This window comes from Pristiophorus japonicus, chromosome 9 (assembly GCF_044704955.1).
Source record: "Pristiophorus japonicus isolate sPriJap1 chromosome 9, sPriJap1.hap1, whole genome shotgun sequence".
Lineage (NCBI taxonomy): Eukaryota > Metazoa > Chordata > Chondrichthyes > Pristiophoridae > Pristiophorus > Pristiophorus japonicus.
The window spans coordinates 93228611-93372789 of NC_091985.1; the positions used below are offsets into that span (position 1 = coordinate 93228611).

The 144179-nt window shown below is 43.0% G+C and overlaps 2 protein-coding genes and 1 pseudogene across 6 annotated transcripts in view; all 3 read right to left on the reverse strand.

Moving 5' to 3' along the window:
* Nucleotides 1–8119: 8119 nt before the first annotated feature.
* LOC139273139 (serine/threonine-protein phosphatase 4 regulatory subunit 3) lies at nucleotides 8120–82514 on the reverse strand. 4 transcript variants are annotated; one of them, XM_070889597.1, is made up of 16 exons: nucleotides 82019–82510; nucleotides 81614–81669; nucleotides 81143–81241; nucleotides 63015–63638; nucleotides 48838–48915; nucleotides 48642–48758; nucleotides 41042–41158; nucleotides 36995–37126; nucleotides 34913–35018; nucleotides 31766–31810; nucleotides 28749–28907; nucleotides 24383–24552; nucleotides 21839–21981; nucleotides 14017–14204; nucleotides 10275–10480; nucleotides 8120–9774 (listed from the first exon to the last, which is right to left on the reverse strand). In XM_070889597.1, exons 1-16 carry the CDS (start codon nucleotides 82158–82160, stop codon nucleotides 9679–9681), a joined length of 2478 nt encoding a protein of 825 aa, XP_070745698.1. In that variant the 5' UTR covers nucleotides 82161–82510; the 3' UTR covers nucleotides 8120–9678. The 4 variants fall into 4 exon arrangements, with proteins under 4 accessions (XP_070745698.1, XP_070745701.1, XP_070745699.1 ...); XM_070889600.1 differs by lacking the exon at nucleotides 63015–63638 and having other exon boundaries at nucleotides 82019–82508; XM_070889598.1 differs by lacking the exons at nucleotides 81143–81241; nucleotides 81614–81669; nucleotides 82019–82510 and adding an exon at nucleotides 73640–73729.
* LOC139274408 (U4 spliceosomal RNA) lies at nucleotides 68896–69049 on the reverse strand (annotated as a pseudogene).
* A 23363-nt stretch (nucleotides 82515–105877) lies between the features above and the next one.
* pnpt1 (polyribonucleotide nucleotidyltransferase 1, mitochondrial) overlaps nucleotides 105878–144179 on the reverse strand; it is a 92864-nt gene continuing 54562 nt past the window's right edge. Inside the window, exons 16-28 of one of the 2 annotated variants that reach the window (XM_070889601.1) lie at nucleotides 143802–143868; nucleotides 143603–143692; nucleotides 135410–135463; nucleotides 135076–135185; nucleotides 134898–134969; nucleotides 132889–132952; nucleotides 132719–132802; nucleotides 131739–131822; nucleotides 111813–111919; nucleotides 111655–111710; nucleotides 110892–110970; nucleotides 110694–110741; nucleotides 105878–106265 (exon numbers count right to left, since the gene is read on the reverse strand). In XM_070889601.1, coding sequence (XP_070745702.1) covers nucleotides 106110–106265; nucleotides 110694–110741; nucleotides 110892–110970; nucleotides 111655–111710; nucleotides 111813–111919; nucleotides 131739–131822; nucleotides 132719–132802; nucleotides 132889–132952; nucleotides 134898–134969; nucleotides 135076–135185; nucleotides 135410–135463; nucleotides 143603–143692; nucleotides 143802–143868 — 1071 coding nt within the window. In that variant the 3' untranslated portion in view covers nucleotides 105878–106109. The remainder of the gene's footprint in view (nucleotides 106266–110693; nucleotides 110742–110891; nucleotides 110971–111654; nucleotides 111711–111812; nucleotides 111920–131738; nucleotides 131823–132718; nucleotides 132803–132888; nucleotides 132953–134897; nucleotides 134970–135075; nucleotides 135186–135409; nucleotides 135464–143602; nucleotides 143693–143801; nucleotides 143869–144179) is intronic. The other variant, XM_070889602.1, reaches the window with a different exon arrangement.

The window sequence follows — 144179 nt, forward strand, 5'->3', positions numbered from 1 at the left end:
GCCACCCCACAATCCAGGGAATTTTGGTAGATTACAACCAATGTATCCACCATCTCTGCAGCCACTTCCTTTAAGACCCGAGGATGTAAGCCGTCAGGTCCAGGGGACTTGTCCGCTTTTAGTCCCATTATTTTACCGAGTACTACTTCATTAATGATTGTATTACGTTTCTCCCTCCCTATAAGCCCCTTGATTATCCACTATTGGGATGTTTTTAGTGTCTTCTACTGTGAAGACCGATACAAAATATTTGTTCAACATCTCAGCCATTTCCCTGCTCTCCATTATTAATTCCCCAGTCTCATCCTCTACGTGACCAACATTTATTTTAGCCACTCTTTTCCTTTTTAATGTACCTGTAGAAACTCTTACTATCTGTTTTTATATTTCGTGCTAGTTTACTTTCAAAATCTATCTTCCCTCTATAACTTTTTTAGTCGTTCTTGCTGGCTTTAAAATGTTTCCCAATCCTCTGGCCTCCCACTAGTCTTGGCCACATCGTATTCCCTTGTTTTCAATTTGATACCATCCCTTATTTCCTTAGTTAGCCACGGATGGTTATCCCTTCTCTTACAGTCTTTCCTTCTCATTGGAATATATTTTTGTTGCGAGTTATGAAATATATTTTTGTTGCGAGTTATGAAATATCTCCTCAAATGTCTGTTATTGCTCATCAACTGTCCCACACTAATCTATTTTCCCAGTCCACTTTTGCCAACTCTGCCCTCCTACCTTTGTAGTCTCCTTTATTTAAGCTTAGGATACTGGTTTGAGAACCAACTTTCTCACCCTCCAACTGAATTTGAAATTCAATCATGTTATGGTCAGTCATTCTTAGAGGATCCTTCACTACAAGATCATTTATTAATCCTGTCTCATTACACAGTAGATCATCTAAGATAGCCTGCTCCTTGGTTGGTTCCGCAACGTACTCTTCAAGGAAACTATCCCGGATACACTATGAACTCTTCAAGGCTACCTTGACCAATTTGCTTTGTCCAATTAAAATGAAGGTTAAAATCACCCATGATTATTGCCGTTACTTTATTACGAGCCTCCATTATTTCTTGATTTATACTCCGTCCAACAGTGTAGCCACTGTTGGGTCTTTAGACTATGCCCACCAGCGTCTTTTTCTGCTCATTATTCCTTATCTCCACCCAAACTGATTCAACGTCTTGATCTTCTGACCCAATATTGTTTCTCACTAATGCACTGATTTTATCCTTTATTAACAGTGCTACCCCATCTGCTTTTCCTTTGTCTGTCCTTCCGAATTGTCAAACACCCCAGAATATTTAGTTCCCAGTCCTGGTCACCTTGCAACCACGTCTCTAATGGCTATCAGATCATACCCATTTGTATCATCAACTCATCTATTTTGTTACGAATGCTACATGTATTCAGATGGAGCTTTTAAATTTTTTTTTAAATCTTTTTTTCACCATTTTTTTCTGCTTTGACCCCATTTTCTGATTCACCTTTATGTTTATACATTCTGCCCATTTCTGGCACGCTCTGGTTTTCATTTCCCCCAGTGTTACCCTGATCTATTGCCGCCTTGTTCTTTGACTTTTTACATTTTTGCTCATCTGAATCCTCTTCCCCATCCGCCTCCTACTAATTAGTTTAAAGCCCTCGCTACAGACCTAGTTATTTGACAAATTTATCAGAGTTTTTTTTGAGGATGTAACTAGCAGGGAAGATAAAGGGGAACCAGTGGATGCAGTATATTTGGATTTCCAAAAGGCATTCGATAAGGTGCCACATAAAAGGTTACTACACAAAATCATCCCTCGGAATCGAGGAAGACTTGCTTCCACTCTAAAAATGAACCCTTAGGTGGCTGAACAGTCCAATACGAGAGCCACAGTCCCTGTCACAGGTGGGACAGATAGTCGTTGGGGGAAAGGGTGGGTGGGACAGGTTTGCTGCACGCTCTTTCCGCTGCCTGCGCTTGATTTCTGCCTGCTCTCGGCGGCGATACTCGAGGTGCTCAGCGCCTCCCGGCTGCACTTCCTCCACTTAGGGCAGTCTTTGGCCAGGGACTCCCAGGTGTCAATGGGATTGTTGCATTTTATCAGGGAGGCTTTGAGGGTGTGCTTGTAACGTTTCCTCTGCCCACCTTTGGCTTGTTTGCCGCGAAGGGAGTTCAGAGTAGAGCGCTTGCTTTGGGACTCTCGTGTCTGGCATCTGAACAATGTAGCCTGCCCAGCGGAGCTGATCAAGTGTGGCCAGTGCTTCAATGCTGGGGACGTTGGCCTGGTCAAGGATGATAATGTTGGTGCGTCTGTCCTCCCAGGGGATTTGTAGGATCTTGCGGAGACATCGTTGGTGTTGTTTTCTCCAGCGACTTGGTGTTTCTGTACATGGTCCATGTCTCTGAGCCATACAGGAGGGTGGGTATTACTACAGCCCTGTAGACCATGAACTTGATGGCAGTTTTGAGGGTCTTCACTCTTTTCCTCAGGCGACCAAAGGCTGCACTGGCGCTCTGGAGGCGGTGTTGAATCATGTCGTACACGTCTGCTCTTGTTGATAAAAAAGAGGCTCTCGCTGTGTGGGAAATGGTCCACGTTGTCCAGGGCTACGCCGCGGAGCTTGATGACTAGGGGTGGGCAGTGCTGTGCGGCGAAGACAGGCTGGTGGAGGACTTTTGTCTGCACAAGGTAGGGGCTCATGGGATTGGAGGTAATGTATTAGCATCGATAAGAGGATTGGTTAATGGACAGAAAGCAAAGAGTAGGGGTAAACGGGTCATTTTCAGCCGGCAGGCTGAAACTAGTCTGGTGCCGCAAGGATCCATGATGGGGCCTCAGCTATTTACAATCTATATTAATGACCTAGATGAAGGGACAGAGTGTAATGCATCCAAGTTTGCTGACGATAAAGTTAGGTGGGACAGTAAGCCGAGGAGAACAAAACCTGCAAAGGGATATAGATAGACTAAATGAGTGGGCAGCAAGATTGTAGAGGGAGTAGAATGTGGGGAAATGTGAGGTTATATATTTTGGTAGGGAGAATAGTAAAACAATATTTTTTTTAAATGGTGGGAAACTTTTGAATGTTGGTGTTCAGAGATTTGGGTGTCCTTGTGCAAGAAGCACAGAAAGCTAGCATGCAGGTACAGCAAGCAATAAGGCACATGACATGTTGGCCTTTATTGCAAGAGGGTTGGAGTACAAGAGTAAGGAAATCTTGCTACAATTTTACAGGGCCTTGGTGAGACCACACCTGGAGTACTGTACACAGTTTTTGTCTCCTTATCTAGGGAAGGATACACTTGCCTTGGAGGTGGTGAATCAAAAGTTCACTCGATTGATTCCTGGGATTAGGGCTGTCCTATGATGAGATTGCACAGAATGGGCCTATGCTCTGGAGCTTAGAAGAATGAGAGGTGATCGAATTGAAACATACAAGATTGTGAATGGGATTGACAGGGTAGATGCTGAGAAGTTGTTTCCCCTGGATGGAGTGTCTAAAACTAGGAGGCATAGTCTCAGAATAAGGTTGTCATTTCAGACAGAGTTAAGGAGGAATTTCTTCACTGAGGGTTGTGAATCTTTGGAATTTTCTGCCAGAGCTGTAGATGCTAAGTCTTCAAGTATATTCAAGCCAGAGATAGATTTATGGACTCGAGGGGGAAATCAAGGGATATGGAGAGTGGGCGGATAAGTGGAGTTAAGGATGTCAGCTTATTGAATGATGGAGCAGGCTACTCCTGCTCCTAATTCTTTTGTTCTTGTATAACCCCCTTGCAATAAAGACCAACATAGCATTTGCCTTCCTAATTGCTTGCTGTACCTGCAGGACTTGCTGTATTCATGTATAATAACCACAAAACCTCTGCATACCAACATTTAATCTCATCTTTTAACATTTATCCTGCTTTTCCATTTTTCCTACCAAAGTGGATAATTTCACACTTCATCTTCTTGCCCAATCGCTTAATCAGTCTACATCCTTTTGCAGTCTGTGTCCCCCTCGCAGCTTAATTTCTCACCTAGCTTTGTATCACCAGCAAAGTTGGATACATTACATTTGGTTCTTTCATCTAAGGTCATTGATATAGATTGCGGCTACACCAGTGTCCTATTTTAATTACATCAAGCCCTAAATCACATGTATACACACATTCCTCATTGTGTAACCTACTCTCAAGTCCCACCCTATTGATATCCAAGAGAATTGCAGGATTAAGTGTCTTGGACTTGCACCCTGGTAGATGTATAAATTGTGACAGATGCTATAATACTTCTGTTAGTAGATCATCTCAATTATATTTCAACAGAAAGAAAAATGATGGAAGTTGTGAAAATTCTCATGAATTAAGCACACGCTGTAGCATTTAAGACCATGGAAGAAATCTAGCCACCTTCCTCAAAAGCTTTCTCATGGATAGCAAAAATGGAATCCGATACCTGCAGCAGCAACTCAAAAAAAAATATCAGCAAAGCTTTTAACATAACCAAGCTAACAAACTATTTTCCCCAAATTGCTCCTTGGTATGAACACGTCAACTAGCTTCTGTTATTGGATGCTATAGGAGGGCTGTAATTGCAATTTTTCCTACACCAGGATCATGCCATCACTCCCTTTGGATTGATAAGGGTACACAATACGTCACTTGTTTGAAAATCCAGGCTTCAGGTTATATAGCTACATCTCAAAGAAGCTGTCATGTCTGGCTCTGCTTCATACAGCAATTCTCAATGTCAGACAAAGGTGGTGGCCTTTCGCAAACCCTTAGAACTTGCAGTACATTCACATTCTGTGACGAACTGGAACGCAACTGTCTCTCTCCCCTAATCCATCTCAGGCACAAGGTGGATGGCATGGAGTTCTGAACACTTTCTTGCTGCCACTGTAGCTGATCGTTACTTGTGCTCCCTCGGAAGAGGCATTTGCCAGCTCAGATGGACATAAAAGAACCCAACGCACCATTCAAAGAGAAAGGAGTTCTCCTTGTGTCCTCACCAACATTGTTACCCTCAAAACATCACTAAAAACACTGGCCCGGAATTTACAGTCGCAGTACATTAAAGACTACGCCTGTGACCCACTAAAACTATACACACTTGCCTTCAGTCTCCCAGGCCTCCAGGCGTATGCCTGCAGATTGCATAGACACAGGCGTTTCAGCAGCGTCCGTGGGATCACGTGGGCCAGATCCTCCAAAGAGAAAAGGAGGATCTCTAAAAAGCTTATTGGGATTCCATTTATGAACAGAATTCCCTTAAGCATATTAGGAATGCTCAAATAAAATAAATCGACAATTAAAAAAAAAGTTCTAGTTTTCAAATTTAATTCGAAGTCCCTTCAATAAAGCAAATACAATTACATTTTTTGAAAAATAATTTTAAATATTTTAACCCAGGCCAGAATTCGCATAGACTAATTTAAAGTGTGCATAATTTTTAATTTCAAATTTTAAAAATTTAAGATTTATTAACCTTTCCGCATTACACCGGCTTTTAGCCAGGCATTGGGCATTTCCTGGGTAGTTGAGCAAATAGACCAACTCTGCACCAGCAAAAGTGATTTTACATTTGGTGTGGCAAACCTTGACAGATTGCAAGTTCCGGGCTGCCACATGCTCGAAACCCCAGAACTTGCGGCGCCTTTCTGAAGGCTTACGACGGTGTACACAGTGATCAGAACCTCAAATTCCAGGCAGACGTCTGGCAACTCTTTGGGACCTTGCAGTATGCTAATTCTCTGCCGCGTTTCCTACATTACAGTACTACATTTCAAATGTAATTGGTTGCAAACATTTTAGGTCATACTAAGGATGTGATGAGGCAATATATAAATGCAAGTTTGTTCTTTTTCCAATATGGTAGAATTGACATTGTAATAGATGCCAATGACACATGAGGTGACTTCATAATGAAAGAAACTTGATTCAAATTTAGAGCCAGCAATCTCTCATTTTCCTAGTTGCACATGCTAATCAATCTTACGCCCGTCAACAATGTACAACTTGGAAAGGCTGACTTAATTTCCGAGTAATGTGAATAACTAGAGTAAATATCCATCAGGGAAAAAGTCTGAAATCTCTTGATCCCCAAAATGATCAAGCAAAAACTCCCAATATCTTAAATTACCCTGACCTGTTGCAATTTATAAATGTCATACCCCAGGCCCCAATAAGACTGATGTCAGTGAGACCATTAATATGCTTAGAAATTGTTGGGTATTCTTATCCCTATAATCTTAAATTGCAAAAGAATGATGAAAGCTTCCTACATATTTAATTAATGCAGCAAATGCCTTCTGCAGCATGCAAATGATGCATTTTCAAACATTTGAAATGTAATGCAACTTCAGTAACTGACATTTTCATAACTTTTTTGAAGTAATGAGTCTTTCAGGCGTGCTTATGAAACAATTTACTCTTAATTCCTCACTCATTAAAAACTGGTTTCAAGTAGTACAGCGAAATATGTTTTTTTATTAAACAAATGTTTCAATTAAATTATTCTTAATTTAATAAAAAATCCCTATAATTGTTAGATTGGCACTGTGACAGCAAGAGCAATAAAATCATTTAACTAGGAATCATAAACAAGTAATCCTAAAAAGATAGCACTATAATACAATATCCCAACACAATTACAGATACTTGGGCTAACACTCGGAGGTTAATTGGATTATGCACAACATTTTATGAAATCTGAAACAAAAGCAGAACTAAAATTTCAAATCGCTGCTCAGACTTCACTATCTTTTGGTTTAATTTTTTTTAAAAAAAGGACAAAGTACAAAAGTAAGCTATGCTCACAAAATCCTTCCAATAAAGTGCAGTGATTGTGAAAAATCAGTGTAAAAAGTGATTGGAATGTGATGGGAATAGCAATGTTCTTCTCAGCCTTTAGATGCGATCCAAAGTGTAAAATGCTATTCATGAGAAATATGTCAATAAATGCAGCCAGAAAAGAAAATGATGATCAGGATTTTTCTTCCTTTAACTTGCCCAATTATTTTGAGCTACAATATTTGCTACATGACAAGAGTTGTAAATGCATTTAGTTTTATAGGACAATTATAATCAAGCAGCTTAAGTGGACATTTCTAATGCCAGGTGTACACTGCAAAGATTGATTTGACGAATGATTCCATTAAACTGCTGCTCACAGCAGGGTGTATTCCACTAGTTGAGAACCTGTATCATGTGTTGAGGAGAGAAAAATGAAACAGGCGTTTGAGGATTATTTCAATTCGGATATATATATATCTTAAATATGGGGTTAAAGTGCAATATCTAAATGATACCTCAAACATTCTACAATGTCTAAAAACTGGAAGATGTTGCCCATCACTGGACAAATTCAACTGATGCCAATAGAGTTCTGAATGATTCAAAGGCTAAATATAGAGGAATACACTAACAAGTTAAATTTCCTTTGTGTAATTTTGAATATAAAAAAAGCTGAGTTTACTGAAAATAATTGAAGTTCTTGGCTTATCAAAGCATTGCTTGAAATACAAATTAAAAGTAAGCCCTCAAATTTTGTTTTGCTGGTAAACAGATTTAAAAAAATCTCTTCATGGTAATTAAATCACAAATGTAGCAACAGTTGATCAGAAAAGTCACTTTCATTTCAAAATTAACTAATTATAAAAGTATACTTGTTTGCTCGGATGAAGGGCCAGTGTAGATTCAAGCTCCTGTCACAGTGCATGAACATTTGGTACAGTGCATGTAAAACCTGATGGAGGAACGTTCATGCAGTTCTGCATAGTTTAAAAGTGAAACGTTCATTTGTGAAAGGGATTATGTGAAGGTATATCTTTTAAAGTTAAAATACGCTGAATGACAGCAGTATAGAAGGAAGATCTAAATACATGTTAATCACACACTTCTACACTAAACCACTTCATAAGACAGTCATTCAAATAAGGTAGTCAAATGACAAAATTGAAAATTAATTTTGATTAGCATATACACATTTAGTTGCTGCTTTGGTTTATTTTTAAAACATTGTGCGTAATCCTATAAATAAAATTAAGTTTGAAAACAAAAACAGTCCAATGGATCAATTAATTGATTCTCAGTTTACAATTCAGCACCATTAAAAAAGTTCATTACCTTTACCAGAAAATAGACACAACAGCATTATGTTTATGGAATTACAGGGTCACATTTTAATTCCTGAATCTTACATAGCCTCATTAATATCAACACATGTATACAAACAGTGTAAAATAACAGTTACAGTGGCGGTTATTCATCCATACAAAATAAACTTCTGTTTTATGGAAAAACTATACTTCATATCTACATGACAGACGGCCCACTTTTTCCAAAGAATGTTTTAAGTTGAGCTACAAAACCTCCAAAATACCAAGGCAGATGACTTCCAAAAAAAAAAGCGTAAAAAAGTTTTGATTTCAGTTTGTAACACACTTGGGCTTATCTCAGATTGCCAGTTGGCTGATTTGGCTACAGCTGGTTTAACAACCTGCGTTAACCACTGTATTAAAAATGATCTGGAACACCATACTGTGCAATAAAAGCATCTGGAACCGAACTTGAGCCTTCTACTTGAATCTTAATTACTTCTGCACCGAGACAACTGTGACTGACAGGGCAAAGGCAGACTAGTTAAGATTCATGGTTTGTTGCGGCTTCAGTTAAGCTCCGCAGCGTTATGATCAGTTAGCTGTTAAAATTAGTGTTCCCTAAAAGTAACTCAGTTATCTACCAGTTATAATGAAATGTTAACCTGTAATACAATACCCAAAAATATACATAAAAATCAGATTGGGATAAAATTTTATCTTTCGTTAAGTGACATGTTTGGCCTGGGGACATCACAAATGCAGAACTGCCACAATGTACAACCTGCAGACGAGGTAAAAAGGAACAGTTTTGCTCACGAGCCACTCTTGCAGCAGTCACCAGCACCAGCTTTTACACACAGGCTTGTGAAACAGTCTGTCTGTAGTACAGTATCTGACCGAGGTGCATATTCTTCTGTGCTTTTCCAACCATTCACCATTTTGATTAGAAAATGCTAAACAGGCCCAGTGGATGCCAAAAGATCCAGTGAACATGATGGCAATCTCATCATTATGGTCCCAGTAGTAGTTTGAGATTCTTCTGCTTAGAAATATATTTGGCAGGTTTCCTTCCCCCCTTCCCCCCCCCCCCATTTAAAACTTGGAATTGGAGGCAAACAAAACAAAACAAAAAACAAGGATGAGGATAAACACATGGGACAGCACCTAATTCATTTCAGACTGCAAGGGTTTCCAACTGATACTCTGTATGCCTATCCCAGTTTTGGTTTCCTGGCAAAGAACTCCAAAACATCATTTTTGTGCAGCTCCTGCTCCCTTGCTCAAGCTTTCCCTAACCCGCCCCAAATCTGAATCTCTTCCCCATTTGGGAAACTGTCAATCAGGCTCCCAATTACTAACTGCTAGTCCTGCCAGCCTGATTGGCTGGTTTTCCTTTCCAAGTTTGTTCCAGAGAGATCCAGTTCCTCAGTGGCATGTTGCTGCCATACAGAACTCAAGCCCTCTAGTTGAAACATTGGCACACTGTTTGCTACTCCTTGTGTTGCATCTTCTGTATTCACAGTGAAGGAGCCATTCCTGATTCAGACCCTTAGCTTATGGAACAGTTGCACCATTGTATCAGACCCCAAAGTAAGCCTTCCCGTGTGTCAATTATGAGCCTAGCCGAGGTCGCTTCCTTGGTGATGCTTCTTCTTCCTCCTCTTCTTCCTCATCATCAGGATAATCTACAAGACCCACTAGACCTCCCTGAAGTAATTCAGAAAAAAAAGTTAGCTTTCCCACTGAAAATACAACATTAGAGCATTACTGGCCAGCATATAAAAGCAAAGTAAATAATTTACATCCAATCTATGTTAAGGCATAAATCTACAGCAACACCCAGGGCACTTTTGCTTGAAATAGTTCAAAAAGATTAAAAACAAGGTTAAACGACAGTACAATTTTACACCTCATTCAGATTTACTTGAACCACTGCCTTCATTCGTTAATATAGCTTGTCTATCAGGGCAGGTTTATTTTATGATAAAACAATACCACCAAAAAGTAGTCTGTTGGAGACTTTTCTGTTTAAAAAAAACTCAAATCATTGCATCCCATTAATGTAAAATCTGAGGATCTCAAATATCAAAGCCTAGAAATAGTCATCAGATTCCAAAGTTATACTTACATTTTTTTTTAAAAAAGGTATTGCAAGAGATTGTTTGAACATCTGCTTCAAGTCACAAATAAGTAAAGATAATACAAACCTTTGTTGTCACTGCAGTAGATGGACTGGTGTGCTTTGAGGAAGAACTAGTGGAACTGGCTGGAGCGGTCTGAGCTGCCGTTGATTTACTGTTCGTGCCATTTGTTCCATTTGCTGCACCAGATGCACAGGTATGTGAAAACGTAAATTTGAAGCTGGGACTCGACGATCGTTTGGGAAGGTTTTCCTTGTCCTCACTTTCTTTAGCTATGAAAAAAAACATTTATGGGCTCAGACTACACCAAATTCAAGTTGTTGCAGCATTTACCTACTTTGAGAATGGCATATACCAAGTTATGCTGCCCTGCTTCCACAGTTTTCTGGACAAAGCAAGAATTCTGCACACATGCAGAGCTGTCAACACTTGTAGCTATGCCAGTAAAATAATAGAAGAATGTAAAACGGGATTGCTTTTAAAAACATTGATAAGCATGCTTCACACCAACTTTGTATTGTAGTTGGCATGAAGCTGAAGCAACAAGTTAGCAAAATCGAAGCCCATGGGATTAAAGGGACAGTGGAAGCATGAATTCAAAATTGGCTAAGGGGTAGAAAGCAGAGTAATGACCAATGGTTGTTTTTCAGACTGGAGAGAAATATATAGTGGTATTCCCCAAGGATTGATATTAAGACCATTACTCTTTTTGATGTATATTAATGCCCTGGACTCGTGTGTAGGAGACATAATTTTAAAGTTTGCAGATGACACAAAACTTGGAAATGTAGTAAACCGGGAGGAGAATAGTAGCAAACTTTAGGAGGACATTCTGACTGGTGAAATGGGAAGACATGGCAGATGAAGTTTTATGCAGAAGTGTGAAGGGATACGTTCTGGGAGAAAGAATGAGGCGGCGGCAATATAATGTATAATTTTAAAGTAGGTGCAGGAAGAGAGACACTTGGGTGTTTACATACACAAATCTTTAACAGTGGCAGGACAAGTTGATAAAGCTGTTTTAAAAAGTTTATGGGATTTTATTGGCTTTAGAAATCAAGGCAGAGTGTACAAAAGTAAGGAAGTACGCTAAACTATTATAAATCACTGGTTAGGCCTCAAATGGGTATTCAATTCTGGGCATCATGCTTTAGGAAGGATGTCAAGGCCCGAGATTCCCCAGAATGATACCAAGGATGAGGAACTTCATTCATGTGGACAAATTAGAGAAGCTGGGATTGTTCTCCTTAAAGCAGATCAAGGAGAAATTTAAGAGAAATGTCCAAAATTATGAGGGATTTTGGTTGAGTAAATAAGGAGAAACCGTTTACACTGATGGGTGTGTTGGTAACTCGATGATACAGATTTAAGATAATTGGCAAAAAGACTAGAGGGGAGATGAGGAGAAAAGAAACATATGCAACGAGTTATGATGTGGAATGTATTGCCTGAAAGAGTGGTGAAAGCAGATTCAATAGTTGGATAGCTCTTTCTAAGAGCTGGACCAGGCACAATGGGTCAATGGCCTCCTACTGTGCTGTAAGAGTCCATGAATATGGCATGAAAGTACAGGTACCTCTAAAAAGGGGGCATTACAAGGATTCCTATAAATGACCACATGTGAATCAACATGACAGACTACCCTCAAACTATTCATACTGTATCAGTACAATGTAAAAACCACACTGAATTAATGCAAAATCTACATTATAACTGGTCTACCAATAAAATCAAATGAGTGAAATTTCAATCATGGGTTTCCAAGTTATGTGAACAAATAAAATTTTTCCTGCATTAGAAAAGTAAACAAAATGTCTAAAGTATCTAAAAGCACAACGTTTTAAATGGCAAACTCTTCCAGGGAGGACAGGAGTGAAATAAAAATAAAAGCTTTACATCATTTACAAGTAGCTTTTTAAGTTCTGTTTGTTTGAACAAGGTTGTAATCTAATGGTTCACACAACCAATAACCCAAAAGATGTGTTTTTAATCTGTGCAATTAATTACTATGGTGATGCTGCATTTAATCAGAGCACAGGTAATATTTCCATAACTTCAATTTAATCAAAAATGTATTAATAGTGATCAATTCAGAGATAGAAGTTTTAAAGGGATGAAAAACTGAACACAGGTTATAGCGCCTCGAGAAATTACATAAATTATTAAATGCTTCACTATCAAAAGGCTTGACGAGTCATTTTATTGCCCCAAATTTAAAACATATGTATTATTTAGAATTTATATTAAACACACACTGTGCACACACATATATACATATACACACACACACACAAATATAATCACAGATTAATGTCTCCAATTACACTAACATTTCAAAAGAAATCTGCAGAAAACCAGTTTATATCACTTTAAAAAGATGTAGTTTGGAAGCCGAGGACACTCCAATGATTTAATATCCAAATAAATTCTCAAATCTCCAAGCAGTTTGCTCAGTTTTATATTGTTGGGCATATATGGATTTGTTGATAGGATGACAGAAAGCAAAGATTCACAGCAAAATGGAAAGCTGTTTTACATTAAACCAATTATTAGTTGAAAATTGAGGGCTCGTTTATCACCTTCCAATTCAGCTACAGAAACATGCAAGGCCAAGGCCAACCATCTGGAAACTGCAAGGCAACTTAAGTTTGTTAGTGGGAGTTTTTGTGACTGGAAGGCTGTATCCAGTGGGGTTCAGTGCTGGGTCCCTTGCTTTTGTGGTATATATCAATGACTTGGACGTGAATGTTAGGGGTATGATTAAGAAGTTTGTAGATGACACTAAAATAGGCTGTGTGGTTGATAATGAAGAAGAAAGCTGTAGACTGCAGGAAGATATCAATATACTGGTCAGGTGGACAGAACAGTGGCAAATGGAATTCAATCCGGCTAAGTATGGGGTAATGCATTTGGAGAGGTCTAACAAGGCAAGGGAACACACATTAAATGGTACGACACTGAAAGGTATAGAGGAATAAAGGGACCTTGGAGTGCAGATCAACAGATCCCTGAAGGTAGCAGGCCAGGTAGATAACGTGGTTAAGAAGTCATATGGAATACTTGCCTTTATTAGTCGAGGCATGGAATACAAGAGCAAGGAGGTTATGCTTGAACTGTATAAAACACTGGTTAGGCCGCAGCTGGAGTTGTGTGTGCAGTTCTGGTCACTACTTTACAAGAAAGATGTGATTGCACTGGAGAGGATACAAAGGAGATTTACAAGAATGTTGCCTGGACTGGAGAATTTTGGCTGAGGCAAGATTGGAGATGCTGGGTTTGTCTTCTTTGAAACAGAGGAGGCTAAGGAGAGATCTGATTGAGGTGTTTAAAATTGAGGCGCCTGGATAGAGTGGATAGGAAGTACTCGTTTCCCTTGGCAAACAACCAGGGGGCATAGATTTAAAGTAATTGGAGGCGGGGAGGGGGAGATTTAGAGATATGAAGGGAAATTTCTTCACCCAGAGGGTGGTGGGGGTCTGGAACTCACTGCCTGAAAGGGTGGTAGAGGCAGGAATCCTCACCACATTTAAGATACTTGAATGTGCACTTAAAAGTGCCATAACCTACAGGGCTGTGGACCAAGAGCTGGAAAGTGGGATTAGGCTGGATAGCTCTTGGTCGGCCGGTGCCGAGACATGATGGGTCAAAATGATCTCCTCCCGTGCTGTAAATTTCTATGATTCCAGGATTCTATGTGCACATAGGAACATCAGCATGTGCACCACCACCCTTTTCTCTTGGTACAAAAAGCAATGCAGGATCTTAAAACTCAAGTGCAACCAAAATGTACTGAAAATTATTACTGTACCCTTTTTAGTCTCCAGAAATTTTCCGTAACTGTCTGGATAGTCATCCTCAGATTTGGATTTCTCAACATGTGGTACTAGAGCTTCTCCTTCTTCTTCTTCATCATCCTCATTAAACCACATCTCTTCATCTTCCTCCAAGGCTCGTGCATCTCTCCGGTACCGATTATTACGCAATATGGATGGTACACTTAATTGAAAAACACACAATACAAACCATTAGTCAGAAATTTCTACCATAGCCAAATATCAACTGGAATGCTAAATTTCTTTTCAAGTTCCAAATTGAGGATAGTTAAGATATTTATTTATTTATAGACAGACATATCTACAATCACATCATCAAATAACCTGAGTTATGCAAACGGTCAAGCCCCAATTTTATTCAACATAGAATCTTTTCACCATTTTCTTCTTCTCTTCTCCACCCCCCTCCCCCTCCCCAATCCGTGCTCCCTTCTCCAGAAGGTGCTCATTCTCACTTGTGTCTTGGCTTTATGGGTGGCTGCAGCCCTCTGATACATTGTCCAAGTCGTGATACTTAAAGCGCGAACCTAAATAAAGAGTACTTGGGCAGATATTCTATTGCAGGAGGCATTAGAGCCAAGCCTGATCCTTGGCTCACCTGATGTCCACACACATGGATCCTTGCAGCTTAAATTTATAAGTAGATTTAGGAACTGAAATTTGCTGGTTTGACACAGAGGCCAATTGAAACATTCCAAAGCAGATTCAGCTGAAATCAGTTAACAATACCTACTGGGAATCGAATGTGGAACTTTCTGATTTGCATGCTGCTACACGAGACTACATATATACACCCACTGAAGAAAATACCAACACTGCCAAGTTTGTTTAAATATTTTACACAATTTTTCTTTCAATCACAAAATGTGTACAAAAACAAGTATTGGTGTGTGAAATTTTGAATAAATTGAAATATCAGCTTGTGCAGTGATACCAGTTCTAAAAGCGTTCTGGATGATTCTTTTGTTTTAAAAAAAAAACAATATCCAGTACAAGAACATTACTCAAACAAATGCAAATCGGTACTTTTCACCTTCGGAAGACTGCATTACATTAACATTTTGAAGTGCAAAAATATTGCCAACTTCCTTACTGGGTTTATTTTACTATGAAGGTCACCTTACAGTGCTAATAGTTTGATTCAAATTTTAGGACAGCAGTGTCTGTGGACCAGCATCTAAAAACAGCTCCCAACAGCAGAGCAAGGAGCTGGCACATGAACACTGTTCTGCCACAAACTAAATTAAGGAAATGCAAATGTAAAAGGGAATATAAAGTTTTCTCAGCCAGGACCTGCATTTATTTTTCATGAAAATACTTTCATTCTCCAAGAAGGAAGATTTTGAGTTAGGGAATAGATGCAACTTTGAACTGCTTGTATCATCAGATAAATATAATGATTTGCATGCGGATTGCTATTTGGATTTTTTGGATTGGCATTCCACAATTTGCACCATGACCCACCACCCTCTGTGTCAGGTTAACAGTAAAAACTTCACACATTGCTTGCTTATGGAACCAACATGTACTTACGTTTTATCATCATCATCATAGACAGTCCCTCGGAATCGAGGAGGACTTGCTTCCGCTCCCAAAGTGAGTTCTTTGATGGCCGAACAGTCCAATACGAGAGCCACAGACCCTGTTACAGGTGGGACAGACATTCGGCGAGGAAGGGGTCGCTGAGGTTGGTTTGCTGCACGCTCCTTCCGCTGCCAGCGTTTAGCCTCTCCATGCTCTTTGCGCGGAGACTCGAAGAGCTCAACACCTCCCGGATGGACTTTCTCCACCTCGGGCGGTCTGCGGCCAGGGTCTCCCAGTTGTCAGTGGTGATGTCGCACTTTACCAGCGAGGCTTTGAGGGTGTCCCTATAACGTTTCCGCTGTCCTCCTTTGGCTCATTTACCATGAAGGAGCTCCGCATAAAGCATTTGCTTAGGGAGTCTTGTATCTGGCATGCGAACTATGTGGCCTGCCCAGCGAAGCTGATCGAGTGTGGTCAGTGCTTCAATACTGGGGATGTTAGCCTGGTCGAGGACTGATGTTGGTGCGCCTGTCCTTCCAGCGGATTTGCAGGATCTTGCGGAGACATCGTTGGCGATATATCTCCAGCGACTTGAGGTGCCTTCTATACATCGTCCATGCCTCAGATCCATACAGGAGGGCGAGTATTACTACAGCTCTGTACTCCGAGTTTGGTGGTAGATTTGAGGGCCTGGTCTTCAAACACACTTTTCCCTCAAATGGCCGAAGGCTGCGCTGGCGCACTGGAGGCGATGCTGAACCTCCGCATCAATGTCTGCCTTTGTTGATAAGAGGCTCCCGAGATATGGGAAATGGTCCACGTTGTCCAGGGTCACACAGTGGATCTTGATGATTGGAGGGCAGTGTTGTGCGGTGGAGAACCTTTGTCTTACGGATGTTAAGCGTAAGGCCTATGCTTTCATACGCCTCAGTGAATACATTGACTATATCCTGGAGTTCAATGTGCACAGATGCAGGCATCGTCAGCCTACTGCAGCTCAACGACAGAGGTTGGGGTGATCTTGGACCTGGCCTGGAGGCGGCGTAGGTTAAACAGCTTCCCACTGATTCTGTAGTTTAGTTGTGCTCCAGCGGGGAGCTTGTTGATTGTGAGGTGGAGCATGGCGGCGAGGAAGATTGAGAAGAAGGTTGGAGCGATAACGCAGCCCTGTTTGACCCCGGTCCGGACGTGGATTGGGTCTGTAATGGATCCGTTGGTAAGGATCACTGCCTGCATGTCAACATGTACTTACATTTTATAATGGTTTTACAATTAGCAACACAGTAATTTTGTCACCAATTCCAAACTGAAGAATACCAACCCCCAAAAATACCAATCAGTGCAAATCAATTATATTTATCTGATAATGCAAACAGTTCAAAGTTACAAATCGAAGTCTTTCATTATAACCTTGGATAATCAGCATCTGGAATTAAATTATACTACCTCAGGTACCAAAAATAAATGGTGACATTTAAATGCATTATACAAAATCCCCAAGATAAGGAATAACTTACCTACTTGCAAGTAGCTATGCTCAGCTCAGAAGTATTTTCGCAATGAGTTTGAAATACTATTTAATCTCCAAGCTCTAATCTAGCTGTAGAGCTAGAAAAATAAGATCATACATCACTTTGTCCTGTTGACTCCTCGCGCCCTATTGTTTATGGGCATACTACTTCTGCAGGAACTGTGCATGGACTCTCAATGAACAAAGTGATAAAGTGTCATACACTCAAAAATTTTTTCTGATCTTTTAAAATAAAGTTTTTCGTTTGTGCATATTGTTACACTGTATTAGTAGCCATAGGATGCCTATCAAGCATCGGTGCCACATAGATTTAATTGGCAATTTGACTAAAACACAAAATGCTTACTGTGCAGCCAGCAGGATCACTGAAATTAGGAACACCACATGGGGAATTGTGACTGGTGAAAAATATCTGCTGCGGTGACATGCAGTAATCTGGCTGTGGGACTGTGATGGTAGTGTATAGTGCTCATCGCTGTATATGGGTACCCACAGTTGGTGTCAGGGCTCCAAGAGTTGAACACCCTGCACAAATAAAACTATTCATGGCATGTTCTTGTTGATGCCCTTGTTCCTACTACCTTCTCCCCATTTTCAGTTCGAATTTATTTCTACTCCACATCAGATAATAATCAAGGCAGGAGAGCTCGGACACACGTTATGCTCCTCCTGTACTATGTGGGAAGTCAAGTAAGCTTCCAGTGTCCCTGACGACTACATATGCGGGAAGTGTATCCGGCTGCTTTGCGGCACTGGAGCTGCGGGCGGATTCACTCTGGAGCATCCACGATGCTGGGAATGACGTGAATAGCACGTTGAGTGAGTTGGTCTTACCGCAGGTAAAGGTTACACAGCCAGACAGGGGATGGGTGACCAACAGGAAAAGCAGTGGAAGGTAGTGCAGGGGTTCCCTGCGGTCATCCCCCTGCAAAACAGATGCACCGCTTTGGGTACTGAGGGGGATGACTCATCAGGGCTCTGCTGCACAGGAGGGCAGGAAAAAGAGTGGGAGAGCTATAGTGATAGGGGATTCTATTGTAAGGGGAATACATAGACGTTTCTGCGGCCGCTACCGAGACTCCAGGATGGTATGTTGCCTCCCTGGTGAAAGGATCAAGGATGTCTCGGAGCGGGTGCAGGACATTTTGAAGGGGGAGGGTGAACAGCCAGCTGTCGTGGTGCATATAGGTACCAACGATATAGGTAAAAAACGGGATGAGGTCCTACAAGACGAATTTAGGGAGCTAGGAGCTAAATTAAAAAGTAGGACCTCAAAAGTAGTAATCTCAGGATTGCTATCAGTGCCACATGTTAGTCAGAGTAGGAATCGCAGGATAGCTCAGATGAATACGTAGCTTGAGGATGGTGCAGAAGGGAGGGATTCAAATTCCTGGAACATTGGAACCGGTTCTGGGAGAGGTGTGACCAGTACAAACCGGACGGGAACCAATGTCCTGGGGGAGTGTTTGCTAGTGCTGTTGGGGAGGGGTTAAACGAATATGGCAGGGGGATGGGAACCTATGCAGGCAGACAGGGGAAAGCAGAATGGGGGCAGAAGCAAAAGACAGAAACAAGAAAAGTAAAAGTGGAGGGCAGAGAAACCCAAGGCAAAAAGCCAAAAGGGCTATATTACAGCAAAATCCTAAAGGAGCAAATGGTGTTAAAAAGACAAGCCTGAAGGCTCTGTGAATTAATGTGAGGAGTAGTCGCAATAAGGTGGACGAATTAACTTACGCAGATAGCAGTTAACGGATATGATGTAATTGGCATCATGGAGACATGGCTCCAGGTTGATCACGGCTGGGAACTCAACATCCAGGGGTAGTCAACATTTAGGAAGGACAGACAGAAAGGAAAAGGAGGTGGGGTGGCATTGCTGGCGAAAGAGGAAATTAATGCAATAGTAAGGAAGGACATCAGCTTGGATGATGTGGAATCTGTATGGGTGGAGTTACGGAATACCAAAGGGCAGAAAACGCTAGAGGGAGTTGCGTACAGACCACCAAACAGTAGTAATGAGGATGGGGACAGCATCAAACAAGAAATTAGGGATGCGTGCAATAAAGGTACAGCAGTTATCATAGGCGACTTCAATCTACATATTGACTGGGCTAACTAAGTAATGCGGTGGAGGAGGATTTCCTGGCGTGGATTAGGGATGGTTTTCTAGACCAATATGTCGAGGAACCAACTAGAAGGCTGGCCATCCTAGACTGGATGATGTGTAATGAGAAAGGACTAATTAACAATCTTGTTGTGAGAGGCCCCTTGGGGAAGAGTGACCATAATATGGTAGAATTCTTTATTAAGATGGAGAGTGACACAGTTAATTCAGACACTAGGGTCCTGAATTTGGGGACGGTAACTTTGATGGTATGAGACATGAATTGGCTAGAATAGGCTGGCGAGTGATACTTAGAAGTGTTGACGGCAGATAGGCAATGGCAGACATTTAAAGATCACATGGATGAACTTCTACAATTGTACATCCCGGTCTGGAGTAAAAATAAAACGGGGAAGGTGGCTCAACGGGATCTAACAAGGGAAATTAAGGAAATCCAAGGAAGAGGCATATAAATTGGCCAGAAAAAGCAGCAAACCTGAGGACTGGGAGAATTTTGTAATACAGCAGAGGAGGACAAAGGGTTTAATTAGGAGGGGGAAAATAGAGTGCGAGAGGAAGCTTGCTGGGAACATAAAAACTGACTGCAAAAGCTTCTATCGATATGTGAAGAGAAAAAGATTAGTGAAGACAAACATTTGCAGTCAGATTCAGGTGAATTTATAATGGAGAAAAAGAAATGGCGGACCAGTTGAACAAATACTTTGGTTCTGTTTTCACGAAGGAAGACACAAATAATCTTCCGGAAATACTAGGGGACTGAGGGTCTAGTGAGAAGGAGGAACTGAAGGATATTCTTATAAAGCGGGAAATTGTGTTAGGGAAATTGATGGGATTGAAGACCGATAAATCCCCAAGGCCTGATAGTCTGCATCCCAGAATACTTAAGGAAGTGGCCATAGAAATAGTGGATGCATTGGTGATCATTTTCCAACAGTCTATCGACTCTGGATCAGTTCATATGGACTGGAGGATAGCTAATGTAACACCACTGTTTAAAAAAGGAGGGAGAGAGAAAACGGACAATTATAGACCGGTTAGCCTGACATCAGTAGTGGGGAAAATGTTGGAATCAATTATTAAAGATGAAATAGCAGCGCATTTGGAAAGCAGTGACAGGATCGGTCCAAGTCAGCATGGATTTATGAAAGGGAAATCATGCTGGACAAATCTTCCAGAATTTTTTTTGAGGATGTAACTAGTAGAGTGGACAAGAGAGAACCAGTGGATGTGGTGTAGAGATTGGTGTGCAAAATCAAAGCACATGGTATTGGGGATAATGTACTGACGTGGAGAGAGAACTGGTTGGCAGACAGGAAACAGAGAGTCGGGATAAATGGGTCATTTTCAGAATGGCAGGCGGTGACTAGTGGAGTGCCGCAGGGCTCAGTGCAGGGACCCTAGCTCTTTACAATATACATTAATGATTTAGATGAAGGAATTGAGTGCAATATCTCCAAGTTTGCAGATGACACTAAACTGGGTGGCGGTGTGAGCTGTGAGGATGATGCTAAAAGGCTGCAGGGTGACTTGCATAGATTAGGTGAGTGGGCAAATGCATGGCAGGTGCAGTATAATGTGGATAAGTGTGAGGTTATCCACTTTAGGGGCAAAAAACACGAAGGCAGAATATTATTTGAATGGCGGCAGATTAGGAAAGGGGGAGGTGCAACGAGACCTGGGTGTCATGGTTCATCAGTCATTGAAAGTTGGCATGCAGTGAAGAAGGCAAATGGTATGTTAGCCTTCATAGCTAGGGGATTTGAGTATAGGAGCTGGGAGGCCTTACTGCAGTTGTACAGGGCCTTGGTGAGGCCTCACCTCGAAAAGAGTGTTCAGTTTTGGTCTGCTAATCTGAGGAAGGACATTCTTGCTATTGAGGGAGTGCAGCGAAGGTTCACCAGACTGATTCCCGGGATGGCAGGGCTGACATATGAGGAGAGATTGGATCAACTGGGCCTTTATACACTGAAGTTTAGAAGGATGAGAGGGGATCTCATAGAAACTTAAGATTCTGACGGGGCTGAACAGGTTAGATGCAGGAAGAATGTTCCCGATGATGGGGAAGTCCAGAACTAGGGGACACAGTCTAAGGATAAGAGGTAGGCCATTTAGGACTGAGATGAGGAGAAACTTCTTCACTCAGATTTGTTAACCTGTGAAATTCCCTACCGCAGAGAGTTGATGATGCCAGTTCATTGGATATATTCAAGAGGGAGTTAGATATGGCCCTTACGGCTAAAAGGGATCAAAGGGTATGGAGAGAAAGCAGGAAAGGGGTACTAAGGGAATGATCAGCCATGATCTTATTGAATGGTGCTGCAGGCTCGAAGTGCCGAATGGCCGACTCCTGCACCTATTTTCTATGTTTCTATGTAAATTAGTCAAAATTCCTTAAAACCAGTATTTCATTACATGCCAGACTATGATAACAAGGCTCATCTTTTAGAAAATATACTGTTTATGATCATAAAGGCCACATGCTGCAGTATACACAATAAATACCGAACTCAAACATATCCATTTTTGGGTTCAATAGACTTAAAAAGTAATGATCTGTGAAGCTCAAATGCCACAGTTGAACATTGTACCGCTTAGGTGCTTCAATTAATTGTCTTACCTGTTTAGTTTCTGATTTTGTAGTCTATCCCTTTCCTGCTCGTATCTCAGCTTCAGTCCTTTAAATGTCTGCACATACTCTATGTGTTCAAGTGCTTTGTAGAAGTTGTCAACTATGTGTGTTGTCAGTGACTTGATATCCTCCTGTGGTAACAAACATTGTGACTGCACAGGGCTCAGTGACATTCGCAACTCCTCAGATAATGGAACAATCCATGCCCACATGCAGCAAGACCCGGGCAACATTCAAGCTTGGGCTGATAAGTGGCAAGAAACATTCGCACACATGGGGAAATGCTTGAAGCTATCATTAAGGAAGAAATAACGGGACATCTAGATAGGAATAGTGCAATCAAGCAGACGCAACATGGATTCATGAAGGGGAAATCACGTTTAACTAATTTACTGGAATTCTTTGAGGATATAACGAGTATGATGGATAGAGGTGTACCGATGGATGTGGGGTATTTAGATTTCCAAAAGGCATTCGATAAGGTGCCACACAAAAGGTTATTGCAGAAGATAAAGGTACGCGGATTCAGAGGAAATGTATTAGCATGGATAGAGAATTGGCTGGCTAACAGAAAGCAGAGAGTTGGGATAAATGGGTCCTTTTCGGGTTCAAAAATCGGTGGTTAGTGGTGTGCCACAGGGATCGGTGCTGGGACCACAACTGTTTACAATATACATAGATGACCTGGAAGAGGGGCCAGAGTGTAGTGTAACAAAATTTGCAGATGACAAAAGATTAGTGGGAAAGCGAGTTGTGTAGAGGACACAAGAGAGGCTGCAAAGAGATTTAGATAGGTTAAGCGAATGGGCTAAGGTTTGGCAGATGGAATACAATGTCAGAAAATGTGAGGTCATCCACCTTGGAAAAAAAAACAGTAAAAAGGGAATATTATTTGAATGGGGAGAAATTACAACATGCTGCAGTGCAGAGGGACCTCGGGGTCCTTGTGCATGAATCCCAAAAAGTTAGTTTGCAGGTGCAGCAGGTAATCAGGAACGCGAATGGAATGTTGGCCTTCATTGCGAGAGGGATGGAGTACAAAAGCAGGGAGGTCCTGCTGCAACTGTACAGGGTATTGGTGAGGCCGCACCTGGAGTACTGCGTGCAGTTTTGGTCACCTTACTTAAGGAAGGATATACTAGCTTTGGAGGGGATACAGAGACGATTCACTAGGCTGATTCTGGAGATGAGGGGGTTACCTTATGATGATAGATTGAGTACACTGGGTCTTTACTCGTTGGAGTTCAGAAGGATGAGGGGTGATCTTATAGAAACATTTAAAATAATGAAAGGGAGAGACAAGATAGAGGCAGAGAGGTTGTTTCCACTGGTGGCACAGCCTCAAAATACGGGGGAGCCAATTTAAAACCGAGTTGAGAAGGAATTTCTTCTCCCAGAGGGTTGTGAATCTGTGGAATTCTCTGCCCAGGGAAGCAGTTGAGGCTAGCTCATTGAACGTATTCAAATCACTATAGATAGATTTTTAACCAATAAGGGAATTAAGGGTTATGGGGAGCGGGCGGGTAAGTGGAGCTGAATCCACGGCCAGATCAGCCATGATCTTGTTGAGTGGCGGAGCAGGCTCGAGGGGCTAGATGGCCTACTCCTGTTCCTAATTCTTATGTTCTTATAACTACCAGGCAAATGACTATCTCCAACAAGCGAGAGTCTAACCATCGCCAAATTCCCCACCACCAACATCCTGGGGAGGGGGGGGGGGGGGGGGGTCACCATTGACCAGAAAATTAACTAGACCAGCCATAAATACTGTGACAACAAGAGCAGGTCAGAGGCTGGGTATTCTGTGGTGAGTGTCTCATCTCCTGACTCCCCAAAGCCTTTTCACTATCGACAAGGCACAAGTGTGATGGAATACTCTCCACTTGCTTGGATGAGTGCAGCTCCAACAACACAAAAACCTCGACGCTATCCAGGACAAGGCAGCCCGCTTGAATGGCTCCACATCCACCATCTTAAATATTCACTCCCTCCATCACAGACATACCATGGCTGCAAGTGTGTACCATCTACAAGATGCACTGCAGCAACTCGCCAAGGCTTCTTTGGCAGCACCTCAAAAACCCGCAACCTCTACTACCTAGAAGGACATGGGCAGCAGGTGCATGGGAACACCACCACCTAAACATTCCCATCCAAGTCACACACCATCCCGACTTGGAAGTAGATCGCCGTTCTTTCATCGTCGCTGGGTCAAAATCCTGGAATTCCACCCTAACAGCACTGTGGGAGTACCTTCACCATATGGTCTGCGGCGGTTCATGGTGGCTCACCACCATCTTCTCAAGGGCAATTAGGGACTGGCACTAAATGCTGGCCTTGTCAGTGACGCCCACATCCCATGAACAGAAAAATAAATTATAATAAAAGAGGGGATAATACACTTCACAATGGTGCAAAACCACAACCTTTAGGAAAGTTTGTATATTATAGGATATTATATGCTTTAACAAAAAATTGTATCGAAGCTGAATATAAAATTTACCACAACTTACTACAAAAATAGAAACTTACCACTCTGATAAATTCAAACAGTTCAATTATTGCTGAATTAAGTAGATTATATCTGGTTCCATTATCCAAAAAGGCATTTATAACTGGCTCAAAGAGGTTTCCTTTAGTGATGTAACGATTATAGAATTCATCCTTTAGTCCAATGATCCTCCTCATAAAACGCAGTGCACCTGTTTTCAAGAGAAAATAACTAATTACTAAGATCTCAGTACTGTTCATTAGTTCGGACTACCACCAGTAGCTGCTTCTCCTGCTCGATGATCAAATCCGCTCATTACTCCAGAATCATCATGGACTTCAAAATCCATCTCCAAATGAGCAGTTCATGGATGGAGTCCAAGATAGAGATCACTTCCATATCTCCAAGTACCCCTTCCCAATCTTCCCTCACTCTCCCCAAATTCATCTCCTCCATGAAACAGTACCTGCCTCCTCAAACCTCTCCTGAACACCGAACTTCTGCTTGATCCCATGATTACCAGCATTATCTGCAGGGTTATTCTCCCTCCTTTAAAAACCTGTGTCACCCTTCTATCTCTCAAGTTCCTTGAAGGCATTAGTTACCATGCCCGTTTGACTCTCTCCGCCCCCCCCCCCCGCCCCACCACCCTCCCTCCAGTCCAGTTTCCACACCATCTAGACCAAAAGCCAGGACATCCTTGGGACTGCAACACCAGCTCTGTCCCGCTGCCTACTCCATTCTCCTCCACTGCCTTCCCTCTAACCATCTCAATTGCACCCCTCCTTGTAGTTACACTTCAAATATTTCTCTTCCCAAGCCATATGGCTACCTTCTAAGCCACAGTGCTCCATCCTTGGTTCCTCATTCATCATTTAAGTGCTGCCCTTCAGCAACGTTACCTGCAAGCACAAGATCAGCTTCCACATATACGCTGATGACATCAAACTCTGACTCTCCAGTCATCACCAGCAACTCCAAAGTTTTTAAACATATATAGTGTGACTGCCTGTCTAACATCAAGTCATGGTTGAGTCAGAATTTCTTTTGGCTCACTACCACCAAAGCTGAAACTACTCTGACTTCCACCAGCACCCAAATGGCTTCAGTTCTGATTCCATCAACATCTCTGGTTGTCCACTCGGGCCAACTCCAGTGGCGTAGAACCTTAGTGTGCTGTTCAACCATTAGCTAAGCTTCCTACCCCACAACTTCCCAACGCCAAGACCACATTCTTTAATTCGAACATCGCCTGCTTACACACCAGTTCTTCAGAAGTCTTTAATCCATGCCTTTATGTCCAAAGATTGCCTTCTCTAAATGCCCACCTCACCTCCATGATTCACAAATTTTAACTAATCCAGAACCACATGTGTCATCACATGTGCATGCACCAGATTCATTTCCTCCAATCCACCACCTGAAACACCATCACCCTTTGGAATTTTCATCCCAAACCACTTTGCCTCGTGGATTCCCCTACAGACCAAATGGGAATTCCCCTGGACACAAGCATAAAGCTTTTATATTTGACTTAAAAGAATTTGTATCTATATAGTCCCTTTGAAGGCATTTGCTTTTGAAGTTATATAAACATGACAACCAATTTGCTCATCGGAATATTCTATAGACAACAATGAGATAAAAGTGACCTGTTTTAGTGCTGGTGGTTGAGTAATGAATATTCCCAGTACTGAACTGGAGTGTCAAGCTAGATTATGTGCTTGAATCCTGGGGTCAGAGATGGAAGTGATATCAACTGAGCCAAACTGTACGTTGGGGTATTATCATGCAGCACCAAAGCAATATATACCTATGGTGACATCCTATTCTTAACTGAACCGTGAAGAAGGGAAAATAGAATTATCAGTGGGCTGATGCCACTCAACTCCTAGCGATCAGTAAACCATGCATTGGAACGGCACGCTGGAGCAGTGGTTTTCTAGGTTTGTGTGTGGGAAGCTATGACAAATATCGACACTCTCATCAATTCCTCATCCTAAAATGTATGAAAGGACTTAATGCAACACGATTTCTGAGCTACAATCAAACACTTTACTACTGAGATTTTCATCTCTACATTTATGATTTTGTGTTTATTTAGAGTGCCAAATAAAATTACAGCAGTGTATATTATCAGCATTGTTTTACATTTATAACCAACTCCACTTTGTGCCTGGTTATAAATTTAACATTATCCTGGTGAAGAAAAAAAACCTGAAGTGAACATTTATAGAAACATAGAAAATAGGTGCAGGAGTAGGCCATTCGGCCCTTCGAGCCTGCAGCACCATTCAATATCATGACTAATCATTCCTTCAGTACCCCTTTCCTGTTTTCTCTCCATACCCCTTGATCCCTTTAGCCATAAGGGCCATATCTAACTCCCTCTTGAATATATCCAATGAACTGGCATCAACAACACTCTGCGGCAGGGAATGCCACAGGTTAACAACTCTCAGTGAAGAAGTTTCTCCTCATCTCAGTCCTAAATGGCCTGTCCCTTATCCTAAGACTGTGTCCCCTGGTTCTGGACTTCCCCAACATCGGGAACATTCTTCCCGCATCTAACCTGTCCAGCCCAGTCAGAATCTTATATGTTTCTATGAGATCCCCTCTCATCCTTCTAAACTCCAGTGTATAAAGGCCCAGTTGATCCAGTCTCTCCTCATATGTCAGTCCAGCCATCCCTGGAATCAGTCTGGTGAACCTTCGCTGCACTCCCTCAATAGCAAGAATGTTTTTCCTCAGATTAGGAGACCAAAACTGAACACAATATTCCAGGTGGGGCCTCACCAAGGCCCTGTATAACTGCAGCAAGACTTCCCTGCTCCTATACTCAAATCCCCTAGCTATGAAGGCCAACATACCATTTGCCTTCTTCACCACCTGCTGTACCTGCATGCCAACTTTCAATGACTGATGAACCATGACACCCAGGTCTCACTGCACCTCCCCTTTTCCTAATCTGCCGCCATTCAGATAATATTCTGCCTTCGTGTTTTTGCCTCTCAATTGGATATCCTCACATTTATCCACATTATACTGCATCTGCAATGTATTTGCCCACTCGCCTAACCTGTCCCAAGTCACCCTGCAGCCTCTTAGTGTCCTCCTCACAGCTCACACCACCACCAAGTTTAGTGTCATCTGCAAACTTTGAGATATTACACTCAATTCCATCATCTAAATCATTAATATATATTGTAAAGAGCTGGGGTCCCAGCACTGAGCCCTGCGGCACTCCACTAGTCACTGCCTGCCATTCTGAAAAGGACCCGTTAATCCCGACTCTCTGCTTCCTGTCTGCTAACCAGTTCTCTATCCACGTCAGTACATTACCCCCAATACCATGTGCTTTGATTTTGCACACCAATCTCCTGTGTGGGACCTTGTCAAAAGCCTTTTGAAAGTCCAAATACACCACATCCACCGGTTCTCCTTTGTCCACTCTGCTAGTTACATCCTCAAAACATTCCAGAAGATTTGTCAAGCATGATTTCCCTTTCATAAATCCATGCTGACTTGGACCAATCCTACCACTGCTTTCCAAATGCGCTGCTATTTCATTCTTATTGATGGATTCTGACATTTTCCCCACTACTGATGTCAGGCTAACCGGTCTATAATTACCCGTTTTCTCTCTCGCTCCTTTTTTAAAAAGTGGTGTTCCATTAGCAACCCTCCAGTCCATAGGAACTGATCATAGGATATAATGACAATGAAGGCGTCAAAAGAATTATTTCTATTTACAGCTTTCAAAACTTTGAGAGAAATATATGTGCCCATTATTTGTATATAACAACCTTCCCTCTGAAGTTCAAGGTGCTGATTTGTGGTAAATAAAAGGATCAACAAGGGATGATGTTGCTGTTTGGGTGAAGGCTCCTGTTTTGAGACAACGACCTGGACTTCCCAGAGATGGTCAGGAGAACTGCCTGTTTTAACTACATCCTTCGAATAGGTCTCAGAATCCACTATCAACTTCATGAAGTCTCTCCCAGCTTGTCAGACCCTCGTCCCAATCCCTCGGTACAGTTCTGGATGATGTGCTTGAGGCACATTTCTCACTTGCTGCCTCATCTTTCACGCTTATGCCACCCAGCTCCGTTATCACAAACCTCTAGCAGTTAGGAATGTGGACCCCAGGAACCAGTTGCCAACTCCACTCCATCAGAACAAACTTTGAAAACTGCTGTACTACAGCAAAGGACATTACCTTTGAAGGGAATTTCTAATCCTAGTTCTGACCAGATTGCTGGATTTATTGTACAGGGAGAACAGACAGCTGCTATTCTGTTTAATGAGGTGATAAAATCCTGTATAAATTGTTAGTAACATGGCAGCAAAAGGCAGGCAAGTATGGAGATTCAGTCATTAGTTTTATCAATACAAGTTTTAACTTACATAAGGCTAGAAAAGTATGTTTTGAATTCATCAGTACCAAAACCCTTCGCAGTAAATCTTTGTTCATGATGTAATTCTTGATATGATATGTGTGATGCTCAACACAGAAAGTGAGTAGTTCGAGAATCAAGGCCAACAGCTGTGCTGTCTGGAAGTTATCTAAAAAAAAAGATAAAGCTTGGTTATGCAATTGTGACCAACATTTTGGGTTTCATTTTGAAAACTAGCCTGAAAGAGAGGGACTGAGTGGTACAGTGTACTATTAAACTGTGTTTTAACCTCTGGCACCTGGGTTTGAAACCAGGCCAGGCGATGGGATGAAAATCTTTCTTTCATAGAAGTCAGGCTCCCAAATGAAATTAGTCTGGCCACTTTCAATCCAGTTTCTAGTCATGTCAGTACTTCGGCAGTAGGGAATCAGGACAGTCACAAAACGGGAACTGACCATAATTTAATGTCAACACACACGATTTGGCACTTAACAAGCTGACCGGATGCTTAGCTTGTAAGCAAGTTTTATGTAGATGCAGTAGGAGATACAGTTTTGTCTGATTAAAGAATGTGTGTTGGGGAACCGCAAAACTTTATAACCTTCTAAGACTTATAAAGTCTTAACTTTATTTATTCTCAGAATGATCAAGACACTGCATGCAAAAGCAGAGAATACAGTTACATCCCCAATACAGATGCCACAATAAGCCCTGAAGAGACAACTCATGCAGGGGTACAGTTCCACATGTACTGGCAGCTCTCAAATACATCTTCATTCTTCATGAGATTCTGATTAACAACTATGAGCAGACTAATTGATAATGGAGAGCATCATGGTACAATTTTATAAGAGGGTGCAGGAACAGTGTGACCTGGATATGTATGTACACGAATCTTTGAAGGTGGCAGAAGTAGAAAAGGCTGTTAAAAACTGTTTGGCTTTATTAATAGAGGAAGAGAGTATAAAAGCAAAGAAATTATCTAAATCTTTATCTAAACAGTGGTTAGGCCTCAGCTGGAGTAGTGTGTTCAATTCTGTGCACCACATATTTGGAAGAATGTCAAGGCATTGAGAGAGAGTACAGAAAAAATTTATTAGAATAGTACCAGGTTGAGGGACTTCAGTTATGTGGAGAGGCTGGAGAAGCAGGGGTTTCTCTCCTTGGAGCAGAGATGGTTAAGAGGAGATCAGATAGAGGTGTTCAAAATCATGTTGATGGAGTAAATAAAGAGAAAGTTTCTAATGGCAGAAGGATCAGTAACCGGAGGACACAGATTCAAGGTGATTCGTAAAAGAACCAGAGGTGACATGACGAAACATTTTATTTTTAAACAGCAAGTTAATCTAAAATGCACTACTTTAAAGGGTGGTGGAAGCAGATTCAATAGTAACATTCTTGAGAATTGGATAAATACTAAGGGGAAATAATTTACAGGGCTATGGGGAAAGAGCAGGGAAGTGGGATTAATTGGATAGCTCTACCAAAGAGCTGGTACAGCCACAATGGGCCAATTGGCCTCCTTCGATGCTGTATCATTCTATGATCATTACTAATTCCAATGCTGTCCAAACACATTAAGCGTGAGCGCGCTCACTTTTCAGCAGGTGACAGTAGATAGCAATTAAGTGCAGGAAACAGGCAATTCTTTGCCTACATAGCTCAAGGGCATTGAAGTCAAATATTAACAACCCAACAGCCACGTTAGTGGAGATCAGTTAACTCACCATTGACCATCAAGCCTGGAGCCACCTGGTCTGAATGGTTTAGCACCACAATGCATTTGCTTACTTATCAACAGTGCTTGCTATTTATAAGCACAAAATCCAATACAACATTGCTTTGAAATCAATACCAGTTAAATAAAATATTTTTGCTGCGGTCTTCAAATGGACACAGTAAATAGGTGCTACTTGGTGCAATTACAGGATGTACAAAAATCACTCAGCAATAGAAAGTGATCTTGTAGGATGTATGGACTTTTTAAATATAGGTAGTTACGAAGAATAATTGTTAATTAACCTACTACATTCAAAGTGGGCTCATCAATACACAACAACTTGCTGTGTAAAAAAAAATGTTCCTTCAGAAACAAAGCAACCAGTTATGAAGTGCTTAATTTTCATATTTAAAAGCCACACCGGACATCACCATAGGCAGTCCTTCCAAATCGAGGAAGACTTGCTTCCACTCTAAAAGCGAGTTCAGGTGACTGTACAATCCAATACAGGAATTACAGTCTCTGTCACAGGTGGGACAGCCTCCAGTGCAGCCTTCGGCCGTCTGAGGAAGAGTGTTCGAAGACCAGGCCCTCAAATCTGCCACCAAGCTCATAGTCTACAGGGCTGTCGTAATACCCGCCCTCCTGTATGGCTCAGAGGCATGGACTATGTACAAGTAGACACCTCAAGTCGCAGGAGAAATGCCGCCAACGATGTCTCCGCAAGATCCTACAAATCTCCTGGGAGGACAGATGCACCAACATTAGCGTCCTCGACCAGGCCACCATCTCCAGCATTGAAGCACTGACCACACTTGATCAGCTCTGCTGGGCAGGCCACACTGTCTGCATGCCAGACACGAGACTCCCAAAGCAAGCGCTCTACTCGGAATTCCTTCACGGCAAACGAGCCAAAGGTGGGCAGAGGAAATGTTACAAGGACAACCTCAAAGCCTCCCCAATAAAGTGCAACATCCCCACCGACACCTGGGAGTCCCTGGCCAAAGACCGCCCTAAGTGGAGGAAGTGCATCCGGGAGGGGCGCTGAGCACAGAGTCTCATCACCGGGAGCGTGCAGAAAGCAAGCGCAGGCAGCTCAAGGAACTCAGCGCTTTCCCATATGCTCTTCCTCCACTTAGGGTGGTCTTGGGCCAGGTATTCCCGGGGGTCAGTGGGGATGTTGCACTTTATCAAGGAGGCTTTGTGACTGTCCTTGAAACATTTCCACGACATATTATCAAAGGAACAAGCTATACTATCTACATAAAATCCACCAACTCAATAAGTAAAATGAACATGTAACTTACCAGAACAAAAAGCACTATTCTTGTTGGATCCATCTACTACTGCATCTAATAAACAAATCAAGTACATGGTAATGTTTAGAATTGCTGATATAGCTCACAAGATTAAATTAGGAGGCCATTCAGCCCATCTTAGTTCATCCATTCAGAAAGACCTTAAAGTTCCCATAATTATTGCATTTAATTGTTTAAATTCTGCTAATGTTTTCACTTTCACTACTCTAACCAATCCACACCATATACTGATCACACTTCTTGACATTGGTTCTACATTTATCGTTTACTAATAATTTTAGATTTAATCTCAAGGAAACAATATTTCCAGGAAAAAGAATACAAACCTTCAGCAGTCATATATAAAGTATTACTGAAACTATTTAATTTTAAATGGGCACTATGGGCATTTAGACCATTCCAGTAGGTTAGTGCTCCACATTAAACTAAGACTGTAATGGGCTCCTAGCTATGATCAATCTGCAAATAAATAATTTCATCCCTAAATGAACATGGGCATGTGCCATTACTGCTTATGCTAACTTTAACAGTTGCCACAAAGCTATGAAAGATGTCAGGTGAACTTGCCTTTAGATTTTTGCTCCTCCCCAACAGTGTGATACACAGTAATAACTTGGATGACTTGGACAAGACAGCAACAAATCAATGATTCACTAAAGCTCTCAAGATTTGAGATATTTCGACCAACCCAACTTATGAAAGTTCAATAATGGGCACATAATTTACTTTTCAAATTACGATACACTATTCCATTGCTAGATACTGAGCTCTTTAATCTTAATATACATGGGACTGTAAATCACAGTCTTTCCGGGTGCGTACGATGTGCGCACATGCCTGAACAGGCCCTGCAGGTTTTGGGTTTAGGTGCACGAAGCGCATGTGCCTAAAACCAGCACTTGCGATCTGTCAAAATTTCTTTTGACAGATCACACGCATCCCAGGAGAAGGGCCTTTGTGAATGGAGATTTGGGCTATTTGCCCAACTCCTGCCCAGCGAGTGTCCTAAAAACTCTTACGCCTGGTAAAAACAGGCGTAAGGCCAGCGTAAGAGTTATAAAAGATCAAAAAATTTAATTTTAGCACTAATTTTTATATTGAGGTAAGTTTATTTTTAACCCCATTAAAACATTAAAAAAATTCAAAAACATTTAATTTAATTCCATTTCAATTAATTTGTGAAGTGCTTTTTTATTTATGTATTGTGTTTGTGGGGGTACTCCATTTTCATTGGTGATCTGTATCTAGGCCTCAGAGCGGAAGTGTTTGTTCCTTCGGAACCACCAGGTACTTTCATTAAAAAGATTTTGGTCAGAGGCCACCGACCGCAATTTCTGGTCCATGATTTCCCATTGCACAGAGTCGAGACCAAAAACATGTTTCAAGTGTTTTTTTTAAATAACGGGCCCCAAGGCCTAGTTTCAGGGCATTTTAATAGTGAGCAGGGAAGCACAGCAACAACCCCCTTTTACCGAGGAAGATCAACCAGGCTAAAGAGGGCAGTGCTCCCTAAGGGCAGGCAGTGATGCACAGCAACAGACAACAAAATTCTGGGCACAGCAACGGGCAGATGATCATATTTTCAGAGACGTTTGCAGGCTGGGAGCTCAGCTGCGTGCTGAAGGACTGATTTTCTGGGGCATTTTATACCAGTGATTCCAAAACATCAGAGCTCTTGATAAAACTACCCAACCCAACAGCAGGCTTCTGAGAGAGGATGAGGCTTTCAAGTAAAAACGTAAATGCAGGCATTATGACAAGACAATTCAATAGATAAATTAAGGGCAGGTAAGTGCACGCAGACTGAACTCAAGGGGTAGTTTTTGCTCGGTTGTGCTGGTTTTTTCAGCACAATTTACCAGAAATTGGCGTAACCAGTGCAAATGATCGCAGAAATTTAAGCGCAAATAACGTTCAGCGCAAATCCGAGTTTCTGCGATCTTTAAGCTAGTTTAAAAAAAATTATGCTAGAGGCTGACCGCACCCACAAAACTGGCCACGACCCAGGATGAATTAATCATCATGGCGAGTTTCTTCTAATTGCGTTTGCTTGCAGGCCTTTGAGAAGACAGTTAAACTGGTTATTCTGGGTGCATGGGCACTATATAGGCATGTTTTATAAGTTATAGAATGTAATTTAAAAAATTTTTTTACTAAGAAACTGACGACTATCCCCCAATATAACTAGCAAATGATTCTGTAAATGTTCTAAAAGACATTTTCAGTCAGTTAAAATCAGGTTACTCACAGGTGGTGGTGGATTGAGACTCATTAAAAATGCTTATTTTGTGTGATAAATCCAATTTCAGTTGTGGTAATCAAACTATACCTGATTACCACTTATATCAAGGAATTTTTTTTATTAAGTACATTTTTAAAAAATAAATTATGTTTTAAAACACTATCCGATTGCGCTAAGTCATGGCAGATTTTTCATTTGGTGATATGCAAATGAATTTGAGCAGAAACTAAAAGGGAAAAAATACTTCTCAAAATGGGCACAATGTGCACCCAGATTGCCAATTGCACCCAAAGTGGAAACCCTGCCCCCAAGTGTTTTTAATAGCTGTACATAGTGACACCACTATTCCTGGCTAAAATGGAGATAATTGGGTAAATTCCCCATCAATCAGGTTGCACTGTGCAAGTGATTAGAATTGATTTTACACACAATTTGTATGTAACTATCCTCCACTCACTGCAATTTACTGGAGAAATCACCATGCTTTTATTGGGAGAAGTTGCTGAGTTCTGTTTGCTGCAATTCGTGGAGTCTCTTTAAATAGATTCTGTTTGCTGAGTAAATAAATTTTTTTGCTGTAAAACACATGGTTTCGCTGCTGCAAGTCCTGTCCTGCCTCCAACTCATTGGCTGATAGTGGTGTCAATCGTCATTCCGGTTTTTAATAGGGAAATTGCAGTCACTGGGCATGTGCAACAGGGAAAATCTGAAAGGGATAAAGTGCTCCAAATGGAAAAACTATTACAGCGCCACATACACAGGCGTATGTAATTGCACATGCAATTATATATGTCACAGGGGTGTAAACGCAATTAACATTGAAAAGTCCATAGGAAACATTTACAGGTGACAGGACATGTGCATTTCAATACATAGATAAGTTTAAAACTCACCTTTACTGCTGTGTTTTTCATCTGTGGTATTAGCCAGTAAAGGAGCACTGAGAACATGCATGCAATGCTTGTAGAAAAAGCTGAGGAACTCAGTCTTCTCAGTTTTCTGAGAATGATGACAAAAATACATGTTAGTAATTAGTCAAGATTCCATAACTGATTTCTGAAGTTCTGAAATGTTTTCATGCATTCATGTATGCAGTAGCAGAATCAAACTTAAAATTCAAATCAAGTTTCAGCAGGCAAATGGATAAATCTCTGAAAGATTTCAAACTCAACAAATTTAAACGCATTTAAAAAAAATTACATTTAAAACACTTTGAAATCAGAAGCAGAAACATAAGAACAGATGTGATAGAATATCTTTGCTAGATTTCTTCATGAAAAATACTAATCTGCATTAAACAGGGCTCAAATATAAACCATCTAAAATCACACCCTGTTGAGCCAACAAGTTAATCTTTATATTACCTTCAACACCAAATGCCAGTGCTGTATTTTAACATTCCTTCCAGAGTATAAAACCAAAATTACCAATGCCATAAGGTTGACAGGATTATATATTAGAGTAATAGTCAGTACAATAAAGTTGAGATTTAAGGTAGAGGAGGAAGGGTTTTGGGAAGTTCCAGAGTAGGGCTGAAGCAGCTGAAGGTTCTGCCACCAATGATGGAAGAACAAGGAGGTAAAGAGGAACACAACAGATAGCCAGAGAACTGAAGACAGGAAGGGATGGAAAGTTTGAGGAGGTTGATGAGGTAGGGTGGAGCAAGGCAGTCAAAAAACTTGTAGGCGATAAAGATTTTAAACTTAATGCTTTTGGGGTAAGGACAGGGTGGAGAGTAAACAGGGCTTAGTGTGGGATAGGATAAGACCAGCTGAGTTTTGGACGTCAGGGTTTACGGAGGATTGTGAATGAGAGGCCAGCAAGTATAACATTGCACAAGTCAAGACTCTAGAGATGAGAAAAATGTGAATATGGGTTTTTCTCAGTGTGGAGGTGGGGTAGGGATTGAAGCAGAGGTGCTCTGGTTGACAGACAGGATGTGGGGTTTGAATATCTGCTCTGCGCTGAACAGGCATTAATGTTTCACACAATCTGAGCAAATGGTCAACAAATGGGTAAAGTTAATGATGAGAAGGGAGTTTATGGTGGAGATCGAAAATTATGGCTCTGGTCTTAGAGATGTTCAGTTGGAGGAAATGTTGACAACAGCAGAGAGGTAGTTTATGAGGTTCAGGGAAGTAGTGGAGTGAAAGAATTGGGTATCCACATACATATGGAAACAAACGAAGGATAGATCTATTGGGACTATGGAAGTGATTATGCAAGGACATGGAGAAGCTGCTGCTGGGGATGCATGGACTTCTTTGCGACAGACAAGATGAACCATGCAAGGGCAATCCCAAGGAGCTAGACAAAAGAGAATAGAGCAGGACGGAATGGTTGTCTATATCAAAAGCAGTGCAGAGGTTGAAGTGGACAAGAAGGGATAATATACTGTGTGCACAATCACAAAGGATGTCATTTCTGATTTGTCCAGGGCCGTCTTGATGAGCAAGGCAGAAACTGGACTAGAGATTTGAAGAGTGTGTGTTTTGGGAGAGATCGGCTTGGAGTTAAGATGATAACGTGTTTGAGGTGCTGAGAGGAAAGGGAGGTCAGAATCTGGTGGTAGCTGGAAACGGTGGGCAGGTTGAGATTGAACTTTTTGTGGAGAAGGGTGGTTTTGAAAGGAGAAGGATGGGGTTTAAGCAAAGGGAGCAATTAATAATGCCAACATACAGGGGGCAAGGAAAGATAATTGAGTAGTTTAAAACTTGAAAGGAGCCCTGAACACAAACCTCAAGTATTTAAAATAATTGAGAATTCCCAAAATACAAGTTTTAATATATTGCACAAGTTAGTGCAATTAAGTCATTGTTAGTCAATATTTGGGTACTATTACAATCAAAATCAACTTTAGTAAATCCACTCATCTCACTTAAAAAAAAATTAAGAGGCACATGATCATTAACTGCAAATCAAATTAGGTTCACATAACATTTCTTTATTTAATAAATGTTTTTAAAATGCCTTACATTTGCTGTGGCCAACATATTCTCAGGGTCAATTAAAGTTCTTAGTAGCCCCATTAGCTGAACTGCTCCACCAAGTTCAGGGTCAGCATCGCAGATCATCTGTTCAATGATTACATTGATTAGGAGAATGTCCTGCACAAAAACAAATGAAAATAAATGGCCAGTATTAAATTTAAAGTAACAGCTGGCGTAAAATGGTAGCAAGTTTCAAAATAAAGCAATGTGCGCCATCAAATCACAAGATAAACATTCTTTATCAAAACCTTAAGGCCCATCTAATTTCATCCTTTCAAATTACCAACCATACCATTTTTTATTAAAGCATTTAGTTAATTCTTAAAAGGATGCCAAGTTACTGGCCTTGTCAACCAATTCCATCTCTTGTTTAATACAGTTTATCCTAAGCCTGCCCTTCACAATCCTGATCCAGTGCTCTTTTGTCATGCTGCCCTTGCATATCAAAGTATTGTTCAGAGTTTACTTTTTGTATACCATTACAAATCATATACTACTTAAAGTTCACACTTCGTAATGTCTTGGAAGAGCCCCAGCTGAGCCATTTCAGTTCATCCCTCTATCACAAGCAATCAGCCTCGTTGGGGCTTGATGGGCCCCTATATTATGGGGGCCATGAATGTCTGAAGCACTCCAGGTATGGCTTGGCCAGAACACTGCACTTAATCACGGCTGCTGGGTATTTAAACCAAACTGATTCGACAAAATAACCCAGCATCTTATCTTGTTCACTTTGCATATTGCTACCTCACAATGTTTGGATTTGATGAACAAGTCCATAGATGCATTTAAGGGGAAACTCGATAAGTACATAAGGGTTAAAGGAATAGTTGTTAGGGTAGATAAAGTAGGGTGGGATGAGGTTCATGAGAAGTTGGGCTGAAAGAATTTCCAGCTGAAAGGTTGAGTAGGTTGGGCCTCTACTCATTGGAATTCAGAAGAATGAGAGGTGATCTTATCGAAACGTATAAGATTATGAGGGGGCTTGACAAGGTGGATGGAGAGAGGATGTTTCCACTGATAGGGGAGACTAGAACTAGGGGGCATAATCTTAGACTAAGGGACCGCCCATTAAAACTGAGATGAGGAGGAATTTCTTCCCTCAGAGGGTTGTAAATCTGTGGCATTCACTGCCTCAGGAGATCTGTGGAAGCTGGGACATTGAATACATTTAAGATAGAGATAGACAGTTTCTTAACCGATAAGGGAATAAGGGAATTATGGGGAGCAGGCAGGGAAGTGGACATGAGTCCATGATCAGATCAGCTATGATCGTATTAAATACAGAGCAGGCTCGAGGGGCTATATGGCCTATTCCTGCTCCTATTTCTTATGTTCTTATTACATTATAAACTGTTTTTCCAATGAGGAAGCAGTTAAAATTTCACAAGATTTATCAAGAAATTGTGACTCAATTTCAGGTAGAAACTTTGAATTGGTCTTAATAGTGTGAACAGGTCCCAGTTAAAGTGCTTCTGAATCATGACATGCAACACTGGCTGTTATAGTTAACAAGCAGCACAAGTCCAACCTCTTGGTCAATGTAAGTAGAACTTATGAGGATCCGATATTACCAGGCAACAGGTACACACTGGTTGTTCCAGCTTGGTCCGTACCAAAACACCCTCGCCATTATATAGGGACATAATGACAGCAAGCATTTGGTGCATCATGGCACTTCATGATTGGAGGTATTTCCAATAAACCACTGCAGAAGCATTAAAACTCAAAAGGCACTTATGTCATATGGAAAGTACAAAATACAATACAAGACCACAAAAACCAGGAGCAGTTAGTACTTTCACATCACGTTAAACCATCTTTCCCCAAACTTTTGAGCCTATTTGACCTCATCCATCAAAAAATAGCAACCCTGCAATCTTCCAAGTGTATGCAACAGATATTCAAATCCCAGACCAAGTGGCCATACAGAGAGTTGAATTTCTCAGGCACATTTTATGAAGCTAGAAACACTCCCCACCTCATTTGATACACAAATCACAGAAATCAATCCGCAACAAAACGGATGACAAAAATCAGAGCAATTAAATACTACAAGTATGTAGCCAGAGCCAAGCGCTACAGCCTCAAGTTCATTATCCTAACAGAAGCACTTCCACATGGCATGAGATTTAAGAGTAGACACTTTTCACTATTGCAATAAAAATGTTTATGTCTTATTTTCTGAACATACATCACATTTTTACTCCCACAATATTTTGGGACAGACTTTATACATCATTTATGTATGGAGCGTACACGGCGTTCAAAAGAAACACAGTTGTTAAAACATTTAGTAACTGAAAGGAAAATCAACAATCCTAACACAAAAGCAAAATACTGCGGATGCTGGAATCTGAAATAAAAATAGAAAATGCTGGAAATCTCAGCAGGTCAGGCAGCATCTGTGGAGAGAAACAGAGTTAACGTTTCAGATCTGTGCCCTTCGTCATAACCGGAAAAGTTTGAGACGCAACAGATTCTTAAGGAAGTGCAGGGGGAGGGAGGAAAGAACAAAAAGGAAAGATCTGTGATAGGGTGGAAGGCAGAAGAGATTTAAGAGACAAAAGGGATAATGGGTAAAAATGAGATGGTAATGGCACAAGTTAAGAAACAAAAGATGAATCTAGATGGGGTGTGAATGGCGGAATCATCACCAGCTGCCATGGGAGAGAGAGCAAAAAAAAGAGGGGGGGGGGTGTTATTTGTAAAAAAAAACGCAAGGGAAAAAAAAAATCTGGGCAGAGGTCATGGTCTGAAATTGTTGAACTCTATGTTAAGTCTAGAGGCTGTAACATGCCTAACCGAAAGATGAGGTGTTGTTCCTCGAGCTTGCATTGAGCGGCATTGAAAGTGTAAGAGGTTGAGGACGGAGCGGTCAGAGTGGGAGTGGAGCGGAGAATTAAAGTGACGGTGGCCAGAAGCTCGGGGTCGCGCTTATGGACTGAACGAAGGTTTCTGCAAAGCGGTCACCCAATCTGCATTTGGTCGCCCTAATGTAGAGGAGACCACATCGTGAGCAGCGAATACAGTATACCAGATTGAAAGTAGTACAAGTAAATCGCTATTTCATCGGGAAGGAGTGTTTGGGGCCCCGGACAGTAGGAAGGGAGGAGGTAAAAGAGCAGGTGTTGCATCTGCTGCACTTGCACGGGAAGGTGCCGTGGGAAGGGGAGGGGTTGTTGGGGGTGACTGTGGAGTGGACCAGTGTGTCGCAGAGGGGAGGGAAGACGCGATTGGTGGTGGGATCACCGCCCTTTTTCCCTCTTTCCCATGGAAGCTGGTGATGATTCTGCCATTCGCACTCCATCTAGATTCATCTTTTGTTTCTTAACTTGTGCCATTACCATCTCATTTTTATCCATCATCCCTTTTGTGTCTTAAATCTCTTCTGCCTTCCATCCTATCACAGACCTTTCCTCCCCTCTCCCTTTCACTGCCCCTGCACTTCCTTAAGAATCTGCTGCATTTCGAGGATGATCTGTTGAACCTGGAGGCTGGTGGGGTGAAAGGTGAGGAGAAGGAGAACCCTGTCTCGGTTCTGGGAGAAAGGGAAGGGGTGAAAGCAGAAGTGCAGGAAATAGAACGGACAAGGTCGAGGGACTTGTTAACCACGGCAGAGGGGAATCCTCAGTTGAGGAAAAAGGAAGCTATATCAGAGGCACCAGTGTGGAATGTGGCATAGTCAGAAAAATGCGATGGAGACAGAAATGTTTCTTAAGTTGTGCCATTACCATCTCATTTTTGCCCATCATCCATTTTGTCTCTTAAATCTCTCCTGCCTTTCATCCTATCAGATCTTACTTTTTACTCTTTCCTCCCCTCCCCTGCACTTCTTTAAGGATCTGTTACATCTCGAACTTTTCTAGCTCTGATGAAGTCAGACCCGAAACGTTAAACTCGGTTTCTCTCCACAGATGCTGCCTTACCTGCTGAGATTTCCAGCATTTCTGTTTTGAATCCTAACTAATGCTGTTCTAGCTTGATTTGGAAGAGTTAGTTTATTCACATGCTACAATGACAAATACTTACATCATCGCTCTGCTGAGCTTCCTGCATTACAAACTCGCGTACCATTGATGGACTATATTCTACCAGATAAGAAAATATGTCTGTAGCGGCGGCTCGCACCTGCACATCATCCATACCCTGTAAAATAGCAAGATAAACGCGCATTTTAATTAAAATTAAAATTACAATCACATACCAAGTGGTTATAAATGTGTGTTTTTTCCCCCAAAAGTTCTTCAGTAGTTTACACAGAAGAATGGCAGCTTAATTCTATCAGTAACATGGGCTAGAAAATGCAACTGACTTACCAATGAAGCATTTCAGAGTGCACATCATGCCCCCCATAAAAAATGCAGTGAATCACGAGACTATGCCATTTCCATATACAATTCCAGAGTTGTAGGACACAGTCGCTCCAGCATTTCCCACAAATTAAAACTGCAATCTCTGCCGTGCCGTCAGTGGGAGGCCAGACTCTTCCTCACAGATACAACAAACATTACAACAGCAGCATAGGGTGAACCAGCTCAAACAGGATTTGCAGAGCTCCAGGGGTAGGTTTGCTTTTAAACCAGATAACAGGATGAGTGACGGAAGGACATAAAAACTCAATAAAAAAAACAATGTGAAGATCTTGAGGCAACATAAATATTCTAATTTACTCAATACATAAAAAAAACGTAGATGTAAAAAGAAAACTTTTCCATATTGATAGACATTAACAATGACCATCAATTCTGATTTTATTTGTAAAAACAGTCCATCAGGAATTCTTACTAATCTGATGCCTCAGAATATATTAAGTGCATTTCGACATACATCATGTGTTAATCGGAAAGTCATTGCGGAAAACGTATTGAATTTTGCAACATACTATATAAATGCATTGACAGAAATAGTGCAGTACAACAGTGATGTTACACCAGCCTGGAAACGACTGTGTGATAGTAACACAATGTACGTAGATTACATTCTTTGGCCCACTGTCTTAACACAGGGATTAACCAATCAGTTTTTAAAAAATGTGATTAAAACAAGAACTTCAAAGCTTTGTGCCTTCCTTGGTTGTTTAGATGCATAAAGATGCATACCACAGAACCTTTGGTATAAAATTTAAATCAATGCCGCAACCGAGACTCCAGGATGGTATGTTGCCCCCCTGGTGCAAGGGTCAAGGATGTCTCGGAGCGGGTGCAGGACATTCTGAAAAGGGAGGGTGAACAGCCAGTTGTCGTGGTGCACATTGGTACCAACGATATAGGAAAAAAAAAGGGAAGAGGTCCTACGAGACGAATTTAAGGAGCTAGGAGCTAAATTAAAACGTAGGACCTCAAAAGTACTAATCTCGGGATTGCTACCAGTGCCACGTGCTAGTCAGAGTAGGAATTGCAGGATAGCTCAGATGAATACGTGGCTTGAGCAGTGGTGCAGCAGGGAGGGATTCAAATTTCTGGGGCATTGGAACCGGTTCTGGGGGAGGTGGGACCAGTACAAACCGGACGGTCTGCACCTAGGCAGGACCGGAACCAATGTCCTAGGGGGAGTGTTTGCTAGTGCTGTTGGGGAGGAGTTAAACTAATATGGCAGGGGGATGGGAACCAATGCAGGGAGACAGAGGAAACAAAAAGGAGACAAAAGCAAAAGACAGAAAGAAGATGAGTAAAAGTGGAGGGCAGAGAAACCCAAGGCAAAAAACAAAAAGGGCCACTGGAGAACAAAATTCTAACGGGTCAAAGTGTAATAAAAAGGCAAGCATGAAAGCTCGGTGCCTCAATGCAAGGAGTATTCGGAACACAGGAGAGGGCTCTGAGCTAGTTAGAATGGGTGAGAGCTCAGATGAACAGGATCCCAAGAAAGAATGCAAAAGGCAGGAGGCAACAGAGCAGAGTAGCACTGGGGTAAGTGTAAACCACAAGCTGACAGGAAGGGACAATATGTATGAATATAAAGGGGCTGCAGGAGGGGTCAAAACTAAAAATCATGGTTTAAAAACTAGTATTAAAACACACTACCTAAACGCACGCAGCATTCGGAATAAAGTAAATGAGTTGACGGCACAAATCATTACAAATGGGTATGATTTGGAGGCCATTACAGAAACGTGGTTGCAGGGTGGTCAAGACTGGGAATTAAACATACAGGGGTATCTGACAATTCGGAAAGATAGACAAGGGGGGAAAGGAGGTGGGGTAGCTTTGTTAATAAAGGAAGATTATCAGGGCAGTTGTGAGAGACGATATTGGCTCGAATGAACAAAATGTTGAATCATCGTGTGTGGAGATTATAGATAGTAAGGGGAAAAAGTCACTGGTGGGCGTAGTTTATAGGCCCCCAAATAATAACTTCACGGTGGGGTGGGCAATATTCAAGGGAATAATGGAGGCATGTGAAAAAGGAACGGCAGTAATCATGGGGGATTTTAACCTACATATCGATTGGTCAAATCAAATCGCACGGGGTAGCCTGGAGGAGGAATTCATAGAATGCATACGGGATTGTTTCTTAGAACAGTATGTTACAGACCCTACAAGGGAGCAAGCGATCTTAGATCTGGTCCTGTGTAATGAGACAGGAATAATAAACGATCTCCTAGTAAAAGATCCTCTCGGAATGAGTGATCACAGTATGGTTGAATTTGTAATACAGATTGAGGGGGAGGAAGTAGTGTCTCAAATGAGCGTACGATGCTTAAACAAAGGGGACTACAGTGGGATGAGGACAGACTTGGCTAAAGTAGACTGGAAACACAGACTAAACGGTGGCACAATTGAGGAACAGTGGAGGACTTTTAAGGAGTTCTTTCATAGTGCTCAATAAAAATATATTCCAATGAAAAAGAAGGGTGGTAAGAGAAGGGATAACCAGCCGTGGATAACCAAGGAAATAAAGGAGTATCATCAAATTAAAAACCAATGCGTATAAGGTCGCCAAGGTTAGTGGGAAACTAGAAGATTGGGAAAATTTTAAACGACAGCAAAGAATGACTAAGAAAGCAATAAAGAAAGGAAAGATAGATTACGAAAGTAAACTTGCGCAAAACATAGAGATAGTAAAAGCTTTTACTGATATATAAAACGGAAAAGAGTGACTAAAGTAAATGTTGGTCCCTTAGAAGATGAGAAGGGGGATTTAATAATGGGAAATGTAGAAATGGCTGAGACCGTAAACAATTATCTTGCTTCGGTCTTTACAGTAGAAGACACAAAAACCATGCCAAAAATTGCTGGTCACAGGAATGTGGGAAGGGAGGACCTTGAGACAATCACCATCACTAGGGGAGTAGTGCTGGACAGGCTAATGGGACTCAAGGTAGACAAGTCCCCTGGTCCTGATGAAATGCATCCCAGGGTATTAAAAGAGATGGCGTAAGTTATAGCAGATGCATTCGTTATAATCTACCAAAATTCTCTGGACTCTGGGGAGGTACCAGCGGATTGGAAAGCAGCTAATGTAATGCCTGTTTAAAAAAGGGGGCAGACAAAAGGCAGGTAACTATAGGCCGGTTAGTTTAACATCTGTAGTGGGGAAAATGCTTGAAGCTATCATTAAGGAAGAAATAGCGGTACATCTAGATAGGAATAGTGCAATGAAGCAGGCGCAACATGGATTCATGAAGGGGAAATCATGTTTAACTAATTTACTAGAATTCTTTGAGGATATAACGAGCATGGTGGATAGAGGTGTACCGATGAATGTGGGGTATTTAGATTTCCAAAAGGAATTCGATAAGGTGCCACACAAAAGATTACTGTAGAAGATAAAGGTACGCGGAGTCAGAGGAAATGTATTAGCATGGATAGAGAACTGGCTAGCTAACAGAAAGCAGAGAGTCGGAATAAATGGGTCCTTTTCGGGTTGGAAATCGGTGGTTAGTGGTGTGCCACAGGGATCGGTGCTGGGACCACAACTGTTTACAATATGCATAGATGACCTGAAAGAGGGGACAGAGTGTAGTGTAACAAAATTTGCAGATGACACAAAGATTAGTGGGAAAGCGGGTTGTGTAGAGGACACAGAGAGGCTGCAAAGAGATTTAGATAGGTTAAGCGAATGGACTAAGGTTTGGCAGATGGAATACAATGTTGGAAAGTGTGAGGTCATCCACCTTGGGGAAAAAAAACATTAAAAGGGATTATTTGAATAAGGAGAAATTACAACATGCTGCGGTGCAGAGGGACCTGGGGGTCCTTGTGCATGAATCCCAAAAAGTTAGTTTGCAGGTGCAGCAGGTAATCAGGAAGGTGAATGGAATGTTGGCCTTCATTGCGAGAGGGATGGAGTACAAAAGCAGGGAGGTCCTGCTGCAACTGTACAGGGTATTGGTGAGGCCGCACCTGGAGTACTGCGTGCAGTTTTGGTCACCTTACTGAAGGAAGGATATACTAGCTTTGGAGGGGTTACAGAGACGATTCACTAGGCTGATTCCGGAGATGAGGGGATTACCTTATGATAGATTGAGTAGACTGGGTCTTTACTCGGAGTTCAGAAGGATGAGGGGTGATCTTATAGAAACATTTTAAAATAATGAAAGGGACAGACAAGATAGAGCCAGAGAGGTTGTTTCCACTGGTCGGGGAGACTAGAACTAGGGGGCACAGCCTCAAAATACGGGGGGAGCCAATTTAAAATCGAGTTGAGAAGGAATTTCTTCTCCCAGAGGGTTGTGAATCTGTGGAATTCTCTGCCCAAGGAAGTAGTTGAGGCTAGCTCATTGAATGTATTCAAATCACAGATAGATAGATTTTTAACCAATAAGGGAATTAAGGGTTACGGATAGTGGGCGGGTAAGTGGAGCTGAGTCCACGGCCAGATCAGCCATGATCTTGTTGAATGGCGGAGCAGGCTCGAGGGGCTAGATGGCCTACTCCTGTTCCTAATTCTTATGTTCCATTAATTTATAAATAACAAATTGCTGTTACACATAGGTATTAGTGTTGTTATTGAATATTTATCCGCCAACGAGGTAACACCAGTATGAACGCTTTTCAAACTTCCAAGCCCACAAAATTCAAAACAGGACAAACTGGTAAGAAATGTGCAGAGGAAAATAATTTTCACTGTAAGGAGCATTCCTTGATCACATTGCCAGGGCTCACTGGATATGTGATCCATAGGCCGTTGTTGGAACATGATATAACGCCTCTGCTAAAATAGCAAAGGAATGTCATACAAAAGGATTAAGTGCCCATCCGCCACTACTACCAACAATTTCTAAACATTGAACAAATTTGAACTACAAAGCTGGAATGACTGAAATTTCTAATGAATGTAGTATTATGTTGAAAATAATTAATGATTTTTAATGGTGTCAAAAGTTTTGTTGTCATAAAAAATGCATTAGTGTACCTGTATATCCAGATTATCAAAAAATTCTGTACATTAAAAAAAATCTTATTTGACTTGGTTAAAATGTATTGAGCATAGAATGTACTTTAGAAATAAAGTTAAACCTTTTAAGGACAACATGGAATTTAATGCAACAAAAAATGGTTAAGGGAAGTGGTGTGCACATTGTTCTTACTCAGCCCAAACCAATGGGATAAAAGTGTCTTCTCGGTCAACTGTAAGGATCTTGTGAAATGACTTTAGGTAGACTCAATCCAGTTCCTAATTGCCACAAATCAACACAAAAGTTCTCATAATTTGGCACAAATTGGTAATCTCACTTGGAGGCCCAACAATGGCTGGAATGAGAAACAATTACTACAAAAGTGTAACCTTCTTGTTAAGACACATTATTGGGTTAAGGCAAATAAAATCGATCTGATTTATACCAGTGTGATATAGCTTTCATAGTGCAGTTATACAGTTTATGCACATAAATTAAATGGGGGTTTTAAGAGCAGGAATCCCATACAAATGGTAGAAGATATGCAACCATCTTCAGCCAGAAGTGCGGTGTGGATGATCTGTATCGGCCTCCTCCTGGTGTCCCCACCATTACAGAAACCAGTCTTCAGCCAATTCGATTCACTCCACGTGATATCAAGAAATGGCTCAGCGCACTGGATACAGCAAAGGCTATGGGACTCGACAACATCCCAGCTGTAGCGCTGAAGACTTGTGCTCCAGAACTAGCCATGCCTCTAGCCAGGCTGTTCCAGTACTGGCATCTTTCCAACAAAGTGGAAAACTGGCCAGGTATGTCCTGTCCACAAAAAGCAGGACAAATCCAAATCGTCCCATCAGTCTACTCTCAATCAGGTGTCGTTGACAGTGCTATCAAATGGCATATTCATCAATAAACTGCTCACCGATGCTCAGTTTGGGTTCTGCCAGGACCATTCCGCTCCAGACCTCATTGCAGCCTCGGTCCAAACATGGACACAAGAGCTGAATTCCAGGAGGCAAGGAGAGTGTGACTGTCCTGGACATCAAGGTAGCATTTGACAGAGTGTCGCATCAAAGAACCCTAGCAGAATTGAAATCAACAGGTCAGTGGGAAAACTCTCCACTGGCTGGAGTGATAGCTAGCACAAAAGAAGATGGTTGTAGTTGTTGGTCAATCATCTCAGACCTAGGACATCGCTGCAGGAGTTCCTCAGGGCCGTGTCCTAGGCCCAACTTCAGCTGCATCATCAATTACCTTCCCTCCATCACAAGGTCAGAAGTGGCAATGTTCACTAATGATTGCAGTGTTCAGTTCCATTCGCAACTCCTCAGATAATGAAGCAGTCCATGCCCAAATGCAGCAAAACCTGGATGACATTCAGGCTTGGGCTGATAAGTGGCAAGTAACATTCACGCCACACAAGTGCCAGGCAATGACTATCTCCAACAAGCGAGAGTCTATCCATCACCACTCTTGACATTCAACAGCATCACCATCGCTGAATCACCATCGCTGAATCCCCCACCATCAAGATCCTGAGGGTCACCATTAGCCAGAAATTTAACTGGACCAGCCACATAAATACCACGGCTACAAGAGCAGGTCAGAGGCAGGGTATTCTATGCAGTGTGTCTCACGTCTCGACTCCCCAAAGCCTTTCCACCATCGAAAAGGCACAAGTCAGAAGTGTGATGGAATACTCTCTCACTTGTCTGGATGAGTGCAGCTCCAACAATACTCAAGAAGCTCGACACTATCCAGGACAAAGCAGCTCCCTTGAATGGCACCCCATCCACCACCTTAAACATTCACTTCCTCCACCGCCGGCGCACTGTGGCTGCAGTGTGTACCATCTACAATATGCACTGCAGCAACTCGCCTCGGCTTCTTCAGCAACACTTCCCAAAATAACTTTGACCACCAAGCTGGACAAGGGTAGTAGGTGCATGGGAACACCATCACCTGCAAGTTCCCCTCCAAGTTACATACCCTCTCTCACTACAAGTACAGGAGAAGGTAGTATTTTTTCCCCATACAGAGACAATAGGGGATCAGAGACATGAGGTGGTGGGAGGAAAGGGGAAAAAAAGTGAGGAATATATTAGAGTCATGAAGTGGGCAGGGAAAAGGTGTCAACATTAGACTAATATTTTCTCAGAATTAAGCTGGTTCAATTTTGAGGAACGGGGGAAAAATAAAACTGTAGTGTTATCACAATCTGGTATGCAAAATGTTCAGACATAAGGTAAATTAAATCAGTAGTACTAAAAGAAAAAAGTCCACACTTACCAGAACTATTTCGAGGGCAGGAAGAATTCCTAAGTTTGCCAGAGTCTTGAAAAATGCATCTCGGTTCTGAGGTTGCAGTGTTTGAGAAAATGCACAAAATTCCTTAAAGAAGTTCACCTGCGTTTCAGAAAATGTATGTGTGAAATATACTATTATATGCTAATGTATAACTTTTCAAGTTGAATAGTTAACTTACTAATTCACGTCTCTTGTCATCATCTGTTGCTTCATCTGTTAACTGTGCAAAGAGTTCAGTCAAAAATTTCTCATCCTCCTGAATCAAAATAAATAGCAAGTTTCAGTATTTCAATTTTACAAGTTTATAATTTGCACGTATATGATAAACTGGAGTTTCACAAGTTAAAAAACGCAAGGATAAGTCAATTATTCTCGCTTTATTTACAGATCAAATTTCAAGGTCAGCCATGATCTTATTGAATGGTAAAAAAAGCCTTTATCTTCACATATTTGTTTCAATGAGAGATTAGGGACTATGGAAGGTGCAGGGATTTGGCCATCCATGTATGCGAATTACTATCCAGTTGGAGTAGAGTTCAGTGTTGGACGTTGCACCTCGGGCCTTGGGGGGGCGCAACACAGCCTGAGGGCGGAGCGCTGCACACGTCGTCCTCTCTCTCTCTCTCTCTCTCTCTCTCTCTCCCTCCCTCCCTCTTTCTCCCTCCCTCTTTCTCCCCCCCCCCCCCTCCTCCCCCCTCCCTCTGGTGCTGGGGACGGACCCTGCCTGAAATCTCGGGCCCGGCCCATTCAGCCTTCGGTCCCGACGGCAAACCGCTTCCTAAAGGCCTGCCTGAAGAACTTTCACACAGGTAGGAACATGGTTTATTTAATCTTTTCTTTGCTTATAAATGTTTATTCAGGTTGGATTTATTTGTATAAGTATAACTAAGGATTTATTGTAGAATTTAATGACTTCCCTTTCCCCCCTCCCCCCCCTTGTTCCCTACACCTAATTTGTAACCTGCACCTGATTTTTTTAATGTGTAGAACAGGTTTTTCAGTTCTACAAAAATCTTCACTTGCTCCATTCTAACTTAGTTTGGAGTACGTTTTCACTGTGGAAACTTTGAAATCAGGCGTCAGTGGCCGGACACGCCCCCCTTTTGAAGAAAAAAATTCTGTTCCAAAGTAGAACTGTTCTACCTGACTAGAACTGCAGAAAAAAAAATGAGGAGAATTGCGGTTTCTAATCAGGCGCAAATCATGTGGAAACTTGGGCCCAATGTGTGGGTAACTAAAATCTCTACAAAAATAATTTTCTTATTCCTACTCATTTCCTAGATTGGCCTACAGATTTCCCTCCCACAATTAGGTCTATAGCATGAACACACTAATATAATAATTCCTGATTTAGGTTTAACTTCCAAATATATTGCCTCTTTTGGTGTACACCAGTCCTATCTATAGCATGCATTCCCTCCTTCACTAATCCTGCCATCTTCCTTTCCTCCCTATTCTATCCCCCCTTAAAATATTGTAATTGGTTATGCTTCTTTCTACTCCTGTCTAATTTGTGATCAAGTTTCTGCTAGTGCTATTAAATCTTTATCTCTGTGACCCAATTGCCCACATTCTGAGCACTGCAACACATGTATTTCATTTCTTTGTTCGTAATTAATGCTACTCCTTTTTCTTTGACATTTGTTGATTTTGTTTTCCTCCTGTACTCTCCTTACACGTTCTGCACGCAGTCCTCTTTGCTTAAAAAAAATTATATACTTACCTCATCTATTTCCACCATCTCTACTTTCTATGATTGCTTTAAATTTTCCCACACCTCATTTAAATAACTCTTCACTTGCATATTTATCCATTTGGGCAGTTTATTAGCTCCCTTCCTGTTTAGATGTAGTGCATTTTGCAGAGTAGCTCCCATCTTACCCAGATCTGGTGCAAATTCCCCATGAAATGGAAACCCTCTTTCTGATATCATCCCATTACCCATGTGTTAAGCTCCCTAATCTTCCTATGGTTCCCTATTCTAAAATGAGACTGAGTGATCCAGAGATTATCTTCCTTTAAACCCTGCTCAAAAATCTGCTTCCTAATCTCCTAACCTTGCTTTGCAGGACATCAAGCCTTTTCTTTTCCTATATTATTGGCACCCATGAAGGCTGGCTACTCTTCCTTCCCCCACCCAATGTCTTCCAGCCTTTCCAAAATGTCACTTACTCTAGCATCTGGGAGGCAACAAGCATCTGGGACATTCTGGACTGCAAAAAGATGGCATCTACACTTCTATCTACTTCTTGATTTACCAGCAGATAGTATGAACAATGTCTTTACCAACATTCATCCCTCAGTGAGTCATCAAAAAGAGATTAATTGGTCACTGATCCCAAAACTGAACCTTGCAGGATCCCACTGTTCATATCCCTCCACATCAACTTGTATTAATATAGCACCTTTAACGTACTAAAGCATCCCAAAGCACTTCACAGGAGTGTTATAAGACAAAACAAATACATTTGATACCAAGCCACATAAGAAATTATGGCAGATGACCAAAAGCTTGGTCAAAGGGGTAAGTTTTATGGAGCATCTTAAAGGAGGGGAGAGAGAGAGAGAGAGAGATGGAGAGGTTTAGGGAGGGAGTTCCAGACCTTAGGGCCCAAGCAGCTGAAGGCATGGCCACCAATGGTTGAAGAGTTATAATCAGGGATGCTCAGGACGACGGAATTTGAGGAGCGCAAACATCTCGGGGGTGGGGGGGGGGGGGGGGTTTGAGGCTGAATGAGATTAGAGATAGTGAGGGGCAAGGCCATTGAGGGATTTGTAAACAATGATGAGAATTTTGAAATAGAGGCTTAATGGGAGCCAATGTAGATCAGCGAGCACAGGGGTATTTTGAAAAACATACATTTAACCACCACTGTTCCCTAATCAACTTCCTAGCCATGCTGCTGCAATCCTTTTAATACCACGTGTATATTTCATCCAGAAGCATCCTACACACATATCAAACTTTGTTTAAAAGTCCTTATACACATATATGTAAGGAGTTTCCCTCATCAATAAAGTCTCATTTTTTTCATGAATTCAACTGAATGTCAAACACAACTTGCCTTTTACAAATCCGTGCTGTCAGTCCTTATTCACCAGTAATTTTATCCTGCACTGTGGCCGCTAGCTTACCCAACACTGTTAGTCAGACAACAGCAACCCTGCAATCTTCTGGTAAAACTTCCATATCCAAGGAGATTGGAAAGATTATGGTCAGAGCCTCTGCTATTTGATCTCTGGCTTCTGCCAGCATTTAAGGATGCATGCCATGAAGGCATGGTGGCTTTTCCCAAGGGGTAATGTTCCCTCTAAACTGCGCAGCAAAGGGAAAGATCCCATGCAGGCCGCTCACTGGCTTCAACATTCTAAATATGTGGAAATTTTAAAGGGACCGCACACTAAAAGAAACAGGCCGTGCAGAATAAAGCACAGTTTACAGGGAACATTGCCAAGGAGTTACATTAATTTTTCAGTACTACTTCCATATCCAGTTATCAAATTGCCCACCTCCTCCTTTTATACCTTTCATTTATACACACGGAAAACTGCGGCTATGTGCTTATTTCACATCACCACCATTCCTTCACCCTCCATGATTTATTTATCATTTCTAAATGGCCCTATCCTCATTTTACTTTTAGATGATTACAAAATCAGTTACTATTTATTTTGCATTATTAGCCCTAGGTCTCTCAAATGCCTCGCAGTCAAATCTGTATCCTAATCATCTCCTGTTGGCATGATTCATTAGCCAATTTTTCTGGGCTACTCCCCTTATCTTGTTGAAATTGGCTTTTTTCCTAGTCCAGTAGTTATCTTAAACTGTACCTTCTTTTTAATTTTTATATCAGACATAATTATGTTGTGGTCATTCCCCAGATGTTCCAGTTACATTATTTACTTGCCCCACTTAAATGATCTAGAACTAGATTCGGCACTGCTTCTTTCCTTATTGGACTAAAGACAACTACTACAAATACATAGAAAAACACTTCAAAAGATGTGAGGAAAATAGACAGAGCCACAAGAGATTAGGGGTTCACCAAAAGATTGATAAGAAATAAGTTTAAAGGAGTCTTAAAGGAGAAGTGTGGTGGAAGAATTTAGGGAAGGAATTCCAGGAGTGTGACCTAGGCAGCTGAAGCAAGGGGGTAATGCACAAGAGGTGAGTGGAAAAACTGAGGGGTCAGAAAATTGGGATGATTTAGAGCTGGAAAAGGTTACAAAGATAGGGTGGGGCAAGGCCATGGCCGGATTGAAAAACAAGGACAATAATTAAATTTACAGCATTGGGGGACCAGGAGCAGATGTCGGCCAACAAGGATGGTGGTGGGGCGGGTGGCACCCAGTGAATACAGGCCCAGTCGATCCAGTCTCTCCTCATAGGTCAGCCCTGCCATCCCGGGAATCAGTCTGGTGAACCTTCGCTGCACTCCCTCAATAGCAAGAACGTCCTTTCTCAGATTAGGAGACCAAAACGGAACAAAATATTCCAGGTGAGGCCTCACCAAGGCCCTGTACAGCTGCAGCAAGACCTCCCTGCTCCTATACTCAAATCCCCTAGCTATGAGGGCCAACATGCTATTTGCCACCTTCACTGCCTGCTGCACCTGCATGCCAACCTTCAATGACTGATGTATCATGACAGCCAGGTCTCGTTGCACCTCCCCTTTTCCTAATCTGCTGCCATTCAGATAATATTCTGCCTTCGTGTTTTTGCCACCAAAATGGATAACCTCACATTTATCCACATTATTACTGCATCTGCCATGCATTTGCCCACTCACCCAACCTGTACAAGTCACCTTGCAGCCTCTTAGCATCCTCCTCACAGCTCACGCCGCCACCCAGCTTAGTGCCATCTGCAAACTTGGAGCTATTACTCTCAATTCCTTCATCTAAATCATTGATATATATTGTAAATAGCGGTGGTCCCAGCACCGAGCCCTGCAGCGCCCCAGTAGTCACTGCCTGCCATTCTGAAAAGGACCAGTTTATCCCGACTCTCTGCTTCCTGTCTGCCAACCAGTTCTCTATCCAAGTCAACAACATTACCCCCAATACCATGTGCTTTAATTTTGCACACCAATCTCGTGTGGGACCTTGTCAAAAGCCTTTTGAAAGTCCAAATACACCACATCCACTGGTTCTCCCTTGTCCACTCTACTAGTTACATCCTCAAAAAATTCTGAGAGATTTGTTAAGCATGATTTCCCTTTCATAAATCCATGCTGACTTGGACCAATCCTGTCACTGTTTTCCAAATGCGCTGCTATTTCATCTTTAATAATTGATTCCAACATTTTCCCCACTACTGATGTCAGGCTAACCGGTCTATAATTCCGTTTTCTCTCCCTCCTTTTTTAAAAAGTGGTGTTACATTAGCTACCCTCCAGTCCATAAGAACTGATCCAGAGTCGATAGACTGTTGGAAAATGATCACCAATGTATCCACTATTTCTAGGGCCACTTCCTTAAGTACTCTGGGATGCAGACTGTCAGGCCCCGGGGATTTATCGGCCTACAGTCCCATCAATTTCCCTCACACAATTTCCCGCTTTATAAAGATATCCTTCAGTTCCTCCTTCTCACTAGACCCTCGGTCCCCTAGTATTTCCGGAAAGTTATTTGTGTCTTCCTTTGTGAAGACAGAACCAAAGTATTTGTTCAATTGGTCTACCATTTCTTTGTTCCCAATTATAAATTCACCTGATTCTGACTGCAAGGGACCTACGTTTGTCTTCACGAATCTTTTTCTATTCACATATCTATAGAAGCTTTTGCAGTCAGTTTTTATGTTCCTAGCAAGCTTCCTCTCATACTCTTATTTTTCCCCTCCTAATTAATCCCTTTGTCCTCCTCTGCAGAATTCTAAATTTCTCCCAGTCCTCAGGTTTGCTGCTTTTTCTGGCAAATTTATATGCCTCTTCCTCGGATTTAACACTATCCCTAATTTCCCTTGTTAACCCACGGTTGAGCCACCTTCCCCATTTTATTTTTATTCTAAACAGGGATGGTACAATTGTTGAAGTTCAACCATGTGATATTTAAATGTTTGCCATTGCGCATCCACCGTCAACCCTTTAAGTATCATTTGCCAGTCTATTTTAGCCAATTCACGTCTCATACCATCAAAGTTAACTTTCCTTACGTTCAGGACCCTAGTCTCTGAATTAACTGTTTCACTCTCCATCTTAATAAAGAATTCTACCATATTATGGTCATTCTTCCCCAAGGGGCTCCGCACAAGATTGCTAATTAGTCCTTTCTCGTTACACATCACCCAGTCTAGGATGGCTAGCCCTCTAGTTGGTTCCTCAACATATTGGTTTAGAAAACCATCTCTAATACACTCCAGGAAATCCTCCTCCACTGTACTGCTACCAGTTTGGTTAGTCCAATCTATATGTAGATTATAGTCACCCACGATAACTGATGTACCTTTATTGCATGCATCTCTAATTTCTTGTTTGATGCTGTCCCCAACCTCACTACTACAGTTTGGTGGTCCGTACACAACTCCCACTAGTGTTTTCTGCCCTTTGGTATTCCGCAGCTCTACCCATAGATTCCACATCATCCAAGCTAATGGTCCTTCCTTATTATTGTGTTAATTTCTTCTCTAACCAGCAGTGCTATCCCACCTCCTTTTCCTTTCTGTCTATCCTTCCTGAATGTTGAGTTCCCAGCCTTGGTCACCCTGGAGCCATGTCTCCATAATCCCAATTATATCATATTCGTCCACCTTATTACGAATACTCCTCACATTGAGGCACAGAGCCTTCATGCTTGTCATTTTAAACACATTTTGTCCCTTTACACTTTTGCTGTAATGTGGCCCTTTTTGATTTTTGCCTTGGGTTTCTCTGCCCTCCACTTTTACTTTTCTTCTTTCTATCTTTTGCTTCTGCCCCCATTTTACTTCCCTCTGTCTCCCTGCATAGGTTCCCATCCCCCTGTCATATTAGTTCAACCCCTCCCCAACAGCACTAGCAAAAACTCCCCCTTGGAGGTGGTGCCCAAGGTATTCAGCAGTGTTGGGGCAGAGACGAGTAGTGTTAGAAGTGGAATTAGCTGGTTACTGTGATGGAGGATGAGGTGAGAAACTCAGCTCGGAAGCTGAACACGATACTGAGGTTGTGAATAGTTTGGTGCAATCCAATACAGTGGCGACAGAACAGCGTTTGTGGCAAAGACTTTGCCTTCGGGTATTCATAATTCTTTGAGGGGTACGCAAGGCTTACCCAAAACTAGATGTCAAACAAGCAGTCTGACAGCACAGAGGCAGTGGACAGGGTTGAGAGGGGTGGCGGAGAAGTGCAGCTGGGTGTGATTTGCATACACATTGAAGCCGACACCATTTCTGTAGATAAAAACAGAAAATGCTGGAAATACTCAGCAGGTTAAACAGCATCTGTAGCGAGGAACAGATTTTACGTTTCAGATCGATAGCCTTCCGTCAGATCTGACAAAAGGTCATCGACCTGAAACGTTAAATCTGCTCTCTCCACAGATGCTGTCTGACCTGAGTATTTTCAGCATTTTGTTTTTATTTCAGATTTCCAGTATCTACAGTATTTTGCTTTTGGGTCCATGTCTGTAGACGACGTCACTAAAGGGCAGCATGTAGATGAGGAAGACAAGTGAGACAAGGCTCAAACTTGGCAGACTAAAGACAACTGTGTGGAGGTAGGAAGAGACACAACTGTTAGAGATACTTTTTCTATGATTGGATGGTTAAGCAGCATACAAGGGTAATTCCATAGAACTGGACAGCGGAGAAGCTGTACAATACACTATGGTCACGGTCAGAATTACCAACTGGACAGGATATATTACGACAAGTATTATATATTTCCAGAAGTACAAATTGCTACCCCATATATATGTACAGCTATTAAATCTACTAGATAGGTGATAGGGCTGTTAAATAATTTACAAAAGTAAATTATTGCCTACTTTTACTTCTAAAGAAAAATGTAAATTTAATGGACTTTATAATTGATAATACTCCATAGAAGAACAAATTCTTGCACTTGAAGAAAACAAGATTTGAGGTTAATGGGAGCATGATTGATTCAACTCAACTTGAATATATTCTGTACTGTTTTTTTTTAAATTTAGAAGGATGAATGCAACAGGCACACTGATGTATGGAGGCACAATGTCCACCTTGCTTTATAGTGTCTGCTCTACTTCATTGTGAAAGGAACCAGCAGTCTGATAGCAAAACTAGACTATTTAACTCATTGAGGTGACAGGTTAGTATTCAAGCACTGTATGTTTAAATATGCACAGTGAATGTACTAATTGAGGATATCTAACATACTATTAAATGTATTATTTAATGCAACGAGTTAGGATCTAAAATGCACGTTAGATCAATAGTAACTTTCAAAAAGAGAAACATTTGTAGGGCTACGGGGAAACAGGAGAGTGGGACTAATTGGATGGCTCTTTCAAAGACCCGCCAGACGAGATGGGCCAAATGGACCCCTTTTGTGTTGTATGGTTCTAGGATTTGTGGTTCTTTGAATGATGTGGATGCGTTGGTTGTAATCTACCAAAATTCCCTGAATTGTGGAGAGGTTCCAGCGGACTGGAAACCGCATATGTAACGCCTCTATTTAAGAAATGAGGGAGACAGAACGCAGGAAACTATAGACTAGTTAGCCTGACATCTGTCGTTGGGAAAATGCTGGAGTCCATCATTAAGGAAATAATAACAGAACATTTAGAGTATCATCATGCAGTCAAGCATGGTTTCATGAAAGGGAAATTATGTTTGACAAATCTGCTGGAGTTTTAAGGACATAATGAGCAGGGTAGATAAAGGAGAACCAGTGGGTGTGGTATATTTTGATTTCCAGAAAGCATTCGATAAAGTGCCACACAAAAGGTTACTGTATGATAAGAGTTCACGGGGTTGGGGGTAATATATTAGCGCATAGAGGATTGGCTAACTAACAGAGTCAGGATAAATGAGTCATTTTCAAGTTGGCAAACTGTAAGTAGTGGGGTGCCACAAGGATCAGTGCTGGGGCCTCAACTATTTACAATTTATATTAAATGGCTTGGGTGAAGAGACCGAGTGCAACGTAACCAAATTTGATGATACAAAGATAAGTGGGAAAGCAAGTTGTGAGAATGACGCAAATAATCTACAAAGGGATATAGATAGGCTCAATGAGTAGGCAAAAAAATTGGCAGATGGACTATAATGCAGGAAAATGTGAGATTATCCACTTTGGTAGGAAAAAGCAAATATGGCGAGTGATTACAAAATACTATAGTGCAGAGGGTTGTTGTGCATGAAATGCAAAAAGTTAGTATGGAGGTATAGCAAGTAATCAGGAAGGCAAATGGAATGTTGGCCTTTATTGCAAAGGGGAGAGAGTATAAAAGTATGGCAAGTCCTGCTCCAACTGTACAGGGCATTGGTAAGATCACACCTGGAGTACAGTGTACAGTTTTGGTCTCCTTATTTAAGGAAGGATATACGCATTGGAGGCAGTTCAGAGAAGGTTCATGAGGTTGATTCCTGAGATGAAGGGGTCGTCATATGAAGAAAGGTTGAGCAGGTTGGACCTATACTCATTGGAGTTTAGAAGAATGAGAGGTGATCTTATTGAAACATATAAGATTCTGAGGGGGCTTGACAGGATAGATGCAGAGAGGATGTTTCCCCTCATGGGGGAATCTAGAACTAGGAGGCATAGTTTCAGAATAAGAGGTCGCCCATTTAAAACAGAAATGAGAAGGAATTTCTTCTGAGGGTCATGAATCTTTGGAATTCTCTACCCGAGAGAGCTGTGGAGGCTGGGTCTTTGAATATATTGAAGGTGGAGAGAGACAGATTTTTGAATAAGGGAGTCAAGGGTTATGGGAAACTGGCAGGGAAGTGGAGTTGAGGCCAGGATCAGATCAACCATGATCTTATTGAATGATGGAGCAGGTTCGAGGGGCCAAATGTCCTACTCCTGCTCCTATTTCATGTCAATCTTAAGACCGTTGCAATTAAACCCTTCACCCAAGGCTATTTCTTCTATCAAATGACAAGTTTTTCCAAAATTGCTCATATGGTGTGTCTTCCCTTGAAAATATCTCTCTAGGATTGGAATGTCACATACACTCTGACCGCAGTCAAAAGGTGGTAGGTTAAAGTGCCACGCCATGATTTCAACACAAAATTTAGGTTGTTCAGGTAGGCATAAAAGATCCTATGATAAGGAGTTCCCTGCTATCCCGACCAAGATTCATCTCTTAACCAATTGCGCAAAACAAACTAACTGGCCATTCATCTCACAGTTTATGGAACCTTGCTGTACAAAAACTGGCAAAAGCAGTGGCTAAACTTAATACTTCCAAAAAATTTAATTAATTGGCTGTGGAGCACTTTGGGACATCCAGAGAATGTGAAAGCTATTATAAATGCATGTCTTTCTTTCATCCTCAGGATAAAGCAAATAAATGTGTCATCACTAGGCTTATTTGCTAATTCGCAATAGCAAAACTTGCATTTAAGCCAATATGCTTCAATGCTGTGCAAATATACTTCTGCTATGCTCTTAAGCTCATCATTTCAAATTGCTCCCATCTCTACCTCACGAGTGACCAATCCAATTAGAAGTAATCCATAAGCAAGTAGTGTTTTAAGAGCTTCTCCCTATTTACCTCCATGAATTTTTGTAAGAAATTCAATGCCCTGGAAGACTCTGATTTGGGTGCACTTGTACCACTAAAAATGGAGCAGCGGGCTTCATAAATTCAGGATGGCATTGGAATAGGATTTCCAAGATGCAACACTGGGCAAGGAAAGATGTTCCATTGTCTACTTCCAAGTTGCCTTCACCAGCAATTTACAAGCATTAAAAATAACAGTTAACTCTAGTCAATTTTCATTGTGTTTCATTTAAGTATACCAAAAAACAGTTATACCACAGCCATGTGTAAGCAACACAAGTAAAATACTTAAAAAAAAAAAAAAAAATCCAATCTAAGATATGTACCTTCAGCCACACAAGGACTTTATCAGGAGGAGAAAAAATATAATTCAAGACAACTATTCATAATTGCAGATTGCAAATTTCAAAGCTAAAACCATGTACACAATTAGGCAAATAAAGTTATTATATACTGGCTGAAGAGATAAACAATGGAAGATGGCAAACTAGTCATTTTCACTGATCTACAGCCTCTAAGGAAGCTTCTAAAGAATGGCCATTGCGAATTAACTCTTAAAATGATTCATTTTATGCTATTTATCTATCAATTTCGCTTTCATGCTTATTTAAATATGGAGTGCTAATGACACAAGGATGGGAGAAACCAGGTTGCATACTAAGTTGGACTGAGGCATTGAAAAAATATAGCTCGAGCCCAAAAGAACAAGGAGCTGAACGAATAGCTAAGTGAAATATCCTTGGTTAATGTCTTTGTCTTGACTGATAATTCAGCTCAACAACTCTTCCAATCAGGTTCTTCAATGTGGTTATCTTTCACTAATGTATAAAAACAGAAATAATGCAGATGTTGCGATGGATCATGAAGGATAATTTTAAGTACTGTTTTAAGGGGGTGATCTAAAACAGAATGCCACGCACTAAATATTGCCAAACACAAAATGTTAACTTTTAATGGCAATATTATACAATCTAAGTAATTAATAATATGCACAGCTTCTCTACATACAGGTTGTATAATCTAAAAGTTAGAGGGTTTACTTTGAGGCCAATTATTGTAATTTTTCTTCCAAACTAATCCATTTTACGATTCAAAAACACAGACATGTATGTAGCTTTAATCCTAAAAAGTTTCTTCCAGGAAATAAAACCGTCTTTACTCAAGGTATTCTGTCCCATTTGTAATTGTACATTGTAACTTCAGAATGCTAGAACAGCAACTGTACAAACATTAATACCTCAAAAATATGGCAGCCCACAGCACAAGAGACAGACTATGGAAGTTAACCAACAGTTCTCTAATGATTTATAGGTTACAAGGAAAATCCATTTTAAAACCGAGTTAAGAACAGAGAAGGAATAAAGGAGACTTAAAAACAAGCGTTCCTCTAGACGGACACGGCAAGATGCATTTCCAAGAATTACAGTATTGATATTCCACAACAATGTTTGAAAACCACATTACTGTTAAATCACAATCTAATACCAAAAATAGTTACCATTTTATTTAAATCTATAATTCAATAATAGCTAACAAAAAAAAATGTTTGAACTAATTTGCTTTCCTTACTTTAACAGTGATTTAGTCAATTCTCAGTTGTTGGTGAATGTTCCTTATAGTGATGTCAACAGGTTTAGTAATGGTGTGGGGAGTGGGTGGGGAAAGAAGCAAATCATCACACTCAAGTACCATTTAAAATGCGTAATTTGGTTCTTGTCGGATACTCATTAATCACTTCAAACTGTTAACCACCACCACTTCTTCAACCTTCAAAGAACAGTGAATATTGCTATCATGGAAACTAAAATAGGCTCTCCCTGTACATCCAAAGCAGCTCCACTGCGAGCCGCAAGGTTGTGACTTCTGACTGGCCTTACGGCTGCTCCAGAACTGGTCCTAGGAAATTAATAAAGGTTGGAAAGGTTTACATTCCCAGCTGACAACATAATTTCCCAGGTTCAAGTGGTCCCTGCAGTCCTTGAACCAGTGTAGATCAGCGAGGAGGATACAAGCAACCACATTTTGGACAAGTTGCAGTTTGTGCAGAATGGGAAGGCATTGATTTAAGAGTCTAGAAGTGACAAATATATGAATAAGGGTTTCAGTGGCAATGGGGATGAGGTAGAGGTGGAGGCAGGCAATGGTGTGCAGGTTGGCAACGATGGTCTCTGATGAGTAGGAAGTGAGGTTTGACATTAAACTATGGATTGAACAGGACACCAAGGTTTCACATGGTCTGCTTCAGCCGGTTTACAGTGGAATGGATCTACAATACTCCATATACACAAACCAACACCTCAAATGTATCTCTCCATCACCTCGATCCTGCTACAATCTATCACCAGGCAATCTATCTGTCTGACATCAAGTCATAAATAGGTCACAATTCTCTCCAACCAATCAGGAAAAACAAAGCCATTGTTTAAGCCCCCAACATAGACTCTGCTCTCTTGCCATTGATTCTACTCTACTCCATGGTCATGCGCTCAAGCTGAAACATAGTTTCATGGGTGGAGGCAGACAGTTAGTTATGTTCATCGTAGACTCAATTATTCCACTGCCCTTCTTGCTGTCCTCGCATCCTCGGTCAACTGCAACTTGTCCAAAATGTAGCTCCCTATATCCAGTCTGCACTAAGTTCTGCTTGCTCATCCTCATTAAGCTACACTGGTGGTTTTCTGCTTTGCACCAACACAAAGTACAGAATCAGGGCCCCAAACAGTATCAGCACCAAAATGGAGCAAGACGCCCTAGGAAGAGGGAATGTCACCACTTCCATTTGACACTACACCGAGTGTAAATCCAATCAAGCTGGGTTTAAAAGTGGTTGGAGGTTCCTTGGACCATCTGGACACTTTTAAACCTACCTGCAGTCAACTGAAAAGTTTAGATAGGCCAGACACTGGCATGAGCATTAAACAAGCACTTAAATTTTAATTGTAGGGAGGTTTGTAATTGCGGATACAAGTAAATTTGCTCCTGGGAAGGAAAATTCAAGTTTCATCCAGGCAATGTCAATAACGTAAAATAAAAAAGGAAAAACAGCAAATGTTGAAAATCTGAAATAAAAACAAAAAAAATGCAGAAAATTCACACATCAGTCAGCATCTGTAAAGAGAAAGGAAAGTTTTAACGTTTCAGTTATGTACCCTTCATCAGTGTAAACAGCCTGCCTGAAATCCAAACTGCAGCTACTGGTCTCACCCCAGCAGGGTGCAATGTGAAATGCACCTTAAGTTGGACCGCTGGTACAAAAGTCTCCATTCTCTGAAGACAGTAAAGGTTTTACATTTGGACAGAATCAATTCTCCATATGTAGGTGCGCAGCGCAAAAAAAAAAACAAATTTAACAGAACACTAGCAACCAGCAATGTTGCTCAGAAAAGGCTATGATCAGAGTTGGTAGAGGAAACTGTTGCAAGCTGATTTCAGCTGGAGTTAAGGCATTAGTCAATGAGCATAAAAATACCAAAAGTATAAAACAAAAAACACTTCCTATTATACTGTATGGTAATTTATTACTTTCACAGTGTCGATTTTTCTTTATACAAGAGGGAACCCAAGATTCTCAGACCGAATGAGAGAGCAAGGTCCAATCCTTCTGTAAGGTTTTCCACAACTAAATCTGCAAATCAAATTAATGTTAATAGTCTTTGAAAAATAACTCACCTGCAACATACTAACAATCTCCACTTTGTTGAAGAATATAAATGATGTTAGCGTGGATAGAAAGTTCTCTTCAAATACAGATGGAGTGGGCAAAATGATATCCTGGATGTATTGCACCCGGTACGTTTGGTGAATTTTTTGCTTCAGTTCGGTGTCTGTGATAGGTATAACCTCTTTAAATTTGGCTGTTTTGGTCAAAAATTCTCTGTGCTTTCTAGGATGAGGTAGGGAAGGATCATACTCCAAACACCCCACCACGTCCATAATGCACTCATCGGAAAACATCACCTCAAACAGTGCAGCTTTATTGAGGAACAAAATGCCTCTGATAATTTCATACAAATGATGTAGACCTTCTGTGTTCTCAAGCTCTTCACAAACTTGGAATAGCTGCAACAGTTTTTTAATGTAGCCCTCATTTTCCAATGCCAGTGCTAACTTCTCTCTGCGGATAGGAGAGGAGAGAACTGAGGTTACCAAGTCGGCAATCTCTTCCAGTTTGTTTAGTTCACATGGTGGAAGATCAACTGTATGAGTTGTTTCAGGCATTTCTTCAAATCGCTCCTCTTCAGACTCATCAATGATGTCCTGAGTGATATCTAGTGACGGGTCTCGTCCCTGCACCTGCAAATGCCAATAAAGGGTTCATTTGAAACTTATTCTGCTACCGCAACCTGTAAATTAAATACATTTAATATATATCTACTGTTCATTGCAAACCTGCTGGAAAGAATGCTTAGAAACAATTAGTCTCATTTGTAGATTGATTATATAATTATATGTTTAGCATTTAGTTAAAAAAAAAATATGCGAAGCATTTTCTCGAAATGCAAATACAGCAACAGGATATAGCACTATCAATCTGAACTATACATATACATTTCAGATTCTTTATATTAATCAGATGACAATAGCTAGTTATCCTATGCAGTCATTTTTTTTTTAAAACTAGAAAATTGCCCGTGGTGTTGTCCATGGTCAGTTAACAAATGTAAGTTTGGCAACAGAATTGGGAGACACGTCAGAAATTTGTTCCTCAATGCCGACTGGCCAGGGCGTGTAACTACATCATGGCAGTTGACATAGCAGTTTACAATAGAAAATACGGATAGAAAAATGTGACCAAACATCTTGACAACAGAAAGTAAGGTTTTAAGTACAGGAAATGAACACTACACAAGATTTTTAATATATAGACTTATTCCCCCCACCCCAACGTTGCATGGAGTCGTATCTCTACTGCTAAGAAGTGGCCATCTCCAAGGCCTTCTGCAATGTCCCTTTCAGCCAACAGCTAAGAAACGCAGGTAACTGTTACCCAATGTTTACATTAACCCTCCATGAGCTTCAAGACCGGTCTGGTACTGTTGAGACCAGAAGCCAAGCAGAATGGAGAGTAATGGATCCTATATCCTCCTATTCCACCGCACTACTCATTACTGCTCCAATGCTCAGCATCAACACTACCTCATACATTTCTAAATAATGACCTCAATTGAACAGGCGAACTTTGAACTAATTAAGCCGTTCCCATCAAAAGCCAGTTTCTTGATGAGCACAGTATAATTATATCTATATTAAGCTATAAAAACAGATAGCAAGAGCTTCTACAGGTATATAAAAAAGGAAGAGGGTAGCTAAAGTAAAAGTTGGTCCATTAGAGGATGAGACTGGAAAATGGCAAGAGACTTTGAACAAATATTTTGTATCGGTCTTCATGGTAGTAGACACTAAAAACGTCCCAATAATAAATCAAGTGGCTATAAGGAGGGAGGAACTTAAAACAATCACTAAAGAAAAAGTACTCAGTAAAATAATGGTAGACAAGTCCCCTGGACCAGCAGATTAGAAAACTGCAAATGTAACACTATTTAAAAAAAGAGAGACAGAAAGCAGGAAACTATAGACCAGTTAGCCCAACATCTGTTGTTGGGAAAATGCTGGAGTCCATTATTAAGGAAGCAGTAGCAGGACATTTGGAAAATCATAATACAGTCAAGCAGAGTCAGCATGGTTTAATGAAGGGGAAATCATGTTTGACAAATTTGCTCAAGTTCTTTGAGGATGTAACGAGCAGGGTGGATAAGGGGGAACTAGTAGATGTGGTGTATTTGGATTTCTAGAAGGCATTTGATAAGGTGCTACAAAAAAGATTACTGCACAAGATAAGAGTTCACGGGGTTGGGGGTAATATATTAGCATGGATAGAGGATTGGCTAACTAACAGAAAACAGAGAGTTAGGATAAATGGGTCATTCTCCCGGTAACTAGTGCAGTGCCACAGGGATCGGTGTTGGGGCCTCAACTATTTACAATCTATATTAATGACTTGGATGAAGGGACTGATTGTAATGTAGCCAAGTTTGTAATGATACAAAGATGGGTGGGAAAGCAAGTTGTGAGGACAAAGAATCTGCAAAGGGATATAGACAGGCTAAGTGAGTGGGCAAACATTTGGCAGATGGAGTATAATGTGGGAAAATGTGAGGTTATCTACTTTGGCAGGAAAAATAAAAAAGCAAATTATTTAAATGGCGAGAGATTACAAAATACTGTAGTAGAGAGGGATCTGGGGGTCCTTGTGCATGAAACACAGTTAGTATGCATGTACAGCAAGTATTCAGGAAGGCAAATGGGATTTTGGCCTTTATTGCAAAGGGGATGGAGTATAAAAGCAGGGAAGTCCTGCGACAATCATACAGGGTATTTGTTAGACCACACCTGGAGTACTGCGTACAGTTTTGGTCTCTTTATTTGAGGGATATACTTGCATTGGAGGCAGTTCAGAGAAAGTTCACGAGGTTGATTCCTGAGATGAAGGGCTTGACTTAGGAAGAAGGGTTGAGCAGGTTGGGCCTATACTTATTGGAGTTTAGAAGAATGAGAGGTGATCTTATTGAAACATAAGATCCTGAGTGGGCTCGACAAGATAGATGCAAAGAGAATGCTTCCACTCATGGGGAATCTAGAACGAGGGGGCATAGTTTAAGAATAAGAGATCGCCTATTTAGAACTGAGATGAGGAGGAATATCTTCTCTCAGAGGGTCGTAAATCTGTGAAATTCTCTGACCCAGAGAGCTGTGGAGGCTGGGTCAGTGAATATATTTAAGGTGGAGATACAGATTTTTGAACGATAAGGGAAAAAAGGGTTATGGGGAGCAGGCAGGGAAGTGGAACTGAGCGCAAGATCAGATCAGCTATGATCTTATTAAATGGCAGAGCAGATTCGAGGGGCCAAATAACCTACTCCTGCCCCTATTTCTTATGTAAGCTTTAAATCCTCAAGTAATTGCTTGGGGTGGGGGAAAAGAGAACTGGCAGAAAAAAAGAGATGCAGTGCACTGGAGCACGAACATGCAGCCTAACACAACCATAATATGACCACACCCATAATCTTCCACACCACTAAAATGCCAAACTCAAATCAGGTTTAATATCTGGGAAAGAACAGCAGCATTAACTTTAAGAACACACTGGCTTTGGAGGGGGTACAGAGATGATTCACTAGGCTGATTCCGGAGATGAGGGGGTTACCTTATGATGATAGATTGAGTAGACTGGGTCTTCACTCGTTGGAGTTCAGAAGGATGAGGGGTGATCTTATAGAAACATTTAAAATAATGAAAGGGATAGACAAGATAGAGGCGGAGAGGTTGTTTCCACTGGTCGGGGAGACTAGAACTAGGGGTCACAGCCTCAAAATACGGGGGAGCCAATTTAAAACAGAGGTGAGAAGGAATTTCTTCTCCCAGAGGGTTGTGAATCTGTGGAATTCTCTGCCCAAGGAAGCAGTTGAGGCTAGCTCATTGAATGTAGTGAAGTCACAGATAGATAGATTTTTAACAAATAAGGGAATTAAGGGTTACGGGGAGCGGGCGGGTAAGTGGAGCCGAGTCCACGGCCAGATCAGCCATGATCTTATTGAATGGCGGAGCAGGCTCGAGGGGCTAGATGGCCTACTCCTGTTCCTAATTCTTATGTTATGTTCACACAGATAACCTCCCAGAAGCAAAGATCAGGAGTTGGCAGACCGTTAAACTTATTTTCTCCTCCTGTAACACTGGGGAACTACAAAGGCGGCTTAACAAAAAAGCTTCTACCGTCTAAAGCATCATTATTTCTTCTCCGTGGATACCATCATTTGAAGCCTCCAAATTCACCAGAGCAACTTGACTGTTTTTTGCTCAGCTGCTTGCAAAATTTCTTCACCGCGACTGCAAAGTATACTGGACTGCATTGCTCTCTATAGAGCTGCCTGCTGATGGGTGTCATAACAGGTCACGTGATCATCATCTAGTGGGTCTGGAATTCTCTCTCAAAATGACAGATGGCCAACGTTGTAAAGTGACAATTAACTGTTTCAAGGGAGCCACACGATCGGAAGTCATCAGATCTGTATTCTTCTGTATGTGCTCATTATTGTATACAATAAAAAAAAACCTGTGTGCGATGATGTCCCCATTTTCCTTTGAGTAACAGAGTCGTTAGGAAATTGGGACCAGGGAAGGGGGAGGAAAGAGAGAAAGGTGGGGAGGGGGGAGAAAGAAGCAGGAGTGTGCTATTGTTTGCAAGGGGACCACACAGGCAAGTTTGAAAGGACATATGATAAAACAAGAATTGCATTTATATAGCGCCTATATCTGCAGAAGGACATAGACAGGCTAAGTGAGTGGGCAAAAATTTGGCAGATGGAGTATAATGTTGGAAAGTATGGTGTCATGCACTTTGGCAGAAAAAAAATCAAAGAGCAAGTTATTATTAAAATGGAGAAAGATTGCAAAGTGCTGCAGTACAGCAGGACCTGGGGGTACTTATGCATGAAACACAAAAGGTTAGTATGCAGGTACAGCAAGTGATCAGGGAAGCCAATGGAATCTTGGCCTTTATTACAAAGGGGGTGGAGTATAAAAGTAGGGAAGTCCTGCTACAGTGATACAGGGTATTGGTGAGGCCACAGCTGGAATACTGCATACAGTTTTGGTTTCCATATTTACCAAAGGATATACTTGCTTTGGAGGCAGTTCAGAGAAGGCTCACACTAGGTTGATTCCAGAGATGAGGGGGTTGACTTATGAGGAAAGGTTGAGCCTCTACTCATTGGAGTTCAGAAGAATGAGAGGTGATCTTATCAAAACGTGTAAGATTATGAAGGGGCTTGACAATGTGAATGCAGAGAGGATGTTTCCACTGATTGGGGAGACAAGAACTAGGGGGCATAATCTTAGAATAAGGGGCCACCCATTTAAAACTGAGATGGGGGAAGAATTTCCTCTGAGGGTTGTAAATCTGTGGAATTCGCTGCCTCAGAACGCTGTTGAAGCTGGGTCATTGAATACATTTTTGAGAGAGAGAGAGAGAGAGAGAGAGAGAGAGAGAGTTTCTTAACCGATAAGGGAATAAGGGGTTATGGGGAGCAGGCAGGGAAGTGGACCAGAGCCCATGATCGGATCAGCCTTGATCGTATTAAATGGCGGAGTCGGCTCGAGGAGCCATATGGCCTACTCCTGCTCCTATTGCTTATGTTCACGACCACCGGACGTCTCAAAGCACCTTACAGCCAATGAAATACTTTTGGAATGTAGCCACTGTTGTAATGTGGGAAATGTGGCAGCTAATTTTCACACAAGCAAGCTCCCACAAACAGCAATGTAATAATGACCAGATAATTTGGTTTATGTTATGTTAATTGAGGGATAAATATTGGCCTGGACACTGGGGATAACTCCCCTGCTCGTCTTCGAAATAGTGCCATTGGATCTTTTACGTCCACCTGAGAGCACAGACGGGGCCTCGGTTTAACATCTCATCCGAAAGACAGCACCTCCAACAGTGCAGCGCTCCCTCAGCTAACACTTAACTTTGTTTTGTTTAAAGAAGTAGCCTCTGCAGAGACTATCAAAAATTGCCATTGACGACTATATTTCAAGTCGTCAGGTCATTTCACGTTGGCGGGGTATTGGGAAAAGTTTTCAATAAGCAATAATCGTGCCTCGATTAAACTTCATCGGTTACGATACTGCCACTGCGCAAAGCTTGAAGTATAACTTTTGTTTCAAATTTTAATATAGTTGGAGCAGCCAGTTTGTCAATATTAGCAGTAGCCATTTACTGACACTTGTAGAGCTACCCTTCTCAAATTACAGTCGGTTCCCATGTGCAGAGGACAGAAAGATCAAAAACAATCCAGTTTAGTTCCCTAGCGTGATAAATATGATCAATTACTAAACATGGATTTTCATGTCAAAATAGGGAGCAGACTTGTCTAACTGCTCTATGTGCACCCACAAATACAAAATTTTGCAGAGGAAAGTAACACCCAAAACAAACCATCTTTCGTCCAATGGGCAACTCAACATACTGTTTTCAAACATGTGATTATTCAAGTTCAGTCCACATAATGCCAGACTCTCAGAATTACCCAAAACAATGTAAAGTTGGCATCTGGCAAATATTATTGGAGTATAGCAGTGCATTTGTCACCAAGAAATGCCAATGGCACAGAATCCTATTTGAAAGGACAATGAGAAGTTACCCCCTAAAGCTTCGGCCCCTTCCCTGCCCAAAGTAGTTGCTCATGCTGAAGTACATTTCCATGGGTACAAGCACCAAAAATCAAAAGGGGAGGGGGGGGGGGGGGGGGAAGCCATGTTTAAAATATTTCCCAAAAAGGAAAGTTCTTTCAAATGTTTGTAAACAGAAAAAGTTCTAATTAAATTTAGTTACAAGATTTAAATTGTGATTTTAAAAATGTATTTTTTTAAAAATACAGATTCATAATACAAGCAGGACATTGCAGTGAGCAGTGAAAAGTATGCATAGTGAATTCTCTCTGCAACTTTTGACAACTGTACAAATACAGTTCACAAAATTTGCATGATTACTGGGGGCCGTGCAGTTAGAAAATCATCAGTTAATTGGGAGACATTCTGTGGTAAGATTAAGATGCGTTAAATAAAATGTCCAAAAAAGCAATTATTAGGCACATAGACAATGTATTGTGACAGTCTTAGATCTAATTCTTCAATTCCTAGTTTGTAGGGAGTTCTTGTAGACATCGTGACATGAATGGAGGATGGAGGATTATACGAGCAATATTAAATGCAACGGTCCTGCAAGAACAGGGCAGAAACATAAATGGCAATAAAAATCAAAAAAAAAATCGGTGCTACATGTGGGAGCTAAAAAACACTAGATACAGTTCACAAAATTTGCATGATTACTGGGGGCCGTGCAGTTAGAAAATCATCAGTTAATTGGGAGACATTCTGTGGTAAGATTAAGATGCGTTAAATAAAATGTCCAAAAAAGCAATTATTAGGCACATAGACAATGTATTGTGACAGTCTTAGATCTAATTCTTCAATTCCTAGTTTGTAGGGAGTTCTTGTAGACATCGTGACATGAATGGAGGATGGAGGATTATACGAGCAATATTAAATGCAACGGTCCTGCAAGAACAGGGCAGAAACATAAATGGCAATAAAAATCAAAAAAAAAATCGGTGCTACATGTGGGAGCTAAAAAACACTAGTGCAGATTGATAGTATAAAGGTTGGAACCTAAAATTACTAATTTGGCAAGTAGCTGAAATCAGCTGCATTACTGTTGACAAGTGTGAAGTCAGCAGGAAAATAAATCACTAAGTCAATCTTGTCCATCTCCCATCAGCTATAGATCTACTACACTTACATACCATGTGGCGCGTCATCTGCTTGACCTTCCAGCTGAATTATGGTGCATGAAGAGCTCATTACTGATTCCGGTTAAACGCAAACGGTTTTAAAAAGTAAAAAAGACTTGGATTTATATAGCGCCTTTCACAACCACCGGACGTCTCAAAGCGCTTTACAGCCAATGAAGTACTTTTGAGTGTAGACACTGTTGTAATGTTGGAAACTCGGCAACCAATTTGTGCACAGCAAACTCTCACAAACGGCAATGTGATAATGACCAGATAATCTGATTTTGTTATGTTGATTGAGGGATAAATATTGGCCAGGAGACTGGGGATAACTTCCCTGCTCTTCTTCGAAATAGCGCCATGGGATCTTTCCTTGGGTGGACGAGGCTTCAGTTTAATGTCTCATCCGAAGGACGGCACCTCCGACAGTGCAGCACTCCTTCAGCACTGCACTGGAGTGTCAGCATAGATTTATGTTCAAGTCTCTGGAGTGGGTCTTGAACCCACAACCTTCTGACTCAGATGAGAATGCTACCCAGTGAGCCACAGCTGACACTGTATAATAATTTAACCAGCGATCAATTAAATGAGAGAATTAAGTTTCCTATCAGAACTTTAAAGTTGGTGTCCAAAAGAATGACAATCACAGAAACTAGCTTGAGAATGAAAAGTTGACAATTTTACTCAGCTCCTGATTTATATTAAAAAATGCTTTTCACTTTCAAGCCTCTCCCAAATTATACACTACCAGAGAGGATCTGCTAAGAGTTATGCTTACAGGCCTGAAATCATATGGATCTATAAATATAAAGAACAAACTTGTTTTTATATAATGACTTTCATGATCTCAGTTGGGAAAATGCTGGAGTCAATTATTCAGGAAGCAATAGCAGGACACTTGGAAAATCATAATGCAGTCAGAGTCAGCATAGGCTTATGAAAGGGAAATCATGTTTGACAAATTTGCTGGGAGTTCTTTGAGGATGTAACGAGCAGAGTGGATAAGTATGGAACCAGTGGATGTGGTGTATTTGGATTTCCAGAAGGCATTCGATAAGGTGCCACATAAAAGGTTACTGCACAAGATAAGAGCTCACGGGGTTGGGGGTACTCTATTAGCATGGATAGAAGATTGGCTAACTGACAGAAAGTCGGAATAATGGGCCATTTTCCGGTTGGTAAATGGTAACTAGTGCAGTGCCACAGGAATCGGTGCTGGGACCTCAAATATTTACAATCTATATTAGTGACTTGGAAGAAGGGACTGAGTGTAATGTAGCCACGTTTGCCGATGATACAAAGATGGGTGGGAAAGCAAGTTGTGAGGAGGACACAAAGAATCTGCAAAGGGATATAGACAGGCTGAGTGGAAAAACATTTGGTAGATGTGAGAAAGTGTGAGGTTATCCACTTTGACAGGAAAAAATAAAAATGCTAATTATTATTTAAATGGAGACAGTTTGCAAAATGTTGTACCTGTAGTAGAGGAACCTGGGGCCCTTGTGCATGAAACACAAAAAGTTAGTATGCAGGTACAGCAAGTAATCAGGAAAGCAAATAGAATGTTGGCCTATATTGCAAGAGAGTATAAAAAGCAGAGAAGTCCTGCTACAACTGTACAGAGTATTGGTGAGACCACATCTAGAGCACTGCGTACAGTTTTGGTCTCCTTATTTAAAGGAGGGATATATTTGCATTGGAGGCAGTTCAGAGAAGGTTTACTCGGTTGATTCCTGAGATGAGGAGTTGTCATATGAAGAAAGGTTGAGCAGGTGGGGCCTATACTCATAGTGGAGTTTAGAAGAATGAGAGGTGATCATCTTGAAACATACAAGATACTGAGGGGGCTCGACAAGGTAGATGCAGAGAGGATGTTTCCACTCGTGGGGGAATCTAGAACTAGGGGACATAATTTAAGATAAGGGGTCACCCATTTAGAACGGAGATGAGGAATTTCTTCTGAGGGTCGTAAATCTGTGAAATTTTCTGACCCGGAGATCTGTGGCAGCTGGGTCATTGAATATATTTAAGGTGGAGATAGACAGATTTTTGAACAATAAGGGAGTGAAGAGTTATGGGGAGCGGGCAGGGAAGTGCAGCTGAGCCCAAGATCTTATTGAATGTCGGAGCAGGCTCGAGGGGTCAAATGACCTACTCCTGCTCCTATTTCTTATGTTCTTTTCTAAAGTGCTTCACAGCCAATTAAGTACTTTTGACATGTAGTCACTGTTGCAATGTAGAAAATACATCAGCTAATTTGCACAATGTCCCACAAACAGAAATGAAATAAAATGCGTAAGTTTAAAAAAAAAGGTTGATCACTTCAGCTGTTCACTCAGTGGAGAAACACAGCTTACACACATCTTTCTACAGCAATTTGGAGACTAATACCTTAAGAAAAATTGAATTCCTCGCTTCCAAACAATCTTTGGAAAAAAAAAATTCCGGCTTCTAGATGTCATTTTATATACAATCATGGAAATATTACAACTGTTAACAGAAAAATAGATTTAATGGACCATACCTCGTGTCAGCCAATGACACTGGCAACTTGAGATGAACATGGACCTGCTTTACATTGGTACAAACACTGCCCTAGCTTGGTGATTCACTGTACTTCTAGTAATGTTTGTTATTCTTCACAAGAATGGTTAGGATGAAGGTGGCCTATCAGATTTCATCTTTTCAGAATACCAATTCGACAGTCTTCATGTTACAGCATCTAGTTACTGCATAAATAAATGCAATGTCTTTGCCTCAACCACTTGGCAACATGTTTGAGACATTAATGACCTCACTTAAATATTACACAAGCTGAATATGGATCGAGCAAAATAGGCAATTATATATATTTTTTTTAAAGTACACAAAACCTCAATTTTAATTACATTTTGGGGGACAATTAAGCTCAATCCTTATTTAAACAAGATTTTAGAAACAGACCTGGGGTATATTTGCACAAGATCGTTGAAGGTGGAAGGTTGAGAAAGCGGTTACAAAAGCTTAGGGGATCCTGGGCTTCATAAATAGAAGTACCTGTATAGAATACAAAAGCGTGGAAATGATAAACCTGTATAAAACACTGGTTCGGCCTCAACTGGAGTATTGTGTCCAATTCTGGGCACGCACTTTAGGAAGAATGTGAAGGTCTTAGAGAGAGAGTGCAGAAAGGATTTGAGAATGATTCCAGTTTCGTCGATAGATTGGAAAAGCTGGGGTTGTTCTCCTTAGGGCAGAGAAGATTTGATAGAGGTGTTCAAAATCTTGATGGGTTTGGATAGAGTAGATAGAGAGAAACTGCTCTCATTGGCAGAAGGATCGAGAACCCGAGGACACAGATTTAAAGGTGATTGGCTAGAATTTGGAATGCAATGCCAGAAAGGGCGGTGGAGACAGACTCGATCACTGTTTTCAAAAGGGAGTCGGATAAGCACCTGAAAGAATTTTTTTTGCAGGGCTACAGGGAAAGGGCGAGGGTGTAGGACTAGCCGGCACGGGCTCGACTGGCCGCCTTCTGCGCTGTAACCATTCTAGCTCATGTTAACAAATGAGACTTAACAAATAAAAATAGAATTACTGCAGAATTACTTTGAAAATTATAATAGTGGTATAATTAGAATAAACCATTTCAGGGATTTGATAAATAGCTGTTATTCGTGAAGTAGACCCTAACCAACATGAACATTGGTTGTTTGAAAGTTATTAAAGCAAAATAGATTCTCTGCGCCCGATTTATTTTTACATATAATGCACACAATTGGTAATAAGTATTTCCCACGGCATATTTTGTTAATACCAAGAAATTGCCAGATTATATATTTTGATCTGTATCTTGCATGACTCCCGGTCAAAGAAGGAAATTAGCGATACTTGTACAACTCTTGAAGCTAAGGTACAATCACCATCAAAATGCTGCACCTTCCCTGTGAGGCAAAGGATTTCCTCCATATTTATTCTCTCCATCTCCCTGTACAGGAAGGACGGGTACTCTGGTCCAAGCCATGCATGCCCCAGGTGTACTTGTCTCTTTCCTCTTGACATTACGGTTTGCAAAATTTTCTATGCTCCTTATGTTCCTACAGCCATGGAGTATTTTTGTCGGTTCCAAATAATTATGCCACACCCGCCCAATTAGACTGATCCTACGGATACCTGAAAATCATGTGCATGACTTTTTCTAATGCAAATTCTTGCCACAAGCGGTTGGCTATTGCAGTACTGCCATTCTGCTCTTTCCCTTTGTAACCAGAGTGCATCCCCCCATCCCAGCTATTGTCGTGCAAATCACAAATTTCAAAAAAGATTAAAAAGACTTGGAATTCAAATTTATCTTTGCTGATTGACAATCTGTTTGGAGAAAAAAAATCAAATTCACAAGAGCAATACAACCATCATGTTTTAGTCTTCACTAGGGGGAGATTTATTACTAGTTATGACAATGAACTTGGTAGACAACAAAGAATCATTGAATGTTAGAGCATGTATTAATTAGGTTGAAGTTAGTATACTTGGAAAGCACCACCAGAGCTATCTACTTTAACCCGATTTCTCTCGTTATTCCTAGTACTCTTCAATACATTTATTTTTCAAATATTTATTTCCTACTTAAAATTTGCAATCAACTCCACTTCGACAGCAACTCAGTATTCCATATCCCAATAATTATGGGTAAATAAATTCCTTCTAATTGCCCCTATGCATCAAATACTAAACAAGTTTATGGTCCTTTGTACACTGACAAGTGGAAATATTTTAATATTTACCCTCAAAACCTAGGTGCGTTTTTACAATTTATTTCACATTCCTGATTAGCTGAAGGCATCTACGTTGCACTTGGCTCCAATATTCCTCTCCGATTGTATTTGATGCCCCATGTGTAAACCAGAATACTGTCCATCCTTTATAGCATTTGCAACTGCAATCCTCCTTTTAAAAGATCCAGCTGTTTTGCTTCTTCATTGAGAACGTTATTATACAGAACATATTCCAATTCTGTGTTCGCCCCAATGCACGCGCCCCCCCGCCCCCAATTGTCTTACCTCACATTAAATGCATTTGCCTCCAGCTGTTCTTCTACTCCAAACAACATTTTACTATTCAGAATATATTCCATTCTCTGTTCTCCAGCCGCTCCAAAGTTTATTACCTCACAGCAATCTATATATTGAACTGCATTTGCCACATATAACCTATCAATGTCTTACTGAGGTCAAATTAGAGGTTCACTCAAAGTAAATAACTGGTTTTCTTCCTCTGTTTAAAAGGACTGCGTAAAGCACCAAATATAAACAAAGAGTGTGATGCTCTCAAAACTTTAATATATAACTGCCATGCCCATATTAGTTAACTGCATGAAGGACAACAGGTCCCAACAAAGATCCCCGAGGTACTTCATTGTAGCATTAAGATTATGAACCAAACTTCAGTATTGTTAGTGATGACACAATCTGTACCCCTTTGAGATTGCAATGTTATTGGTTCTGAATTTGCGGGCGGTATGATGGCATGAGTCACCTTTGAAGCCGACTGCAACTTTGGGATTTGGTGCATGTGGAAATCCCGAAGTTGCGGTCGGTCAATGACAGCTCTGAAACTGGTACGGATATGGACTACGACCTCACGCAGCTCACCCACTCCCCAAAGAATGCCTTGCAGCCACTCAGTGACATCCTTGACCTTGGCGACATACCATCCTGGAGTCTGCGGCTGCAGAAACGCCTCCCTGACTATTGAAACCCCTACCACTACTGCTGTTCCACCCTGCTCACCCACCTCACATAGAGCCGGCAATCAGTGAAATCTCATAAATCATTGAAACTGACGAAAACGTCAGCTCTTCCGCAGTAAGTACGCTGTTAAATTCCCCACTAAAAGTTGGACCCAAAGTGATTAGGTGTATCTGGAGTTTTAACAGCATGTTTGATTGCTAAACAAATACTAAGAACCTGGAAAACTCATTTAATTTTGTGCAATGTGAAATTTGTCCATTTTAATAAAAAATTAAATTGAAGACACTTTTCCAAAAGTTTAAAAAAAAATTAAGTTTCTGCATCTTTATTTTAGGTTTGCCTTTTCCTCATGAGCTCCAATCTTTTGCTCTCTATTTTAAAAAGTTAACCCACTTCTTTGTTCACTGTCTGAGAATTCTGTCTTTTGATTGATGTCAACAGGATGTCTAAGCAGCCAAAGCACTGTACACAAGGGGATCCCCATTAAGTTCCATTGAATTGAATTTTCAAGATCGAAAACCCGAAGTTCTCGACACAGGGATTGTGAGATCCCTATACGAAGCGTACTTTGGGGCCAGCAGCAAACACCTTTGCTTCGCTGCTGGATACAAATTCCAGGCCATTGTATTTAGCCTTCAAACTTGCAATACACCATTCAACACCGCCTCCAGTGCGCCAGCGCAGCCTTCAGCCGCCTGAGGAAGTGTGTTTGAAAACCAGGCCCTCAAATCCGCCACCAAGCTCAGGGCTGTAGTAATACCCGTCCTCCTGTATGGCTCAGAAACATGGACTATGTACAGTAGACGCCTCAAGTTGCTGAAGAAATACCAACGATGTCTCCGCAAGATCCCCTGGGAGGACAGACGCACCGTTAGCGTCTTCAACCAGGCCAACATCCCCAGCATTGAAGCACTGACCACACTTGATCAGCTCCGCTGGGCAGGCCACATCATTCGCATGCCAGACACGAGGTTCCCAAAGCAAGCGCTCTACTCGGAACTCCTTCATGGCAAACGAGCCAAAGGTGAGCAGAGGAAACGTTACAAGGACACCCTCAAAGCCTCCCTGATAAAGTGCAACATCTCCACTAACACCTGGGAGTTCCTGGCCAAAGATCACCCGAAGTGGAGGAAGTGCATCCGGGAGGGAGCTGAGCACCTACAGTCTCATCGCCGAGAGCGTGCAGAAATCAAGCGCAAGCAGCGGAAAGAGCTTGTGGCAAACTAGTCCCACCCACCCCTTCCCTCAACGACTGTCTGTCCCACCTGTGACAGAAACCGTGGTTCTCGTATTGGAATGTTCAACTATCCAAGGACTAATTTTTTATTTTTTTAAAAAGAGTGAAAGCAAGTCTTGCTTCCGAAGGACTGCCTTTGATGATGATGACACCATCAAGGTCAGCCAATGAGGTGGCACATCTCAAAAAATATACCTCACAAACCTCTCAAAATGTGTAAGAACCCTAAAAGCGAAAAATACTAATGCTGAATCAGAAGATCCTTTTGGTACATTTTAAAATGTTACTATTCGACCTTCTCCTCCCCACCCCCCACCCCCATGTCAATCAGATGCACAGTTCCCAGTACATTTTCAAATTTAAAAACAAGTCCATTTATAGCAAATCAGCACCAATGGAACCACAGCGTCTTCAATACAAAAAAGGAAAAAAACATACAATGATTTTTTTAAAATTATAAAATCCATAATGTTAATACTTTAATATACAAGTTAGCCAAATTGTCAAGTAATTAAATAATTTGACTGCAGTAAAATGTGACAGTACATTTAAAACATGGAAATCTACCCTAAATGGTAAAATTCTCGATGGAGTGCAGAACAATCTGATGTGACTGTAGATAGAGATCTTGAAAGCAAGATTCCAGGCAGAAAAGGCCATATAGGATACTAGTTTTATACATGGGGCATTGAATACATCGGTATCGGTGGTGATGAATCTGTACAAGATAGTGGAGAGACCACAATCAGAATGCAGGGAGGGGTTTTGGACACCCCATTATAGAAAGGGTACTGAACCTATGGGAAAAGTGCAATGTAGATTTACAAGGATGATACCAGAGGAGATGAGGGAATACTGCCTAGATGAGAAACTTGGAAAAACTAGAGCTGTGTGCACTGGAACGGGACTTAAAAGCGATCTAATAAGTGTTTAAAATGCTGAAAGGTTTGAAAAAGGAAAGTGGATTTTTCACATTGGTCAATGAATCGGTCAGTACCATTATAAATTCCTATGCACAGAACTATAATGGAAACCATAGATGTAAACTCATCACCCGGTCATTGAACAATCTGACTATTGGGTTCCCACAAATGCTCTCTGAATTCCCCTTCCCCCCCCCCCCGCCACAATGTGCTGCAGAGTAAGGGGCCCCCGCCACAATGTGCTGCAGAGTAAGGGGAGGAGAGAATGCAGAGGTTGAGCAGGTAGCTTGAAGGGGAAGAGATAATGGTGTGAATGAAGAAGCGGTAGGGAGGGTAAAGGTTATAGAAAGAGAAAAGGTGAAGGAATAGGAGTGCAAGGGTAAGAAGTACAAGTAATGGAGGGAGTGGATGGCAAGGGAGCTGCTGAGGGCCACACCATCCCTGAAAACCCCACATGAAAATATAAAACTTTAGCCATTATTGGCTCCTTACCCTACTATACCAGCCACCACCTCCTATTCGAAAGGAAAAGACGAGGTAGATGAAAGAGAGAAACAAAAAAACGAGAGAAAGAAACTGGAGTAGAAGAGACAACAGAATAGGCAAGAGACCTAATTCTCCAACTTACCATATCTGAAAACATGGGAGATTATAGAGTATATACGATCAAAAATTTTTCAGTACAGAATCTCACCAAGTAATTTTCAGTACCTCTTTGTTACAACAATGGAATTCCAATGAAAATCAAAATTCAAACTGTTCGGTTAGCTCACTTACAAGAAATATTTGGAACTAATGCTACATGGTTAATGGAAAATCTTACTAAAAAAGTCTACACGGCACAAATTAGTCCATTAAAACACAATCCATTAAAAAAATAATCTGCAGATATTTGAAGGCTTTTATGCTAAATGTCTTACTGACCATGTCTTGAGAGAGTAAACTAGCAAAAAATATAAAAACAAATAGTAAGAACTTCTACAGGTATATAAAAAGGAAGTGGGTAGCTAAAGTAAACGTTGGTCCCCTAGAGGATGAGACTGGGGAGTTAATAATGGGGAACGTGGAAATGGCAGAAACTTTTGAACAAATATTTTGGACCAATCTTCATGGTAGAAGACACTAAAAACATTCCAATAATATATAAATCATGGTTTACTAGGTTGATTCCTGAGATGAAGGGGTTGACCAAAGAAGGTTGAGCATATACTCATTGAAGTTTAGATGAGAGGTGATCATCTTGAAACATACAAGATACTGAGGGGGCTCGATAAAGTAGATGCAGGGAGGATGTTTCCATTCGTGGGAGAATCTAGAACTAAGGGGCATAGTTTAAGAATAAGGGGTCACCTATTTAGAACTGAGGTGAGGAGGAATTTCTTCTGAGGGTGTAAATCTGTGGAGTTCTCTGCCCCAGAGAGCTGTGGAGGCTGCGTCATTGAATATATTTAAGGTGGAGGTAGACAGATTTTTGAACGATAAGGAAGTGAAGGGTTATGGAGAGCGGGCAGGGAAGTGGAGCCGAGCCCAAGATCAGATCAGCCATGATCTTATTAAATGGTGGAGCAGGCTCGAGGGGCCAAATGGCCTACTCCTATTCCTTATGTTCTTATGACCATACAGTTCAAGACTAGTTAAATGCTGTACAGAACTATTAAAAAAAAAGTACTGATTCATTGCATACGCCTCAATTAAATGCCATTTTTTGACTTGAGAATGACAACATTTCTGGCATTTTAAAAATTAATTCATTCTCAGGATGTGGGTGTCGCTGGCATTTATTCACCCATCTGCAGCCGTTCAAGATTTGATACCTCCGAGTGGCTTGCTTGGCCACCACACTGGTATGAGACTGAAGTCATGTATAGGCCATACCAGGTTTACTGATGCCAGCTTTTAATTTACAGATTTAAAAAAACTGAATTCAAATTCTCAAACTGCCACAATAGGATTTAAATTGACATTCTCAGGATTATTAGTCCAGACCTCTGGATTACTAGACCTGCAACGTAACCACGACAACTACCGTACCCAAGAACCATATAAACAAAGCAGAACAAACCTTAATTTACCAAGTGAAGACATTATCTATGACACTGCAAATCCCTTAAGTTTGTAACTTCTTAAAACTTCCCATGCGAAGACAGAATTGAAGTTGATGGCTAAAATACTTTCATAAGGAACAGATACAGCTATAAATTCAGTGTTAAGCTTTTGAAGTGCTTTATATTTCAATCTGTGTCAAAGTACAATTAGCACACTAAACTAGACATTGATCAGGAACAGATATTTGCTCATGCAACAATTTTTTTTTACCAAAAAAAATCTTACAATAATGCAGCATTTGCAATGGAGAATGAAAAAGATAACAAAGCAAATGTATTTCCTTTAATTTTTCTGATCTTATACATTGGATTATAAAGCACCCAACACAGTCCATGTCAACTGTCTAAAACCCTCATGCAAACTTCCAGTTATTTTCCTTCAGGAAGCATAAATTGAAATATGGTACAATTTATATCTATTCAACTAGTTAATTTAGCAGTGTATACAGTACCTGACAAATTTTCTCCCAGATTTCATCACATCCAGCCTTTTCTTGGAAACTGAGTGCCAAGTCGTAATTGTCTGCTTCTGACCAAACAATCAATGTATCCTGTTGTACGATAAAACAGAGGTCACAACTGATTGTTCATCTGCAAGGTATTTTAGCTAATTTTTCATAAATTAATCACACCAAAAGGCAAGAAGTGTGTAACCTGAAGGCTGATTTCTGCATGACTTTTTTATAAACAATATGAATTCAACACACTCAGAACTCATTATTGTACAACTTTAAATTAACAAAAACTCCCGCTGACTCAATTAACTAATCATTCGATAATCTTGAGTCACTATAATCTGCACGTGACTTCCAAATTACAGAATGAATGTTTGTTTCCTTATTGTGGGATCGTATCTTCCTTTATGCATTAAGTAAATAAAAAAAAACGCTGTACAAATATATGCAACATTTTACATAACTTACTTGCTGCTTCTGGTACGCAGTATTCGGATTGATTTTCGATTCCAATAGAAGCGAACCTGAGAGGTTGGAACAAAGAATGAAAACACATTTCTCCACATGCCCTGCACACACTACACTTCTATAGTAAATATCATGTAAATCTACCCCCCACCACCAACACGTCACATTCACACTTTCCTGGCCTCTCCACAATTCCAACGTTTGGCTCATCTTTTACTTGGGGTCATTTGGAAACTGGCAATTACAGTGTGTGTAAAAAAAAACACGCTTCGGGGCAAAATAAAAAACGGAGTTTAAAAAAAAATCCAGCCAATAGTTCCTTTTACAAACCGGTTGTCGCTGCACGTACAATACAGAGGTGCAGCGGCCCGGCCCGCTTTCCCTCTTTCTCGCCCCGGTTCTTACCGTCGGACTCGGCCCGTACTAACAAGGACATCCCATTCAGGCGATCGACGTAGGTCGAAGACACATGCCCCGTGCCCCGATCGTCCCATTGCCGGTCCTCGTTCAGCGTGTACACTTTCACCCGCCTCCGCGTATCCGACATGTTTCCTTCCCTCCGCTTCTTTATTGCTCCCTTTTTTTTCCGGGGGGCTCCTCGGTCGTTCTCCGCTTTCGCTTCTTTTTTCCCTACACCGTCACCGCCGTGATTTTACAATGGCGGAAAACGCGACTAAAGAGTCGTGAGACATGTTATTGCAAATAAATAAAGGAAGGCGATGGAGAAGGAAGGAAGGAAGAAAAAAGCAAATTAAGTGAGTGGTTGATGGAAGATGGGTAGGCCGGGCCGAGCCGGGCCTGCCTTCCTTCCTTTCCCCCTCAGCGCTCCCCCTCACCACAGCACAACATCCGCCATCTTGTAACCCGATCCGGGCGAATCAATCGGCGCACGGGGCTTCCCGCTCTCAGGCGCAGGGCCGCGGCTCTACTACTCAAAAAACAGTGACGTCACCAGCGCTTAAAGAGACAGAGACTTTATTCCTCATTTGCATTTTTAAAGGTACCGCATTTCTCTCATCCTTCCAATCAGGTTCATTGACATTTCCCTCCCGGTTTGGGATCTGTGGTTTTTCGCTTGTTCATATATTTTCACTGGAAAAATTCCAAATCTCTCACTTCTTTACAATCTTCAAATGATGTAGACCCGACTGTATAGTGTTTATTTTTTTCAAATATATTTCCAAGCTGTACAATATTCACTGGTTTGACTACAAGAACCACCTAATAAGGCATACGCACATAGATTTAAATGCGAACATTTAAAATTCAGTATTGGGGTTAAGGGTGAAACTGACTTTACCGCAACATCTGAAAAGGAAAAAGGCAGATTAAAATTTCAAGTATAGAGGTTTAGTAAATAAAGGGTTTATACCTGAAGTGCTAACCTGCCTTTTTTTCCAGATGATGGCAAAGCTGCTGTGTATTACCAACAATTTTCTGGTTTTGTTTAATATTTTCAGCATTTGTAGGTTTAAAAGCATTTGCTTAATAACTGAAATGTATTTCTCAAAGTTGTAAACTCTCGTCTCAGTTTCAAACTTTAAAAGAGAAATATGTGTATTCTGTAGAATTAGATAGAATTTACAGCACAGAAACAGGCCATTCAACCCAACTGAGCTGTGCTGCTGCTGGTACTCCACGAGGCTCCTCCCACCCCAATTCAATTAACCCTCTCAGCATATTCTTCTCATCCTTTCTCCTTCATGTACTTATCTCACTTCCTTTTAAATGCTATTCGCCTCAATTATGCCATGTGGCAGCAAGTTCCACATTCTAGCCACTCCCTGGGTAAAGAACATACACACATAAAAAATTGCTGGGCAGGAAAAGAACAGTTGGTCCATCAAGCCTGCCCCACACTCCAGAAAAGTAAAAGATAAATATACCAATGCATTCCCATTTTGTGATAAGCTACCCAAAGTTTCTCAGAATTCCTTACTGGATTTATTAGTGACTATCTTATATTTATGACCCCTAGTTTTGGACTTCCCACAAGTGGAAACATCTTCTCTACGTCTGCCCTTAAAATCCCTTCAGAATTTTAAAGACCTCTATTAAAGACCTAGGTAAAAGAGCCCCAACTTAGTCAGTCTTTCCTGATAGTTATAATCATTCAGCTCTTGTAAATCACCTTTGCAAATCTTTTTTGCACCTTCTCTATTGCCTCTATATCCTTTTAGTAATGTGGAGACCAGAACTGTGCACAGTGTGGTCTAACCAAGGTTCTATATAATTTTAACAAATTTTCTGCTTTTTAATTCTATTCCTCCAGAAATGATTGCCAGTGCTTTGTTTGCATTTTTATGGCCTTGTTGCTACATTTAATTTACATTAATTTACATTAAATATTGCTACATTTAATGGTTTGTGAATCTGTACCACAGATCCCTTTCCTCCTTCATCCCATTTAGGCACTTATTTTCCAACGAGTATATGGCCTCCTTATTCCTCCTACCAAAATGTAAAACCTCACACTTATCTTTATTGAAATTCATTTACCATTTACACACCCATTCTGCAAGGTTGTTAACTACTTCTTATATTTTGTCGCAGTCTTTCTCAGTATTAACGATAACCCCCAATTTGGGGTCATCCACAAATTTTGAAATTGTACTTCTGATTCCTAATTCCAAATCATTTATGCAAATATTGAACAATAGTCGTCCCACTACCGATTCCAGTGGAACACCACTTCCCACCTTTTTTCTACTTGTCCCTTGACTCCGCTTGCTCTGACCTTAGTTATGAGTCTACTATGCAGTACCTTTTGAAAATCCAAGTATATTACATCTATCACATTAATCTTATCTTCTCTTTCTGTTACTACTTCAAAGAATTCAGAAAGGTTGGTCAAGCATGACCATCCCTTTTGAAATCTATGCTGACTATTCTTTATTATATTTGGGGTTTTAAATATTTTCTGTTACATCATTGAGTAAAGATTCCATATCTTTCCAAACACCGACATTAAGCAAACTGGTCTATAGTTCCCAGGGATAGCAAGCTGGCTACAAGACAGAGCAGGATTGCTCACCATTTGCAGAAGCACAGAACTTTGGCACAGAGCTTGGAGAGAGAGCTGGTTGAATCGCACTCAGAGTGGAGGCTGAGAATTTGGTCATAGCAGGAATTCGGTGGAGAGGAAGAAGGCAGTCTCTCATGTCCAACTCAAAAGATGATCATATAACTCAGCCATATTGAATGGTGGGGCAGGCTCGAAGGGCCGAACAGCCTACTCCTGCACCTATTTTCTATGTTTCTATGTAAGGTGTGGAGCGACAGAACCTGAGGATTCGAAGATAAGTATCTAGGTTAAGTATTTAGATATCTAATATTTAGGTTATTTGTGTTTAGTGATCTATGGTTCTTGTTAAACTTGAATAAATAATTAGTCTTTGGTTAGTTCGCTTTGAGGAGCAAATAGGAAAATAACAGTGTAGTTTAATACGTTAAAATAGTTTAGACCTAGTGAACAACAATTATATAAATAATCACCTTATATCTAAGGAGTTTTTTTTAAAAAAAGATTCTAATTAGAACGGAGGGACAGCTGTGACCCGTAGCCTGCAATTCCTGCACCATGTGGAAACATCAGAACACTTCATTTTTTCCCCAGAGGTTCATGTGTGCAGGAAGTACTTGCAGTTGCTTGAGCTCCAGCTGAGGATTTCTGAGCTTCAAGGGCAGTTGATTCACTGCAGGGCATACGAATGGCTAAATGTTTCCTACATCGGATCGCAGGTTCCAGAAGGTGGTCACCTCACTGCAAGATAGAGTTCAGAATAGCAAGGCCACCCAGATGGGCAGGATGAGGCAAGCAGTGCAGGAATCCTCCAGGAGTTTGGCACTCGCAAGCATTCAGCATTAAATACCAGTGAGATGACGACAGCTCGAAGGCAACTGGTTTTTCCTGCCCATCGTTCATAACATGGCTGATCACTGCTCCCACACCATACCCAGAGGCTGATCACTGCTCCCACACCATACCCAGAGGCTGATCACTGCTCCCACACCATACCCAGAGGCTGATCACTGCTCCCACACCATACCCAGGTGTGTGAGCCTTGCACCGCGTGAGATAAAGGACTGCACAGTAGGGTACAACAAAGTCTGGAACACAGTAGTAATTGGGGATTCAATAGTCAAGGGGAAAGGCAGGCAGTTCTGCTACTACCAACATGATTCAAGTATGGTATGTTGCTTCCGTGGTGCCAGGTTAAGGGACATCACAGAGAGGGTGTAGAGCATCTATGGAGTTTGGGAGAGAGCCAGATGCATTCGTTATAATCTACCAAAATTCTCTGGACTCTGGGGAGGTACCAGCGGATTGGAAAGCAGTTAATGTAATGCCTCTGTTTAAAAAAGGGAGCAGACAAAAGGCAGGTAACTATAGGCCGGTTAGTTTAACATCTGTAGTGGGGAAAATGCTTGAAGCTATCATTAAGGAAGAAATAGCGGGACATCTAGATAGGAATAGTGCAATGAAGCAGATGCAACATGGATTCATGAAGGGGAAATCATGTTTAAGTAATTTACTAGAATTCTTTGAGGATATAACGAGCATGGTGGATAGAGGTGTACCGATGGATGTGGTGTATTTAGATTTCCAAAAGGCATTCAATAAGGTGCCACACAAAAGGTTACTGCAGAAGATAAAGGTATGCGGAGTCACAGGAAATGTATTAGCATGGATCGAGAATTGGCTGGCTAACAGAAAGCAGAGTCGGGATAAATGGGTCCTTTTCGGGTTGGAAATCGGTGGTTAGTGGTGTGTCACAGGGATCGGTGCTGGGACCACAACTGTTTACAATATACATAGATGATCTGGAAGAGGGGACAGAACGTAGTGTAATAAAATTTGCAGATGACACAAAGATTAGTGGGAAAGCGGGTTGTGTAGAGGACTCAGAGAGGCTGCAAAGAGATTTAGATAGGTTAAGCGAATGGGCTAAGGTTTGGCAGATGGAATACAATGTCGGAAAATGTGAGGTCATCCTCCTTGGAAAAAAAAACAGTAAAAGGGAATATTATTTGAATGGGGAGAAATTACAACATGCTGCGGTGCAGAGGGACCTGGGGGTCCTTGTGCATGAAACTCTTTGAGTCTACCTGCAAAACATAAAACATTAAACCATGCCACCCGACCTGGGTGACACACCAGACATTTACAAGGCCCTTTTTTTTCCTTTTTTTGTTTTTTTTTGTGTTTTTCTTTCTTTTTTTTTGGGCACTAAAATCACAATTTTCCCAGTGCCCCCTATAAAAGGGAAGGGGACACTAAAAGCACCGGCAATTAAAACAAATTAAACTTTAAAACGTAAAATCAAATTAAAATTTGGTTGCCGGGCGTGATGATGCACTCCAGTCCCTCCGGTGCCCACCTCTCGCGGAAGGCCGCGAGCGTACCGGTGGACACCGCGTGCTCCATCTCCAAGGACACCCTGGACCGGATGCAAGAGCGGAAGAGAGGCAGGCAGTCAGGTTGAACGACCCCCTCGACCGCCCGCTGCCTGGACCGGCTGATGGCACCCTTGGCCGTGCCCAGGAGCAGTCCTACGAGGAGGCCTTCGGACCTACCCGCTCCCCTCCGCACAGGGTGCCCAAATCCCAAAAAGTTAGTTTGCAGGTGCAGCAGGTAATCAGGAAGGTGAATGGAATGTTGGCCTTCAATGCGAGAGGGATGGAGTGCAAAAGCAGGGAGGTCCTGCTGCAACTGTATAGGGTATTGATGAGGCCGCACCTGGAGTACTGCGTGCAGTTTTGGTCACCTTACTTAAGGAAGGATATACTAGCTTTGGAGGGGGTACAGAGACGATTCATAGGCTGATTCCGGAGATGAGGGGGGTTACCTTATGATGATAGATTGAGTAGACTGGGTCTTTACTCGTTGGAGTTCAGAAAGATGAGGGGGATCTTATAGAAACATTTAAAATAATGAAAGGGATAAACAAGATAGAGGCAGAGAGATTGTTTCCACTGGTCGGGGAGACTAGAATTAGAGGGCACAGCCTCAAAATACGGGGGAGCCAATTTAAAATCAAGTTGAGAAGGAATTTCTTCTCCCAGAGTGTTGTGAATCTGTGGAATTCTCTGCCCAGGGAAGCAGGTGAGGCTAGCTCATTGAATGTATTCAAATCACAGATAGATAGATTTTTAACCAATAAGGGAATTAAGGGTTATGGGGAGCGGGCGGGTAAGTGGAGCTGAGTCCACGGCTAGATCAGCCATGATCTTGTTGAGTGGTGGAGCAGGCTCGAGGGGCTAGATGACCTACTCCTGTTCCTAATTCTTATGTTCTTATGTTCTTATGTCATGGTCCATGTCAGAACCAACAACATAGGGAGGTAGAGAGTTGCAGTCCTGCAGTCAGCGTTTAAGGAGCTAGGGAAGAAGTTAAAAAGCAGGACCTCAAAAGGTAGTAATCTCTGTATTACTCCCATTGCCATGCGCTAGTGAGAGCAGAAATAGGAGGATACAGCAGGTTAATGCATGACCAGAGGCATGGTGCAGGAGGGAGGGCTTCAGATTCCTGGGACACTCGGACCTGTTCTGCAGCAAGATGGACGGTTTGCAGCTGAACAGAGCTGGGACCAATATCCTTGTGATTCAACAAGGTTGGTGAGCTGCAGCCGCAAATAGTTATATGGGACTATGAGGTAGTGGTGATAACAGAGACCTAGCTCAAAAAAGAGGAAGATTGGATGCTTAATATTCCTGGGTACAAGGTATTCAGGAAAGTTGGAAGGGAAAAAAAGGAAGAAGGTTGGCAATTTTGGATTAAGCAAAATATTACAGTGCTAGAAAGAGTGAATATCCTTGAGGGGTCAAAGACAGAATCGATTTAGTTGGAGTTAAGAAACAATGGAGGAGCTGTTACACTACTTGGTGTACATTATAGGCCACAAAATAGTGGGAAGGAGATATAGGAGCAGATTTGCAAGGAAAATTACTGAGAGGTGCATGAACTATAGAGTAATAATAATGGGAGACTTTAATTACCCCATTATTGAATTGGGCAGTGATTGTATTAAGGGCAGAGAGGGGGAGGAATTTCTGAAGTGTGCTCAGGAGAACTTTCTTGATTATTATGTTTCTTGCGCAACGAGGAAGGAGACGTTGCTGGATCGAGTCCTCGGGAATGAAGTGGGTCATGTTTTAGATTAGTTATGGAGAAGGACAAGGAGTAATTTTGAATAAAAATACTTAACTGGAGGAAGGATAATTTCAGCAAATTGATGAGGGATCTGGTAAATTGGAGTTAAAGACTGGCACGCAGAAATGTAATCAAGCATTGGGTGGCCTTTAAAGAGAAGATGGTTTGGGTACACTCTAGGGGCACAAAATTGGTCAATGCATAAGGTCCGCCCATTTCTCGGTGGTATGCTGGCGGTGTGTCGTTTCAAACCGCTGGCATACCGCCGAGACCGAAGAGGACAAAATTGGTCGATCTTTTTCCCCGTTATGTCGGCAGTATGTCAGCGGTCGGTACGTAACCTAGTAGTTGATCCAGATCGACTTTCTCTTCGATGGACAGTGCGGCACTGAACTGCGCATGCATGTTTTTTCTCCCCTTTTTTTTTTTACACGCGATTTCAGGGGTCACCCGCGCATGCGCAGCGAGTTGAAGAGAAGGGAGAGAGATTGAGAAGGAGCAACAAACTAGTCGATGGGCAGATACTTTAAAAACACATTGCAGAGTTAAAAAATATTCATAACTAATAATTCTACAGTTTAAAGAATAAGACATATTTTACAAAGCAAAAATCATAACATAAATATTATGGAAATGTTAAAAACTAAATCCAAGTGCAGGAACATCGAAAAGGACGGGAGATTGAGGGCGCCCACCTTCGACAAGATGGTGTTACCTGCCCTTCGAGAATATCACAGAGAGGTACTCCGAGCTAACGAAGGGTGGTCATGGAAAGCTCCCCACAAAGGATATGGGACGAGATCGGGGAGGCTGTGTCCTCCACAAGTACCAAGTACCGGGGAAAGGTGCCGTAAGAGGTGGAACGACCTGATGAAGATTGCAAGAGCATGTAATGATTTATTTATGCATGCACACCAGCCGCCCCCCCCCCCCCCCCCCCCATGTCATGTAATGTAATTGTAATGTTGGCCTGATGTTACGTAATGCAAGATTATTGCACTGTAATGTTGGCCTCATGTGATGTACTGCAATGTTGGGGGCATGTAATGCAATGCATATATGTGTTGTCTGTCTGTGATATGTAATGCAGTACTGCAGCAGTGGTGGACATTTAAGAAAGACTGCAATAAGTCACTGTACTATGTACTCATGTAACCCTGACCCCTCCCCTGGTGTCAAGCATTTTTAAATGTTGTTTTGTACTTCCAGACTCGGACGATTCAGACTACACCGACACAGAGACCAGATGACAGACTCACTGCCTCCACCTCTGGCGTCAGCCAGCCCTCTCCTGACTTCACCACTGGCAGAGATGAGGAAGAGCTGCTGATCCTGGAGCCAGTGGAGGTGAGGGTGGAAATGGAGGAGGATACAGCAGCTCCATGTGGGCCATCTTGAACATCCTCCATCACGGAGTCTGTATTCAGGGATTCCCCCATGGCTCCTCTGATTCTGCGGGACTAAGTGGTGCGCAGCAAGGCACCCCCAGTGTTGCAGCGCCTTTGCCGCAGCGACAGAGGTTGGTGCAGAAAAGGGCGGTTGCTGTAGGCGTGTACCAGGACATGGTGCGTCTGTCACAGGCCAGAGTCGACATAGGTCAAGAGCTGGTCAAGGCCATGACTTCGATAGCTGCAAACATCGTGGCTCTATCAGAGCGGCTGTCAGAGGATATGTCGCGTGCCATAGTAGTCAGGTCTGAGGGTGGGGAGCCGACATCATCTTTCAGCCCTGAAGCCATGCCTCCACATCATGAGCTTCTCCTGAGGCCCCATTTATTGCGCCTGCAATGTCTGACACCCAACTACAGCAGCAGCACTCGGGGCTTGGTGCCACCATGGAGAGGTCTGGGCTGGGAAAGGGGGGGGGGGGGGGGGGGGTAGTGAAGAGAATAGATCCAAGGGTGGTGTAGCACATAGTCGAGGACAGGGTAGAGGACAGTAAAGGGACTTTTGTTGTCCTTGTTCATTGAATAATTGAAATTTTATTTGTAAAAGTTTATTAAAATTGTAAAAGTTTTGTTAAAGTTGTTATTATAGTTGTTTTAAAGTTATAAGTTTTACAAAGTTTTAAAATTGTTGTATATTTGACATTTTTACATAAACGTTTGAATTGAATTTAAGCATTCTTGTACAGTGTCAAACTTATGGGGTAAAAGTCATCAGGGTCCCAAAACGCAGCTCTCCACATTCAAGCAAAGGGTTCATTTATAAACCTTCTCACATCTGCTTCCTCCATTAGACAGGTAGTCAGCAATAGAGGCTGAGATAGTACAGGCCCCATTCGTTTTAAATCCCCACAATATTTTTCAATTAAAAAAATATAACTAAAATGCTTCTATCTTAATAAGTTACTCAGTACCAATAAAAATACCTTTTCCACTCTAAACTGCACTGTAAAGTCACTGCTCACCTCTGAAATATAGAGGTGCTGCTTAAGCTGACATTTCCCGATTTCCAAAATGGCGGCTCCGTGCACTCCGCCCATTCCCGCCCACTTAACATCGTGTAAAACCAGCTTTTCCAGGACGGTATGCAGCTCCAGTGGTATGTTGGTGGTATGCAATAAAAATTGGACTTTTTGGGCTGTATGCGGGCGGTCCTGCATGGCGCATGGTGTGCATATCGCTCGGCGGCATGTCAATCATGAATATTCCGCCAAGCGGTATGTAGGTGTTTTTTGACCAAAATTGCATTTTGGGGCAGTACGTGGGCGGTATGTCGACCAATTTCAGGCCCGCGGTACATTCCCAGGGGTCAACCAACCAAAGCCAGAGCTCCCTGGATGATGAAGGAATTGGAGAGTAGGAGCAAGCAGAAAAAGAGCGCAATATGACAGATGTGAGCTTGATAATACAAGTGAGAATCAGTCTGAATATAAAAAGTACAGTGGAGAAGTGAAAAAGGAAATAAAAACAATACAGGAATAGATTGGCGGCTAACATAAAGGGGAACCCAAAGGTCTTCTGTCGGCATATTAACAGTAAAAGGGTTGTCAGAAGAGCAGTGGTGCCGATTAGGGGACAAAATGGAGAACCATTGGCAGAGGCAGAAGGCATGGCCGAGGTACTAAATGAATACTTTATATAGGTGTTTACCAAGGAAGAAGACTTTGCCAAAGCTACGGTAAACAAGGAGGTTGTCGGGATACTGGACGAGATAAAAATAGATAAAAAGGAAATAATAGAAAGGCTGGAAGCACTTAAAGTAGATAACTCACCTCGTCCAGATGGGATGCATCCTAAGTTGCTGAGGGAAGTAAAGGTAGAAATTGCAGAGGTGCTGGCCACAATTTTTCAAACCACCTTAGATATGGGGTGGTGCCAGAGGTTTGGAGGATTGCAAATGTTACACCATTGTTCAAAAAAGGGGAAAGGATAAACCTAGCAAATACAGACCAGCCAGTTTAAGATCGGTGGTGGGGTAGCTTTTAGAAACAATAATCTGGGAGAAAATTACCACTTGGACAAGCATGGACTAATAAAGAAGAGTACGGATCTATTGAAGACAACTTGTGTTTGACTAACTTGTTTGAGTTTTTTGATGAGGTAACTAAGAGGGCATTTGGTAAAGTATCACATAATAGGCTTGTTAGCAAAATTGAGACCTATGGGATAAAAGGGACCGGAGCAGCATGGATACAAAATTGACTAAGGAATAGAAAATAGAGAATTTTGATGAATGGCTGTTTTTCAGACTGCGGGGAGGAATACTGTGGTATTCCCCAGGGTTCAGTTGTTTTTGATATACATTAATGTTTTTGATATACATTAATGACTTGAAATTGGGGCACATGGAACAGGGCACAATTTCAAAAGTTGTAGCTAACACAAAACTTGGAAGTGTAGTAAACAGTAAGGATTAGACTTCAAGGGGCTGGTGGAATGTGCAGACACATGGCAGATGAAATTCAATGCAGAAAAGTGTGAGGTGGTATAATTTGGTAGGAAGAATGAGGAGAGGAGAGACAATACAAGCTAAATGGTACAATTTTAAAGGGGGTGCAAGAACAGAGACCTGGCGGTTTTTGTGCAAAAATCTTTGAAGGTGGCAGGACACGTTAATAAAGCAGTTAAAATACCATATGGGATCCTGAGCTTTGTAAATAGAGGCATAGAGAACAAAAGCCAGGAAATAATACTTAATCTATATAAAACATTAGTTTGGCCCCAGCTGGAGTAGTGTGTCCAATTCTGGGCACCTCACTTTAGGAAGGACGCAAAGGCTTTGGAGAGGGTACCGAAGAGATTTTCTAGAACGGTTCCAGGGATGAGGGATTGAGGTTACGTGGATAGACTGGAGAAGCTGGGGTTGTTCTTCTTAGAGCAGAGGATGCCAAGAGGAGATTTGATAGAAGTGTTGAAAATCATGAAGGGTTTACATAGAGTAAACAAAGGGAAACTGTTTCCAATAGCTGAAGGGGTCGATAACCAGAGGACACAGATTTAAGGTGATTGGAAGAAGAACCAGAGACGACATGGGGAAAAACCTTTTTCAAGCAAGGAGTAGTTCGGATTTGGAATGCATTGGCTGAGAGGGTGGTGGAAACAGATTCAATAGTAGTTTTCAAAAGGCAATTGGATAAATACTTGAAGGAGAAAAAGTGTCAGGGATATGGGGAAAGACCGGGGGAATGGGACTAACTGATTGTTCTTCGAAAGCGCTGGCACAGACTCGATGGGCCGAATGGCCTCCTGTGCTGTACTATTCCATGATTCTATGTAAAGTATTTACTCAGACTGGAGGAAGGTGGGAAGTGGTGTTCCATTCGCGCCACACAAGTGCCAAGCAATGACTATCTCTAACAAGCAACAGTCTAACCATCGCCCCATGACATTCAATGGCATTACCACCACCGAATCCCCCACTATCAAGATTCTGGGCTCACCATTGACTAGAAACATAACTGAACTAGTCACAAATACTGTGGCTACAAGGCCAATAAAGGCCAACATTCCATTTGCCTTCCTAATTACTTGCTGCACCTGCATGCTAACTTTGTGCTTCATGTACAAGGGCCCCCAGATCCCTCTGTACCACAGCATTCTGTAATCTTTCTCCACTTAAATAATAATTTGTTTTTTTATTTTTCCTACCAAAGTGGATAACCTCACATTTTCCCACATTATACTCCATCTGCCAAATTTTTGTGCACTCACTTAACCTATCTAGATCCCTTTGTGGATTCTTTTTTGTGTCCTCTTCATAACTTGCTTTTCCACCTATCTTTGTATCATCAGCAAATTTGGCTACATTACACTCTGTCCCTTCATCCAAGTCATTGATATAGATTGGTAATAGTTGAGGCCCCAGCACTGGCACCCCACTAGTTACAGTTTGCCAACCTGAAAATGACCCATTATATGGTAGCATTGTGGTTATGTTATTGGACTGGTAATCTAGAGGTGCGGACTAATGATCCAAAGATGAGTTCAATCCCACCACAGCAGCTGGGGAATTTAAACTCAGTTACTTAAAAAAAAAATCTGGAATAAAAATTTAGTATCAGTAATAGTGACCATGAAACTACTGGATTGTCATAAAAACCCATCTGGTTCACTAATGTCCTTTAGGGAAATAAATCTGCTGTCCTTACTTAGTCTGGCCTATATGTGACTCCAGGCCCACAGCAATATGATTGACTCTTAACTGCCCTCAGCAAGCCAATCAGTTGTACCAAACCGTTACAAAGAGCAGAGGTTCAAGAGGGCGGCTCACCACCACTTTCTTGGGGGCAATTAGGGATGGGCAATAAATGCTGGCCTTGCCAGTGAACGAATAAATATAGGAGTGAATGACCCAGTGTAAGGAATGGAGTAAGGGTTCTGCCAAATGCAAGTTGCGTACTCAAACAGATGCAGCACGTAGAAACTTACAGTCTGCATGAACAGCTGCTTTGAATTTGAGAACCATAAGGGTTTGGGGAAGGGAGGTGGGTGGGTGGAGAGGACATGGTAGCGGGAGGGAGGAGGGTGGGGTACATGTCGGGGAGAGGGGGGAGGGAGAGAGGAGATTGGGGTATGTTGTCGGGGGGAGGGGGAAAGAGAAGAGAGTGGGGTATGTTGGGGGGGGGGGGGAGGAGAGTGGGGTATGTTGGGGGGGGGGAGGAGAGTGGGGTATGTTGGGGGGGGGAGGAGAGTGGGGTATGTTGGGGGGGGGGAGGAGAGTGGGGTATGTTGGGGGGGGGGGAAAGAGAGGAGAGTGGGGTATGTTGGAGAGAGGACAGGGAGAGTGTGAGGGACATGGGGGGGAAGGGGAGAAGAGTGGAATATGTTAATCGATGGGGTGGGTCCTGCGATTCTAACTCCTTTGAGCATGGAGAGGTGCTGGGGAACAGGTGGCAGAATGATTTCCAACCATGCGCTGGCTACTCTCGGTTACGCCTGTGTGAATCTTCAATGCAGGAGAATGAAATTAAAGAGTGGGCAGATTTATGTATTTGATTTTTTTTCTTTTTTCGTTTTCCAGCAGTGCAGCTTTGAAAATATTTTAAAACAATTTTTGATTTCTGAACAACGCCAGCATTTGGGAGAGTTTTTTTTTTAATATAGTATGAACTTAAATTTCTTATCGGATCTGAAATATAAAATTTAATATTTTTCATAAAGTAGATCCCATTGTTTGCTTTACTTTTTATAAGAGATGTTTTTGGTGTATTTAGTAACTGTTTTTAAATATTTGCGTGTCCTCTTATGCTGTTTCCAGTAAGGTTTTCCTATTAAAGTATTTGAAACATAAAAAAAGAGGTACTGAAGTTGCATGTTCAGCCATGAACTCATTGAATGGCGCTGCAGGCTCGAAGGGCCGAATGGCCTACACCTGCACTTACTTTCTATGTTTCTATGTCTATAACAAGGCCAACTTCTACCAGGGAACCCTGGAATGACTACAGGAGCCGGTCCACTGGCAAAGGTATTTGCTGATATTGTTCGAACTCCTGTCCTCAGATTTGTAAAGCAGTGCTCATGCGCAAAATGTCATGATTGGTAATACTTCTCATTTTAATTGCCAATTAAGATGATAGTGTCATCAATCAGCTATCAATTTAACAGAAATTGACCCTTTTAAAAGGGGTACATAGAAACATAGAAAATAAGTGCAGGAGTAGGCCATTCGGCCCTTCGAGCCTGCACCGCCATTCAATAAGATCATGGCTGATCATTCCCTCAGTACCCCTTTCCTGCTTTCTCTCCATACCCCTTGATCTCTTTAGCCGTAAGGGCCATATCTAACTCCCTCTTGAATATATCCAATGAACTGGCATCAACAACTCTCTGCGGCAGGGAATTCCACAGGTTAACAACTCTGAGTGAAGAAGTATCTCCTCATCTCAGTCCTAAATGGCCTACCTCTTATCCTAAGACTGTGTCCCCTGGTTCTGGACTTTCCCAACGTCGGGAACATTCTTCCCGCATCTAACCTGTCCAGTCCCGTCAGAATCTTATACGTTTCTATGAGATCCCTTCTCATCCTTCTAAACTCCAGTGAATAAAGGCCCAGTTGATCCAGTCTCTCCTCATATGTCAGTCCAGCCATCCCTGGAATCAGTCTGGTGAACCTTCGCTGCACTCCCTCAATAGCAAGAACATCCTTTCTCAGATTAGACCACCAAAACTGAACACAATATTCCAGGTGAGGCCTCGCCAAGGCCCTGTACAACTGCAGTAAGACCTCCCTGCTCCTATACTCAAATTCTCTAGCTATGAAGGCCAACATACCATTTGCCTTCTTCACCGTCTGCTGTACCTGCATGCCAACTTGCAATGACTGATTAACCATGACACCCAGGTCTCGTTGCATCTTCCCTTTTCCTAATCTGCCACCATTCAGATAATATTCTGCCTCGTGTTTTTGCCCCCAAAATGGATAACCTCACATTTATCCACATTATACTGCATCTGCCATGCATTTGCCCACTCACCTAACCTGTCTAAGTCACCCTGCAACCTCTTAGCATCCTCCTGATAGCTCACACCGCCACCCAGTTTAGTGTCATCTGCAAACTTGGAGATATTACACTCAATTCCTTCATCTAAATCGTTAATATATATTGTAAAAAGCTGGGGTCCCAGCACTAAGCCCTGCGGCACTCCACTAATCACTATCTGCCATTCTGAAAAGGACCCGTTTATACTGACTCTCTGCTTCCTGTCTGCCAACCAGTTCTCTATCCAAGTCAGTACATTACCCCCAATATCACGTGCTTTGATTTTGCATACCAATCTCTTGTGCGCGACCTTGTCAAAAGCCTTTTGAAAGTCCAAAAACACCACATCCACCGGTTCTTCTTTGTCCACTCTGCTAGTTACATCCTCAAAAAATTCCAGAAGATTCGTCAAGCATGATTTCCCTTTCATAAATCCATGCTGACTTGGACTGATCCTGTCACTGCTTTCCAAATGCGCTGCTATTTTATCCTTAATGATTGATTCCAACATTTTCCCCACTACTGATGTCAGGCTAACCGGTCTATAATTACCCGTTTTCTCTCTCCCTCCTTTTAAAAAAAAAAGTGGTGTTACATTAGCTACTCTCCAGTCCATAGGAACTGATCCAGAGTCGATAGACTGTTGGAAAATGATCACCAATGCATCCACTATTTCCTTAAGTACTCTGGGATGCAGACTATCAGGCCCTGGGAATTTATCGGCCTTCAATCCCATCAATTTCCTTAACACAATTTCCCGCCTAATAAGATATCCTTCAGTTCCTCCTTCTCACTAGACCCACTGTCCCCAGTACATTTGGAAGGTTATTTGTGTCTTCCTTCGTGAAGACAGAACCGAAGTATTTGTTCAATTGGTCTGCCATTTCTTTGTTCCCCATTATAAATTCACCTGAATCCAACTGCAAGGGACCTACGTTTGTCTTCACTAATCTTTTTCTCTTCACATATTTATAAAAGCTTTTGCAATCAGTTTTTATGTTATATGCAAGCTTCCTCTCATACTCTATTTCCCCCCTCTTAATTAAACACTTAGTCCTCCTCTGTTGAATTCTAAATTTCTCCCAGTCCTCAGGTTTATTGCTTTTTCTAGCCAATTTATATGCCTCTTCCTTGGTTTTAACATTATCCTTAATTCCCCTTGTTAGCCACCTTTCCCGTTTTATTTTTACTCCAGACAAGGATGTACAATTGCTGAAGTTCATCCATGTGATCTTTAAATGTTTGCCATTGCTTATCCACCATCAACCCTTTAAGTATCCTTTGCCAGTCTATTCTAGCCAATTCACGCCTCATACTGTCGAAGTTACCTTTCCTTAAGTTCAGGACCCTAGTTTCCGAATTAACTGTGTTACTCTCCATCTTAATAAAGAATTCTACCATATTATGGTCATTCTTCCCCAAGGGGCCCTCGCACAACAAGATTGCTAATTAGTCCCTTCTCATCACACATCACCCAGTCTAGGATGGCTAGCTCTCTAGTTAGTTCCTCGACATATTGGTCAAGAAAACCATCCCTAATACACTCCAGGAAATCCTCCTCCACCGCATTGCTATCAGTTTGGTTAGCCCAATCAATATGTAGATTAAAGTCGCCCATGATAACTGCTGTACCTTTATTGCACACATCCCTTATTTCTTGTTTGATGCTGTCCCCAACCTCACTACTACTGTTTGGTGGCCTGTACACAACTCCCACTAGTGTTTTCTGTCCTTTGGAATTCCGCAGCTCTACCCATACCGATTCCACATCACCCAGGCTAATGTCCCTCCTTAGTATTGCATTAATTTCCTCTTTAACCAGCAACGCCACCCCGCCTCCTTTTCCTCTCTCTCTATCCTTCATAAATGTTGAATATCCTGGATGTTGAGTTCTCAGCCTTGGTCACCCTGATGCCAATTACATCATATCCGTTAACTGCTATCTGCGCGGTTAAATCGTCCACCTTATTACGAATACTCCTCGCATTGAGACACAGAGCCTTCAGGCTTGTCTTTTTAACACACTTTGCCCCTTTAGAATTTTGCTGTAATGTGGCCCTTTTTGTTTCTTGCCTTGGGTTTCTCTGCCCTCCACTTTTACTATTCTCCTTTCTATCTTTTGCTTCTGCCTCCATTTTATTTCCCTCTGTCTCTCTGCATAGGTTCCCATCCCCCTGCCATGTTAGTTTAACTCCTCCCCAACAGCACTAGCAAACACTCCCCACACCCCCCAGGACATTGGTTCCGGTTCTGCCCAGATGCAGACCGTCCGGTTTGTACTGGTCCCATCTCCCCCAGAACCGGTTCCAATGTCCCAGGAATTTGAATCCCTCCCTTCTGCACCACTCCTCAAGCCACATATTCATCTGAGCTATCCTGCGATTCCTACTCTGACTAGCACGTGGTAGCAATCCTGAGATTACTACTTTGAGGTCCTACTTTTTAAATTTAGCTCCTAGCTCCCTAAATTCGTCTCATAGGACCTCATCCCGCTTTTTACCTATATCGTTGGTACCTATATGCACCACGACAACTGGCTGTTCACCCTCCCTTTTCAGAATGTCCTGCACCCGCTCAGAGACATCCTTGACCCTTGCACCAGGAAGACAACATACCATCCTGGAGTCTCGGTTGCAGCTGCAGAAACGCCTATCTATTCCCCTTACAATTGAATCCCCTATCACTATAGCTCTCCCACTCTTTTTCCTGCCCTCCTGTGCAGCAGAGCCACCCACGGTGCCATGAACTTGGCTGCTGCTGCTCTTCCCTGATGAGTCATCCCCCTCAACAGTACCCAAAGCGATGTATCTGTTTTGCAAACAATAAACCCACATTTATAATTAAACAAAAAGAAAAAACTTGTCAAATTAAATTAGAATGTTTTTGGCCATGCTGACTATATACTTCAGTCCCTTTGGTGCCCACGAAAGGTCTCATGAGTACTGGCTGACTCCACATCGTCCCTCTCCAGGGACACCCAGGCACCTTGTGACACTTCTGTTCAGTCCAGAGTTGAGTCACTGTCTGGTTTGGACAGGTGCACTTTCTCACAAAGGCAACAAAATTCTCTTACTCGTCCTTGACTGGGACAGGTCTGTTTCAGAGGAGCAGCCCTTTATCCAGCAGCTCTTTGGCTGCAACACATTCGCAGTACCTCAGAGAAAGACACAAGGGTGAAAGTTGAGGCAGAGGAACAACATTTAAGAGTACACATCACACAAAGTGAGCTGAGCTTTCCTTTATTTTAAAAACAATGACTGGGATTTTGTAAAATTCTAAACAAGCCTATGATTTTGGACCCTTGCCCCTGGAGAGCCAACTCCAGAGCACATTGCTAGTTGAATAAATTCAAGAATGCGCTCCTCATACGTGTATAAGGATTCTCCCTGAAATGGTCTCCACCTCACCAGAGCGTGTCCTGATATTAATTGATATCTTGACTTACAACTATCAAATTGATTGCAAATTCATTTTAATACAACTTCTTATGACGTACATAATACTTAGCAGACCTGATATTCCACAGGATATGCTCCTGTGCGATCAGGTCTGAGGACATTTAATTAGCGTAGGGCAGGCAGATGCAACTACACACCCAACCACTTAAAACATCCACATTTAAAACGGGTAGTTGCTTATATCGGTCAAAACATGATAACCATTGGTCATTTGCATTAACGTCAAAATCAGAAGTTGCCAGTATAGCGTCTGAAGCAATATTTATTTTGGGCAGAAACAGCTGTGCTCATTCACGTGTGATATTGTATGAATGAAGTACACATGGAAAAGTGATAAATGTAAATATATTTAAAAAAAATTATTCAACAAAAATAACACCATGCACAGTAACAGCAGCCAAAATTGTGCGCCCCGATTAGGTGTTTGGGTTGTTTAAATGGTTCTCCTGCTTAAATGGTTCAGGTTGCTTAAATGTTTGTCCTGCTCCCTGCTCCTCCAGATTCCTGATGGCCGTGGCCAGGGCAAGGTTGGTGCTATCACGTTATACCAGCCATCACATATAATGGACAAATCGCGTTCACATGAACATGCCCGCTATAATTGGTGGGGACTGTACCATTATGAGTGCGTCTGTGGTACCTATGAGACTCGATGCTCTTGTTGCTGGTTGCCAAAGGGGAAGGGGGCACTCCAATTGTGTTATCATTAGGGCCCTGTATAAAAGGGCCAATCTGCTTTGTCTTTTAAGTTAAAAATTAGAGGAATTTCTTCAGGGATCCCTGGCATATAGTGTAAAGTCCATCATAAGAACCAGCCAACACTCAATTTCAGTATGTGAATGCTGTATCACAACCTTGTGCATATCATAACAATGGACTGTTATACAAACATGGAAAACACCCTCCTCCCAATTTCCACTCCAGAGATTGGAGCACAAAATCTAGGCTGAGGGAGTGCTGCACTGTCAGAGCTGTCGTCTTTTGAATGGGACGTTAAATCGAGGCCCCATCTGCCCTTTCAGGTAGGAATAAAAGATCCTGTGGTATTATTACGAAGATCAGAAGTTCTCCCCTGAGTTCTGGCGAATATTTATCCCTCAACCAACATTACAAAAAAATAATAATCTGGTCATTATCACATTGTTGTTTGTGGGAGTTTGCTAGGTGCAAATTGGCTGCTACCTTTCCTACATTTCAAAAAGTATTTCATTGGCTGTGAAGTGCTTTGGGATGTCCTGAGCGAAACTAGGGTGGCAGTAGGTGCCCTTGAAGTAGTCTTTTGTCTAAGCAGCCAGGGGTCCTGCTTTCGATCACTATTCACTGACATCAGATGTGGGCAGGATGGGTTCAGCTGCGATGCCCTGACAGCTGGTGAAATAACAGAAGGGCACTCTGTCCAGATACTCAACTGATGAACGACCAATGGGGCACCTTACGAGAGCAGACAGACTCTGATAAAACTGTACTCCAGCATGAAATAAGTGTCCAGGAGAGAAAATGGGGAAAAAAGGAGCAATGGAAGAAAGCATGTCTTAAATGGTGTATGCAATTCAAAGACTCATCATAGCTGTATACTGTATTAATGCACTGTTTGGTAAAAACAAGTATTACAAAATATATTTTAGTGCAAAGAATGGCAACCAAGTTGTACTATGGGATATTTACAATGGAGAAAAGGCAACTTAGATATGATCTTATTCAGATGTTTAAGATCTCAAAGACAAAATAATCTTGATCCTAAATAGGCCAACATTAAAACAAGCTCTAAGACAAGGAGACATGGATTCAACCTTAGATATAGAAAGAGGAATACACATAGATAGAAATTCTTCAATGTGGTGGATGTATGGAAAAACCTACCCAGAGAGGCAATGGAAGTGGAGAATATTATAAATATCAGAAGGGCGATAGATACACGGGGTTGTAAGAACATGGTGGGCTGCCCCGACCTGTGAGAGAACACCACCACAGGTCGGGGCTATAAATAGAGCTGGAGTGCCGGGCCCTGGAACATCGTGGGCGAAAGTGCGGCGAATGAGGGTACGGGGCCCAGAAGAGCCAAGGGCCCAGGGGCAGCACGGGCCTGTCCACACTGCGATATGTGTACGTGCAGAGAGCAGGTCTCCAGTCGTCCTGGTTCAACTCTTGCCACTGGATAAAGGTCTAGCTCTGTCGAGCCCGAGTGTGGTGGCTGATGTGCAATGGTCACCACACGTTAAAAAAAATCCATGTACAGGCATCTTCCACCCCCTCAATTGGAGTTCAGGATTGGAACATCGGGTCCTTCACTGAAACACCTGTGAACTCTTGTGGAAACAAGTCATCCTCGTTTGAGGGACCGCCTATGATGATGATATAAGAACATCATTTGGAGCATAAGGCCCATTGAGCTTGCTCCGCCATTCAGTATCATGGCTGATCTTCGACCTCAACTCCACTTTCCTGCCCTATCCCTGCATTCCTTGAGCCCAAAAATCTTCCCATCTCAGCCTTGAATAGACTCATTAATTGATCATTCACTGCCATTTGGGGCAGAGAATGCCAAAGATGCACAACCATCCGAGTGAAGAACTTCCTCATCACAGTTTTAAAAGGCCTCCCCTTAAAGGGAATGAGAAGTAAAGGAAGGCCATCAAATCTGTGATCGGAGACTTGCCTAATGGACAGGAGTGGCTTTCTCTGATCCGGTTCAGTCTTATGCTCCTATGGAAATTGACATATCAGGGGAAGGGTCTAGTGAAACATCGTGAGTAGCCATTGCTTCCCAGAGTTGGTTTGATTGCTTTTAGTAATCAGGGAAGAATTCCTCACATCTTCTCCTGAAATTGACCACAATTTTTAAAGAGTGGAAGACCAAGAAAGACAGAAAGAATTAATGGTTCAGAGACAACTAGAAAGACGGATACTGAGATAGAAGCAGTCAGACACACACACACACACACACAGCTGGTTAGAGAAGAGACCATCAGAAAAGGGATGAGAAATTTAGAAGTCACAGTTCGTTAGTAAGTGAAAAAGATGTAGACAGTTAGTCAGTTAGAAAGACATTTAAATAGTGAGAAACAGTAAGAGACAAACTAATGGCCAGTCAACAATAACTTGTATTTATATAGCACCTTTAACATAGTGAAACGTCCCAAGGGCTTCACAGGAATATTATGAAATACAAATTTGACACTGGGCCGCATAAGTAGAAATTAGCGCAGGTGACCAAAGAGGTTTGTTTTAAGGAGCATCTTGAAGGAGGAAAGAGAGGTAGAGAGACGGAGAGTTTTAGGCAGGGAGTTCCAGAGCTTGGGGCCTGCGCAGCAGAAGGCACGGCCACCAATGGTTGAGTGATTACAATTAGGGATGCTCAGGAGGCCAGAATTAGAGGAGCGCAGACATCTCGGGGGGTTGTGGGGCTGGAGGAGATTACAGAGATAGTGAGGGGCAAGGCCATGGAGGGATTTGAAAATAAGGATGAGAATTTTGAAATCGAGGCGTTGCTTAACCGGAAGCCAATGTAGGTCAGCGAGTATAGGGGTGATGGGCGAGTGGGGCTTGGTGTGAGTTAGGACATGGGCAGCCGAGTTTTGGATCACCTCTAGTTTACTGGAGGTAGAATGTGGGAGGCCAGCCAGGAATGCGTTGGAATAGTCAAGTCTAGAGGTAACAAAAGGCATGGATGAGGACTTCAGCAGCGGATGAGCTGAAGCAAGGGCGGAGACGGGCAATGTTACGGAGGTGGAAATAGGCGGTCTTCGTTATGCCACAAATATGTGGTCGAAAGCTCATTTTAGGGTCAAATATGACACCAAGATTGCAAACAGTCTGGTTCAACCTCAAACAGGAGTTGGGGAGAGGGATGGAGTCAGTGTCTAGGGAACGGAGTTTGTGGCGGGGACTGAAAACAATGGCTTTGGTCTTTCCAATATTCAACTGGAGAAAATTTGTGATCATCCAGAACTGGATGTTGGATAAGCAGTCTGACAATTGAGAGACCGTGGAATGGTCAAGAGAAGTGGTAATGAGGTAGAGCTGGGTGTCATCAGCGTACATGTGGAAACTGACAGTGTTTCCGGATGATGTCACCAGTAACATGTAGATGAGAAATAGGAGGGGGCCATGGATAGATCCTTTGGGGACACCAGAGGTAACAATGCCGGAGTGGAAAGAGAAGCCGTTGTAGGTGATTTTCTGGCTACGATTAGATAGATAAGAATGGAACCAGGAGATGCAGTCCTACTCAGCTGGACGACAGTGGAGAGGTGCTGGAGAAGGATAGAGTGGTCAACCGTGTCAAAGGCTGTAGAAAAGTCAAGAAGGACGAAGAGGGATAGTTTGCCTTTGTCACAGTCGCAAAGGATGTCATTTCTGACTTTGATGTGAGCCCCGTTTTGGTACAGTGGCAGGTGCAGAAACTGGATTGGAGGGATTCAAACATGGAATTGCGGGAAAGATGGGCACGGATTTGGGAGGCGACAACATGTTCAAGGACTTGAGTCAGTTAGAAAGGGAGACACAAACACACACACACACACACACACACACAAGCCTGAATTTTCCAATCAGCATGAGCCCCATCAGAAGTACAGTGGAGCACAATTCACATCCAACTGCAGTCATGAGCACCAAAACAAAAAATTTTCAGGGTCAGCCTCATGTAAATACTGGCATTATGTCTGCTGGTCTAACCAAGCTGTCAGATAACAGAGACAAATCATACTGTTTAACATTTCAGCTGTGTTCTCTGCACTTGCACGCTGATTCAGTGACTCATTAATGTTCATGAGCTTGGGAACCATCTGATCATGAGAAGATGCTTAATAACCCCATTCTGGAATATGGAAAGAACAGGAAGTTTAAATCATAGGTGGTATGAATGTATACTCAAGAGTAATCATTACTAAATATAATCTATTTCAGTAGTTCTCAAAATCTTTTTGGTTGAGCCCCAAAAAACTCTGAACCCTCATCCTCTTCGCACTACAGCGATTGGTATGGGCAATTCTACAAAAAAGTCTTTCTTCTCCAATTGTATGCCTCTTCCTTGCTCCAGCTTCACTTCTCACTCTACTTCACTTCTCCACTCCCCTTTCATGTCTCAACATGCTGAGAAGGATGGAAATAAATAGGCGCGAAGAACTCAAAGTTGGCAGGTGGGAAGCAGCAGGGCTGGGTGGGCAAGCAAGCAAGCAGGCAGGCCAGGAAGAACTCTGGGCAGCTGAGCCAGGAACTATTTGGGCCAAGCAGGCAGGCAAGCTGGTTGGCTGAGAAGCACCATGAATAGGCAGGTGGGCAAGCTGTGTTTTTTTTGGACACGTGTGGAAACCCATCACCATGTTTAAGAATCTTTGAACCAAGCTACTGAGAAAGCTATACTTGTCCACTTATCCTACTTCAGAGTTCAGGTCTGCAGAGCCAAGGTTCAGATGCTTAGGGACTTCCCAATCCTCCCTCTCCCCCAAGTGAGCACTGGGTACTGCTGGTGTTTATTCAGCTAAAAATCACTCGCACAGATTCCACTGCTTGTCCAGCTCGGACCATCTTACCTATTTGGGCTTGGCTTGTAGAATTAACTAGAACCACTTGGGAAGAATCCCAGCCTCCAGTAATTGGTTTTTTAAAACTCTATAAATAATACAGAACAAAAATATTAAAAACCTTCCTGCTTCATCTTAATCTAATCATATATTTTCTTGGTATTTTGAAAATATTTGTGCATAAAGAGGCTCAGTCTTCCCAGTATCAATGTTTTATTACACCAAAAACATTATGGACAAGTACAATAAATGAATTACAGTATCAATTGAGGAAAAGAACATATAAAACGAATTTATATAGCACTAGTAAAGATAGAAAATATATATTACAATAATTTCTAGCTTGTTATTTTAAAATAAATGTCTGTTTAGCTGGAAGAGTTCTTCAAGCTACCTCATTTAAATTTTTACTATTGGTTCTGACAGTTTCAACATGGTTATGTGGAAGCGCTGGATGATGCAGAATCTCGTGCTCCTACTACAATGCTATTTTTGTCACTCAGGTTTTTAACTACTGTTGTAACTGGAGACTGTAGTACTTTGCGGGAAAGCCTCATCCTTCCATCTGTGGGGTCACGACCAAAATATTTCACCTGTTTTCAAAGGAAATATTTTCTTCCATATTAATGCTTTCATTGCATTTCAACATACTCATTCATTAATTCTTAGTCTAGATTTCATTTGTGAATTTTCAGGTTTTCATTTGTGAATGTTCAGGTTTTCAGCAAGCAAAAAAGGCAAAACAAGAAATTAATTAAATGCTTAGGTTGCTTACAAGTACTAGCTCTCACATGGGGCAACGGACAAAAGTGTTGTGAAAGTGGTGCAGCAATAAGGATATATACAAAGTGCCTATTTCACATGCTTTTAAATATTAATGTTTACTGAAATCAATTAAGAGCTTTGAATCCACTTGAATAGCTTTAGAAATAGGCCTTCTGATTTTCAAGGCTTTATTTTCCCTGAATTTGGGACAGGAACATAATAGATGGTCAGCTGCAAGAAATACGTGCTTTTTTGGGGTTAAACTGCACCCTGTACACACCCCCGCCCCCCCACCGAGAATGTAAGCAATCAGAAAACTTTAGGTTTAATCAGTAACACAATTTTGGAAGGAACAAATAAAACTCTCGATACAAAGTATAATACTAAAAGGAGTTGTCATGCGCATCCTCCGCAGTAGTTCTCACATGCAACTTTATTTACCATCTCTAAGGGCCCAAGTTTCCACATGATAAAAAACGGGCGCCCCTCCGAGCTGGGCGCCCGTTTTTCGCGCCTAAAACGGCGCCGGAAAAAAAACAAGCGATTCTGGAGCGTTCTGCAGCTCCTTGTCTGCTTGGCGCGGCCTACACTCGCGCCGATTTTGTAAGTGGGAGGGGGCGGGTACTATTTAAATTAGTTTTTTTCCTGCCGGCAACGCTGCACGTGCGCGTTGGAGCGTTCGCGCATGCTCAGTGTGAAAAAAACATTGGCACTCGGCCATTTTTGTAGTTCTTTGTAGTTCTCTGTAGCTGTTTAGTTTTTGAACATTTTTTAAATAAAAGTACATTGCCATCAGCACACAGGCTTCTTGTAGCAGTGAGAAGGGTGCAGGAAGCCTCAGAAAGTTGAGGTAGCCGTTTCCCGACGACCTCCCCCTTTTGCCGTCGGGAAATGGCTCCTCAATTTCTGAGGCTTCCTGCAGCCTTCTCTCTTTCCCGCCAGCTGTCTGGAACGGCTCCATTCCCTCCCCCCCGCCCCCGCGTTCGGTCGGCTCCCTCCCTCCCGCCCGCGTTCGGTCGGCTCCCTCCCTCCCTCTCCCCCCGCGTTCGGTCGGCTCCCACCCTCCCCCCCCGCGTTCGGTCGGCTCCCTCCCTCCCGCGTTCGGTCGGCTCTCTCCCTCCCTCCCTCCCCCCCCGCGTTCGGTCGGCTCCCACCCTCCCCTCCCGCGTTCGGTCGGCTCTCTCCCTCCCGCCCGCGTTCGCTCAGCTCCCTCCCCCACGTTCGGTCGGCTCCTGCCCGCCCGCCCGCGTTCGGTCGGCTCCCTCCCGCCCGCCCGCGTTCGGTCGGCTCTCTCCCTCCCGCGTTCGGTCGGCTCCCACCCTCCCCCCCCGCGTTCGGTCGGCTCTCTCCCTCCCGCCCGCGTTCGGTCGGCTCTCTCCCTCCCGCCCGCGTTCGGTCGGCTCTCTCCCTCCCGCCCGCGTTCGGTCAGCTCCCTCCCCCACGTTCGGTCGGCTCCTGCCCGCCCGCCCGCGTTCGGTCGGCTCTCTCCCTCCCGCCCGCGTTCGGTCGGCTCTCTCCCTCCCGCCCGCGTTCGGTCGGCTCTCTCCCTCCCGCCCGCGTTCGGTCAGCTCCCTCCCCCACGTTCGGTCGGCTCCTGCCCGCCCGCCCGCGTTCGGTCGGCTCTCTCCCTCCCGCCAGCGTTCGGTCGGCTCTCTCCCTCCCGCCCGCGTTCGGCTCTCTCCCTCCCGCCCGCGTTCGGTCAGCTCCCTCCCCCACGTTCGGTCGGCTCCTGCCCGCCCGCCCGCGTTCGGTCGGCTCTCTCCCTCCCGCGTTCGTCGGCTCCCTTCCCTTCCCTTCCCCCCCCCCGCGTTTGGTCGGCTCCCTCCTCCCCCCCGCCCGCGTTCGGTCGGCTCCCTCCTCCCCCCCGCCCGCGTTCGGTCGGCTCCCTCCTCCCTCCACCCCCCCGCCCGCGTTCGGTCGGCTCCCTCCCCCCCCGGCCCGCGTTCGGTCGGCTCCCTCCTCCCCCCGGCCCGCGTTCAGTCGGCTCCCTCCCCCCCCGGCCCGCGTTCGGTCGGCTCCCTCCTCCCTTCCCCCGCCCGCATTCGGTCGGCTCCCTCGTTTTGTGAGGCTTGCTGCACCATTCTTCCTGGCTGAAGCACTTTCACACAGGTCGGAAGATGGTTTATTTAATCTTTTCTTTGCTTATAAATGTTTATTCAGGTTGGATTTATTTGTATAATATTTGTAGAAGTATAAATAAGGATTTATTGTAGAATTTAATGAGTTCCCTCCCCCCCCCCCCCCCCCCCACACCCCACCACCTCGTTCTGGACGCCTGATTTGTAACCTGCGCCTGATTTTTTAATGTGTAGAACAGGTTTTTTCAGTTCTACAAAAATCTTCACTTGCTCCATTCTACTTTAGTTTGGAGTACATTTTTACTGTGGAAACTTTCAAATCAGGCGTCAGTGGCCGGACACGCCCCCTTTTGAAGAAAAAATTCTGTTATCCACTTTGGTGGTAAAAACAGAGAGACAGACTATTATCTGAATGGTGACAGATTAGGAAAAGGGGAGGTGCAAAGAGACCTGGGTGTCATGGTACATCAGTCATTGAAGGTTGGCATGCAGGTGCAGCAGGCGGTTAAGAAAGCAAATGGCATGTTGGCCTTCATAGCAAGGGGATTTGAGTACAGGGGCAGGGAGGTGTTGCTACAGTTGTACAGGGCATTGGTGAGGCCACACCTGGAGTATTGTGTACAGTTTTGGTCTCCTAACCTGAGGAAGGACATTCTTGCTATTGAGGGAGTGCAGCGAAGGTTCACCAGACTGATTCCCGGGATGGCGGGACTGACCTATCAAGAAAGACTGGATCAACTGGGCTTGTATTCACTGGAGTTCAGAAGAATGAGAGGGGACCTCATAGAAACATATAAAATTCTGACGGGGTTAGACAGGTTAGATGCAGGAAGAATGTTCCCAATGTTGGGGAAGTCCAGAACCAGGGGTCACAGTCTAAGGATAAGGGGTAAGCCATTTAGGACCGAGATGCGGAGGAACTTCTTCACCCAGAGAGTGGTGAACCTGTGGAATTCTCTACCACAGAAAGTTGTTGAGGCCAATTCACTAAATATATTCAAAAAGGAGTTAGATGAGGTCCTTACTGCTAGGGGGATCAAGGGGTATGGCGAGAAAGCAGGAATGGGGTACTGAAGTTGAATGTTCAGCCATGAACTCATTGAATGGCGGTGCAGGCTAGAAGGGCCGAATGGCCTACTCCTGCACCTATTTTCTATGTTTTTCTATGTTTCTATGTTCCAAAGTAGAACTGTTCTACCTGACTAGAACTGCAGAAAAAAAAAATGTGGAGAATTGCAAATCCTAAGATAGTCCGTTCTCCACCAGTTGCTCCTAAAAATCAGGCACAAATCATGTGGAAACTTGGGCCCTATGAAACAGATTGCTGAAAATAGGCCAATATCAATGTTTCCATTGGTACCGAGAGAAGGTACCTGTGCCAAACAGGTAAAGTGACTACATGCGTCACACTAAAACTGCAGTTCACTGACATTTCAATTTGTATCACGTTTAACTCCAATTTTGGAGTTCAACTTTTGAGGGGCATTATTCATTCTTCACCCACTCTGAGGTCCCAAATTGCAGGACGGATTCTACTGGAGTGCCATTAGTATTTCCTTCTCTACAATGTAAAATTTAAACAAACTAGTAAAATTATACCAGTTAATTCTTGTGCACCTAAAGGTACATGAAGCCTTGGAAACATTCTCCCATCTGTGATTCTGTGTTCTATTGGCTTTTGATGTGAGATGTGCCACGTTTCTGTGTCAACACGTGGAAATAGTCACTTCCCCCAGTTCATGCCCCTCTGAATCAGCACCCCACGAATACAATTTTTGCATTTGCAGCTGACAAAATTTGTTTTAGATGTCTGCCACCTCACATGGAGCAGTACTTCATTCCGAGCATCATGAAATGCTTCTACCCACGACATGATGCAGATTGCTTGATGACCTCTATTCCCACCTGTCCTGTCCTGTACCCAGGTCCAATTATCCCACCGCCCTCTAACCTTCTTTGACTTCAATATTGCACTTGGTCTTGACTCCTCATGTACAATAACATGGGTGATCAACTTAAAAAAGTAACATACATTACAAATCTTTATAATAGATTAGGTTAGGAAGGAATGTTAGCAAAGGCAATCTGTAATACAAATAATGGCATTGTAAAGCATCAAATTATTCTAAATTGAACTGTGGGTCTCAATGAAAAGCTTCTACCAAATGACAAGAATACCTGAATCTGTTGCCCAACTTCCAGTCCAATGGCACTAGGATGTTTTATCTAAAAAAAAAACCAAATGTTTAGAGGCTATAACAGACATAATATCAAATTAAAGAGTTTTTCTTTTAATTCATGACCGGTTATATACTTGATGTGGTCATGCGTATGGTCCATTTTTACAACATTGTATATAGTTGTGATTTTTCTTACCCGTCTATGGTCAAGTTGTGAATTATGGAGTAAAACTGCAGTCATATTGGGATACAGCTTCACCATTACTCCAATATCCCTATATGAACAAAAATTATACACACTGTAAACTTTGTTACATCAAGAATGGCATTACTTGCTGTAAAGTACCTGGGTGAAATTAGTTTGAGCAGGTTCAAAGTAGGACCTAGTGGGTGCAGACCCACAGGAAAAATTATCTGCCATTCAACACTGAACTAGCAGTCTCATTCAATAAAACAATTACACAGGGAGAAATGGAAAATGGAGTAGAAAGTGCTCCTGTGAGGATACTGGTTAAGTGGAGTTTTATTTTGCATCTTGCCAAACTATAGTTAACAATTCAAACTGTTGACTTTTCTATCCATTATTTTTACCTATGCTGCTCTCCCAGTAGCTGATACGAGCCAGACAATGCTAGCAAGAATAGCAGGACAATGCTATTCTTTGCCTGCCCCTACAGCAACAATCCAGTATCACAGGATACCCTCACTGGCCACCTGGCCAAGAACAGGCCACAGGCAGAGACAGAACATGTAAATCTAAGTGTGCAAAAGCCAATTACATGCATCATTTTCTAAACTAGTGGCTTCAATAGTAACAGATCCAGGGCTTATTCCTTTGAAACAAAACTGCCTGAAACACATACATATATGTAAAACATAAAATCTAGTGTTATCAGGCTCACGACAGATTATAGCCTCTATTCACAGTACAAAATATGACTTTAATATTATAGATTTACCGTATTTCAGTTATGGTGGCAGTGTAAACTGCACCAAACTCAAGTTGCTGTTCTTGCTGTGGAACAAATCAACAGGAAAAAAAAGTCACAATTTGTATTAATATAGAATAAAGTACACAAATAAACAGGCTAAAATACAAATTTGTGTTTAGACTTACATCATCCTTACAGAGTTCATTTATGAACTCACTAGCTTCATACATAGCATTTGGAGTTGGTGCAAACACAGAGAATGTTTCTTCGTCTATCTGAGATATTGTAACTCCTATGAAAAGAAAAAACAATTTTTGTTGCATATACAATACCTTCAAGATATTTATGGAAGGTTTTCAAAATAGTTCTGCTGGCTAAGATGGAGCAGCTGTAATAATGCCCCTCTTTACCGCCGCCACCCCCCGACCAGCAGTTGCCGCCCATATGAACCAGGGAGGGGGCAATGAACTGTTCGCAGGGAAGAAGAAGTGACTCCGAGAATGACTGACTGTTCTTGTTAGTTAGTGGCGTGGTGGCTAACCTCCAAGGTGAGGGGGCACAGCCCAGTTCGGCATGGTGAGGGTAGGAGTTTTCCGATTGCAGCGAGGGAGCCCCAAGTACTTGAAAGGAAAAGATCTGCAGAGCTATGGGGATAGAGCAGGGGGAGTGGGATTAATTGGATAGCTCTACCAAAGAAATGGCATAGGCACGATGGACCAAATGGCCTCCTTCTGTGCTATATCATTCTATGATTCTATGCAGACTATGATGGAGCCAAGTTTGATCATTAGTCTGTGCTGAATATTACAATTGGTCTCAGTGTCCACTGAACAGGAAAAAAAAACATTAGTTAAGGTTCCACTCCCAATCATTATCTGACGTAGAAAACATCTCAAACTACTTTGAAGAGAGAAGAGAAAAAAAATACACAGGAAATGAATGCTGAGCCACAAGGAAGAGATTAAGAGGTGAGACTGAAAGTCTGATTGAAAACATGGCTTTGAGAAGGTTATTAAAATGTAGACAGAGAAGGAGAGAGGCAAAGGGGTTTAGGAAAGGAAGTCCAGAGAGTGGGGCCAATGGTTGAAAGGTTCTGCCATCAATGGTGGAGTAAATAGAGGGGGAAATACACAAAAGGCCAGAGTCAGAAGAACAGAGGGTGCAGTAGCAGATGCAAGGTGGAGTAAATTGCGGATAGTACGGGATATACGCAAAACTGAACGGGTCATACACCCATTGCTTGTATGGGAGTTTCAACTTCATTACTCTTACTAATTAGGTAAAATGTTCAGTAATATGCCCAGGAAAATGAACAGGAATCCCCATTGGCTAATTATTTTTGTGCCTTCAATAAGCGGCAGAACATCAAATCAAACCTCATTCTAGTTTTAAGCTATTATCAATTCTTTTCAACAAAAAAATAAAATGTGATCTTTTTTCTCAAAAAGGAACAAAGGTACTAAATCGATATGCTAATCCATTTCTCTATAAACAACTGTTATACACACAGTTCCTCTCATCATCTTGGAGTTAGCTGAAATAAAGCTGTTTTTCTATGAAGATTTCAGTTTATTTGGTTCAATTCAATTTAAAGGCTGATTCTCAGTTTACTCCTTTTATGCTCGACAGGTTGCAAAGGTTTGTTAGAAACAGATAACTTCCAACCTCATTTACAAAATAATTGTGTCATATCCATGACTGAACCAATCACACAGTCTGTATACATTTGAAAATTGCATATTAAACATCCTCTGAAGCCTGTTAGTAGGGAGGCAACAATGATAAACTTTGCAAAATATGTAATGTATAGGCCAAGGCCATTAGGTGCCTTTTTAAAATCTTATGTACTGTGCCTGATTTAAAGGGGTAGCTACCTTTCTTGGTCTTTCCATAGCGCTCGACATGGTTAATTAGGCTATACTTCACCACTACCTCTCATTCTGTGTCCAAGGTATGCTTCTGGCTGACAGTATGTCAGAATCAATGAGGAAAGGCATCATCACCCTCATCTACAAGCAGAAGGGGGAGAGGGAGGAAATCAAAAACTGACGGCCCATTTCGCTGCTCAATGTAGATTACAAGATCCTGTCAAAGGTCATCGCCAACAGGGTCAAGTCTGCTCTTGAGCTGGTGATTCACCCAGACCAGACCTGCGCTGTCCCCGGCAGGAAGATCTCCGATAGCCTGGCACTACTCAGGGATACGATCGTCTACGTGCGGGACAGGGGGGTGGACACCTGCTTAATCAGCTTAGACCAGGAGAAGGCCTTTGACAGGATATCGCACACGTACCCGATGGACGTGCTCTCCAAAATGGGGTTTGGGGAGGGTATCCGCAATTGGATCCAACTGCTCTACAGAGACATCTGTAGCGCAGTTCTAATTAACGGGTGGGAAACTGAAAGCTTTCCGATCAGATCTGGAGTCAGGCAAGGCTGTCCTCTCTCGTCTGTCTTGTTTGTGTGTTGTATCGAGCCCTTTGCCGGGTCCATCAGGAAGGATGCGGGCATTAGAGGGGTGACGATCCCAGGCAGCGGAGGCGCTCAGGTCAAGACCTCCCTGTATGTGGACGACGTGGCCATCTTTTGCTCGGATCCGCAGTCGGTCCGCAGATTGCTCACAATCTGCGACCAGTTTGAACTGGCCTCGGGAGTGAAGGTCAATCGCAGCAAAAGCGAGGCCATGTTCTTTAGCAACTGGGCCGACCGATCTTTTATTCCCTTCACCGTTAAGCCAGATTACCTGAAGGTGTTGGGAATATGGTTCGGAGCGGATGGGGCGTGCGCCAAAAACTGGGAAGAGCGTATCGCCAAAGTGAAGCAAAAACTGCGATGGTGGAAGCTGCGCTTCCTCTCCCTCTCCATGGCAGGAACGAACCTGGTCATCAGGAGTGAGGTGCTCTCGGGTTTGCTGCACGTGGCACAGGTCTGGCCCATCTCTCGCTCCTGTGCCACGGCAGTCACCCGGGCCGTCTTCCACTTTTTCTGGAGGTCCAAAATGGAACGTGTCCTCAGAGACACAATGTACAAATCTCTGGACAGTGGAGGAAAAGATGTTCCGAACGTGGCCCTCATCCTGATGGCCACCTTTGTGTGCAGCTGCATCAAGCTGTGCACAGACCCCCGGTACGCAAACACCAAGTGTCACTACGTGCTGAGGTTCTACCTGTCCCCATTGTTGCGAAGGATGGGCCTGGCCACGCTGCCGCGAAACACCCCCATCAGCTGGACCATGCCTGTCCACCTGTCCTTCGTGGAAAAGTTTTTCACAAAAAACCCCTTTGACCACAAGGCCATAAAACAGTGGTCAGCACGTAACGTCCTGGACGCCCTACGAAAGAAGGAGAGGGTGGACCCTGTTGGGTGGTTCCCTGAGCAGACTGTCGAACTCGTTTGGCAGAACGTCTCATCGCCAGAGCTTTCACACAAGCACCAAGATGTAGCTTGGTTGGCGGTGAGGAGGGCCTTACCCGTCAGAGCTTTCATGCACAGCCGACGTCTCAGCAGCACGGCACAGTGCCGAGTCGGCTGCGGGGTGGATGAGACTGTCACCCATCTCCTTCAGGATTGTGCCTTCGCAAGGCAGGTTTGGAAAGAGATGCAGTGGTTGCTGTCGAGGTTCATCCCAAGCAGCTCTGTAACACAGGGCTCTGTGCTCTACGGACTGTTCCCAGGGATCCCAGGGACAGACACTGAGACAGACATCACCTGCTGCTGGAGGGCCATCAACTCGGTCAAAGACGCTCTTTGGTCTTGCCGAAACTTGCTGGTCTTCCAGAGCAAGGAGATGTCCATGTCTGCGTGTTGCAGACTGGCGCAATCCAAGATCCAGGATTACGTGCTGAGGGACGCACTTAAAATTGGTGCAGTCGCCGCAAAGGCACGGTGGGGAAGGGCCACAGTTTAAAGCCCTTCTGCCACTGTAAACCCGGGGGCAGGAATCAGTACAAAACTCCCCTCGGGCTGTACTTGTATCTTCTTTTTTGTGTACATGGAGCACTATGATCTGTAAACACCTATGTAGTGCCATGTACAATGCAAGGTCTGTTTCGTAATGCACGTTGAAAAGAAAAATGTAAATGTACCGTCACCCATTCCGTGTACTGTATAGTGACATATGTAATGTAATTTGTTGAATGTACTACAATGTAGCCCGTATCGTACCGAATTGTACTTGAACTGAAAAGCAAGGAAATGTATCGAACGGAACTGCCGTCAGCTCCAAAATGTAGTGTGTGGGATTGCTGACTGCAGCTAAAATGTACTGAACGGCTTTTGAATGTACTGTACAAATTTTTATATGAATAAAGTATATTTTGAAATTTAAAAAAACTCCTTGGGATTTATCTTGTTTGGTTCCAGTTCTACCGATTCAGATGCAGTCAGTGCACCTCCAGCAATGGCTTCTCCTTCCTGCTCGTAAAAATCGGGGGTGGGGGGGGGAGGAGAGAATTTTAACCTGGAGTGGGTTTGGTTGCGGGCAGGGTGTTAAATTTGGCAAAAATGAAAGTGCGTCAGGAACCTGGTTCCAACCTGCCAACTTTCGCGTTTAACCAGAGTGAGTTAGGCTGGTTGTGCTCAACGTGTGCAGGAGAGGCACGTTGTCCATCAACATATGGTAATTGCACAATTGGAGTGATATTTCAACAGTTTTTAAATCGCATCCATAAATTTCCCAGGCTTCCTGAAACTCGCCATCGAAAGCAAGGGGTGAACAACAACAATTGAGGTGGCTACTTAAAATTCATGGAAATACTCCAGTAAATACTCATTACTCACAGCTGCTTTCTTATCTACTAGTGGGAAAGATTTGCTTGCAGTAATTTTGCTGAGAGTTTACTTTCTACACTTGAGATTTTCTGAATTACGTCAGGATGGGTGGCACTTTGGCTTCCTTAGATTGGACCTCGGATGAGGAGTAATATGACCAGCAGCAGCCTGCTGATGGGAGACTTGCAGCTGAACAGCAGAGAGGGGAGGAGCAGAGGGGTGTATCTCTCAGGATGCACTACCCGCACCACAAGGTGTACAGGCAGAGGTGGAGTTTCCTTGATATATCAGAACAGTAGTGCTTCAGGAGGCTCAAGTTGTCGTGTCAGGTGGTGGCAGACATCTGCAGCCTCCTAGAAAATCTGCTCCCTGGTGGCCACGTTACCACTGGCTGTTAAAGTGACAACCGCCCTCAACTTCTGTGCCCCCAGAACCTTTCAGGGCTCTGCCGGAGACAAATCCAGGATCTCCCAGTTGGCAGCCCACAAATGTTTAAGATAGTAGACTGATGGCTTGTTTGCCAGGGCTGGTAATTATGCTAATTCACCTGCGATGATGCCAGTCAGAATGAGTGGGCGCTCAGGTTTGTGCCTCTGGCTGGCTTTCCACAAGTGCAGGACGTCATCGACTGCACACATGTGGCAATATGCGCACCCACAGTTCAACCAAGAGGATCTGTGAACCGCAAGGGCTTCCATTCAATCAATGAGCAGCTGGTGTGCAACCACGAAAGATATTTCTGCGTAAGATTCCCGGGGAGCTGCCATAATGCTTTTCTTCTGCGGCAATCCAAACTCCCCGATGTTTTTGGACCTGCAAGCAGACTTAAGGGGTGGATGCTTCTTCTCCCTTCTTTTTAGGCCATCGGAGTCGAGGATGACTTGCTTCCACACTAAAAATGAGTTCTCAGTTGCCTTATGAGTCCAATGCGGGACCTATAGTCTCTGTCACAGGTGGGGCAGATGGTGGTTGAAGGAACGAGTGGTTGGGGTGCTTGGGTTGCCGTGTGCTCCTTCCGCTGTCTACGCTTGGCTTCAGCTTGCTCATGCGAAGAGACTCGAAATGTTCAGCGCCTTCCTGGATGCTTTTCCTCCACTTTGAGTGGACTTGGGCCGGGGATTCCCAGGTGTCGCTGGGGATGTTGCATTTTTTTCAAGGAGGCTTTGAGGGTGTCCTTGAAGCGTTTTCCCTGCCCACCTGGGGCTCGCTTGCCGTGTTGAAGCTCCGAGCAGAGCGCTTGTTTTATGAATCCCGTGTTGGGCATTTGAACGATGTGGCCTGCCCAACGGAGCTGATCGAGCGTGGTCGATGCTTCGATGCTGGGGATGTTAGCCTGAGTAAGAACACACTAATGTTGATGCGCCTATCCTGCCAATGGATTTGCAGGAACTTGCAGAGGCAGCGTTGGTGGTACATCGCCAGTGTTTTGATAGGTGCCTGCTGTACATAATCCATGTCTCTGAACCATATAAGAGGGAGTGCATCATGACTGCTCTGCAGACCACGAGCTTGGTGTCGGGTTTGAGGTCTTGGTCTTCAAATACTCTCCTCGTTAGGCAACCGAAGGCTGCACTGGCACACTGAAGGCAGTGTTGGACCTCGTCGTCAATGTCTACCCTTGTTGACAGTAGGCTCCCGAGATATGGAAAATGGTCCATGTTGTCCAAGGTCTCGTCATGGACTTTGAAAATGGGAGGGGGCGGGGGGCAGTGCTGTGTGGTGGGGACAGGTTGGTAGAGGACCTTTGTCTTAAAGATGTTTAGTGTAAGGCCCATGCTCTTGTATGCTTCAGTGAAGGTGCTGACGGTGACTTGGAGTTCGGCCTCTGAGTGTGCGCAGACACAAGCTTCGTCTGCGTACTGTAATTCAATGACAGAGGATCGGACGACCTTGGGTCTGGCCTGGAGGCGGCGGAGGTTGAACAAATTCCTGTTTGTTCTGTAAATTAGCCCCACTCCAGTGGGGAGCTTACTGAGGGCGAGATGTAGCATTGCAGCAAGGAAGATCGAGAAGAGCGTTGGTGCAATGACACAGCCTTGCTTGACCCCGGTCCGAACGTGAATTGGGTCTGTGGTGGATCCGTTGGTTAGGATCATGGCTTGCATGTCATCGTGAAGCAGACAAAGGATGGTGACAAACTTTTGAGGGCAGCTGAATTTGAGGAGGACGCTCCATAATCCCTCACGGTTGACAGTGTCGAAGGTCTTTGTGAGGTCAAAGGCGGCCACGTACAGGGGTTGGTGCTGTTCCCTGCATTTCTCTTGGATTTGCCGCACAGTAAAGATTATGTCCATTGTGCCCCTTAGTGGGCAGAATCCGCATTGTGACTCTGGGAGGAGCTCTTCATCCACAGGGAGAAGGCGATTTGAGGAGGATTCTTGCTAGGAGATAAGGGATACCGCACTTCAAACTTAACTGATCACCACTGACCAATACATCACAAACCTGACCAATGAAACCCAACAATGCTACAAATGAATGCCATGTGATCATCTGATATGTGATCCAATAAGCCATCAGCATGCTGAAGATGCACTTCAGGTGCCCAGACAGATCTGGAGGCACCCTTCAGTATGCACCAGCCAAGGTATCCAGAATGGTCGTGGTGTTCTGCACAACATTGTGCATCAGCAAGGTGTGGACTTGAATGAGGAATAAGGCGCAGGACTTAGACCTTCTTTGGACAATTCTGAGGAGGAGGTGGAGGAAGACGAGGAGGGTGATGAGGGCAATGCAGCATCAGTTGCTCACATTGCTGCCCAGGATGCCAACAATGCCCAAGGTTCACTTAGGTTGCACCAGTGGACCGATGTCCGAACCATGTGCAACGGCCGCTCCCAATGTCACTGACACAAACCAGTCCTGCAAAGAAACCAACCACCTCTTGAACGTCCTCCCAATTGGGCCCGGTCAATTCATGTCTTCACATTCATCATCGAGCAAGTTAAAAGACAACTTGCTACCCAGCAACCAAGAATGGGCAAGACGGGAAAGTGGTACAAACAAATAAAATTAACATGACTCTACTAAAGAACGGAAACATCACAACATAACATTTTCTCATACAGCCATGTGCATACTATTGGGCACCTACAAAGCTTTACTCTTTGGGCTAGACTTTCCACTCAGATCACTAGGGCCCAAAAAAATGGGCGATGTTCCAGCCTTGGCGATATGTCAATCTTGATGATCGCTGGGACATCGCCCATTTTTAGGAGCGCGACTTTCGGCTCAGCGATAGGCCAGCGATGCAAAATGGGCCTCAGTGATGTGGAAGGCAAAGCTTCCCTAGCAACAGCCTTTTGTGCATGCGTTCTTCACCCCCCCCAGTAAACAGGTTTTCCTGCGTTTCGGGAGGTCACGCATGTGCAGAAGGCAAAGGGAGGGAGAGGAGAGAGAAAGGAGAGAGAGAGAGAGAGAGAGAGAGAGAGAGAGAGAGAGGAAAGAGAAAGAGATCACAATAGTACAATTAGAGTACAGAAATGGCAGACTCCGAGCACACTATTCAAGATGTGGAGGGGAGGAGGAGAGCCAAACATTTTCAGATGAAGCAAACGAGGCGTTGGTTAGCGATGTGCAAACAAGGTGGGCCCAATTAACCCGATCTCGGCCCAAATCTTTCTGTAGACCCGGGGGTGGGAAACCCCCACCCCGGGTCTACAGAAAGATTTGGGCCGAGATCGCGGACATGGTCTCCTCGGCATCCCATGAGGCGAGGGGGTCCGACCAGTGCCGGAAGCGCTGGAACAGCCTGGTTGCTTTGACAAGAGTAAGTATAGATTTTATATTGTAATGATGCAAATTGTAATTATAATTATAAATCTCCTGGATTGAATTTCAGCTTGTTATTCTTACATATATTTCCTGCTAAGATCTGGACAGGGCTATGAATCTGTGCCCTTTTTAAGTCCCTCTGGCTGCTGTCACTTACACAGTGACCCAGCATGGACTGGGGGAGAGCTGCCCTTGCTCACTGTCTGCTCTTGGACACTTTGGAACATTAGATCCTGTCATTGCCGAGTTCAATGGAGATTGTAGTCGAAAGAGATGTTCGTGTCAAGCATTAGCTCCTAAACACGATCTTTGTTATAACCGTGCATCAATTGTGGCTTAAAACCCTATTAGCATATAATGTTGGCGACTGCTGTCTTTCCATGATAGTACCTAGTCAATGAGCTTATGCCATGCTCTTTTCACGTTTGCAGAGGAAGCTATCTAACAACCAGTCTGAACAGAGGCGCACCGGAGGGGGCCTTGCTCAGCTCCAACCGCTGACCGACCTCGAGGAGCAAGTGTCGGAAGCCACAGTCACTTGGCCACCACCCGTTGTGTTGCAGAACCTTCCCATGCGTCACGTGAGTAATGTGTCAAGCAGCGTTAAAGTAATATAACGCCATTTAATTATAATATACGAATGATGTCATGTTATGCATGCAGCCTCTGTGCTACTCTTAGGTTGATAACATAAGAACATAAGAAATAAGAGCAGGAGCAGGCCATCTGTCCCCTTCTCTGTCCGCTCCCCATAAACCTTCACTCCCTTATCATTCTGTCTATCTCCGATTGATCCAGCCTCCACAGCTCTCTGGGGCAGTGAATTCTATATAGATGTATTACCATATGATGCATTAATTATGCAATGTCTCTCGGTCACATTTATTGTGGTAGTGCTGCTCCTCCTACCTATGTATGCCAGCGCAGCGCAAGAATCCCTTCTGTTCTAATAAGCTCAATTGTGTTTTTCAGGTCCCACAACTCCGATGGCACAGAGGGAGGCCACACCTGCATCTGACAACGTACAGTGGAGGTTCACCAGACTGATTCCCGGGATGGCAGGACTGACATATGAGGAGAGACTGGATCGACTGGGCCTGTATTCACTGGAGTTTAGAAGGATGAGAGGGGATCTCATAGAAACATATAAAATTCTGACCGGACGGGACAGGTTAGAGGTAGGAAGAATGTTTCCTATGTTGGGAAAGTCCAGAACCAGGGGACATAATCTAAGGATAAGGGGTAAGCCATTTAGGACTGAGATGAGGAGAAACTACTTCACTCAGAGTTGTTAACCTGTGGAATTCCCTACCGCAGAGAGTTATTGATGCCAGTTCATTGGATATATTCAAGAGGGAGTTAGATATGGCCCTTACGGCTAAAGGGATCAAGGGGTATGGAGAGAAAGCGGGAAAGGGGTACTGAGGTGAATGATCAGCCTTGATCTTATTGAATGGTGGTGCAGGCTCGAAGGGCTGAATGGCCGAGTCCTGCACCTATTTTCTATGTTTCTATGCAGGTGGTCCTCACCATGGGTAGGGAGGAGGGAGGAGGGAGGATGATGATGAACAGACAACCGAGTCGGAGGAGGAGAAGGATGCCCCAGCATCCCTCGGACTCATCTTTCACCTGTGGAACCTGTGGCCATAATGTCGTTTTCGACTGAAGAGGTAGCTAGACCAAGCGGCGTTCAGCCGGCGACGCCAAGGCATTTAATACTGCTCACGCCGACCCCACGGAGGTCAGGTCAGCGAAGTCAGCACATGCCTCCTCTGGCCGATCGGATCGAGGGCTTGATCAGACCGTGCGAGGAGAGAGTCGCGAGCATCGCCAGGCGTTCGTGGTATTCACAATTCGGAAAATATGCAGCAGATGATCTGGGAGATGCGTGCGATGACCGCCTCCATCGATGCCTTGCGGCATGCGATAGTGGCGGGACACGGCCCTGAACCCCAAGGTGCCATCATCTGACATGCCACCAGCACCAGCACACAAGCGAGTCAGGAGGAAGCACTTCCTTCTGACTCGGAACGCGATTCCCCAGCTTCATCTTTTCCTCCAACATCGCCCCCCTAACAGGCGACCTTTGCCCCCACCATGGCAGGAAGTCTTGCCGTTGTCCACTATACGCCAGCTTCGTCACGGTACCCGGGGACCAAAACGGGTGGGTGTGGCTAGGACATGGTGAGGGGGGTCCAAGATCTGGAGGGAAACGTGGCCACATGTAGGGAGGGGGGTTGGAATGTTTTTTATATTGTTGCTGTTTCACTGTTGGGGTGTGTTGTTGGGGGGGGGGGGGGTGAGTGGATGGGTGTTGCAGTAAAAAAATTTTGTTAATTGAATAAAAACATTTAATTTCATTTTACAATTGTTGTGCAGTGTCTTCTAATAATGTAAGTTAAGGTAAAACTATCAACTGTTGTAAAACAATGGCCAGGCCAGGCAAGGATGAAACGTAACTCGATGCAAACACAACTGTTGTCTTTCCGTAACCGTAATGGTAACTGTCCCCAATGCAAGTTCATGCAAAGCGTTCATTTATGAGCTGCTGTTGCAACTGCTTTACAGCCGCGTAACTCCCACGGGGTTTTTGCAGTCTTGCGGGGAGGGGGGGGGGGGGGGGGGCGCGGTGGGACCATGGATTCATCACCAGACTGATTGTCCTCCCCGAGGTCCTCACCAGCCTCCTCCTCCTCGTCTGCCTCTTCTGCCTCTACTCCTTCCTGAGATGGACAGGCAGCCCCATCTGGCAATTGTTGTCCTCTCCTTATAACTAGGTTATGCAACATGCAGCACACCACAATAAATTCAGCGACCTGGTCAGGGTGGTACTGTAGGCTGCCTCCAGCGTGGTCCATGCTTCTGAAGCGCTGCTTGAGCACTCCAATTGTCTTTGACGATATTGCGTGTAGCTATGTGGCTTTCGTTGTAACTCTTCTCGGCTTCCATCAGGGGATTACACAGGGAGGGGTCATGAGCTAGCTGGCAAGGCCATATCCTTTATCCCCCAGTATCCAGTCATGACCTTGTGGCTGACTGTCAAACAGGTCAGAGAGAGCGCTCTCACACAGGATGTGCACATCATGGATGCTGCCTGGAAATTTAGCATTAACTGCCATGATTATTTGGTTGTGGTCGACAACGAGCTGCACATTCAGGGAATGGAATCCCTTTCAGTTATGAAACACCTCTGCATTCTGTAAAGGTGCTTTCAGGGCAATGTGCGTGCAGTCTATTGCTCCCTGCACTTTGAGGAAGTTTGCTATTCTTGAGAAACCCACAGCCCTCCCAGTTTGTGCCTCCCTGGTCATAGGGAAGTTTATAAAGTCCATCCTGCGAGCGTAAAGGGCTTCAGTCACCTGTCGAATGGAGCAGTGTGTGGCGTGCTGAGAGATACCACAGATGTTGCCAGCTGAAGCCTGAAAAGAGCCAGATGCGTAAAAGGACAGTAACCTTTACCTCAACAGGCAGTGCGGTCCTGATGGTGCTGGTAGGTTGAAGATCCCTCTTGATGAGCTGGCATATCTTATCGATGACCTCCTTTCAAAGCGCAGCCTCCTAAGACGCGTGTTATCAGACAAGTTGAGGTAAGATTGCTTTTCCCTGTAATTTCGTCGGCTGTACGTTCTCCTCCTCCACATTAGTCTGCCACCTCTTCGACTAGTGCCTTCACTTAACTCAACTTCAGACTCCAGAATGTGAGCATTTAAAAGTAATGGTAGAGAAGCTACAAGTCCCATCACTGATGTTATAAATGCCCTTTGTACTAAAATAAATATAAATATAAATATAAATGTGAGTGGATCTGTCAGTAAAAGGCCCGTAAATAACTCACAAATTATAAGCCACTTGTTTAAGCAGCCTCCTCACGTCATCAGATGTTCAAAATGGTGTCCGTAGTGTCGAGTTCGGTGAGGAAGGCCAGGTAAAAGCAGCTTTTCTCCAGCGATCTTCTGGCGAGTGATCAGCTCGGCGATGTGCCGAAAGTTGCGCTGCTGGGCGATCATCTCAGCAATGTGACACGAAAGTTGGGCCGGCAATTTTTCGGCGATGTTCCGGGCTAACTTTCCACTTTTGAAGCAAAATGGGTGATAGCCTGCCTTTTTGGGTAATATATGGGCACTAGCCCAGCAATCTGAAGTGGAAAGTCTAGCCCTTTCTTTTCCTACTGCTCCTATGTGGTGCAATCTTTGTGGGTTCAGCAGAGATAGAAGCAGGTTGCTCAGAGCTCTGCTGAGATGCTCTTGGCCGACGTCCTCCAAATGTCAGAGCCTGTGAGCGCCCCGCCAAAGACTGATCGACCTGCACTTGTGCAGGGGCAGATTTGGCCATTAGGACACGAGGCAGTATGTCAAGTACTGAGGGAGGGACAAAGGGCGAGAAGTGAGACCAATTTGAGTAGAGTTCCCATTTCCTTATCCACATTTGCCATCATCTTTCTCACGGACCTGTCACACTTCACTGCTACCACTCTGCTGGAGAGCACTTTGGTGCAGCACTGTCATTCTATTTAAGGCATCATCATCATAGGCGGACCTCGAACGAGGATGACTTGCTGCCACAAGAGTTCACAGATGTTTCAATGAAGGACCCGATGTTCCAGTTCTGAACTCCAGTTGAAAGGGTGGAAGATGCCTGTGCATGGATTTTTTTAATGTCGGGTGACTGTTGCACATCAGCCACCACACGGGCTTGGCAGAGCTAGGCCTTTATCCAGTGGCAAGAGTTAACCAGGACGACTGGAGACCTGCTCTGCTGCATGGACCTAGAGTTCACACATATCGCAGTGTAGACTGGCCCGTGCTGCCCCATGGCTCTTCTGAGCCCCGTACCCTCTTTTGCCTCACCTTCGCCACCTCCGCTACGATCACCCACCTAATCTCAGCCACGATCCCTCATCGCTCCTCCGCCTCAATCACTCGCCAAACCTCCACCACGTCCTTCCCACTCCTCTGCTTTACCAGGGCCGCCAATGCTCTGCCCACGCTCCAAACGACGACCTGGGTCCTGATGACGTCACCCAATCGTGGGTCACCCCGACCTGTGAGAGAATACCTCCGCAGGTCGGGGCTTCAAAAAGAGCTGGAGCATGCCACTACAACTTCCAGCGCGAGCTGCTCCAAGTGTATTTAAGGCAACAGACATATTGGCAGCCAGAGTGTGCAGGGCCGTGATCAAGGTGTGCATGGACTCATTTGATTGCCATGCTTGATGTTCCACGGAGTTGGCCACTCTATTCATGCCAGACGACATCGTTGCAATGCCCTGCGACATCAACCCACTCATGCTTGAAGCGGACACTTCCATTCTCTCTGCAATCATGATTTGTGTGCTTGGAAGACCAGTCGGTACATCGCATATTCTCTGCTGCTCCTTAATGATTCTCCATAGTCGGTCCCCGGGGTACTGCATCTGTGTCCAGCTGAGCAGAGCTTGGAGAAGGCTATACCCTCCACGACATGGATTCTCCATAGTTGTCCGACATCACCATCTGCTCTTGCTCACTTGTGAAACGAGAGTCATCAGGTGAAAGGCCAATTATCTGTCGAACTGGTCCCACTGAAGTATGAGTATCTGAGCTGGTGCATGGTAAGCATAAGTCCTATGATGGTGCACCCTCAGAAGGAATCAGCTCCTCTGAGGATTCATCCTTCGCGAGGTCCATGGACTTCACTGTTCATGCACGTGAAGGCCCTGGCGGAGAGAATAAATATGAATTAGTACTGGCAAGGTAAGTATGTTGCAACCTATTATGAAGATGATCTAATTTCACTCGCTGTTGAAATCAAATCAACATGACTGAGTGTTGTACGACATGTCGGTCGCTGATATTTCATTGTGTCCTCAGGTAGCTGGGAGGTCCCCATCTCCGATGGTCAGGCATGCCGAAATGTCACTGATCTCCAGCCCTTCCTCCTCTGCAGCTGGGAAATTGGTGGAGGACCACCTCTGGTTCTCTCCCTTGTGTTCTCTTCTCCTGCAACAGGGGGATGAACAGACCCATAAGTGACAGTAATAGAATGTGTTCATTCAATTGGATGCCAGTGCATTTGGTGAGGGTGACCATCAGAGGCATGAAATTGCACAAGGATGAGGGTGAGTGGCAGTGGTGGATGGATAGATGGGGATGTGAAGAAGTCATTCATTCATAGGTGGTCCCTCGTATCGAGGATGACTTGTTTCCACGCCAAAAAAGAATGGAGTTCACAGATGTTTCAATGAAGGACCTAAATTCCAGGTCCCAAACTACATCCTAAAGGGTGGAAGATGCCTGCGCGTGGATTTTTTTTTAAACATGTGGTGGCCGTTGCACACCAGCCACCACATGGGCTTGACAGAGCAAGGTCTTGGTCCAGTGGCAAGGATTAACCAAGACAATTGGAGACCAGCTCTGCTGCACGGACCTAGTGCACACACAATTGCTGTGTAGGCTGGCCCATGCTGCCCCTGGACCCACGCCTCTTCTGCCTCAAATTCATGCCTCTCCTGGGCCCCGATCGCATTGCTCCACGATCACTCGCCGCTCCTACTGTACCCGCCCATGCTCCAATCACCGACCTGGACCTTGAGGACGTCCAATCCAATCGCCCATTCGCTGTCGTTGTCCTCCTGCACCAGCTTGCGCTGTACCTTGCAGTGGTATGCTGCCACGCTGCTCCAGGCCGCCCGACCTGCCGCTGATGGTGAGGAAGTACAAAGAGAAGGATGGATGTGCTTGCAAGTTACGTGGAAGTGAGGAGTGATGTGATAGAATAGGCTTGACATGGTAGAGTAAGGGGTTGGGGTGATGCGCATAGCATGATTTCGGTGAATGTGCAACTGTACTCACCTTTCCTGACATTAAAACACTTTCTGCACTGAATCCAAGAGCATGGCACAATGCTCCTATTGCTGACCTCTTGGGCCACCTCCAGCCACGCCTTCTTTCTAGCAACAGCAAGTTTCTTCCTCCCATTCCTGGGAAAGAATCTCTATCTCTGGCTCCTCAAGCTCCCAGCAGTATATCAAGGGAGGAGTCATTGAAGCGGGGCACAGCCTTTGAGCCTCCTGAATCCATTGTCAAAGTTCTTTCTTTCTTTCTTTCTTGCTTGCTTGCTTCCAACTCCAAACTGCATCTTTGGATTGGCCATTTAAATACTGGAGTCGAGATTGCATCATGTGCTTCCTCATCTGCTGCGCAATCGACATCAAACCCGGAAGTAAAATGATAATGAGCTGGCTGTGTTAAAATGCCACGGACTGACGCGCTGAAATTACGTCCAGGTTTTTCACGTGATATTGCCTTCCATCCTGCTCACAACACACCTCCCGAGTCAATATTGGGACCATCATGTTTGGAGTCACCCAATGATCTATTCTTAGCCAATCCTTTTTCTTACCTATCTGCTGCCCCTCAGCGACAGCGTCTCTGAGCATGGAGTGAGCTTCCATATGCATGCTGTCTATACTCAACTCTAACTCGCTACCACTTCTTTTCACCTCCACGACCACCTCCAATCTGCCCGATTATGATGTTGGGCAGACAGACGACTTCCTTCAGCTGAACTTCAAAAGACTGAAGCCAATGCTCATGGCACCTGTCACGAAAACTTGCTTCCCTCCTTAGCTACTAGCTATGGTTGAGTAAGACTTTGATGTTCTGTTTGGTTTGGATCTGCAATTCAAACCACATGCTCTCAAAATCACTAAGACCATTTATTTCCACCTCTGCAACACTGCCCACCTAGAATCATAGAATGATACAGCACAGGAGGAGGTAATTTGGCCTATTGTGCCTCTTTGGTGGAGCTATCCAATTAATCCCACTCACCTGCTCTTTCCCCATAGTCCTATAAATGTTTCCCCTTCAAGTATTTATTCAATCCTTTTTGAATGTTATGATTGAATCTACTTCCTACACCCTTTCAGGCGGTGCATTTCAGATCATAACTGGCTGTGCAAAAAAATGTGTTTCCTCAAGTCGCTTCTGGTTCTTTTGCCAATCACCTTAAATGTGTGCGCTCTGGTTACCAACCATTCTGCCAATGGAGTTTCTCCTTATTTACTCTATCAAAACCGTTCATAAATTTGAACACCTCCATCAAATCTCCTCTTAACCTTCTCTGTTCCAAGGAGAACAACCACAGCTTCTCCAGTCTCTCCACATCCCTGGTATCATTCTAGTAAATCTCTTCTGTACCCTCTCCAAGGCCTTGACATCCTTCCTAAAGTGTGGTGCCCAGAATTGAACAATACTCCAGCGGAGGCCTAACCAATGTTTTATAAAGGTTTAGCATAACTTCCTTGCTTTTGAACTCTATTCCTTGATTCATAAAGCCAAGGATCCTATATGCTTTTTTAATAGCCTTCTCAACGCGTTCTGCCACCTTCATAGATATGTACATAAATACATTTGTATCACTGGAAAACTTTGAAATTATGCCCTGTATACCTAAGTCCAGGTCATTAATATACCTGAAAAAGAGCAGTGGTCCCAATACCGACCGCTGGGGAACAGCACTGTATAATTATCTCCAGTCTGAAAAACACCAGTATTCTGTTTCTGTCCCGTAGCCAATTTTGTATCCATGCTGCCACTGTCCAATAGGCTAACAAGTCTATTATGTGGTACTTTGTAAAATACCTTTTAAAAGTCCATATACACATCAACCACACTACCCCCATCATAAGAACATAAGAAATAGGAGCAGGAGTAGGAGTAGGCCATTTGGTCCCTCGAGCCTGCTCCGCCATTCAATAAGATCATGGCTGGTCTGATCTTGGCCTAAACTCCACTTTCCTGCCTGTTCCCATCACCCTGGACTCCCCTATCATTCAAGAATCTGTCTACCCCAGCCTTGATTATATTCAATGACCCAGCCTCCACAGCTCTCTGGGGTAGAGAATTCCAAAGATTCACGACCATCAGAGAAGAAATTCCTCCTCATCTCCGTCTTAAATGGGCGACCCCTTATTCTGAAACTATGCCCCCTAGTTCTAGATTCCCCCACAAAGGCATCCCCTCAGCATCTACCCCGTCAAGCCCGCTCAGAATCTTATATGTTTCAATAAGATTACCGCTCATTCTTCTAAACTCCAGTGAGTACAGGCCAAACCTTACCTCATAAGACAACCCCTTCATTCCAGGAATCAACCTAGCGAACCTTCTCTGAACTGCCTCCAATGCAAGTATATTCCTTCCTAAATGAGACCACCAAAACTGTACGCAGTACTCTAGGTGTGGTCTCACCAATACCCTGTACAGATGTAGCAAGACTTCCCTACTTCGATACTCCATCCCCCTTGCAATAAAGGCCAACATTCCTTTTGCCTTCCTAATTACTTGCTGCACCTGCATGCTAACTTTGTGTTTCGTGTATGAGGACACCCAGATCCCTCTGTACTGCAACGTTCTGTAGTCTCTCTCCATTTAAATAATATTTTGCTTGTTCTCCTTACTAAAGTGGATAACCTCACATTTTCCCACATTATACTCCATCTGCCAATTTTTTGCCCACTCACTTTACCTATCTATATCCCTTTGCAGACTCTGTTCTCCTCACAACTTGTTTTCCCACCCATCTTTGTATCAGCAAATTTGGCTACAATATACTTCTGCCTTTTCCTCAACTGCTTAACCACCAAAAGGCATCTCGTGCTTTAGTCACCTCTAAACTCAATGGCCGGAATTTTGAAGTTTAGAACCGCCGGCAGCGACTAGGCCCGGTAGAGCACAGGAAACTCAGAAGTCTGACTTACCGCATGCTGTGGAGTTTTAATTCCACAGCGTGCATGTGACAACACTGACAGGTTCCACGCCTGGAAGGCAGTCCGATTGACAGGCGGGCAGGGAATGCTGGATGGGAGGCCGCAAGATCAGGTAGGTGTGAGTCCCAACCCTGGGGTGGGGGGTCCAATCCCTAATGGAGGGCAGGGGGTTTGTGGGGAGTTGGGGAGACCGGGTGGAAGTAGTCCTGTTTCTTCCAGCCCACCAGGATTGCTCCCTGAGGCAATTCTCGTCTCGCTGCAGCTGCCGGGAATCCCGAGGCCCAGGATCCCTGGCCAGCCACAGTTAAACCTGCACAGCAGGTTAAATCAGAAGCTTCCAGTCTCATTATAATATTTAAAGTTAAACCCAGAGGCGGTTGGGTTGGGGTCAGGATTCACATTTTTTATACTTTAACCTCCCACCCGACCCCATCCTACCTGTTTTTTGGGGTTAAAATCCGCTCCCCCCCATCTCCCACGATTATTCAAATGCTCTCTTTAATGGCCTTCCTTCATCCACCTTTCCATAAACTCCAACTTATCCAAAACGCAGACATCATACCATGATTTGCAGTAAACCACATTCTTGCAGAGCTGGCTCAGCATTCCCCAATGCATTAAATTTTAAATCCTTTGCTTTCAAATCCCTCCATATCCTCACTCCACCCGACCTCTGCAATCACCTGCAGACTTCCTTTGCTTCTCTGCAACCTCCAATTGGGCCCAAATTTCCCCATGAACTGCACTGTTTTTTTTGGTGTAACTTGATTTTTCTGGTGTATCTTTTTAGTTGCAAACATGACCATTTAATTTGCGCCAGTGTGAGTGAGTTAGTTAGGTTTTTTTATTAGGTCAGTTTTTTTTTTCCAAAAGGAAACGTTCCCAGCCACTTACACCATTTATGCCAATTTGGCCAGAAAAAAGTGTATGTGTCCACTTTTGTCCACAGTTAAGGAATCGGCGCAAGTGACTACATTTAAAGCACCACCAAGCACCAAACAAAGCACAAAAAGTAATAAGCAATTAATTAACAAATAAAATAGAAGGAACCCTGTACCTAAAGCACCAAGACCAAAGTAATAAGCAATCAATAAATAATAAAAAATTATAAGGAACCCTGCACCTAAAGTACCAAAATCAATCAGTAAATAACAAATACAAATAAAAGTCCTACCTAAGGGAACGCAGCGGGCCGCCGATGAGGGAGCCCATTCGGCCAGGGCTAGGGACGGTGTGCTTCAGCCCCTCCCACACAGCCTGCAACGCGCGTTTGCAGAAATGGCCTGCCAGGAGCTACTGCACATGTGCGCAGACTCTAGTGTGCATGTGCAGAGGTCCCGGCACTGTTTTTAGTGCTGGGACCTAGCTCCGCCCCCCTCTCTTTTTTCTGCGCCACGCCAGCTCCACAGACGGCTCGAGAATTGGCCATGATCGCACGGATTTTTTTTGGCACTGCTTCTGATGTAAAATGTCGGCCGGGGGCTCGGAGGTGCTCCGAAAAAACCGGAGGGCTAAATTTGGGCCCATAGACTTCCTTCCCTATCCTTTCGTCTACAGACTCTAGCTTCCTGTGCATCCTCCCTCATTTTGTCCCACAATTGTGGCATTGCTGCTTGGCTCCTGTCCTCTGGAACTCCCTCCCTAAATCTCTCTGCCTTTCTATTTATCTCTACTTTAAAAACCTTCTTAAAAGCCATCTTTTCCCTCAAGTCTTCTGTCACCTCCCTGAAATCTTTCCCTTGGCTTGGTGTTACTGTACTCTTAGATTACTGTGTAAAGTGCTTTGGGACATTGTGTAAACGAATTACATATTATTCTTACCCGTTTCAGCCCGAAGTTTCCTTAGGTTGTAACCACCTGGGCCAACAAATCTGGCTCTTTTTGACACTGGTACCAGCACAGTTTCTAAAAAATATAAATAAATGGACTTTCTAATTTTTACTTTTTCCCGAATTGGAGTCCAAAAATGAAGGCAAAAATCAGTCGAGAGCAAATACATGTTTCTTGGGTTAAAAATAAAAAAAATGTTGGTAGTTAGAAAACTTCAGGTTTAATCAGCAAAACAATTTTGGAAGGAACAAATTAAATACTTTAAGTAAATAGCTGCTTTCTCAAAGTCCAATGCTAAAAAGAGCGGATGTGGATCTTTGGCTGCATTCTGACCATCTTTCTCCCCTTGGACCTTTGATCAGCCATTGTACGTGATGCAGGCAACTGAAGGTGCACTCGATATTGATGCTGACCATCAGTATGGAGAGAAGATGAATTGCTCCTCGCGCAAAATAGGAATAGCAGCTGCATGTGTCACAACAGAACTGCAGTATGCCATGTTGACATTTTATTAGATTTAAGCCTAATTTTTTGAATTCAACTTCTTATGGAGCAATTCTGGAGTTTAATTGTAAAATCACAAGGGCTAGAAATAAATCTGATTTATATACAGCGCAAAATTAATAATGGAGGAATGTTCAATTCAGAAAACAAAAAGACTCAAGTGAAGAACTAATATTAGTTTAAAAATTACATGTTAATCTTATAAATGTGGAAAAACAATGAATCTTAGATGCAAGTGACTAATATCTTTGACTTATGGACAGAATGGTTGTATGAACAAGAAAGCATTCAGCAAAACATCGCATGTTGATGCCCACCAAGTTAGATTTTTATTTTCATTGTAGCTGGATATCATTTGAGAGTAAAAAAACAGTAATCTTTTAAATTAGAGTCAAAATAATTTCAAGTTTACAGATGGTAAAACAGCAAAGGTAATTCTCCACTGAAAGTGGGAATTACAATCTTACCTAGCACTGGCCCATTTTCTTTCCTCTTGTCTCTGGGTTTAGCAATTGCTTTATTCATTATGCTCAAGATCTCCTTCTTGGCAACTAGTTTTTAAAAAAGCAGCAATATTACAACAATGTAAATTACAATTAAAACCAGAGTTATAATGTAAGATGGACACCTGGTTTACCTGAAGCTTGCTGTATAGCTTCCATTACAATTTTCAATGGCAGTCCTGCTATTTTAATGTCTGCCTAAGGAAAAATAAATAATATACATCAGTGGAGCCCTGAAGACTATATGCATTAATATCCATAGGATCAATTTTTATCAGTATATATTATGACATTTGGATGGTTTATTTGCTTTACTCGAAGAAATAATTAGATATTACTGTAATTGGAGTTTGATTAACCTGAAATAAGAGCAGGAATAGGCCATACGGCCCCTCAAGCCTGCTCTGCCATTTAATACGAACATGGCAGAAGCGATCATGGACTCAGGTCCATTTCCCTGCCCACTCCCCATAACCCCTTATTCCCTTATCGTTTAAGAAACTGTCTATTTTTAGTCTTAAATTTATTCAATGTCCCAGCTTCCACAGCTCTCTGAGACAGCGAATTCCACAGATTTATAACCCACAGAGAAGAAATTCCCCCTCATCTCAGTTTTAAATGGACGGCCCCTTATTCTAAGATTATGCCCCCTAGTTCTAGTCTCCACTATCAGTGGAAACATCCTCTCTGCATCCACCTCGTCAAGCCCCCTCATAATCTTATACATTTCGATAAGATCACCTCTCATTCTTCTGAATTCCAATGATAAGAGGCCCAACCTCCTCAACCTTTCCTCATAAGTCAGTCGCCTCATCTCCAGAATCAACCTAGTGAAGCTTCTCTGAACTGCCTCTAGAGCAAGTATATCCTTTCGTAAATATGCAAACCAAAACTGCTCGCAATGTTCCAGGTGTGGCCTCACCAATACCCTGTACAACTGTAGCAGGACTTCCCTGCTTTTATACTCCATCCCCTTTGCAATAAAGGCCAAGATTCCATTGGCCTTCCTGATCACTTGCTGTACCTGTATTCTAACCTTTTGTGTTTCATGCACAAGTATCCCCACGTCCTGCTGTACTGCAGCACTTCGCAATTTTTCTCCATTTAAATATTAACTTGCTCTTTGTTTTTTTCTGCCAAAGTGCACAACCTCACACTTTCCAACATTATATTCCATCTGCCAAATTTTTGCCCACTCACTTAGCCTGTCTATGTCCTTTTGCAGATTTTGTGTGTCCTCCTCACACATTGCATGTCCCAAAACAAATAATTACTAATATACAATGACTGGATTTTACAGAAAGGACTTTAAAGCTATGGAAAGCATACAGTGTAGATTAACAAAGATTATGCCAGCGATGAGAAACTATAGGTATGAGGAGAGGCCTGAGATACTGGGACTTTTTGCACTGGAGCAGAGAAGGCTAAGAAGAGATTTTTTTAAGATTATGGAGGGCTTTGATAGAGTGAATAGGGAAAGACTATTGTGCCATGGGGTCATCAATTTAAAATTGTCATTCTGACAATGAGGACCAAGAAATTTCTTTGCCACAGATTAGTTGAGACAGGAATCATTGCACCTTTTCAGGGAAGAATAAACATTAGAAGCATATTATAATACAGGGCTATGGAGAGAGAAGGGTGGGATTAGTTTTGGATTGCTCAACGAACTGGCACAAATGCAATGGGCTGAATGGACTTATTTCATGTTATTTAATCCCATGGTTCTAACATCATGAGACTTATTTTTTTAGCACATTGTAGTGATTAGGATTTTGACTTGGGCTCATCTACCTTCAACATAAGGTAATACTTCTAGGACATCGAGGTATCATGTTTATTGTCCTGTGCTTGGCTTGATTGTACATTTTGTGATCAAGATGCCTCCCAAATTGTCAATCTATAAAAGAAAATTCTACATCTCTTCTGTACAAAGTAATAATTGGGGGATGGCAACATAGGATGTAATTTGTGACTTTGATTAGGGCTGTTTCAGTGCTGTGGCAGGAGTGTAAACTTGATTGGCGTGGTTCAAACATGGGGTTGTGGGAAAAGATGGGCACAAACACAAAACCACATGCCACCCCCAATGAGTTGCACTAAGTTGCTAATGTGATAACTCTGGAACAAATTCTATATTTACCTGTAGAGCTGTTATTCCTTTGTTTGTACCTGCCAGCTTAAAGTCCATATCTCCATTATAATCCTCAATACCCTGCAAGAGTCAAAAGATTTGATTTATTTTTTCTTAAGTGGGCATACATACAAGTCAATATAAAACATAACACTAATGCTGAAACAGCTCTTTGAAGAAAACCAACCAAAATATCAGTCAGGAGACGGTAATCTTCAATCTCAGCAGGCTTTTCTGGATTTCTCTTTGTGATAAGGCCGACAGCTACACCAGCCACAGCAGCTGAAATCGGAACACCTGGTGGATAAATAAAACAAGGACTAAAATAGATTATGAACTCCACGGCAGTGGAAAAGACATGCTTAAAGTCACAAGTCTTTGATATAATCCAGCAGCATTTACTGAACATTGACATGTTTTTTCTTAAAAGGTATTTACTAGTGTAAAACTTGCTGAACTAAAAAGGTACTGCAGAAAGGAAGCATTCAGTCCAACTTAAAATGAAGCTATTCAGAGTTTACCTGCATCCATCAAGGCCATACTTCCGCCACATACTGATGCCATAGAAGATGAACCTATAAATTAAAAATGAACACAGAAAGGAGCTAACCATTGATGGGAACAGACCAATTCCAAATCCAACCACCACAAACTCAACCCCCATTTAAGCTCTTTTAAATCTGGTTGAACTATCAGTTCATGACAGAGCACTTCAGGGACACAAAACACACTTTCTCTTAGGTCCATAAATTCCTTCCATCAGCAGTCTATGTCTATGATCCAGACCATGTTCCTAGCTGAAGATAGAAATGCAGCATTGTGAGTGAGGGAAAGAGAATAAGTGCAAATGTAGACTCCTTGGGCTAAAAATTGCATGGCGTCCCGTTTGGGGCGATAACTTTTGCGGTAGTGCAAAAGTATCGGCGGGCGCTATGTAAGTGAAGCAGACGCAAACTTCCGGTTTAGTGCTCTAGGAAGGAAGTAGAGCACAAAATCAAGCGCCACCACTTCCCTTGGAGCACTAAAGCCAGCGAGAGGGGCGGTAGCGGTGCAATGCTCCACAATGTTCAGTGTAGCACTGCCGGGATCGAAGGCTCCTTCCCTCCTTTAAAGGGAAGGGCCATTGCTGCAGATTCTGCATTGAAATTATGTCCTCCTTGCCGATGGCAGCGGTGATCCTGGACAATCAGCCCCAAGAACTCCAACAGAGTGCAGGGCTGATCAATTGCGGCACAAAAAAAAAGTGAAAAAATGACCCAAGGGGTGAAATTTTTTTTAAAAACTTACCCAAGCGGCCTTACTTTTAAATACTGTTCCCCAAATGGCCGGCCTCCCTTACAACGGCTCCTGCAGCTGCCTTAATGGCTGGCGATGCTGCAGGGGGCGAAACCGAAGTTCGCATCCGGGGTGCTGCGCAGTACGCGGGCGTCGGTACTCTTGCCGCACCCGGTCGTGCCCCATTATCGCCCTCCCCCCACTCCCTGGGAGGCACCAATGGGAGATGCAATAGAGGCAAATTTCTCCCCCCACGTATCCTTCCATTGCTAAGCACTCCAGAATCCAGACTTCGCCAGCACCAGCTCGACTCCACACTCAGCCAAAAAGGTGGTGCATTTACTGTATAGGAAAGCAGTACTCATCATAAATCAACGTGAGACACTCCAGCAAACAAGCTAAAAAAAAAATCACTGCTATCAAAATAATGGCGAGGGCAATGGCGTTTGCTGTTATTTATGTCCAAATGGTACAATAACTTTAGGCAAGGGACAGATGCGAGGTTAAACGCGGATAACCAAAAGTTGCTGTCCAACTTCCACTGCTACGTGATAGCTTTGCGAAAACAGCATCTCATTGTCTGGCTCATCAATGAAAGGCATGAAGTTGCTGTATTTGCACGGTAGATATGAACTAAAGTCACCACAGAAAATTGGCCGTGTGTATTTGCACCGTGAGTTGGAATGAGTTGATTTCTGACTGGCCCCCTAGGAGGACAAGACACACCCAACACTGTCTGGAATGTGTAATTTGATCCCTTCTGCTGTACAGTAATTCAAGTTCTCTGCAATGTGTAATTTGATCCAGTCATTATCAGGCAGGTTACAGAGTTCAGACAAGCACAGTGCCAACACTAATGATTTCAGAACAGACAGCACGCTCACTTCTGGGTTCAGAGTAGGCACAGTGCTCACACAGGCGAGTTCAGAGAAACATAGAAAAATAGAAAATAGGTGCAGGAGTAGGCCATTCGGCCCTTTGAGCCTGCACCGCCATTCAATGAGTTCATGGATGAACATGCAACTTCAGTACCCACTTCCTGCTTTCTCGCCATACCCATTGATCCCACTAGTAGTAAGGACTACATCTAACTCCTTTTTGAATATATTTAGTGAATTGGCCTCAACAACCTTCTGTGGTAGAGAATTCCACAGGTTCACCACTCTCTGGGTGAAGAAGTTTCTCCTCATCTCAGTCCTAAATGGCTTACCCCTTATCCTTAGACTGTGACCCTGGTTCTGGACTTCCCCAACATTGGGAACATTCTTCCTGCATCTAACCTGTCTAAACCCGTCAGAATTTTAAACGTTTCTATGAGATCCCCTCTCATTCTTCTGAACTCCAGTGAATACAAGCCCAGTTGATCCAGTATTTCTTGATATATCAGTCCCGCCATCCCGGGAATCAGACTGGTGAACCTTCGCTGCACTCCCTCAATAGCAAGAACATCCTTCCTCAAGTTAGGAGACCAAAACTGTACCCAATACTCCAGGTGTGACCTCACCAAGGCCCTGTACAACTGTAGTAACACCTCTCTGCCCCTGTACTCAAATCCCCTCACTATGAAGGCCAACATGCCTTTTGCTTTCTTAACCGCCTGCTGTACCTTCAATGACTGATGTACCATGATACCCAGGTCTTGTTGCACCTCCCCTTTTCCTAATCTGTCACCATTCAGATAATAGTCTGTCTCTCTGTTTTTACCACCAAAGTGGATAACCTCACATTTATCCACATTAGACTTCATCTGCCATGCATTTGCCCACTCATCTAACCTATCGAAGTCACTCTGCAGCCTCATAGCATCCTCGTCGCAGCTCACACTGCCACCCAACTTCATGTCATCCGCAAATTTGAAGATACTACATTTAATCCCCTCGTCTAAATCATTAATGTACAATGTAAACAGCTGGGGCCCCAGCACAGAACCTTGTGGTACCCCACTAGTTACTGCCTGCCATTCTGAAAAGTACCCATTTACTCCTACTCTTTGCTTCCTGTCTGCCAACCAGTTCTCAATCCACGTCAGCACACTACCCCCAATCCCATGTGCTTTAACTTTGCACATTAATCTCTTGTGCGGGACCTTGTCGAAAGCCTTCTGAAAGTCTAAATACACATCAACTGGTTCTCCCGTGTCCACTCTACTGGAAACATCCTCAAAAAATTCCAGAAGATTTGTCAAGCATGATTTCCCTTTCACAAATCCATGCTGACTTGGACCTATCATGTCACCTCTTTCCAAATGCGCTGCTATGACATCCTTAATAATTGATTCCATTATTTTACCCACTACTGATGTCAGGCTGACCAGTCTATAATTCCCTGTTATCTCTCTCCCTCCTTTTTTAAAAAGTGGGGTTACATTGGCTACCCTCCACTCCATAGGAACTGATCCAGAGTCTATGGAATGTTGGAAAATGATTGTCAATGCATCTGCTATTTCCAAGGCCACCTCCTTAAGTACTCTGGGATGCAGGCCATCAGGCCCTGGGGATTTATCGGCCTTCAATCCCATCAAGTTCCCCAACACAATTTCCCGACTAATAAGGATTTCCCTCAGTTCCTCCTTCATACTAGACCCTCTGACCTCTTTTATATCCGGTAGGTTGCTTGTGTCCTCCTTAGTGAATACCGAACCAAAGTACTTGTTCAATTGGTCTGCCATTTATTTGTTCCCCGTTATGACTTCCCCTGATTCTGACTGCAGGGGACTTACGTTTGTCTTTACTAACCTTTTTCTCTTTACATATCTATAGAAGCTTTTGCACACACAGCGCTCACCCTAGCGAGTTCAGAGAACGCACAGCGCTCACACGGAGGATGGAAGAAGGAAGATGGAAGATGGGAATCCGGCCAGGAAAACATTGGAATCATCATGTCTGGCAAATATCACATAAATGTAATTTCATGCACGTTGGTAGGACCAACACAGAATACGCTATCATTTAAAAAAATGTATTTAATCATTTTTGGGATGTGGGCGCCGCTGGCAAGGTCAGCATTTATTGCCATCCCTAGTTGCCCTCGAGAAGGTCGTAGTGAGCTGCCTTCTTGAACCGCTGCAGTGCATGTGGTGAAGGAACTCCCAAGTGCTGTTGGGTACAGAGTTTCAGGGTTTTGACCGAACAAGGATTAAGGAACAGCGATATATGGCCTTCAGGATGGTGTGTGACTTGGAGGGGAACTTGGAGGTGATGGCGTCCCTATGCGCCTGCTGCCCTTGCCCTTCAAGGCAATAGTGCTCGCGGAGTTTGGGAGGTGCTGTTGAATAGCCTTGACGAGTTGCTGCAGTGCATCTTGTTGGTACACACTGCAGCCATGATGCGCCAATGGTGGAGGGTGTGAATGTTTAAGGTGATGGATGGGGTGCGAATCAAGTGGGCTGCTTTGTCTTGGATGTTGTCGAATTTCTTGAGTGTTGTTAAAGCTGCACCCATCTAGGCAAGTAGAGAATATTCCAACACACTCCTGACTTGTGGAAAGGCTTTGGGGAGTCAGGTGAGTCACTTGCCACAGAATACCCAGCCTCTGACCTGCTCTTGTAGCCAGAGTGTTTATGAGGCTGGTCCAGTTAAGTTTCTGGTCAATTTCTCTCAGGATGTTGACTGTGGGGGTGCCTAGACCCTCTCTTGTTGGAGAGAGTCATTGCTTGGCACTAGTGTGACATGAATATTACTTGCCATTTATCAGCCCAAGTCTGGATGTTGTCCAGGTCTTGCTGCATGTGGGTATGGACTGCTTCATTATGTGAGGTGTTGCAAATGAGACTTAACACTGCAATCATCAGTGAACATTCCCACTTCTGACCACATGATGGAGGAAAGGTTATTGATGAAGCAGCTGAAGGATGGTTGGGCCTAGAACACTGCTCTAAGAAAGTCCTGTAGGCTGGGGTTGAGCCGATTGACCCCCAACAACCACAACCATCTTCCTTTGTACAAGGTATGACTTCAACCAGAGTTCTCCATCGACTTTACTTTTACTAGTGCTGCTTTGTGCTACACTTGATCAAAATGCTGCCGTGATGTCAAACGCAGTCAATCTCACCTCACCTCTGGAATTCAGCTCTTTGGACTCGAGCTGCAATGGGGCTTGTAGCAGAGTGGTCCTGACGGAACCCAAACTGAGCATTGGTGAAGGTTATTGGTGAGTGAGTGCTACTTGATAGCCCTGTCGACGACACCTTCTATCACTTCGTTGACAATTGAGAGCAGGCTGATGGAGCTGTAATTGGCCGGATTGGATTTGTCCTGCTCTTTGTGGACAGGACATACCTGGGCAAATTTCCACTTTGTTGGGTAGGCACCAGTAACTGTACTGGAACAGCTTGGTTAAAGTTCTTGAGCATAGGTGTTCAGCACTACAGCCAGGATGCTTTTGCTGTATCCAATGTGCCTGCACCCTCTCCAAGGCCTTCCTAAAGTGTGATGCCCGAATTGGTCACAATACTCCAGCTAGGTCCTAACCAGTGCTTTAAAGATTTAGCATAACTCACTGCTTTTGTACTCTATGCCTCTATTTATAAAGCCAAGGATCCTGTAACCCTTTTCAACATCCTTCTGTACTTGACCTTCAAAGACTGTGTACGTACACATAGGAACATAAGAAATAGGAGCAGGAGTAGGCCATTTGGCCCCTCGAGCCTGCTCCGCCATTTAATAAGATCGTGGCTGATCTGATCATGGACTCAGCTCCACTTCCCTGCCCGCTCCCCATAACCTTTTATTCCCTTATCGCTCAAAAATCTGTCTAGCTCTTTAAAATTGTACCATTTAGTTTATATTGCCTCTCCTCATTCTTGCTACCAAAAAAATCACTTTGCACTTCTCTGCATTAAATTTCATCTGCTATGTATCTGCCCATTTCACCAGTGTCTATGTCGTCCTGAAGTCTGTCACTATCCCTCTCTGTTTACTACATTCTGAGTTTTGCGTCAATGATAAACTTTGAAATTATGCCTTTTATACCAAAGTCTAAATTATCAATATACATCAAAAAGAGCAGTGGTCCCAACACTGACCCTTGGGGGACGCTACTGCACACTCCCCTCGAGTCTGAAAAACAACTGTTCTTCACTACTCTTAGCTTTCTGTCCTTTAGCCAATTTTGTATCCATGTAGCCCTTTAATCCCACAGGCTTTAAATTTCCCTAAAAGTCTATTATCTGATATTTTATCAAGAAATGTTATGTGCTATTTTATCAAGTGCCTTTTGAAAGTCCTACACTTTAATTGTACTATCCCCATCAACCCTCTCCATTACTTTATCAAAGAACTTGATCAAATAAGTTAAACACGATTTGCCTTTCACACATCCGTGCTGACTTTCAATTTGCAGGCCATACTTTTCCAATTGTCAATTAATTTTGCCCCAGATTATTGTCTCAAAGTTTCCTCACCACCGACGTTAGGCTGACTGGCCTGTAGTTGCTGGGTTTATCACTCTTCACAGTTTAAAAAACGTGCAAGATTATTTCCACTGGTTCACTCCACATGCAACGGTGAAGCGGCTCAGTGCACTGGAAACAGCAAATATCCCAGGTAAGATACAGAAGATCCATGCATCAGAGCTTGCTGCTCTTCGAGCCAAGCTGCTCCTCGAGCCAAGCTGCTCCAGTACAGCCATGATAATGGCACCTACCTGTTAATGTGGAGGATCACCCAGAAAATCAAGATAACACTAATGTGGCCACATACTGCCTGTCCTGTCGACCTCCTCCCAATCATCAATTGAGTGATACAATATAAAATGTTGGAAACGCTCAGCAAGTCAGGCAGCATCTGTGGAGAGAGAAGCAGAGTTAACATTTCAGGTCGATGATCTTTCATCAGAACTTGAAACGTTAACTCAAGTTTTTCTTTCCGTAAATGTTGCCAGATTTGCTGTGTTTTTCCAGCATTTTATAACAGATTTCCAGCATCTGCAGTACTTTGTTTTTGAATCAGCAGAGTGATAGTAGGAATCAGCAATAGTACCATCAGGCAACACCTGCACACCACCGAGTTGTTCACCAATGATAAGTTAGTTTCTTTGTGGGCAAGGTTACCTTGAAGCTGCGCAACCATGCAGTTGTCTGCCGGTTTCGGGCACCACAGGACCAACCTTTCTAATGTTAAATTTCTCGCATGCGTGAAACTGTGGAGGGGCCACGCACCCAAAGATCCCCTTCAAAAATGTGACCCCATGAATGGTCGATGCAAGATTATGGGGGGGTCTGTAGCTGTTTCGCTGAGGCTGAATTTGAAAAATCCACAGCTGTGACTATTTTACATAAGTTGAGCTGCAAGGTTGGTTTAATGAGACGCATTTCATTCAACGACAAAGGTGAGGTTGAGTCATTGCAAGTGACATCACTAGCAGAGCTGTAGGTTTATAGCATGCGCTAAGCATGACATCATCAATTGACTCGGCTCATATTCAGGATGACATCAGGGGGTCGACCGAAAACTGTTGTTGCTCACTTCTTCAAGCTTAACACTCTGGGTGAGAGCTGAAGGGGCATTGCGTGTGGGTCACAGATTAACAGCTTTATTGGGTAGAAAGTGTGGGGGTGGCGAGGTCACCTTTTATATTACGAAGTGAATAGTGACAGGGTCATGACTTCGGATTTCATCCAGTGCAACGAGGTCACTAGCCACACACACGCTGGATTTTCTGAGAAATCAACTCACTGCCGTTCATTGTCATAAGCATGATCCAGGTCTTGGGGTGGGGGGCAGTAAAGAGGAGAATCAGGTCTAACCAGAGGAAGGACATGATCTGTCTTTCCATCTTGATCACATTCTCCCTCTCGTTCTCTTCCCCCCGCCTCCCCCTTTAGACCTGGATCACATTGCCCCGCCTCCCCCAACAGTGTTGTCCCTGTGCTGTCACCCCCTCTCGCACTCCTCTCCCCCCACCCACAATCTCCTCTCTCCGCCTCCACCCCCTCCGATTTCCTCTCCCTTTCTGAGCTCCTCTTTCCCGGCACCCTCAACTCTATCCTCTCTCCTACCCCCAAGCGCCTGTCCTCTCTCTTCCCCTCCCCACTCCAAGTGCTCCTGATCTTCTCCTCACCCCGAGCTCCTGTGATCTCCTCTCTTCCCATCCCCCCCGAGCTCCTGTCCTTCTCGCTGCCCAGAGTTGCTTTCCCTGTTCGCTCAGGTCCCAGATGCCCAGTTACGCTCGCTGCAACGTTATCAGCTTACACTTTCAGCAACTTGCCACACAAAAATTTTTTAAACCTAAATGTGCAAGGGCAAGTCTAACTAAATGCACAATAACATCCAACATCTAAATGGCACCGTAACTTACAGCTCTCGTCCAAATAAAGAAAAAGTGAGGCTTTTGAACATTTGTTACATTAGGTAGATTAAAGGATTAAAAAAAAGGATTTAAAGTGAACAAAATGGGCTATCGAGTGGATTTGTGGCCAATCCACTTACATAATCACTTACCGTTAGATTCTAGTACTTCTGCTGTTACTCTTATTGTAAATGGAAATTCTTTAGGAACCACAGGTTTCAATGCTTTTTCTGCAAGAGCACCTAAATTGATGTAATTTTCATAGAAATAAATAAATATTTTGATTAATGAATGTAACAAAATTATAACCAGTATTTTTGTGAATTAAACTGTATGATTCATCCTCCTCACCATGGCCTAGTTCTCTCCTATTTTGACCAATTAATTTTCCAATCTCGTTAGTTGCATAAGGCGGAAACTGAAATAACAAATATGATGCTGTTAGAAGAAATGGGACAAACATACCTTTTTTTTAAAAAACTTACATAATTGTGTTCAAAGCAAACACATTAGCTATTATCAAGAAATCTTCCTCAATCCTAAATTCTGAAAATGTTTGGGTTAGAACACAAATAGTTCAGCAATTCAGCAAATAGTTCTGAAGGTAACAGAATACCAACTACACAGCATCACTAAATTTGGTATTACAATCTATTTGACATGTATATACGTTAGTGTGCAAGCTATTAACAATAATTTGCATTCATGGAAACAAGCACAAATATTTCA

Excerpts from the sequence above, each read along its gene's own strand:
- LOC139273139 (XM_070889597.1), bottom strand. The coding sequence starts at position 82,160 with ATGTCGGATACGCGGAGGCGGGTGAAAGTGTACACGCTGAACGAGGAC. Across the intron at positions 48,916-63,014 it reads AGATTGTTAGTATGTTGCAG|GAGGATGAGAAATTTTTGAC; the intron begins GTGAGTTATTTT and ends ATTTTGATTCAG. Across the intron at positions 9,775-10,274 it reads CTACTGCAGTGACAACAAAG|GGAGGTCTAGTGGGTCTTGT; the intron begins GTTTGTATTATC and ends GAATTACTTCAG.